Here is a 144,179-nt window from a genome sequence, read left to right as displayed (position 1 = left end):
AGGACACAAGACATACTTGAGAAGAGCTCCCCTAAAATAATAAAAACACAATTACTTAAAAAAGAGAAAGAAAAAAAAAACTTGTCCACAGACAAGGACTAGAAACAAGAATTTTGGTTTCTGCTTGTTGCAGTCACCCCAGCATCAAGAACAGGTCTGAGGCATAGTAACTGGACCACAAGTGGTTTCCCCAGGGCAGCCCCACACGTGCCTATTACCCTGTGAATGAGACCCCAGTGTGCCCTTCATATGACACCTAGAGCAAGGCAACAGCCCACAGAGGTGCTAGTGCTGTTGCTACATACTGGTGAAAGGATGGTTTAGGAAGAATGCAGTGACAGATTTTGGTTCGGAGGTTTGTTTCTGTCTTTGTTCTCTTGTAGCATCTTTTTGATAGATCCACATTCTCTTAATTTGTGCAATGAACTTGTGAACAGGGAAAGTGAGTCCTTTTGAGATTAAAAATCAACATTTGGCTCTTGACTAAAACAGCTTCTAGAGTTTAGGACAATCAGGTAGATGAAATTGCTTCATTTCTGGGCAATAGTCTGCATATTAGGACATTTCCTCGAGCCACAGAATTAAACAAAACTCTCCAGTTCATACACACCACCTTTAAAACTCTCCGATATTAAAGCCCATATAACACCCGAGTCTCCAGTTAGTGGGAAAAGAGATTTTTTTTTTTTTACTGATATTCTTAGGTTTTAAAAAAAGCATTCGTTTGTACCTTATTCCCTAGGAGTTCTTTGTTCTTACACTGAGCTGCGAGACCCCCCCCCTTCTTTCCATTATCACCAAAGGTAGATATTCACAAAAAATTGAACCAAAGTCTACCTATTCACACGTCGCACTAAACCCAGACTTTGCTTCGGACACAAATCTTTGGCTTTAAGCAGGAAGTGCAGCTTCATATACAGAAACACACTTTCAATTCTGGGGGAACTAGATGGAGAAGAAGAAAATGAGGAGTGCTGGAGGGAAAGAAATAGAGACGCACATTCACCCTCCTCAGAGATGCTGCTAGAAGGGAGGGTGAGAGTTACGGAACTTTGTGTATTTAGATGGTCAGCAAGACTTCTTTGCATACCATACCCTCAACATGGTGCCCTGACTGGAATCCTCTGGCCTCATAGCATTGTATCCCTTGATCCTTTTATTCATGGGCCTGGAATTATATCCTGTGGGCAACTCCTGGGCTCAGACCTTAGCATCCTGCAGGTGTTCTCTTTAGAAGCACTGTCTTCCCCACAATGTCCACTTCCAACCATTGGCTCATTCTTCCATCAATTGATTTCCACCTTACCAGGCAACACTGGGGATCCCCACACGCTCTGCCTTCAGAGAGCTTTCCCAGAGGTGCCTGTCATCACTGGAGTACAAGGGAGGGAATGCCATCTAGACGCCTACTGTGTGCAAGTGACCACGGGGGATGCATTTCAGTCCTTTGACATCATCGAAGTTAATTGGAGGAAATGTGGAGCAGTATTGGCTCAGGGAGGGAGTCAGAGTGGACCCCACCTGGGCAGAGAACATGTGTATGGGACCCATTTGCTGCTTTCATCACTTGCCTCCTTGGGAAGGAGCCACATCTGGATCCCATTACCATTATGAAAGGTACAGGCTTCATGCTTGCTCCAAAGCCCAGCTCTGATTTCACAACCAGCTTGGAGAAGCAGGAGGCAAGTAAATACTTCCTGTTCCATTTGTAATCAACATGCACTTGACATCAATAAACTGGGGTAATTACATTATCATTATCATTACCATCATTATTACTGGACACAGTCTAGGAGACATTAATAGAGGCTTCTACAGAAGACTCCTGGGACATATGGGACTCCAGTTGGAGTACAGAGGGTAGAAGGAGGGTGCCATTTGTCTCCTCCCTTAGCCAAGGAGATGAGAGCTTTTTCCCCAAAAGGCTGTGGTGAGGAGACAGGAAGAACATCAACAGATGTCCCATCCTTCTTCCACATGAAACTGACAAGAGCTCTGGGCCTTCAACACTTTCTGGAAGCCTCGGATATTAAAATAGGATGGTATCTTCCAGTAGACAGGTCCAGAACAAATGAGTTAGTCTTAGTCTCTCTCTAATCACCTCACCGATACGTCCCTCCCTCTCTCTCTCTCCTCCTCCTCTCTCTCTCTCTCTCTCTCTCTCTCTCTCTCTCTCTCTCTCTCTCTCTCTCTCTCTGTCTATCCCTATCCTTCTGTCTCTATCTTTATCTCTTTCTATGCTCCCAACCCCCATGATACTGACTGGCACCCTTGGGACTGACAAGCACACCAGGGAGTAGAGGACTCAAACTTGAACTCAAGTTCCTGCTCCTTTGCTGCCCTCTTTGCCTGCTGATAAAAGAGTTCCCCTGAGGAATGGTTTCCTGGTCGCCATTCTCTCTTGATGACTCAAGACTCTTCACTTTGGCCTTAACTAGGCATTGTCTGCAACCCATTTTCCTCTGCACTATAAATATTGGGAGAGATGCCCATCACCTGCCCTGAAGGCAGAAGTCAAAGCTGAACTGTAAAGCATGTCTGTCCACTGCAAACCCACTAGGTAGTGGGGAATAACAAAATAAGCCACTTATTTTGTCCTCTGAGTAGATGGGAACTTTCTGAGAGCCCTATGTTGAGGATAGTCTCTCTATTAGCTCTCTGCTGGTTTTCTTAAGATGAAGCTTAAGGGAATGGTAGGGATGCTCCAGAGAAGTGACCAAGAAAGGCACACTGATAGCTTTGGTATTCTCTATTAGTTTTTTTCTGATAATATTGTATTTCTAGTATAATGACAGAATCTAATAGTATTAAGTATTCATATTGGTATTGTATTCTCTATTAATTTTCTCCTAATGCCAGACCTCATGATCCTGTGTTTTCAGACTGTCGGCTTCTGCAGGGGCTAAGTCGTGTGTTTAATGAAGCTACTTGCTAATTCTATACTCGTCCATGTATGCACACCAGCACCTCCACACTTCCCTCCTTTATTAGGCTCCTTTAATCTTCTTAGCTTTCTATTTCATCAACATATAATGTGACAATCAACACAGCAACACATACAAATCAATTCACCTCAGACCCACCCACAGCGCTCTGCAGTGTGAGGACAGCTGGGAACCAATGGACGAAACCACAAGGAAATGTGTTCGCTTCGTATTTGTAAACTATTTTAATTGCAATTGAAGAACAAAAATATGGTTATGAAGCTGATATTTTTCCAGAGGCCTCCTGAGTCACTTTTCTGGTAATTATGTTAAAAAAGATGAAAGACTCAAGGCTTATCAGTTCTCTGTGATGTTGAGTGACATTGAAGTGGCTCCTTCCAGGCAGCTTCTTAGTGCGAAAGAGGCACAAAGTCAGCAGGACATCAGGACAGCCCACAGCTCCAGAACTACAGCACATGCCCAGCTCCTGATTTGCTTCACTACCTTGCCGGCGTTTTGGAAACAGGAGTTATTTCTAAGGACTCTCTTCCTGGTCTGGGGAGCTAACTAGCAAACTGCTCACCTTGGCAAGCAAGAGGACCCGAGTTTTATCCCCTTGACCTATGTAAAAAATTCCAGTCAGAGAGGCACGTGCTTGTAGAGCCAGCTCTGGGGAGGCGGAGACAGGGAGTCTCTGAGGCTCCACTGGCCAACCAGTCTCGCTAAAGTGATGAGTTCTAGGAACAAAAGAAGTCCTGTCTCAAGGGAGGGAGATGGTGTCTTTGAAGATGACACCCAAGGTTTTCCTCTGGCCTGCACACTCGCACTTCTGCATATTCTTGAGTGCACACAATGCAATAATAATGATGCTGGTGATGGTGATAACAGCTCTTCCTGGAGCAACGACCAAACTGCCAGGACTTCCCAGATGCCAGCTCCACACTCTGGCTCCCCTCCTCCAAGTCAGGGCAGAAACAAGAAAAGAAAATCATGTTAAACTGCTTCTTCATCTCAAATAAACTCAGCTCCAGGGTCCGTCAAGTGTTAAAGGCAAGAAGGTGTCAACCCTGGAAGGAAAGGGGGGAAAGAGATTGGTAAGATGTGGTCAGCTAGGGATGTAAAGGGCTCACAGGGCCAGGGAGTCTCCTGCTTCATAAGACCCAGTTTGTGAGACCGAACATCTGCCTCAACACCTGGAGTCACGTGTGCAACAGAGGGAAAGCAAGAAATCGGCTGGCCATTTCCGACTTCCTCAAGGAATCTCACCGCTTACCAGCTAGGCTCCAGACTGGACAGATGTGAGCACGGATTCCTTCATAGTGGGTCCTGCTCCCCAGCCCTTGCTCCTGGAGTCCCTTTGCTTTAGGCTTCATACTTGATTTTGGAATATTCCAGGCGCAAATATTACAAAAGTCCTGTTGGTCTTCTGCCTTAAAGTTGAATCTTTCTAAAGAGTTTTCCTCAAGAAAGAAGGCCTATTCTATTTATAGTACATTTATATTACATAAATGTACACACACACATATATACATACACACATAAACACACACTCACAAATATGAGTTATATTTGTTTCACAAGCTCCTCTATTTATTGCCTCATAGTGTCTTCCAACCCCTATGTGGCATTCAGGGTGAATAAGTTAATGTTATCTGTTGTGGAATATTACTTAATCTGTGTATAGGTGTGTTACATTTGTTTATGCTGTACTTGTTTAACAGTGTAAAGATGTGTTCTTAATTGCGTAAATATGTGTTGTATTTGTTTTACCTTGCTTGCCTAAGGCAACTGATTGATATAATAAAATGTTGAATGACCAATAACTAGGCAAGACAGGGATAGGTGGGAAGGCCAGGCAGAGAAAATAAATAGGAGAAGAAATTTAGTCTTGAGAAGAACAAGAGGAAGAAGAAGAAGAAAGGAGAGAATGAGAGAGACACCCAGGGCCAGAAGCCAGGCAGCCGCCAGCCAGCCAGAAACAACAGGAAAGTAAGATATACCGAGAAAGAAAGGTAAAAAGGCCCAAGGCAAAATGGCAGATATAAAGAAGCAGATTAATTTAAGTTAAAAGAGCTATCCAGAAGTGAGCCTAAGCTAGGCTGAGCATTCATAACTAATAATAAGGGTCCGTGTCATGGTTTGACCCAAAAGAAAAAGCCTGCTATGGTTACCATCCTGAGACTCAGATTAAAGACTGACTGAACTCACAGTGAGTAAGGGCTCCAGTCTCCCTATTCATTGATTCCACTAACTTTCACCAACATATTCCCGGGGAGAACGTGAGTCCCTAAACTGAAGACAGCAAGATCTGGGAGACAGTAGAGCTTCCAGGACAAGGCTGCCATCCCTGTGATTCCTGGGGTATGAAGATTCAGGAGATCCTGGCTGCCTGGCTCCTGAGCCGTGATCTCATGCTGTGGAAAAGAAGGGGAAACTCCTGGTGGAGAGGGAGGGAGGGTGACATCTCTTCATGTTGGAAGAGTTGTTCTTAGGGCCCAGAGCTCTGCTCTGAGTGCCACTATTCTGATTTCTAACAACTGAAGTGAAGATGAACTTTGGTATCCCTATCAAGGAAAAAAGTCAATGTTGAGAATATTAAAACCAGGATTGTGAATTTAACATATGTCTCTGTGCTCACTTACTGTGTGCCAAGTCGCTCAGCCTCTCTATGCTTCAGAGTATCAGGAGAATAGTAAGAATCTTTCACATAGGGTTTTTGAGAGGATTGATTGAATGATGAATAGAGAAGCTGTTAGACTAGTGCCTAATACAAGATAGATAATATACTTCATGGACGAGAAAGTTGAAGATTTAATATGTTGTATGGATAAGGACGTTGAAGGTGAGATTTTGAAGTTACTTCCTGACGTGCCCTCTGGCTTTAGAACAGCCTCCATGACATTGAAAATCAGGTCTAGTAAATAAAAATCCAGCATTTTTCTATGTCACCGAGCCATTGTGAAAAGAGTGGAAAGTTACAGCGCATACACAGTGAGCATAAGAAAGGGAAAAAAAAATTATTGTGCTGACATGAGCGTTCTCACAACAGCTAAAAGACATTCAAGAGCCAAGAGAGGAAGTGTGATTGATTTTAATAAATAAGATCGCCAACTGCCTTGCCAACTGACTTATGGAGAAGAGAATAGAGGCAGTAAAGTGGATGGTGTTGGCAAAAAAGCAAAGGGCAAAGAAGGAATAATGAGTACAGTGGGCTCCTGGAGGAGGTAGGAGGTCTGTGGTGTAGAGCGTGGGTAGAGGGATTAGCCCAAGGTACCAGGAAGATGTCACCTCCTCAGAGAGGAGTGAGAAGGAGATGGTAGATGCATGAGACTTCTGGGTAAGAGTTAAAAGACCTTGCTTGATGGCTCAACTCATCCGCTAAGCAAAAGGGAGACATTGGCAGTCTTCTAGAAGCATGGATGGCAGCAGAGGGCTTCCGGAGGCCACTCCGAGTAGGGCAGTCACCTTAGTGGAGTAGTATTGCAGAGCATAGAGGAAGGCTCACACAGCTGAGGAAAAGTGCGTTGAGACTGTCTCCCGTGCTCATGATTTGTCATCACTCAGGTTTAGGAATGGGAATCTGGGCTGGTTGGGAATTTCTAAAGATCAAGGAAGATTTAGAGAAAGTAGAGGGACAGAAATTGAAGTTAATTTAAGAGGATTCTGGACCAAGATGAACAAAAGCAGTCAGAAGGGATTCAGAGCCATGGAGGAGGCATGGCTGCTGGAAGACGTGATAGTCCCGGGCTTTCAGGAGGTGAGGGTCGTGTGGTCAGACTCACAGGCACTGGGGGTTGTGAGCACGGGGATAAAACTGTTCTGGGAGATGTCAAGGTCTCTAGTGTGGATTAGAACTTGGGTGACTAGGAAGGGGTGTCAGACGAGGTCAACAGCAGTCATCTATGCATAAACTAACTTTTGGCAGAGAAACTTGTCCCTTGTGCCTCCTGCCCCTCCTACATTCCTAATATGGCATGCCATCAACAGTCTTTAAAAGATGCTGGGTTGATTCAGCCTCTCTAGTATGATTCTCTTGGATCCACTCTGTACAGGAGGGCTGGCCCAGGCCTCATCCTTCCTGTTTAGCATGGGTTCTATCCATACTTCCCAGATTCCCATTTTATACGTCAACTTCAAGAGCTTTGGGGAAACTTCTTAATTCAAATCTTGAAAAGCTTAAAGTTGCTCATGCCTTGATAATGACCCGTACAATAAACTTTTTGAACTCATTTGGGTTATTAGCACATACTACTTCCTTGGGTATTGTCACCTTAAGTTACTGTCTGCTCAATAACACAATAAATTCTTTCATTCACCCTAAATTTGCCTCTCTCAAGATAAAAAAGAAATTCATTAACATTATAATTGGGGAACTCACATGTTTTAGGAATTGAGATACCCCCCCCCCAGAAGTCAGTCATTTTTGCAGAGTTGACATCTGTATGTTTGCTTGTTTGTCATGTCTGTCACCCTAGGTCCTCCTGAGTGATTCCGGTTAGGACAATGATGATGACCATTTGATCAGCACTGCACCTTCTAAGGTACTTTCTCATTGGACATCTAAATTGAGCCCTGTTGTAATCCTGCTTTAAGAAGAATGTAATTGCCACTGTCCAGATGAGGGGGAACATGACATGCCTTGACCTCAGACACATAATTTATGACTCCAGATTCTGACCTAGATTTTCCATGCCCCAAGTACTATGTACTAGAGTTAGGAGCATGATTTTCTGGTTCTAGGTTCAGATTGCTACTCTGACACTTCCTCCGAGTATTGTTTGGGCAGTTTTATCAAAGGAAACAGGCTAGCTGTTCTTGCCCCAAAAGAGTGTTATGTGGATTAAGAATGATGATAGCCTTTGAGTACTGAGTTCATAAGAACTCCATGACTTTCCTGAACTCTTGGTCATTTCTCTGAACTGTAAAAGACACCATGATGTCCATCACTTATAGCTATAGCTTGGGAAATACTCTTCTCACATTACTCCAAGGTTTACCTGCCTGCACAGGCTCTGTGTCCCATCAACAACAGCAGAAGGTGCACTGGGCTCAAGTAAGTGCATGTGAAACATTTATCAAGATCTTATTCTTGGCTATTAAATGTTTCAATAAGTTTGAAATAACTGAAATCCTGAAAAAATCTGTCCTCTGACTAAAATTAAATTAAGGAGAAATAACAGATAACTAGAAAATCCAAAAATATTTGGAAATCAAATGATGTACTTCAGGATAACCCATGGATCCAGAAATAAAATGAAATTAAAAGGGAAGTTAAAGTTTGGCCTGGATGGAAATGAAAACACAACATGTCAGTGTTGTGAATGGTGGCCAAGCTATTAATTAACTAATTATATGTAAACATTACAAACTATTATGTGTCTATTAAAGAAACAGCTCAGGGAAACAATGTAAGCTTCCAAACTAAAAGAATAGAGGAAAAGAAAAAATAATAAATGTAAATGCAAAAATTGTTGGTGTAGAAAAGAGAAAAAGCATAGAGACAGTCGATGTAAGAAAAAGTTGGTCATTGAGCTCAGCAACACGAATGAGCATCTACCCAGGCTGATTTAAAGGGACACTACAGAGTCAGAGCATCAGAACTTGAAGAGGTCCTAAAACAAACATTAAAAATATTTGAGCAAATTTATTTCAATATATTTGATCACTTTGATGTAATGGACCAAATTCTAAAGGAACCCCAAGGCCAAGTTCACTCAAGAAGAAGCAGAAAACCCAAATACCCAAGTATTTCAAAGAAGTGGAATTTGTCCTCCCAAACCTCCTTGTTACAAAACCAAACACCCCCAGGGTCACATGTGTTTAGTGCTAGTTCCACCTGACAGTTAAAGAGGAAACAGTTTAAATTCTATATGGTAAGAATTTTGCAAGAAAATTGAAGAGAAGACTTTCCAGCCCAACATGTTAGAGCAGCAGTATCCTGATTGGAGAACTATAAAAAGAAAATATAAAAAAAGCCAGCTGATTCTATCATGAACAGAGGTGTGAAAACCTTAAAAAATGAGTGAAGTTCCAGACTACATACAAAGTATAACATATTATGTATTACTGAACATTATGTCGGGAATACAAGGTAAGTTTAAAATTTAAAAATCAGTGCAATTAGCCCTATTATTAGAGTAAAACATAAAAATATATAGTTATAAATGCCAATAATTGAGATAATATAATACCTGTGGTAAATATGACCAGTGAACTGTAATAGAAAATAATTTTCTTTACTTTATAAAGAACACCAACACCTAGCATCCTTGGTCAGAAAGACTAGATTAGGAATGAGGTATGTATGTCTGCTTTCAACAGTTCTGTTCAAATTGTACTGGGAGAGTGATAAGGCTAGAAAATAAATACAAGGAGACTAGGTAGAAATCTTAACACAATAATTTACTTAGATTCTAGGGAGAATTTTTAAGGTCAGAAGGCTAATTAAGTGAGATAATAACATCACAAGAAAACGTAGTTATGGATATTAAGTGATATATACAGTATCTGTGTGCAAACATACAAAAAGCCCCAACACATTCCTGGAATTATAGAACATTCACAAGGGGCCTGGAGTAAGCCCTAAGAAGAAAGCTACACCATGAGCTAGTATTGTATATGCGTTAACTGCCCAGGTAGAGCCATAGGCCAAGTGCAATCCTTATAAGATTCTGCCTTAGCAATGTGTGTGTGTGTGTGTGTAAATGGACAAGGTTTTTTTTTTCAGTTTTTTATGGAAAGACAAAATAACTAGAATAATCAAAAAAAAATTAAAAAACAATCTTAAAGACCTTTTATAAAGTTCTGATAATCAGAAAGATATGGTATCAATGAAAGAACAGCTCTATAGACCCATGGAACTGAACAGAGATGCCAAAAATAGACCCACATCCATATCCACTGACTTTTGCTGAAAGTACAAAGATGATTAAATATTTCAAATAATGCAAATGTATCAAGATAATCATATGGAAAAAATAAAATTCATTCTATATTTTATAGAATGTACAAAAATTAACTCAAATTTAATAATAGATAGAAGTGTAACACCTCAAAATTTTTAGACGAACAATTAGGAGAAAACCCTTGTTGAGCTGACTTTCTTACAAAAACCCACAACTTAAACAATAAAAACCTAGTAAGTCAGAAATACTATAATTATTTTTAAAATGTACTGTTGATAGAATGAAAATAGACAGTCGGAATTGGGAGAAAATATTTGCAAATCACACACTTGAGAAAGGACTTGATCCTACATGTAGAAGGAACTGTCAAACTCTAATAATAATAGGGTTAGTAAGGTTGGCTCAGTGGGTAAATGTGTTTGCGGCCAAGTCTGATGACTTGGGTTTGCTTCCTGGGAGCCACATGTTAGAAGCAGAGAACTGACTCCCATATGTTGTCTCCTTGTCCCCACAAACAAATAAGTGTAATAAAAAGCTTAAACGTGAATAATAAAAAATAAACCTAAACATATTAGAGGAAAGGTTTGAAAAGATACTTGGCCAACAAGATACCCCAGTAATGACTGCACATAAAAAGGTGTTCAGTATTATTAATCATCGAGGACCACTATTAAAGAGACCAACAGCATCAAAAGCCTAAAAAAATAAGTTCTGGCAAAGATGCTGAGCAATGGAAATTCTCACACACTCACAGCAGTGCAAAGTGGTCTGGCCACCTTTCAGAAGGATCTGGCAATTTCTTAAACCATGAAACACACACTTATGCTGCCCACCAACCTCTTTCCTAGATTTGTCCCCATATGACATGATAGCTGATGTTCACACAAAAACGTCCATGGCAGATTTATACAAAACTGGTAAATACTATGGTTGCCCCCTGTGCCTTGGTATCAAGTCGCTGCGTTCCTCCCCGGCAGCCTCTCTGCAGGCTGAGTCCTTGGGCAGCAGGAGCGTCCGGAGTCTTCCTGTTTGAGACCCCGTGCCCTGACTGGCTCCTGCACTCGCCGCAAACTATATTTTCCTGTTCAGGTTGCAGTATTCTGTGGAAAATGTGAAGCAGAAATTGTTGTGATAAGCCCGGAGCTGAGGGGCCCCAGGGGAGCCGCCCCAGTGAGCTGGGTCACCTCATTTCATGAGGGCCAGCCCTGAGGGAGGCTCCACAGGCTTAATTAAAGCCAGCAGGAGTCTGTGTGAAGCGAGGAAAGCAAAAACCCAGGGCAGCAAAGATCAGCAAAGCCAAACCCACCTCTGTCAGCTAGAAAGCAACCCGGGAAGTCCTACACTCTGGAGCCCATTCAAAATTCAGTGTATGAGCACAATGGACGAGGGAAGGGGCGGCACAAAGGGTATTGTGGGTAATAGACCATGGAGCCTGGGGAAGTGAGGGAACTTGAGCAGAAAGGCAAGGAGACTGACCTAAGGGAGTCTCAGTGGAAACCGTAGGGTAGAGCCGGCAGCACTCTCAGGGTAAGTAGCTGGGACTTCCTGGCTGGCTAGCCTAGCCTAACTGGCCATTGAAAGATCCCATCTCAAAGTGCAAGGTGGATGGCTTCTGTGGCATGACCTCGAAGGTTGTCTTCTCGCTTCGCTACACACATACAGATGCATATGCACGCACATGTACACCTGCACACGTGTACCTTCCCCACAGACTTGCACAGACATGCAAACACACACACACACACACTCCACACACACACACACACACACACACACACACACACACACACGTGTAGAAGGGACTGGACTTTTTCTAATGGCATCAGCCCACCATGGCACTAGATCCTGCATAGCTTAGTTACCAACTAAAGGTTCCACCTTCTAGCACTGCCGGGATAGCAATCAGATTTCAACAAGAAGTTTGGGAGGATAGTCAGACCAAAGCAGGGGGCACTGAGACTGGGAGGCTTCATGAGCCCTTTCCTCTTCATGCAGGGAAGTCCTATTTTTTCCTGTCTAACTGGGACCTCAGAAAAATTTAATCTTTCTTTTTAAAAAATGATTAAAATAATCACAAAAAATGAATGTCAATGCTCTTAATTTTGAGGCTAAGAATAAATCCGCAGATGTGAAACAATTTGCCCACATTCATGCTGAACTCAGGGCCACAGTAGGGCCAACACCCATGTCTTCTGTTTCAGGTGAAATCTCCTTGTCATCCAAAACACGTTTCTGGGCCAGGATTGGCTAGTATGGCTTTACTCCTGCCTGAGCTCAGGAACTGTGGTCCTCTCCCTCCTGATTCTGAATGAAAGCTCAGAATTTAGGCTAGGAGGGACTTTAGCCCTAGGAACAGGTTTTTATAGTTCACTAAAGAGGACATGTTCAGGTGGAGGTGGCTCTTCCATATTGTATGGTCAGAGGCAGGTATAGAATGAGAACATGCTCTTCTCCCTCCAACCTTCCCCTCCATTGGGAATCTGTTCCTTCCCAGTCCCTTGAGCTGCCTCCCCCAGGTCAGCCTCAAGAACAAGGTCCTGGTTTCCTGTTAGATCCTGGCCCCTTCCCCAGTCTATTAAGTCAGAGCGTACTGGCCTCAGAGCCAGCTAAGCATCCTTTCTATTTTTGATGCACCCAGCTCTTGACAGATGTGGCTCTCCCTCCCTAGCCCTGTCCCAGCACCTGGTTCCAGGCTGCCACCTTTATGATGACTCATGCCCGAGAAGAAGGTTATCTATTACAGGGTAGAGATGGCATGGGAGAGGTGGAGGGAATAAGGAGACACATCCTCTACCCAGTTCCTCAGCTCTATGAAGAGCCCTTCAGGTCACCAGGCTGGAGGCAGAGGACTTGGAAGCAACCTCTCTGGGAAGTGCTAGTTCAGCCATGGAGAGAAAGCAGGGGTGGCTCAATGTTCTTCTCCTTCATTAGACAATCTGACTCTCGGCTCCCAGCCTCTGTCTGTCCTGAAGGTGTCCCTCAGTTTTGTGGCCCTGGCACACCTACAGCACCAGAAAAGCTCCTCATGCAGTACTAAATGTTGGCTGAATATTCAGTATAATTAGTTTCTGTATATTGCATTAGAATGTTCACACAGCATTTAATTTATATATTTTATAATATATATTAGCACTTGGTTATATAACACCAATATGATATGTAACTTGTTATGATAATTATAGTGTGTGTGTGTGTGTGTGTGTGTGTGTGTGTGTGTGTGTGTTCCATCATCACATGGGTTCTGGGAATCAAACTTAGGTCTTCAGACTTGTGGGGCAAGAGTCTTACCCACTGAGCCACCTTCCTAGCCCCTGAAGTAGTTTTTTAAACTCAAATGTACAAGCTCCTTACAAGCTGTGAAAACACTTAATGGCTATCAACAGGATGCTGCGTGTTGTGGCCAAACCAAACAGGCACCGGGGTCTGCAGGCTCAGCTTAGCTGGGAGCATCGGGCTGAGAGTCCTGCAAGCTACTTTAGTCTTGGAACATACCCACGGGTGTCCGAGCACCGGGAGGATAAATCAGAGGAGGTGCCTGCCTCTCATACGGCCCTTTTTATGAGCCTCAATTTACTCACCTGCAACAGGGCTGAGGAAAGAGGCTGGAGTAATCCTTCTTCACTCCAGGCCTGTGAGAAACAATTAGAGAAACATTGCAAAGTGTTTGCAAGAACAAATTCATCTGAAAAACCACCCGAATGGGTCTCTGGGGAATGACAAACAGACTTTTACAAGTTCACAGTTACTTAGCTACGATCAGGTGATGATGTTTTATTTCAGGAAAAAGAAAACACCATGTGCTAGCCCAAGTTGCTCATGTTGGGGCCTGGTGAGGATTGTCTGGGGAGGAGGGCTGCTCTGGGCTGGCCCCTGGAGAAGCAGTTACCCTTCCCAGCTGGCAGCATCCCTACCAGCATCCCAGGTCCTGCCATTTCCTTGTCCAGATGACAGGTTTTTCCTGGTAAGCCCTTCCACGGCCCACTTTGGCTTCATGTAGCCTTTCTAGTATTTCATACACATAGAATTCATCTTCTTTTAGAAAAAAATTAGAGGAAAAATGTCCTGTAAGAACTTACTGTTTCCTTTTGACACAGCATAGGAAGTAACTAAAAACATCCTCTTCTTTTCCTTGTGTTTTTCTAACTAGTCTTCAGGAATAAGAGGACCACCCATTCTAGTTAGCAAATATGACTCCCTCCCTCCCTCTCTCCTTCCCTCCCTCCCTCCCTCCCTCCCTCCCTCTCTCCCTCTCTCCCTCCCTCTCTCCCTCCCTCTCTCCCTCCCTCTCTCCCTTTCTTCCTTGGTTCTTTTTCCTCCTCTCCCTTAAAACCAGATTTTAATGATTTACTGATTTTTTTTTTAGCTCTGGGGAGCCCAGCTTGTATCTATGTTTATAAAGCTGGAAGCTCTATCTATTTGGTGGTAAAAGTGGCTTTGCTATCCTAACAACTCAGAGGGGACAGTCACAGATTCATGGTGTTTTATCTTAAAACTCACGTGACTGTGTTTCTCTAGATCTGAAAAGGACATAATTTTAGGCCTCTGAAAATCACAGACACCTTCTGGGGATCAAGTCTTGCTTGAACAAGTTGATCTGTGAGAGCAGTAAGGAAGGAGAAATACAATTTTCCCCTTCAGTAAGCCTGGCTTGTGTTGTAGCTTCTCTCCTCCTCCTCCTCGACCTCCTCTTTTCAGTCATGGGAAAACTCAACCAAGGATACAAACACAGAGCAGGACTGGCTATACAGGTATTGCTGTATTCTTCCGACTGCCACTTTTGTGGGATTATGCTTGCTCACAAATAAGCACATCATAAAGCATCTTGAACTAGATCACAGTCTTTGTTTTTGTCAGCAGTAGGATGCTTTACTCAAAATCTGCACAGGGTCTCTTCACGACAGACAGTGGAAGTTCCTGGGGTAGAAGGACGTTGGAATATCGCTTGTCCATCCCCAATCCAGGGCCCAGGTTGAGGACTGGGAGGTAGAGGAGACTTGGTTGGGATTGCTCCCAGTTCTGGTAGATGAGACTCTAGGGACCACAGACTGTGCGGCTCTTAGCAGTGCTTCCACCACCTCTCCTTGGCTCCACCTCCGAAGAGGTGAAACTAGGACCCTCTGATTCCTACTGGGTCATCCCAGCCCCTGCCAGGACACCACTGCCTTTCTCCTCAGCCTCCCTGTTCCTGAGGCTCGGGCAGATGGGAAAATGTCCTGAGACCTGGGAGAAGGCCAGGGGAGTGCAGGGAGCTGGTGACCTCACAGGGGAGGAGATCAAAAGAGACTGAGCTCATCTGACCCAGGGCCGGACAGCTGGACAGCTGTGAGAGCTGAGGGAGGCCTGAACCACGCCAGGCAGGGAAGGCGGGGGCTCTGGAGCCTTCTCCCAGCTCCAGGTGGTACCTGCTTTCCCTCACAGTCATTTTTATGTGGGCAGTTGGAGAGGGAGAGACAGGGTAGTGGATTCCCTGCTTGTTTTCCTTCTTTTAATTGATTTCCTGCTCTGTCCTCTTCTCCCACCTCCTCCGACTTTATAGGCATCTTGGGTTGTGCAGCACACCCTCCTCCCTGTCAGACTAGACTTCATTTCTCACATTCCACCCGGGCCTTGCTTCCTAGAGCCAACTGCCCCGGTTAACCTAGGTGAGATATTAAACTTCATCTGCCTCAAGAAATCAGCCATCGTCAGCCCCCCAAAGCCCCGGCTCTCTCTGGTGAAACCGAGGCGATAACAGTTCTCATGGTATTTCCAATTAAAGATTCCTGACATGCTTCCAGCATCAGCCGGGCAGAGAGGAGGGTGACAGCGAACAAATGGTGACAAGGAGAGAGAGAGAGAGAGAGCTGGAGAGAGGAGGGGTGGTGGAGAGCAAGATGGGGAAGGACTGACCGAGGCCAGAGCACGGACCACAGAGAGAAAAGACGGGCATGGCCAGGGAGCGTACGAAGGATGGAGAGGCCTGAGAGAGGCTGTGGAGAAGGGCAAAGGGCTCGGGCCCTGGGTCCAGCTAGGACAACAGAATCAGCTGGTGTTCTCTCAGTTCCTTGATGAGCACAATGCAGTGTTTTAAGTTATTCTATTTTTTTCCAGTATAGTTTTATTTGACTCATCCGAAGACCCATCCAAATCTGTTCCTGACGTCCTGCAGAAGGAAGGAACTTCAGAGACCTAACCTCTTAAGGAAGAGGGATTCTCTCCTCTCCTAGTTTCTTGGTCTCTTCACTGTGGAGAACCGTTCTCCGCGAACGCCGACTCCCAGACAAGTAATTGACAAATACGTTTTATTGAAACCCATGTACTCAACTGGTCTGGGAGAAGGCAGTCTGCAGGAAGAGATTGGAATGAGAGCGAGAAGAGGAAGGGCAGTTATGTAACACTCCCAAACAACTGGAGGGAACACGCCATGCCACGGAGGAAGTGAGAAGCAGCCATTTCACAAGCAAAGAAGCAAGCCAGGAATCCCGCAGGCACCCATTTCCACACAAATCATGCAGAGGAGCAAGCCACTGCCCTCAGGGACCCTGGCCACCAGAGAGTCTCTGTGGAAAAAGGCACACAAATGCTTTCCTGCCGTGTGGGTCCAGGAAGCAACCTAATCTCCCTCAGACCCTTCTCCTCAGGCATCTCAGAGGCCAGAAGAGGGCGCATTGTCATGTGCATGTGTTTGTGTGTGTGTGTGTGTGTGTGTGTGTGTGTGTGTGTGTGTGACAAAGCTTCACTATTTCTCTCCCTATCTAGGTGATTGTCAATCTTTTATAAAGTTGGAAGTCAAGATTAACCATAGTAGACGGACCATGGAGTTTGGCTCAATTCTAACAGTCAAGGGAAGGCATTGAGGCTACAGAAATGAGGTGGGAATGCAGGGGTCACAGGGTCAGGGAACAGAGGGTGGGTAGTAAAGGGTGGCACAATCACGGTCTCCTTTATGAGGGGAGCTGTAGCCCATAGGATGAGTGAGAGCAGTCCAGCAGGGGGCGCTGTGGCGGACTAACCGAAAGGTAGGATTGTAGTGGAGATGGCAAGAGTTTCTGGAAGCTACTTAGAAACTGAAGTAAAAGGGTTCAGTGAGGAGGAAAGGATTCTCTGGTTTTTCTTCTGGGTTTTCTTCTTCCACACGGGTAGAACAGGATTCTCTGAGGTAGATAACACTAAATAGGACCTGTCGCGGGAAGCAGATGGCGGGTTTTAGTAAGCTCTTCTCGCATCTAGAGGAGACCTCCCTGCATATTCTTACCTTGAGCTCAACACCGTTACATTCATCACTAGTTGTGTAATTTTGTGTTTGTCATTTGCGTTTTCCAGAAAAGTATTAGCTCCGTGAGGGTGGGACAGAGTCTGCCTTATTCTCCAGGAAATCTGCGAGGCTTGCCTTGTTGGCATCCAATGAACGTTCATTTTGCACAGATGCCTTGGCCCTGTCTTGCCCATAGGGAATCTCCATTGGGAACATCCGTTCAGCTCTGTAACCTCCACATATCCCAAACAGGATCCATTACTAGCTTCCCACACTGGAGTTGACCGTTATTGGGCTGGGAATCAAAAGATCTGGGTCGAAGTCCCACTAGTTACATGTCTTACTAGCAAGAGGTTTACCGGGAACCCAGATGTATGATCCTAAAAGTGCTAACTAGCCCGAAAGCCAGGCCAGAGAAACACAACCAGCCCAATGAACTGCAGTGAGCATCACGTGTAAGGTGTTGGCACCAGAATGCCTGATGATGGCTCAGTTTGTATTATTTCATTTTATATTTATTTTTAAAATTTTGTGCATATCTGTGTGTATGTGTGTGTATATGCAAATGCACACACGCACACGCAGGGATGTATGCATACAGCTGTCAGTCCTCAGATGTCAATCATGTTTGTTTAAGACAGGGTTTTAGTTGACCTGGAGTACAGCAAATATGTTCGCCTGACTGGCCAGTGAGCCCTAGTGCTCTACCTGTCTCCACCTCCCTGGTGCTGGGATTACAGGATCTTGTCACCAAACTCAGTTTTCTGGGGACCAGATCCAGTTGTTCAAGCTTACAAGGCAGACACATTACCAACTGAACTATGCTCTAGAACCTCATTATTATTATTGCTATTATTTTAATGATATGGTACTAGAGGAACCTCAGAGCAGACTCAGGATCTCCAAGAAAAGTTTCTTCCTAAATATTGGTCTGCTTTGAAAAGGATTTCTCTAGGGGACCTTTTAGAGGCACTTGGACTTCAGCGCTCCCTGGGAAAGAGTCAGAGTTAAAGACCTGGGGTAGAGCTTGGAATTGTAGGCTTGTGGGAGAAGGGCTAGCCTCAGCACAGAGTCTTGTTCTCATCTCAACCTGCAGTGTGACCATGGATGACAAGACACTCATCCTAGTGGAGAATCGAAGCTTTGCTCTAATTGCTGCCTCCAGGGTGGGACTGAGAATTGCAGGATTGCTATAGACTCAGAAGACCAAAGCTGGTAGAGGCATAAGGCCACCGACCTATGCAGAGATACTATGAGACACAAATTCAAATCTCCAGATGTCTTTGCTTTTATGATTTAAAAGGCTGAAATGGAATCTGGCTCTGAACATTGCACTAGGGCCCCACTCACCACTTAAGCTTCTGAAGTAAGTTGCCCAAACCTCCAAGACCAGTGTTCTGACAATAAGAACAGCTGTGTGTGTGTGTGTGTGTGTGTGTGTATGTGTGTGTGCATGTTCACATGTATGCAAGTACATATGTGTGTGCATTTGAAGACCAGAAGATAACTGTGGGCATGATTATTCAGGCATGTTTGTTTGTAAACAGTATCCTTCCTTGAACCTGGAACTTACCAATTATGCTAGGCTAGCTGGAGTGAGCCCTAGATATCCACTTGTCTCTCCCTCCCCAGCACTGGAATTACAAGTTTGTGTTACTGTGCCCAGCTTTTTTTCTTTTTATAAAATATGCATTCCAGGGAGCGAACTCAGGTCCTCATGCCTAAAAGGCAAGTGCTTTAATGCTTTCATGACTGAAACATCTCCCTGGCCAGCTTTGTTCATTCAGTCCTTGCTATTCATCAGACTTGTGCCAAGCACTCCCCTCCCTGCCCAAAAAACCACCCACCTTCCTTGCCACTCTGCAATGTGAGGACGTAAAGTAAAAACAGGACTTACCCAGGGTCACATGGCAGTGGTGGGTATAGCGGTGTTTGGATTCAGGCAGTCCTGAGTTTAGAACCATCCTATATAACTGCCCTATAACCATCACAGTAGGTTTTCTCTTGTCCTGAGAGTGTGTTTTCTGCAGCTCAGTTCCTCTCCAGCTGCGACACTTCTAATCTAGAGTTCACGTTGGGTCTCCAAGTAATGTCAATTGCAAAGCAGGCAGTGCGCAGAGGACTGCTGTGTCCTGGGGAGAGGAAATATTTAGCTCTGTGAGTGTAAATGGTGCGTATAGGTTCTGCAAATTGTCCTTCGGGGGCTCCAGGCTGTGCTTGCAGGAAATACTCAAGTGTCCACTCTGGACAGGATAAGCCCCAGGAGGAGGAACAGGTGCCCAGCTCCTGCTTGCTCGGTCCAATCAATAGCTCAAGCAGAGCTAACTCCCAGACCTGGTGTCACCCACAGAGGCCCAATGCAGCTCCAACACCGCAGTGGTGAACTCTCTGGCCATGGCATGATGTATCTCAATACTAAATAACCAAGGTAAACATCGGGACATAGGAATTAAATCTGAAAGTGTGCCGACCAGCAGAACGCAGCATGCAGAAGATTGTCCCAAGCCTCATCTTAAAGTAACAAATGGCTATGCTTCCAAATTAGTGTTTTTTAACCCCTCTTGAAACCGCTTGGATTAAAATCAACTTCCAAAGAAGCCTGGAAGCAATACGCCGCAATTTCTCCTCTTGACATCCATCTTCCAGCTGTTGCTTTGCTAGGATTAATTTGCCTCTGAGGGGTTTCAACACCCTCCTCCCTAGTGGATTTTCAGAGCCTGTAATGTCATGTAATCGGGACCATGTTATTTTTGTCTGAATCTCCAGGAGTGATGTAAGAGGGGAAGGAAACTAGCTCACTCCCAGCCATTGGACCAAAGGTTAAATTAGTCTTGGCCCTTCCCCAGCTGGACAGATCACTGTCCAAGCATTTACTGCACACACAGGCAGAATGGAAGTTCTCCCCCTTTCTTCCGAAATTGCTTCCCCTAAGATACCCTTCCCTACCCACAATGCCCCAAGTAATATGCCCATACTTCTGTCCCATTCCATCTCCTACCATCTTCCTGGTACCACTTATGGAGCCTCTGTGTGTAGGACAGTCGTGGCATAGAGATGTGAGTTTATGGGGTAGGACTTCTGTCACTCAGTGGCTGTTTGGAGGATACACTGCCTGCTCCCCAGCCTTGTCAGCCATGCAGAAGTGGGTATCACATAGACCTCAGAAACACCCTTGTGGCTCTGTCTGTGGTTTCCAGACAGTCTGTCAAGCCATGTAAGCTCCAACTGCTGCCTATCCCAGAAACAGGCCCACTTGCAAGACACACAGGACTGTCAACAACCTCAGGCTTGCACTTCTAGCAAGGCAGTCCGGGAACCCAGAAATGCATCTTCAAAGAACATGTCTCCATGCTATTTGCTTTGCAGCCTAAGTAACTGCAGGATTGATCAGTGCCTCTTGAAAAATACAATGGGCCTGGTGTCTGTCTGTTTGATTTTGGCCCTTTTCTTTTGTTAGCAAGCAGGAAGCCATCAAGCGGCCTTATGGTTCAGTACAGGCTCTTGAGAAAACATCTCTCCAGGAAGAGGAGACACAGTGACACAATGAAGTGAACTGGGACTGTGGAACTCAAAGACAACTGACATTTCCTGAACGTCCTCAAGTCCGCGCAAACCACCATGCGTTATTTCATTCAGCAGATCCAGGACTGGGGTTCGTTATCTCCCACTTTCAAAGGTGGAATCCTCTTGTGCAGAGTCTGGCGAACAGACCCAAGGTACTGGAGGCAGGGTGAGGAGGCTGTCTGAGGGGTCAGGATGGGCCTGCCGAGCTACTTCACACTGTGTCCCAGCACTGGGTGACAGGCCCAGTGTCAGCTTCTTTCTCTGTGGAATCGGAGCAAAGGCACACTCCTGTCCTGCAGACACAGGGTCATTGGAACACGGAAGGTGCCCACCAGAAGGTCACCACAGGGATGTACTCTGCAAGTTTCTTGTTTGAGTCCCGATCTTCTCTAAATACCAACATCATCAGCTGCCTGGGCATCCGTCCATTAACTGTTCATTCAAGAGCTCAGCCCTCAGGTAGGAGCTGAGCAGGTCCCATGTCCCTGTTCTCCACCCCTGCGAGACATAAAATGAGTCGCAATAATCCAGGTGTGGTACAAGCCTTGACTCTCACCACTCAGGATGCAGAGGCAGGGGGATCTTTGTAATAGGATGACTGAGCCTCTGTGTTTGGAACTGGCCTCATCTGAAAGATGACTCTCTGTTTTCTCAGTTTACTGACTGGGTTCTCCACGATTTGACAGTCCACAGCTGCAGGGTCAGCCTCTTCTGCTACTCAGGGGCTTCTGACCCTTTCAGAGCCAGGGACCGGGTGGTACGCAAAATAGCTTCAAGCGAGCAAAACAACACTTTTTGTTTTCGTTTTTCAAAGTTTGCTTTTTCTTCAATCAAACACTTTTACTGAACTCTTAAGAACCTTGGAACAGATTCTGGGTCAGCACAAGGTTTGAACAAGATCTTTGCCAGTGGGATGAGTCCAGGGGTGGGGATCTCCACACCTCCTTTCCTCCAAGCTTTCCATTGGCTGAGGAGAAAGGATTGGAATGCAGTCCCAGACAGCACATGGTCCAGAAGGGCAGGAGTCATTGCTATCCCTTCCATCAAAGGAAGCGATGTCAACCGGGCAAGCGCAGGCATGTTTCCACTATTTTCTCATGAAAACCTACCCCGGTTCTGTGAGTCAACCGCAGCTGTTTTGGAGGAACACTGTTAGACACTCAGGTACCAAAGCCAAGCTGTCAACGGCACTTTTATCCCGCCACTGTTCTTCACTGACTTTCGTATATTCTGTTCTTTCATTTCCCCACCAACCAACACTCAGAACAATCAGGACATAGGAGCAGACTTAGAGTCGTTTCTACTAGTCTGAATGTAGATGGAGATTAGCGTGTGTGGTTGAAAACAACTGTGGCAGCCCCCACAGAGCTTAGAAACGGCTCTTGGCTTAGCCAGAATTCTAGACGAAACCAATGTCTTTTCAGGGAAGTTACTGTCAGGAAACAATTGTCCAGTGAGTGGTTCTAATACTCACCTCAGGCATTTGGAAAGCTGGCCTTCGGGTCTCCCTGAGCACTAACTATGCCTAGCCTTGCTTTGTTTCTGAGACCATATGGGATGTGTTCAGCATAGTATGGCCACAGATGGCACATGACTCTCAAAGGAAATTTTTCAAAATTACCACTCCAGACTCCTGCCCAGGTAGGTGAACTGATCTGGTGTGTCCAGAGGGAGCCTGGAGACCTCTGGTTTGCAAACATTCCTATGAATCTGTTGCATAGAAGGGTTTGGGGTCTACCTGCACCCGCCCCTCACTTTGTCCTGGTTTAACTGAGGGTAATACCTACCTAGTTGTCTCAGGGACTTAGAGTGTGTGTGGGAATGGCCTGCCACTGGCGTTCGGTCACAGACTGGATGAAAAGATGTGTCTGCCACTCTGAGAGCTGGGGCTTGGCATGTGCAGGCAGCCCAAAGCCTTGTCACATGGAGCTGATTTGTCACAGATCACTCTGGAATCATTCAGTTGTGCATGAGAGAAGTAGTGACCAGGGCTGCTCTCACGAATCCTAGGGCTTCCCTCAGACCGAGTCTCCAGGCGAAACTATGCCCTTCCTCTGTCCCACATTGCCTAGATGGAAGTCTTTATCTTGAAGTCAACAGAGCAGAGACACCTCCAAGTCACAGATCAGAGGGCAGCTGCGGGGTGGAGTCACAGGCCAGGCAGGTGCAACGACCTCAGAATACCAGTGCTGACTGGACCAATTGGTATCTGTAGCTGGTTGACTGAAGAACTTACCAAGTGAGTGAGAGATGGCTCCCAGCCCTGGCAGCAGGCGACTCTGGACAGCATGTTGTTTCCTTTAATATGGATCATCGAGTGTTTGGGATTTCCTGTTTTCTGATCAGATATATAATAGGTTAAGAATTTTTCTCAAGCTCAGCTACGTAGCTGAGGCTGAGCTTGAATTTCTGATCTTCCAGCCTCCACTCCCAAATGTTGACATTATAGGTTTTCAGCAATGTGCCTGTTTTCATATGGTTCTGGGGAATCAACCCCAGGGCCTGCCTGGTGTGTGCTAGGTGAGCGCTCTTACCAACTGAGCTGCATATCCAGCCCAAAATATCCTAGTCACTTTGTCTCCAGGAGTGGAGAAAACATTTCAAGAATACAAACAGAATATAAGATTTCCATTTAGGTATAGGAAGTAACTGAAGTTTAGGAAGGAAAGGAAGAGAAAGGGAAAGGAGGGGGGAGAAGGGGAGTGGCAAGGAGTGAGAGAGAGGAAGGAAGGGTCTGGAGTTTGACCACCTTAATCTTCTTTTTGTTTTACTTTACTGGGTAAATAGACATATTTATACCTTTTTTCTTTTTCTTTTCTTTTCTTTCTTTTTTTTTTTTAAAGAAAAGGAGCTATTTTATTTCTTGTTACAAATGAATTGCTCCAAAGGGTAAACAGTGAACTATGGCCCAGCAGGCCCAGCGGCTGCCACTAAGAGAAGGGGAACTACATTAAAAGTCTTCTAGTGGTGGCAGAGAGCACTCCAACTCCAATAAATCATAGACATTCTGCCTTTAAACACATAAAGACTTAATTTCTGTGGGATCTTATAGAGACAAACCTTAAGGTGCAGCTTCTGCAGCATGAAATGGAATCTGTATTGACTGATGAGATTTCCTGAGAGGTTGGGTCCTGCGTCCTTTCACATAACTGTGTTGACTCTGAACCCAAGTTGTCACTACACACTTTTAATCTGCATCCTATTCTCCTCTTCAATTGAGAATGGCTAACCCAACCAAAGGAACTGATCTGCAACTTACCCATGAATCTTTGGTACTGACAGTGAACAATGCACTTGGCCTTTCTCTTTTTCAGGGCCTCTAGTCTCACCCAAGGCTCAAAACTGAGCAATTTGAAAAGAGAATCTTTATTGGTGCCATGTTCAAAGCTGAGCAGGTATCCAGGTGGCCAACTCACATTTCAATTCTCTCTCTGGAGGATGTCAAGACCTCTGCTTGGTCTCACCTGGTCCCTCCTGCAGCGGGGAACAACTCAGGTTCTATTGCTTTGTTTTGAGGAGACGGCACATGTTGTCTCTCTTACCCTTGATGTTTGTTACTCGGCTTCTGTAGCCATGGCAAACACCCAAGGCAAAACACTTTCTGGTTCATGGCTTCACAGAGTCCAGACAATGACTGGACAGGTTCACTACTTCAGAGCCTCTGGACTGGATGCCAGGAGACACCTCATATCCAGGAAGTGGACCAGAAGAGGAAAGGGAACAAGACCCCCGTGAACTAAGTTCAGTTTGTCCTCAAAACCAGTTGTAGTGTATTATTTCTTATTATTTCTCAGGAGCTAGTCACCAGTACTGATCTGACAACAGATAACCCGCTGAACTAAGAACCTCCCACTCGCCCACATCTCCAGCAATGCCATTGGGGGGACCAAACCATTAGCACATGGGCCTTTGTGGGACACTCAACATCTACATTGTGGTGTCCCTTGCTTTTTCTTTCTTCTGCCTATTTTTCCCTTTCTTCTGTCCATCATTCTTCCTTCCTTCTTTTCTTCCTCCCCTTTATTTTTCTTCCTCCCTTTTCTCTTTCTTGCCTTTTGTCCATACTCATAACTTACCTTCAGACCCAGGGAACTGAGGCCTCATGAAAAGCCTCCCTCACCACAGCTAGCTGTCCTCACCATCCGGAGACTGGAATTGATTTCTTTTCTGGGGAGAAGACCACTCGCACTGCGAACATGGTCAACAGTCTGCCTTTTCTCTTTCCATAAGCTAGGTGGGCCTTCTGAAGTTGGCTAAGCATGATTTGCTCTCCAGGCCATTTATACTTTCTTTTGTTTTCTCAGGAACTTGTCTGACAATGGCAGACATTATCCTGGCATCAGGGACCAAGCCACAACCACCTCATGTCTGTTCTCCATCAAGACGAAAGAGACCTCACTTAAGGAACAACCTTGTGAACTCTGTATTCTTGTGAGTGGCACTCAGTACCTGCCACAAGCATCCAGCCATGGAGCAGGAAAGACATTTCACAGACTATCCCTAGCTATCTCTAAGCGATGGCGGGCCTGAAGAATAGCAATGATGCATGGTGTTATTGTGAGAACTGGATCACCCCAGTCTTCCAGAAGGAGGTCGGTAGTCTGAAGCCAGCTGAGCTGGGATCCCAAGCTCCATCCATCACCTTCAAAGCTGGTCCTGCATAGGGCTCTCCTGGGGTGGCTACACTGGGCCAACATGTCCCATTTGCATTTCTTTGTTTTCAGTGTTTGCCCTTTGCACGTCACCACCTGCTGTACCCCAAGGTAAGAGTCCATCAACATGTTCTCAAGAGAAGATTCCCCCTCTTCCTTTCCCACAGCTCTCCTCCCAAAACCTCAGCCTCCCTCAGGGGGTGTTCAAGGCATGGTTCTTGGATGAATTTTTGAAGCATTTCTTAAGTGTTAACTTAGCCTCATTAAGTTGTGTTTATCTGCTACCCCAAAGTACTCTATGTCATTTTGACCACTAATGTATGTTAAAAAGAGAATTTTTTAAAAGTGTGTAACAAGATATACTGAAACAAGCTCTGGATTCATACTCCATCAGGGAAGCAAAATACCTGGAAGTCATGCTGTTCTGGAATATTCTAAATGTATACGTACTGTTCACATACTCATTCATCTACAGCAGAGGCTCTCCACCTTCCTCAGGCTGTGACCCTTAATAAAGTTTCTCATACTGTAGTGACCCCCATCCATACATTTCTTTGCTAATTCATAGCTGTAATTTTGCTACTGTTATGAATCATAATGTAAATTCATATGAGATGTCCTTCTATATATGTGAATGAATGAGCAGTCTCCACTTACAGTAAATATTTTTGGAGATGAAAGTTTGTCAATGGGGTCACGGTCCACAGGATAAGAACCACTGCTCAAAAGGCTGCCTGGACCTTCCTGCCTCCATTCCAACTCTGGAGAATAAAGCAGTATTGCAAACTTCCTAAAGTGCTTGTTTTTGATTTTATTTTCAAGAGATTTGCTTTTGTTTGTGTATACATATGTCAGTCATATGTGTGTGCTAATACCTGCGGAGGCCAGAAAAGGACATCAGAGCCCTTGAAGCTGGAGCTGTAGGTGGTTGTGAGCCACCTGATGTGGGTGATAGACAGGCACTGAACTTGCTTCTCTGCAATAGCGGTGATGCTCTTAACTTCTGAGTCATCCTTGCGGCTCTCTAAATTGCCTGCCTCTTAAAGATTAATTGAAAAGTTACCATTGGTTTTTTGAAGACATTCTTTTTATTTTATGTGTATTGATATTTTGCCTGCATGAGTGTCTGTGCATCACATGTGTGCAGTCCCCTTGACATCAGGTCCTCTGGAACTGGAGTTACTGATGGTTGTGAGCTGCGACTTGGGTGCCGGGAACTGAACCTGACTTCTCTGGAAGAGCAGACAGTGCTCTTAACTGCTGATCTCTCTAGCCCCTAATACTTGATTTAATTCAGTTGAAAATGTAATCATCTCTAAAACCCTTGGGAAACTCCTCAAGATTTTTTCAATTTCTTCCTCCGGACTTTGCAGGCAGAATGAGGCCACACTTGGCAGGTATTGGGACCTGCGAGGACCCCTCAGCACTTAACTACAACCGTTAGGTGTCATCTTCTTGGAGCACTAACTGAGCCAGCAAACTCAGGACTGATTTTTCTCTCTGGCCCCCAGCACAGCATCTGTGCAATGCATAAAGATTTTACTGGAGATCTGGGGAAAGGAGTGTGAAGGATGGGATGGTGGGGTGTTTTCAAGGGAAGTGTGGGCTGGAGATGTCTGGACACTGAAGAACTTGACTTTGTACATCAGAACAGTAACCCAGTCTGGATCTGGGCTTTCAACTTCGACAACCACATATCCCTTGGATGAGTGCTGAACGTGCTGGTCTTAATTTCCATATCAGTTGGTGAGAGCAGGCTAACTGTGGACTTCTCCAGTTCTAGCATGTGCTGCTTTTTATATGCAGCATGGTAGCTGCATCTGATTCTATCGCTGCTTCAACTGCTGACTGAGCCTCTGCAGTCAGCACTGCCCGCTCGCTGCTGATGCAGGGGCCTAGGAGATCCTTCGCATGCTGCCACTGCTGCCTCAGCTGCCTCCAGGTAGAGAGGCAATTTTTCTTTTAAACTAAGTCTCCATCATTCTATTTTACCAATAAACACTCAGGAGTCAGATGCTGGGGTGAAAACCTGCTAGCTCAGAGAGGCAGAGAAAGCAGCCAGCTGACCTTCCTCCTCCTCTCCTCTGTCCTCTCAGAAAGACAGCTTTCTTCGACCCTGTCTGAAACAAAAACTCCTCCAACTCCTCCTCCTCCTGCCTATGTTTCTCTGTCTCTCCCCGACTCCCGACTTCCCCTCACTCTCTATGATCACTTCCAGTCACCTGGTTGCTGCTCTCCCTCTTGACCTATGCTCATCTGGTGAGACTCTTTCCAAGCCTTTCTCTTGTCTCTGACAATCATGTTTTCACACCGTGCACAAGTATGTTTGAGTGTGTTTACAGTCTAGTCGGTAGGATCTTTGTCTGTTTATATGTGCATATACATTGAAACACATTTTTTTCTCCCTCTGTTCCTCTCCCACGGAAAGGAATTAAGTATAGTCTGCTCTGCTAGAGAGCAACACAGGTTTTATTTAAAGCAACACTAAGGCCACCTCCTCAGTGACAGTCTGCACTGCTATCAGGATGTCTGCTTGTGAGCTGCCTGACCTCTTAGATTCGTTCTTCTGAAGATCTCCTACCTATTCACATTCCTTGCCTGGTTTTCTGCTGGTGTGGTCTTTTGTACTGATTTGGTGTGCGCTCTTGATTCTTAGACATGGATACTTTGTGTGTTATGTATATTTCAAGTGCTTTATTCTTGTATATTGTGTGCATATTTTCAAAGACTATTGAGTACCCTTTACCAAGGTCAACAATCCCCATAATGTGGGCCTACTGTATGTGGTAATTTTATCCTCCAGTTTTTCTTTCTAAATTAAAATATCTATCTATCTATCTATCTATCTATCTATCTATCTATCTATCTATCTATTTTTTTTATTTGTGTGTGTGTGTATGGTGTGTGTGTGTGTGTGTGTGTGTGTGTATGTGTGTGAGAGTGTATGATGGGTGATGCTATACATGTATGTGCATGTGGAGGTCAGATGTTGACTTTGGGTAGCCCCTCAATGATTCTTCATCTTAGATATTGAGGCATGGTCTCTCACTTGATCCCAGAGCGTTCAACTAGTCTAGCTCGACATTCTAGGGCCCAGTCTCTTCCTCCTGGGCCCTAGAATTACAGGAGGGATGAAATGCTCATGTGGCATTAATGTGGCTGCCTGATGTTTGAACTCTGGTCCTCACACTTGAGCAGCAAATGCTTTACCCACTGAGCCATCCCTTGACCCTCCCACTGTTTTAAAAGAGAGGATATGCGGTGCAGGGGATCGGCAGCTTGTCCTGGGTCTCAGACATGCAAAGCTGGATTTGAAGCATGCCTGACTCACAATGGATCCAATCTCATTGGATCTCTGACTAGTGACTTCCCTGGACAAATGCAAAGATTATTATTTCATAGCTCAGGTCATTTAGTGACAGGAAGTGAGAAAAGATTCAAGTTTAACCAGGAGTTCTCATCTGTGTTTTGAGGAATGTCATTAAACTTGACACGGCAGAAAAGGCCCAGGAAGGATATATCGAACCACGAGCCCTGCAGAAAAGACCTAGGATAGGGTGCTTGGAATCCGTGAGTGGAGGTCCTGCCTCTGGCCGTCTGGAAGTCTATTATTCTGGCATTGTTGTCTGTATGCTCCAGTGTCTTCGGAACTGTCTTTCCCTTACTCTCCCCATCCCTACAACCACCTGTTGCCCTTGACTTCAGGCTGATTGCTGTGTGGATCCTGCCCTGCTCTGCTCTGTTCTTCCCTGCCCTGGGCTCTGTCTTCCTGTCCACAGCTCTCCTGGGGATTCCAGCTGAGCAGCCATTAGTCCACTGGTCAGCCTGGGATACTGGAGAAACCTTGATGAAACTCACGGTCTTATGGTCTCAAAGGGAAGTAGGAAGCCTGGCATTGAGCCTCTCCTCTGGAGCTGTGCCTCTCCCTGCAAAGTCCGTTCAGAATGGAATAGGTTCTTGCGGCCCTGCTGGCACCTTCCTGGTTTCCTGAAGTACACTTGGGCACCATCCTTGCCTGGTGGACAGGTGCTCTCCTCTCAAAGAAGACTTTATACCCTTGGGGCTTTCTGCTCTAACACATCTCTGTTGCTCTCACCCCTTTCTTCTGAGACGCTGTGTGCCAAAGCGAGCCAGCATAGGGTTCAGGATCTGAGTTTTAGACAGGCCTGCCTGTGAATCATCTACCTAACTGCCACTGGACCAAGAGAGATGCCAAGATGTGGTGCCATTGGATCACTACCTCGTATGTAGTGGACCGCATGGTAAATCAGTGTTCCCGCTCTCTGCTCCCCTATCAAAATTTATCCCCATCTTCCTCTGCCTTTCCAAGAAGCTCCTCTTATTGAGAATGGAGGATTAGCACATAATGTTAAAGAGATGTGTTTTACTTCCTGTGTCAGACAGGAAGTGAGGGAGGTGCCCCAGGATTGACCCTTCTCTTATACAGTCCCCACATCCAGCAAGGGGTCAGACTCTAGACGTAGGGCCTGCTGCCTTTGTTGAAGGTATGGAAGAAGGAACAAGCACAAGGAATCTCCAAATGGAAGTGGGCATGGGCTATATGGGAGGAAGCAGAGAACATTGCATAGAATAGGAAGTATGCCGTGTGGGTGGGGGTAGGATGGAAGGGAGACCTCTGGAGACTGGAGAGTGGTCTGGCAGAGGCTGAGGGTTGGGGATCCATCATTTCTGTGTAGTCAGGAAGGACTCTGAGTTCTGGCTCCCGCATCGCTGTTCTGACATCCTCTCCAATCTCATTTGTTGTCAATAAAATGGGCTTACTCATAGCTCTCGCCCCAGGGGGCGGTGAGATTTAAGCACAGCAGTGTAATGAAGAACTCTGGTGAGCACAGGGGACACATGTGGAGGAGAGACACAGCCCTGAGGCTGCAGAGCGAGGCCAAGAGCGTGGAGTCAACACACAGCTGGGACCAGAACCCAGGTGCCTGGATCCTAGCAGGGGTCCCTCCCACAGCATTGGGGCCATTCCCAGAGCCCTCTAAATTTTCAACAATGCGAAGGGATTCTTCCTCTAGTCACACAGAAAGCCCGCACTCAGCCCCAACTCTGAGGCTAGCCAACTGGCTGGGACACTGGAGGCAACCCAGAGACGAAGTCAAGGGACCCAAGTGCTGAAAAGATAATTTGTCCAAAACCCAGACCCCTGGTGTGGCTTCACTGTGTTATTTATTGACTAAGAGCAGGAGAATGTGAAGACACAGAATGCTAGGACCATTAATAGACGAGCCGTGAGCTGTTACTGAGTCTACTCCCAGGAGTAGGGGGCTTTTACCCTCTAGCATCTGGGTTAGTTTTCAGATACATAATCAGTCAGCTTTTGGAAATAATCTCTGCATTCCAATTGCTCACGTCACAGAGGACGGAGGAGGGAAAGGCAGAGCTTCAGAACCCCATCTTCCCCAGGGCCTAGGGAGAGGTACCTTCTGCCTTGGCTAGCTTCATTCTCAGGCAATACCTGGGGCTCTCCACAGTCATCCATCCTGACACCCCAAAACCCCTGTTGTCACCCTCTGAGAGTAGGAACTTTTCCCAGCTTGGTTCCAGGCCAGAGGGAGAATTCTGCTTTCCTCTGTGAGAGGAGAGAGGCTTGGGGCTGCACACAACTGGAGCCCTCAGGCCCCTGAGCAGGACTGGCCTTCAGCAAGATGTCAGCCAGTGTACACTGGGCCTCTGGGTCAAGCCTGGCAGAGAGCAAACTCTGCAGAGCAGGCCCAGGCTTGTCTCAAGATCAGCTGCGGCACAAATACTTGGACTGTTCGAGACTTCAGAGAGAACATCTCTGGAGAGCTATCAAGAAACAAGAATGAGTTTGTCTGGGGAAAGACTTCTGAGGTAGGATGGACATTGGAGGGGGGCGGTGTCCAATGTACAAAGCATTTTTTCTTCCTTTTGAAGACTGACTCTAATGTTTGTAATTAACTATTATTAATAAATAAAATAATTCAAACTTAAAGTAAGACAAATAAACAACACTCGGGACCGCCCCTTCCCCCAGTTCACTTGAACTACTTGAAGGACATCGACTAGGCCATGGTGAAGAGGTGGGCCTTGATGGAAGGCCTCTCTTGGGTAGAGGACTGCAAGGAAAATCCCGGCTAGTTGGCAAATGCTTGCTGCACAAGCAAGATTGATTTCCAGTAGCCATGTAAAAGACGAATGGATCATTGTGCATAACCTCAGGGCTGCATGGACAGAGACAGATGCGCCCCCAGAGCTTGCTGACCAACTAGTCTCACTGAACCAGTGAGTTTCAGATTCAGTGAGAGACCCTGTCTCAAAAAAGAAGGTGGAACGTGATGAAGAAAGACATGTCGCCTGAAATCTCCTGTATACACCTGTACATGTGCACACAAATGTACATGAACCAACACACCCAGGCACACACACCCATAAGAACATGTCCATATGACACACACATGCATATATGTGCACATATACAGACACCACACACACACACACACATTCATGCATGCACACAGGCATCTGTTTTTAATGCCTGGATTTTATTTTTTTTATTTTTATTTTTTTTTAGTAAATTTTATTAAATTATAAAAGTTTCCATTTCCGCCCCCCCTCCCAACACCCTCCCACTCCCCCCACTCCCCCCCTCCTTCCCCTCCGTCCCCCAGGGCAGTCAGGGTTTCCTGCCCTGTGGGAAGCTCCAGCTCCCTCCCCCTCCCTCCAGGTCCAGGAAGGCGAGCGTCCAAACAGACTGGATCCCCAAAATCCAGCATATGCAGAGGAAACAGGTCCCAGTGTCATAGTCAATGGCTTTTCAGAAAGACCCCGGGCCAGCCACAGTCAGAGAATCCGGCCAAATTCCGAGAATCTGGCTAGATCACGTCCTCGTTCAGTCCCAGTCCGACTGGCCCTGGTAAATTCTCATCAGATCCGTTCCCTTGTATCAGTGGGTGATAGCATCCCTCGCAATACTGATTTCGTCTTTCATGTTCCTCCTCCTTCCGCTCCCCCTCCGGACCTCGGGGGGCTCAATCCGTTGCTCCAATGTGGGCCTCCGACTGTAATGCCTGGATTTTAAAAGTCACAATGGCCATCTCCCACACATCACTGTCTTTTGTTCTCGATGTTTCTTTCTACAAGACTTTTGTTCCAGGCTTAATGATCTGCAAAACTATTGTTTTTGCAAGTTAATCTTATAAGCTAAGTGATCATGTGTTTAAAGGTATACTAATGGGCTATGAAGATACTTTGTGAAACTTTCTAGAAGCATCTACAATTAGTCACTTCATTTTATTTTTCAGCAAGGTACCAGCTTTCTCCAAATGGCAGCCCAGGAGACAGAGGAGGAAAGGCACCATACTGAGGCTCGGAACCCCAGACATAGGAACCGGCCCTGTGGGAGTCATTTCTCTTTTTGGCTCACCTTCTGTATCTGAAAACTGAAGGCAATAGACTAAATATTCCCAGTGCCCTCTTTACTTCTTAAAATACCATCACATTGCCACAATTCCTGCTGAAATCAACCTTCTGTTTGAAACATGGTGAGTCTTACTGTCCCCTGGGAAGTCAGTTTCTTGTATTCAACACGTCTGTATCTCTGAAAACCAGGAGCATGAGTTGAGCCATTTCAAATCTGGATGGATGACCAACTTTAGTCTTGGTCAGAACAAAGAGGAAGAGCAGCAGAGATGAGAAGTGCGTTGGAGTTACAGAAGCCCCAGTGTGGACTGCTGTCTATTAGCTTGGATGTGCCTGGCCCAGGACAGCCCTGCCTTGCAGAGGAAGGAAAGCAAGGTGTGTGTTGGAGAAAGGGCAAGGGTGGGGCAAGGGTGGGGCGGAACTCCAGTGTGCATTGCCTCGGGGGTTCTGCTGTCCCAGATAGGAGGAGGAGAAACCTTGATTTAGGGCCTAGCTCCTGCCAAAATACAAGTGTTATTGAGAAAGCAACACTTCTTATCAGCCATATGCCCTGAGTGTGTGTACGCGCATGAGTGGACATAGAAACGCTTACTATGGGCAGAATTTTTAAAAATGTGTTGTAGTAACATATACAAAACATAAAACTTCCCATTTTAACTACACTGAGTGCATAGTTCTGTGGCATTTAGAATATCACCCTGTAGACTGCCATTACCACTATCTGTCTTGATGATAGATAAACTCTACACCCATGGAATACTCAGTTCACCTTCCTCCCTCCAAACCCCTGATACCCTTCCTTCCTTCCTTCCTTCCTTCCTTCCTTCCTTCCTTCCTTCCTTCCTTCCTTCCTTCCTTCCATACTTCGAGTGACTCTAGGAAGCTCATCGAAGCAAAATGCTTTAGCATTTGTCTTTTTGTAATTGGCTTATTTTACTTTACATAATGTCTTAAAGATTCATTTAGACACTCATGTTTTAGCTCATCTCAAGATTTCCTACCTTTCCAGGGCTAAGGTTGCATAGTATATATAATAATGCATGTATTAATACAGAACATATAATTTGCACATTGCCAAATACAATGCATAGGATAAATGTAAGCACTTAAAGCAGAGACTTAGTCACTTCGGCATGAGGGAGGTGGGGGAAGCTTTCAGTACATTTTCATGTTTAACAAGAAGAAAATAGTTGGGATTCACTACAGAGAAAGAAATATAAAAAGAGAAATACATAGCCCCTTGCTCATCATGTTTTACTTACTTATCCATCCCTCCACAAATGAATATGGGCGGCTTTTGCCTTTAGTTCTCATGAATGCTACTGCTATGGATATAGTGTACGCACATCCGCTCAAGTCTCTGCTATGACAGGCTTTCATGGTCCTGAGAGGACCCTGTTTGGCACTTTGTGGCCTCAAGGGCAAATGCCTCAACTTGAGGATTTTCCACAGCTTTCCATGGAGCTAGCCCCCTGCCCTCAGGACTTTGAACCTGTTAACACCCTGGCACTGACCCCAGCAAGTTGAGTCCCATCACCCTGGAGGCCCCCTAGTGGGCAGCTGTAGCCACATCTACAGGTTCCCCTTTCTTTCCAGGACATCATGGCAGCACTACAAAAGGCTTTCTTTTTACAAGAGTTGTGGCTTCCTGCCCTTCAGCAGAGGACACATGTGTGACTCAAACCCACACAAATAAGCACATATCTTGGAGTCTTAATGACCTTCAAACGCCGAAAGAATTCACTTGGAGGGTATGGGATCCTCTGTTCTGGAGACAAACCTTAAAGGTTACCCAAACATTTCTAAACAATGTGTTGAATAGACAAGATTCAAACTGTGGCTTAATTTCCTGAAAGGAATTCCCGACGAGCTCATTTAGTACAAAGCTCTTCCAAAGCTGCTATCTTTGAGGGTTGGAGGGAAGAAAAGATAAGTGTTTCCAATATGTATGTGGCTTTGGCACTCATTTCTTTGTTATCTTTGAGAGGGAGGGAATAGAGGCCAGATCAGAATTCCTGGGTCATCAAGCCCTGAGCTAAGCCCTCAAGATTGAGTGGGTTTCCCAGATTGGTTTATTTGTCCTAGGTTTGTAAAGGTTATCAAGGAGTCTTATGGGCAAGCCTTTTATTTAGTTTGCAAGAATAACAGTTTTATGTGGGGATGAAACCACACAAGCAACAGAGGAACTGTTCTAGGCTCTTGGGAGGTTGCAATATGCAGTCCTTCAGGCTTAACTGAGGGGGAGATGTTCCTGTCTGCAAGGACCACCTGGACACCTGGAGCCTCCCTAGTTGGGACCACCTGATAGTTTTGGAGAGGAAAGATTCTACTTGCTATTTTAAAAAGATGTGTGTGTGTGTGTGTGTGTGTGCGCGCGCGTGCGTGCACGTGTATATGTGTGCATACATGCATGCCATCCATCTGTGTCTACCTATGAAGGCCAGAAGAGGGTGTCAGATCCCCTGGAGCTGGAGTTCAGGTGTTTGTGAGCTGCCCAGCATGGGTGCTGGGAACTGAACTCTGGTCCCATGGAAGAGCAGTAAATGCTGTTCACTACTGAGCTCTCTCCCCAGCCCAGGAGACTCTTTTCAAAATTCTTCTCTGGGTCAGTCTGATCCCCTTCCTAAGGACTTTCATAATTTCCACCCCTAGGCTTTAAAAAGTTACCACGCTTCTCACTTAGATGGGACCACAGCAGCAGCGATAATCTAAAAACAGTAATAACCTCAGTCCAGCCACCACTTACTCAGCCCAGTGTGTCAAAATCTAGGTTAACCACTTACCCTGACCCCTATGTGTCCTTTCAAACAGAAGGAAGCCAGAACAACTGATTGATGTTAATTTTCTAGGTGTCAGTGATTGACAGGTGGGAGGGAGCTTCTGGGTTCCAGGTTCTGCCTATTATAAATAAAGCTGCTATGAACATAATTGAATGTTGTTGGTGGCTGCTTGTCTGTAGTAGGCGGTTGCTTGTTTGTCCTGGCTGCTCAGACCACAAAATAATTACTCAGAAACTATATTATTTGCAATATTGTTTGGCCAATAGCTTATGCATATTTCTGGCTAACTCTTATAGGTTAACTTAACCCATTTCTATTAATCTGTGAATCGCCATGTGGCTGTGGCTTACTGGCAAGGTTCTGTCCAGCGTCTGTCTCTGACAGGGCTACATGGCTTCTTGTGATTTCGTCTCCTTTCTCTCAGTATTTGGTTTAGTTTTCCCCACCTAGCTCTATTCTGTCCTATCACAGGCTAAGGCAACTTCTTTATTCATTAACCAATAAAAACAACACGTATACAGAAGGACTTTTCACACTAGTTGAGCAAGAGTCCTTGTGGTATGATTGAGCATCCTTTGGTTATATTCCCAAGAGTGGTAGAGTTGGGTTTTGAGGTAGATTAATTCCCAATTTTCTACGAAACTATTATCTTGATTTCCAAAGTGGTTGTACAAGTTTGCACTCCCACTAGCAATAGAGGAGTGCTCCTCTTGTTCCGTATCCTCACTAACATGAGTTATCTCTTATGTTGTTGATTTTAGCCATTCTGATAGATGTAAGATGGACTCTCAGAGTTGTTTAAGTTGCATTTCCCTTATGGCTAAGGATGTTAAACATTTCTTTAAGTATTTCTCAGATATTTGAGATTCTTCTGTTGAGGAGTCTCTTTTTAAGATCTGTACCCCGGTTTTTAAACTAGATTATTTAGTTTTTTGATGTCTTGTTTCTTGAGTTCTTTATATATTTTGGAGATCAGTCTTCTATTGAATGTGGGGTTGGTGAAGATCTTTTCCCATTCTGTAGGTTGCTGTTTTGTCTAGTTGACTGTATCCTTTGCTTTACAGGAGCTTTTCAGTTTCATGAGATCTCATATATTAGTTGTTGATCTTAGTGTCTGTGCTACTGATGTTCTATTCAGGAAGTTGTCTCCCATGCCAATGTGTTCAAGGCTATTTTCCACTTTCTCTTCTATCAGGTTCCGTGGATTTATGTGGAGGTCTTTGATTCACTTGGACTTGAGTTTTGTGCAGGGTGATAGATATGGATTGATTTGCATTCTTCTACATGTCGACATCCAGTTAGACCAACACTATTTTTAAAGATTCTTTTTTCTATTCTATAATTTTGGCTTCTTTGTTGAAAATCAAATGTCTATAAGTATGTGGATTTATGTCTGTGTTTTCAATTTGATTCCATTAATCCACCTGTCTTTTTATGTCAATACCATGTGTTTTTTATTATTATAGCTCTGTAGCAGAGCTTAAAATCAGAGATGGTCATACCTCTGTAAAGATCTTTTATTGTACAGAATTTTTTAGATATGCAAGTTTGTTTGATTGTTTTTTCATATGAAGTTGAATATTTTTCTTTTAAGGTCTGTAAAGAACTCTGTTGGAATTTTGGTAGGGATTACATTGAATCTGTAGATTGCTTTTGTTAAGATGGCTTTTTTTTTTTTTTACTGTTAATCCTACTGATCCATGAGCATGGGAAATCTTTCCATCTTCTGATATCTTTTCCAATTTTTTTCTTCAAAGACTTGAAGTTCTTGCCATCCTTTTCCTTGCTGGGTTAGAGTTACCCCCATGCTATTTTCTATTGCTTGTGACTATTGTGACAGGTGTGGTCTCCCTGATTTCTTCCTCGGACTGTTGGTTGTTTGTACACACATAAGATTTTTAAACAGCCCTGGAGCTTTTGCTCTATCACTGAGCCCAAACACAGAGAGGTGTCTTCTTGCCTGGCTTCAACACAAGCTCCACCCCGGGAGAGTGTGAAATCAGTCACTCCCTGAGAACTACTGCCCGAGGGACAGAGACTTTCCATCAGCTTGTTTTGCTTGTTTGAACACTTACGATGGGGCCACACATGTCATGAGTGGTCTCAAACCATCACAGAGCAGTAAGTCAGGTGGGCCATTTTGTCACCCCAGTTTAGAGGTAAGGAAACTGAGGACCTGAGTGGTTAGTTTTTCAGAAGCACTTGACTAGATGCTGGTGGAAACCCTTTGGAGTCATTTTCTTGGATGCATTGCTCTCCTCTGTGGAATGAGTGTGTGAAAACTGAACAACAACAAACTCCAAGGGAAGCGATATGTGTGACAGCCTCCGTTATCTGTGTCCTTCACTCTTCCCTGGACCTTAACCGACGAGCCTGTCACCCACCTTCCTGTGTCCTTCACTCTTCCCCGGACTTTAACCGACAAGCCTGTCACCCACCTTCCCAGGCAGGCTTCGGCAGCGCAGGGCTAGGAGTGGACAGTGAGTACTTCCACTCTGTGTACTGGTGGGCCTCACACTTCCTTCAGGATCACCTGGGGACCTGAGCTAACTGTATGAATACAGTGTCTGGGTTTTATACCAGTTTACACAGACCGTCTATTGTTCACGAGTGGCCAGCGGAGACTGAGGTTTCTGCTGTTCCACAAACTACTTCTCTCTTCTTCTAGGTTTTTCCCCAAGTTCTGGTTAGCTCAGCACTGAGTTCCTGCTTCTCACTACTTATCCAACTCGGGGGAGTAATGAGAGCCTTCACTTTAAGTGATCAACAGGAAGGAACTGAAGTAAATTCAGCATCAATCCATAGGCTGGACACCTCTGTCTGGAATCACAGAGGGTCTTCATAGGACCCCAGAAACCCTGTCTTTGGTTGCAAGTGTGGCAGGGCCTGGAAAACTCTCTGGTCCAGCTAGGAGTGCTGGGATTGGTCTGCCTTTTATGCTGCTCTGGACATTGAATATGAGACCTCAGTGTTTCTCTAAACACAGAGGGAGACAGGGCTGAAAAGAAATCAGGCTATTTGGGCAGTAGAGATGGCTTAGTTTCCTAAGTGTTTGCCTTGCAAGCATAGCAAGCAGAGTTTGACCCCAGATCCTATGTAAAAAGCTGTGAGACACACGAGTCCACTGGTCAGGCAGCCTAATGGAATCATTAGGTTCCAGGTCAACGGGGGACCCTGTCAAAAAAAATGAGGCAGGCGACACCTAAGGAATGGTACCCAGAGTTGTCCTCTGGCCTCCACATGCACACACACACACAGGCACATACCTGCACACACATGGGTACCTGCATACACATGAACACATGCACACACAGAAGGGAAGAAACAGGGTGAGAGGTTCTTGTCCAGCTTCTTCAGCTACCACGTAGAAGGGGCAGCTCTTTCCATGGCTTCCATCTCCTCCCCCATGGGCTCTCATGATCATTATCACCCCACCTGCTCCAGAGGAACAGGAGGAAGAAGCAACCTCAGTAGTCCCAAGACATGTAGAATGTGTGACTCTAAACAGATACCTGCCCATCCATTGGACATCAGACTTCATGCTGTCTCAGCCATCTGTGAGGACCCTGGCTCTCTAAACTACATTCCTCAGGGAAGCCTTGGGTGAGAGAAGCTTCTGTCAGGAGACCAGACTGCTTCTGAAGACTTCACCCAGTAAGAGGAAAAAGGGGGTGGAGGCTGGTTCGATTGTCACACAGGTTTGAGCCCTGTGTGCTCCGTACACTGCTCAGCCATGCCGGAGGGTCATTGCAAGATCTAGAGGCTCTGAGTGTCCTAGATACAATGCTCACCCCTGGACAGGCTGGAGGGGGAACGTGGGGGACCTCCTGGAGTAGCACAAGGTCCCTTTCCTCCCAGTGACCTCTAGATGCTGAGCTAGATTGAGATGAAGGTCGGCTTGCCTGGCAGCCTTTGATGTGAAACTGCTTGGATGAGGTTTGCATTAATCTTTGACCAGGTCTGGCTGGGCCACCGCTGCAGGGCTTGAGCACTCTACAGCCTCCGACCTTTGGGACCCCCTTGTGTCTCAAACTCAGTCCTGAACTATTATCAAGTGGGCTGCAGCTGCTTGATTTGTGTGTGTGTGTGTGTGTGTGTGTGTGTGTGTGTGTGTGTGTATGTGCACGCACGAAGGCCAGAGAAAAATCTCAGCTGTCATTTCTCAGGAGCCATTCAACTTAAGTTTTTTGGGAGTCTTCATGGAACCTGAAGGCTGGAACAGTTGACCAGCCAGACCCAAGTATCCATGTGTCTCATGGCCTTTTCTTTAAATGTAGGAATTGGGATTGAACTCAAGTCCTTATGCTTACAAGCAAACACCTTAAACATTTCCCCAGTCCAAAGGTCCTAACAGGTTTCTTTCTTTTTTAAGGTTTTTTTTTAATTTTTTTTTTTAGATTATAACAAGCATTGCATAATTTCCCTCTTTCCTTTCCTCCTTCCAAACTCTCTCATGTACCCCTCCTTGTTCTTTCAAATGCACGGCCTCTTTTTTTTCATTAACTGTTACATTGTGTGTGTGTGTGTGTGTTTGGGGAATATATTAAGATTAGGAATACACAGAAACATATATACGTGTATTTGTTTCTGTATATGTGCACATGTGTATCATGTATTTCTCTCTGTGTGTTTCAACCTGCTCAGTCTGTATATGTTACTTATATGTAGGTTTTCAGGACTGACTACTTAGTATTTGAGAACCAATTAGTGTGCTCTTCCTTGGGAATATCTGTTTCTCCAATCCTCAGCATTCCTTGGTTGCCTGTAGTTTTTTGTTTTTATTTATCTTTTTTTTTCTTCGAAGGTTGAGTCCTTTTGGGCTTTCCCCATTCATGCCAGCATGTCTACCAGCGTCATTCTTGTTCAGTTCTCTTAGGCAGCCAATTGGTGAGATTTTAGGGGCGTAGCTCTAAGAGGCCTAGGAGACAGCCTTACAGCAAACTTCCTGCTCCTCTGGCTCTTACGAACTTTCAGACCTTTCTTCTGCAAGGATCCATGAGCCTTAGGCACAATGGTTGTCTTATAGTTGTATCAGTGGGGACTGGGCTCCACAACTGCATTTTGATTGGTTGTGATTTTCTGTAATAGTCTTTGTTGTAGAAAGGTTCCTTGATAAGGGTGAGGATAACCCTTACCTTTGGGTGTAAGGACAAACACATAGACCGTGGTTAGGGATTGTGCCGGTTTTGAAAATTGGTGGTTATAGATTCTCCTCCAGGATTCATGACTTCACCAGTCCTGGGTAGTAGTCAGTCAGGTTTCTAGTACTAGGCATGAGCTCCCTTTTGTGAAGAAGGTCTTAAGTCAAATTGAAGATCTATTTTTTTTTTTTTTTTAGCACCAGATGGCTTAATTTCTTTTCACCATGCTCTCCTTAGTCTGTGTCTAGAGGTAGGCTTATGGTTTTAGATTCAATGTTTGGAGCAGTATAAAGGGCAGAACAACTCCAGCCTCCTGGATGAACAGTTCTCCAGGCCCTGCCACACCTGAGCTAAAGGCCAGATTTCTGGGGCCCTAGGAAAGCATCTTCTGTGATTCTAGAGAGATTTGTCCAGCTTGTGGGTTGATGCTGAATCTATCCCAGTTCCTTCTTGTTGGCCACTGAGAGTAGAAACTTCTGGCTCTACCCGTCCATACAGCACACATGCCACGAAAGTACTTGGGGCCTCATGCCATGAAGCAAGCATTTCACTGTGCCGTCTCTCTAACTGCTTCTTATTTGCCTTCCAACCCCTCCGACACAGTGCTGCTCTATTCGTTTCATCACACCGGCACTCAGCTAGTGCCATGGGCAAAGTTGCAAAACTAGGACGGAGCTGAGCTATAAAAGCTGTACCACCTTGGGAAGGGGCTTGTGAGATGGTAAAGAAAGCCACAGTTGGCTGACTTACTTTATGCTGTGAGATTTGCAAGGTAACAGGCCCAACTAGCTTGTCTGTATACCCATCACCTTGCCAGTGTCTAGCATGGCGAATGAACATTTGTGGAGAGAATCACAAAGTGGGACGAGAAGGCTTTCCTCACAGGCTACTCCTCTGACTACAGCCTCTGGCTATTGCGCTGGGTGCCCCTCCCCTTGGCCTTGTTCCATTCTGCTTACTCAGTGTCAGTCCTTCCATGTGTAGGGTATAGAAAGTCACCCAAGCAAAGTCCCTTTTCTCCAATACTTGCTCGAAAGTTTAATCTGGATATTTCTGGATCAACCACAATATCCATGTCCGAAGCCCTAAGTCAAGATCTACCCCTACAACTTCGATCCATGCCTCAGTTTCTGGGGAGTGGCCATTTATCTCCCTTCTGACTTGCCTTTGAAACAATCATTATTTTCTTCTTTTAGATTCATTCAAATGGTGGTAGCTTCTTTTCGTTCCTTCCTCTCCATCCTTAGGACCCACACTAGTTTTGTATCAGACTCTCTTTCTCTGACCTTGGCTACTGTCACTCTATAGCAAGTCCACTTCCAGGGCCTCTGGCTGGGCCTGTTGCCTGCATGCTGGACCTGCCTGACCAACCTGTTAGTCTTGCCAGGCTTGCCTCACCTCTGTCTCTGTAAGGTTTTGCTTTCAGCAAGACTGCTCTCCCATACTAACCTTAGCCATACTGCACATATGCGCGCGCGCGCACACACACACACACACACACACACACACACACACACACACACACACTCGGAATAACTGTGTTCCAAAGGATTCATCACCCTAGGCCTTTCTCTTGCTTCATCTACTTGATGTGAGGCCAATTCATAGGAGCGTGGCCTTACATCTGCTTCTGGCCCATGGGGCTCCATTTCCATATTCCATTTGTTCCTATAAGGGCCACAGCAAGGAATCCCACCCAGTCCAGAGCAGAGCATCTCTATCTAACTCCAGTTTGCTTTGGGCAAAGCCATTGGTTCATGTTTTGTCTCTTTTGACCAGAACCTCGACAGAGATTCTGAGGGTTGAAAGTGAGGGGTGTGTAAGTCCTAAGGGTGAGACCCATTCCCCAAAATCTTCACTCTGAGGCTGATGTAAAGGCTCAGCAGGTAAAAGTGCTTGTCACATAAGCCCAACTGCCTGAGTCTGATTCCAGAAACACATGGTGGAAGAAAAAACCACTCCAACACGCCTCATCATGTGCTCTGGCATGTGCATTCCTATCCCCACGTCTCTCTGTCTCTCTGTCTCTGTCTCTCTCTCTCTCTCACACACACACCAAATGAAATTTTAAAAAAACCCAAGCTTATTATAAGTAAAAGAGTGGACCCCGAGAGCACAGAGGATTTCAGTAAGCTCTAGGCAGCAGTGCCGTCCGACTTACAGCCGAGAAGGATCCCATCAGCTTTCCAACCTTCGATTTTCCTTCCCTTTGGTAAAAGTGCAGCTACTGAGAAACGCCCCGCAGCAGGAGCCCCAGTGGTGAGCTCAGGGAGCTCAGGGTGTGTGAGTTCCACATCATAGATTCCTTTGAGGTTTGTCCCCAAACCTGAAGTTTACATATGTCTATATTTATGTGCCACAGAAAACTGTAAACACACAAGTTTTAAATAGTGTCAGAGCACAAGTTTGTTTGTTTAACCTTAATGTATTCTATAAAATACCCTCCCAGACTTCGGCTCAGTCACGTAAGAGTACGCCCCAGCCAAAAATCCCGGCTAAGAAGGAAAGACAAAAATGGGCTCAGTGGGACAGACTCACAAACACAAACAGTCCCGAGGTATACACAATATAAATGCTTTATTGCTAGCACAGAGGTTTCTTTTGAAGTAAATTAAAAGTCATAAATCTTCATTTTCACATTCTACACTGTGGTTTGAAGGGAACTAGCTGGTTAATGGTGTGTTCACGTGGGTGCGCTGCAGGAAGAGCTCGAAGCGCATGTCAGGGCTCTGTCTGTTGAGCACATTGTCGTTTGTCAGTAACAGTGAGGAGAACTTGTTTGAAAATATGTAGACAGACAGGTTATAAATAGAAAACTGAAAACTGGTTTGGTTAGAAAGTGGAAAACCGTTAAATAGAGAAGACGATAGATAGGTGCCCATATTCTACACCTAGATTATATTTGGCATTATTAAATAAATGTTGTTTACCCAGGTTAGAGACTGGCTTCAATTTGGCAGCTGGGGAGAGAAGGGAAGGAAGCCAGCACTGCCCACACCAAATGAGGTTCACTGGAAGGCAGAGGGAATGGAGGGATGGGGAGGAAGGAGTGTCAGGCTTGCTTCACACCTCCTCCCTGAAGGCTGAAGCTCACTAGTTGTGTGTGGATGAGCGGGCCACAGGGCATGACAGATGAGGCCTGGTGGGACGTGGTAGTCTTGGCATACTGGTGCTCTGCAAATAGAGAAGGGAATCATCAAGCTGAGCCATTGATAGCAGATTCCAGGCACCGTGTCATAGGCACCGTGGGCCCAAACCAGATAGCACTGGAGTAGCCAGTACTGGTACAATGGGGATGAGGATGCAGAAGAGGCCACGACTCTGACTCCAGCAATAACTCACTTCTCAAGACTTGCCAGCTGGCTTTGGAAACAGTCATTCTTCCAAGACCTCTGGCATTGCTAGTTTCCTGAGTCTACCTGAACTGTTTCAGTTAGTCTTAAGATCAGCTTTGGAAAATATCTCATTCATCAGTGGAAACAAGGGCTGTGGTCCTTGCTCTATTCCAGAATAATCAAGAATTTCACACACAGACACACACACCACACAGATTATCTCCAAACCATGCAGTAAGCTCAGGAACTATGAAGTACATGTGATGACCTGTTACCTTCATTGCCATCTATCTATCTAGTGGTTCTCAACCGTCCTAATACTAGGACCCTTTGATATAGTCCATCATGCTGTGGTGACCCCTAATCACAAACGTATTTTCATTGCTACTTCATATCTGTAATTTTGCTACTGTTATGAATCATAATGTGTTATCTGTGTTTCCCGATGGTCTTAGGCAACCCCTGTGAAAGGGTCATTTGGCTTCCAAAGGGGTCATGACCCTCAAATTGAGAACTGCTGCTCTAAAAACACACACACACACACACACACACACACACACACACACACACACACACTGCAGAAAGCTAAGAAACTGTGAACTACACAAGATGACCTCTGAGCCCATCTGCATCTTCTTTTTGCTGTGTTAATTATGGAAGTAAGAAAAGGACATACTACATCCCTACCACTTAGAACATCTGCAGTGTACCAGCTCCTGGCATTTTTAGTCTGCCCTGGCTCTAACTAAAACCATTTCATGTTTTGCTTTGAAGAAATGGATAACATGAAATGGTAATTTGGCTGCAAAACCTTGGAAAATTGTTCCCGGCCCAAACATCTGCCCTAAATGAGCTCAGCTGAGGTCTCCTTGGAAGAGGGAGGAGAGAGGAGTGGGGAAGAACTGGAAGGAGGAGCGTGAGGACAGTGCTGCCCAGGCAGCCCTTCCTCCAGGAAAGCTCTCCGGGGTTATCCCATCCCATGCTCCACACAACACTGGCTGTGCCGAGCACTCCCCCGCCTCGGCTATCTCCCCACTGTTTGGTATGATTAAGGTGACTCCTTCCAGAGTGTCTCTAAACCCTGCCTTGCTGCCCTGTGTCAAAAGCGCGGACCTGCCTGCTAATGTCATCAATTCAATGTTTAAAGAAGGGCTGGGCTCAACTCTGTACTCCTCAGAGCTGGGCTCGCCAGAGAAAGCGGGGGAGTGAGCAGGGCTTCACCTTCCACCTGGGCCTCTTAGGAGTTCTTCTGGGGGATCTTCACTGTCACGGTCTTGACTTCGGAGTACTCTCGTAAGCCAAACTCTCCCCTGAAACATACAAATGACAGATTCAAACATCAGCGGCCCTGGGGATTGTGCCTGAGCTGGGGTGGCATCCTCAAGAAGGTGAAGCTGTCATCCATGAGCAGCAGGTCACTGGGCTCTACACACAAACTCCTAGTGGACAAAGAGCAAAGCCTTCCTCAGTAGAAAGCTGCCTTCTCATGGGCAGATGTCCTTTCTTAAAGGATCACTGGTTTTCAGAGCATAGGAAAAAAGGAGGTGACTCCTTGGTACCCTGAGAACCAGGCCTGCGTTAGCCAAGGCAGGATGGCTCACAGCTGAGCACCATGACAGCAAAAAGCCAGGCCCAATATCTGCCTGGGCCACGTTTCTGCCTCCTGTGAGGACTGGCCCTGCAGGAATAGGTGTGCCACTCTGCAGAACCCTGCTCCAGCCTCTGCAGACCTCCAGCATCCCCATGCTGATAGCCTACTTAGAGGGTTGCTCTCTACCTCTGAGATGGAAGTCTTAGACCAGAATCCTTACCAGTATACAAAGTTCCCATTTCTCATTCCTTACACTTCCTAAAGAAGGATAGGACAGTCAAAGGCCTACTGTGTGAAGACAGAAACCACCTGGACCACCTTAAATATTGCCTTGACAAGTGCTATCCATGGCCCGACAAGGCTGGGGAAAAGATTTAAGAAGTAATTAAGGGGATCATTAGGGAGAGCTCTCCACAAGAGTCTCCTTAATCACTTCTCTCCTGGAATTGTGGCTGGTGACAGGTGCAGGGCTGTCAGGAAGCATTTACTGAGTTATCACTGACAGATTCAGGGAAAGCAAAGCCAGGAAACTGATGGGAGCCCGAGTATCTCACAGGTGAATGTTACACAGAGGAAGGCTCTGCCAGGGTCACTTCTGCTGGAGCGTTTCTGTCCCCAAGGAGCCGAGCTCATTCATCTTGCTGTCTGACCTCCCTAAAACTGTGGGCTTGCTACACTACCCAGCACACCGAGGACACAGAGGGAGAGGAGGCAGAGGAGAGAGGCTTCCTCACTTCTACCCTGGTGCCACACTGTCTCCCTCAGGGAGGAACTACTCAGAATGGTGTCTGTATGTGAAAGACCAGTGAGAAACTGGTCTTCTCCATCAGTCAGCTGCAAATGATACAGTTCCTACAGTTGTAGAAGCAAGACCTAGGGTAATGGCCCATCCTGTTCCTTTTGGGATCTCATGACCCTCCATGTAGCTCCAGCAGCATTGCTAGTAGCTCTTCTGGGCACCACACCCAGTTGACAAGGGCCCCTGGAAAACTAACAGGAACTGAGAAAGACCACAAGTGCAACGTTACTGTCTGGGTCATTCTACTTCAAGAAGTATGAACTGGGCCTTACCCTTACAACTCCACCCAGGCCGTAGGTGCCTACTACCAGTTTGTTCTGGCTTTCTCTGAATTTTTTCCTGCCTTAGGACAATTCTGTGCATATCTCCTCTTTAGAACGTTCTGTGCTTTCTGGTGGCAGTGAGGTTACCCCTGCCTTCTAGTTCCTTATGTATGCTCTTGGGCAGAAGACTTTCTTCCCACTCTTGTCTCCAAGCTGTGAGAGAGACCTATGAGGGCATATCTATGGAATCAGAAACAGGTCACAATGGCTGCATTCAAGTGTCCCCACTGGCTCCCACCATGTTTGTGTGTGTGAAGCTATGGTGGCCTTACTGGCTGGAGGGTCCTTGTCCAGTCCCAGGCATGGATGAATACACAGCCTGCTCAAAGACAAAGGTGACTCACACCTAGAGTACAAAGGACTGCTTTGTGCCGAGGTACCAAGAGGGTCAGTGAGAGTCCTCGGAGTAGTGTATCACAGGCATGATGGAGCAGAAACAAGATCCTGGAGTCAGTGAACAGGAAACCAGTGACCCTCCACTAGCTAACTGAAGGGCTTGGTTGAGCTATCCCTTTCCTCTTGGTGCCTAGTCACCTCTCTTGTGGCAGTTCCTGTGCCCCAGCATACAGTTATCATTCAAAGAGCATGACTACACTGTGGCTTTTACCCTCCCACACTGAAGGTTCTGCTTCTGTAGGTCTTGGGAGGGCGAGCTGGTCATTCTGCACACTCTCTGTAAAGACTGTCCAAGGGACTCTAAAATCTTTGAACTTCAGATTCTTAAATCTGTTCACTACAGTTAAAGTCTGTGGCACATCTAGACCCTCAGTTATCAAGGAAGAACCTCACTGCTGCTCAAGAGGCCAGCCCTTCCTTACTGAAGCACCTTCATCTCTGATTGGCCACCATCATCACTGCATACCACCTCTTCGGGGCACAGAGACCCTGACAAGACCCCAAGCCTGCTTCTCCACAGACCAGGCTAGTTTCTGAGATGAAGCAAGGGGCCATACCCAGAACGAAGGAAAAAAAAATGTTATGTTTTGGAGTCACCCAGCAAACCATCTTAGGAACTATTGGGTTTCTGTTTAGAGTGTGCATTTCCCCTAGTTTCTATTTGGCTTGCTGCAACAGTTTTCTGAATGAGGTCCCCACACCACCTGCACCAGCACCATTCCAGAAGTTTATTACAACATGAAGATCCTGGGCTGTAGTCCAGATCTACTCAACCAGAGTCTCTGAGAGTGGGTCCCCAGACGAGCATATTTAACAGTCCTAACCGCTCAGACCACAGATGACTTCTGTGCACATACATGCTATGTATGCAGGCATATGCATGCATTTGTGGGTGCATGTATGTGTGCATGATTTGAGAAGTTGCACACCATCCCATCCCATTTCTTATTCTTGCAGTCCTAATCTGCATTGTCTAAGATGCCCACAGCTCTTTCTATCCCTTTGGTTTAGTGTGAACTGTAGCTTTTCACACTTTTTATCTCTGGGGACTGTGATAAGCAGGAGCAAAAGGACAGAAAATGAATAGGACTTTCCGGGCAGGCAGCACGGAGAAGCACCCCTCTAGCCTCTGATGGGGGTGGGGTACCCATCAGAAAACCTGTAGAAAGCAGATCTCTTATAGCTCGGAGAAACTGAGGCTAGGTAGTCCGCCTTTCTTTCAGCTTGTTTGTGAAAAGATCACTTCCCATCTCTGCCTCACCTCGGGGTGGGCAAGGAGACTGGGATGTGAGGCAAACAGTTCTACCCAGAGGGAAGGTGAAGCAGATTCTCTGCAGACTATCAAACTAGATAGAAGGCAGACCAGGCTCTTTTATTTAAAGTGTTTCCTATTAGTCTAGGTCACTAAGAGAGAGAAAACATGTTTTGGGAGTAAGGTTCTGCTTCTGTAGGTCTTGAGAGGGCAAGCTGGTCATTCTACACACTCTCTGAGATGACTGTCCAAGGGACTCTAAAATCTTACATCGCAGCTTCTTAGTTGTGGTCTGTAATGGCTTGTGCTATAAAAAGGGTTTCTGAATACTCAATGGCCAAAAACTTAATTCAAAATCAAATATACAACATCTGAGGCTGAGGCTTTCTAGGCTGTGTTTACCCACTGCATTTTGTGGCTTCATGTGTGCCTGCTTGATTCTGAACATGCAACACACACTTAGCACTGTATGTGCCTTCATGCCATCTACACACACCTAGCACTGTATATGCCTTCATGCCATCTACCAAACTCAGTGCCTCAGCTCAGATTTCAGACTACTGTTTGCTATGAGGCAGATAATTTTGTTATGAATCACATGTTTACTGGACATAAAAGATTTCTGCTAGAAACATAATTTTTATTATGAAAAAAGAAAAATGAATAAATGTATTATTTTTCTATCACCCTCCCTCAGCCTATAAGTAGCAAATGAGTATATCTTTGGATTATATTGTTAGAATGTTTGATTTTAAAAATTGCTATCTGAGTTTTACAAAAATTTGTTAAATGAATTTTGACTTTGGATTGAGACAGAATTTCCAATAAGTTCTGAAATGGTCCTAAACATGCTTTTGCTACTGGGCATCCATGTTTATGTGAAACAGTGTTCTCAGCTTTGGAAACTGTTGAAGATGTTCTTTGTCCTACAACAGAAATTTAATTCTTTATGTAAAATTAGACAAGCACATCCATCTCATAAATAGGCAAGGTTTCATCTTTTTTTTTAGGTTTCATTAATCTTTAACAAAAAGTAAAATGACATATATTCCATATAATTGTTTTTTAAAGACATTTCTTTATGACTATTAGGAGATATTTGGGTCATATATCTATTTTTCATACTTACATACCCAGGTGTTAATAAAAATTTCTCAGGCAATAAGGGGTCACAAATGGAAAAAGACTGAGAAACCCTGACTTATGTAAGATGCAACAGTCTCACCAAAGAGCACCAGCCCCTCATGATCTTTTAACTACAGTGGGAAGGCCACATCGCCAACGCATCTATAAGGAGACAGATGCTGCTCTTTAGGTTTTCTTGGCTGTTGTTATATATGGTTTGACAGAGCTGAACTGCCCCCAACCAGCTTTCTAGCAGAGGGACATTTCTTCTGGGAAGAGATCAAACTTACATAACATCAAAAGTCTGAATCCCAGCAAGGCCTGTTCCTGATGAGGGACAGGGATAGCCTGGGACTGCGCTCCATTACCCAGAGGACATTTATTACAAGTTTATATTATACTGGTGATTCACCCTGTTAATGATCTGTAGCAAAACACCGAATGAGAACAGTGTTCCCAGGACCAGTGACTGTCCGGACACTTTAGAGAGATTAGTGAAGACAGCCACAGAGGCCGGAAATGAGCAAGCAAGTGGAATGCAGCCTCAAGTGGGGGCAGAGAGTTAAGGCCGAGAAGAGGTCCTGTGTGCAGGATGGTTTGGAGCAGCTGATGGAGTGCAACCCCTGGGAAGAGGATTCCAGGTGGGTTACAGTTCTGCTGGGAGAAAAGTGTGGAGAGCAGAGGCACAGGTGCACCGGAGGGCAGAAGAACCGGGCCACTGACTGCGAGGTAGGAAACGGCTACACTTGAGGAGCAACCTGCTTCTGAAACAAAAGAAGGGCCACCATCCTAGCAGCTCCTCCTTGATCGCCACTGGTAGCTTCACTTTCTGGATGAAAGCTTTCCAGGCACCACTACATGTTTAGCTACTCAATCCTAACATATCTGCAAAGCAGCACTCCCAGGCAGGTGCTATAATTATTTTCACCATCTAGAGAAGGACATCAAAGCTTAGGGAGAAGGCAATTTCTGTCTACAAAAATTTACAGAGGTAGGAAGCACAAGTGTCAAGATTTGCAAGCAACATGACTTTCCAAACTGCTCTTAGCCTCAAAGTTGTTCACCCAAACAGCCCAATGCTGAGAGGCTAGACAATACCAGCCAATGCCAGCCACAGAATATGAAGTTCGTAGATCCCCTCCTCACGTTTAACGGGGTCCCTGCATATCCCTCAGACAGCATCCCTACCTTTCCCACAGTACTTCTGCTCACACTTCCTCTCTACTATCTTGCTTTGGCCTCCAGGCTCAAAAGAATATTCTCCACTTGCTCAACTACTCCCCTTCTTAAAGGCCAAGTCAAACCCAAGTGCAAGACCATGGTGAAACACTGTCCAGACTTTCTCCCTCGTTTCTGGGTTTCTCTTTCACTCCAGGGTTTCTGTCCTGGGGCCCTTCTGATACCCGCAATGTAGGTTTCATTTACCCAACAACATTCTAAGTGCCTTAATGTGCTGAAGTCCCTGAGACCAAGCCCAGTGCCTTGCTGGCAATGTTCACTACCAGTTAGTAGACTGTGGTCTAAACATTTGCTATTAAAATGTCATTCAGTAATGGCAGAAGGAAGGGGCATGGATGATGTTCCTTCTTGTGAGTCACAGGGTTCAGAAAACAGATCCACTCTTTTCAAACGGAGAGACATAAGTTTTATAAATGGGGGTGCCACCATTCAGTCCCTGAAAGTCACTAAAAGAAAAATCAATTTATACTGAAGTCTGCTCTGAGGAGTCTCTTGTCTACTTTCCTTCTGTTGTAGCCCTGTTTCTACAGATCATCAGCATCTCAGGATAACTGTGCTCGTTTTGAAGCCTGTTCCAGAACAGTCCTTGTGCTTGGCCCCCAAGGTTCCATGGCTGGATGCCATGAGACTATCTGAAACCACTGAGCCTTAGAATGTCAGACCTGACACTTACTGGCTGTGAGACTGGGACAAGTTGCTTGACCACTCCACTCCTTAACCAGGTCTCCTGCACGCAAAGTATATCTATATAGCCACACAAATCAAATGGGATAATGCGAGGGAAGGAGTTAGCACAAAGCCAGAAACACAACAGACCCTTAGCCGAGGGCAGCTGCTGAGGTATGGATGTTTGTGTCACTCCAAAATGTGTATGTTGGAACCCATTGCGCAATGTGATAGTATTAACAAGAGGGACCATTGGGAACTGATTAACTCATGAGGGCTCCACCCTAACAAATGGGATCAGAGCCCTTCTAGGACAGGCTCCAGCACACTTCCTTTCCTCTGAACTTCATGAGGACATGCTAAGTGCCATGTGTGAGAAATGAACCCCTCCCAGATACCGCATCTACCAGCACCTTGACCTTGGACATAGCTTCCAGAAGCATGAGCAGAAGTTCCTAGTGTTCACACTGCCAGAAGAAGGCTGGGGTGCAGTGCTCCAGTTACTAATGTAACACCTGCTACTGTTAGTGCAACCTTCTTCCACTCTCTTCTCCACTAGGCTCTGCCAAGGCACCCCTTATGTGCCTGGCATCTTAGCCTTACAAACTGGTATCTCCCCAGTTTCCAAGCAATTTCCCTGAAAGGCCTGGAGATGTTTTCAATTTGTACCTTCGGCAACTCCTTCCCTGACCCCATGTCCTAACTCTAGTTCCAACTTTAAAGGACTTACAGGCCTGAGCAGGTGGGACAGACAAGTGACCACGGAAGGAATGGCAACCAGCAGTTAGCCCCTGGAAGCTCCAGGCGTCATGGGAATGCACAACCGTGGAGCTCGGAGCTCTGGCGGCTTTGTTCGGGAGCATGGAAGTAAACACGCCAGCCAGGCTTCACATACAGCCTCATGCTCCAGAGAAACAGCTCGAGGTTTCTGAAGCTGTGAATGCAGACTGCAATGTTCCTGCGGCAGGATGTGCTCCTTGGCTTGGCAGCTGGAGAATGCCAGCCCTGAGAACTGCAATGGTGCGTTCTCTGTGGGCTCCTTTCTGCAGACAACATGGAGCTTTTCCCTTGTCCTGACAAGATGCAGCTGAATAATGGATCCATTTCTCTGTCTACTCTGAGTGTGAGGGAGTTGCACCTTGCTCACTTTAGTGCCATGTAATACTCAGCTTATGTGAGTTCGTACTCAGTAAAATGTTAGATTAAGCTGGTATGGTGTAATCTCAACACCCAGGAGGCAGGCAGAGGCAGGAGGATTACTGTCAGTTTGAGGTCAGCAGACACTACAAAGATCCAGGTAATTCTCGGCTGCAGAGTGAGACCCTATCTCAAACAACAGCACAACAAAGCTTATGAATGGAGGCGTGGAGGTGAACTGTTTGTTCTGTGAGCCCTCTGTGCTGGCACATTCCATCTATATAGACACCAGAATCTCTGACACTTACATTTCTCTGCCGTTTCCAGACATCTTGAAGCCCCCAAAGGGGCTCTGGGCATTTAAGGCATTGTAACAATTGATCCTGAAGGAAGAAAACAGCATTGTTAATACGAACCTATCTCACAGAAATAATCCAATTGGTGTATTTCTTGGAGAAAAAAGATTTTTCAAAGTGAAAAGATAAAAGGACTTTAATTTTCTGGTCTAGTTGATAAGAGTGTTTTCTTAGGTTGACGTCCCCATCCTTGCAGAGGACCCTTATTAGCTACCCTGGCCCCTGAGAATTATAATGCCCTGCCACAGTTTGGATGTTGTTAATCCCTTAAGGATTCACTTGTGGACATCTTGGTCCCTGGGGTGGTGATGTTGGAGGATGAGGAGGAACTGTTAAAGCTGGAGCCTGGTGGGGGTTTCTTAGCCACTGGGGGAGCTACCCCAGAAGCCAGGCATTAAAGTAGTTCCTCCTTAGCTGCTCTAAGCAAGTGCCACCCCTGAATCTTGCCTTCTGGCTTGTCTGGCCATGTCCTCACCCACCACCATCCGCCATGCTGTAACAGACCAAAGGCCCTGCAAGAGTCTGACCATGCTCACTGGACTTACAGCCTCCCTGTGGACTAAATAAAACTCTTTGAAATGGAGTTAGCATTTCACGATAGTGATGAACTGTGAGCTAGCAAGGCTCTTTATATCATCAGTGGATATAAGTCTTACCAGACAGTCCCAGCTTGCATTGCAGAAGACACCGTGAGAGCCTTGTTGATGTCATTAGTGAAGACGGCTGCTACAAGTCCAAAGTCTGAGTTATTGGCTCTTTCTATAACTTCATCCATAGTCTTAAACCGCAGGATTTCCTGAACAGGACCAAAGATCTGCAACAAAATTATGTATGCAAAGACGAAAAGTGTTAAACTTGATTACTGTCCTAGCACTCTGGCAATCCCAGGAAAGATGTGGCAATTGTAAAATGCCTGTGATACCTCCTCCTTGGCAATCCGCATGTCATCAGTGACGTTGGAGAACACGGTGGGCTCAATGAAGAAGCCCTTCCTTCCCAGTCCTTTGCCTCCACACTCCAGCTTGGCGCCCTCGGCCACACCACTCTGGATGAGCTCCAGGATCTTGTTGTATTGTTTCTTATCGATCTGCAGGAGAAATCACTTGATGACTCTCAGAAGGCCTTCCATGAAAATAGAAACATGCACATTCTCGTGAACCCCTGTGTAGTTTTCTCCCCCAATGTCACTGCATCCAGTCAAATCATATGAAATTGATATTACCTACTCAATTCTAAATGGTGAAAAAATAGAATTTTTATGGTTGCAACTAACAGATGGAGGAATCTAAAGAATGCTAATGACTATCTAGCCTGAAATACTAGGTCAAGATTTTTTGGAACTCATCAAAATGCTAGAGACTGCCTCAATGATTATCCACAGTTTCTATAAAGAACAGTTACTTCTGTCCACATGGGTTACACAGAACCTCTTTCACTAGCGCTGCCTTAGGTGCTGTTGGGTTTATCTTAGAGGAGAATCTAATGCATAGTTGCTGTCTTTAGAGAAGTGAATTAAACTTCCCAGATGAAAGAGTCTGATTGAAAACAGAAGCCAACACCAAAGCTGTCGTTCAGTCATTATGGTGAGTGACATAAGCTATATTCACCCAGGTTTTCTTAGCTAAAACATCAACCTTCTCAACAGAGGTACCCAAACTGAGAGATGGTTTCCTTTACTAGAAAACCCATGCTTAGTGATGCTGATGAGTTTAGACAAACCCTTGCAAATTATGACCCTGACTAGATTAAAACCACAGTTTGTGAACCATCAAGGCTACAGCCAGGTTGAAGTTCTCAAAAGCAGTCTGCTGCTCAGGACGTACATTTATGACGTCTCCATTGCACCACAGTGTAGTGTAGGCACAGTAAGAAGTAACTACACGGCCAAAGAGGAACTCAGCCAACCTTCCATCCTACATGTCACAGACCATTGCAGGGACAGAACTGCTGGCAGCTGCTGGCAGCAGAGAAAGGGGAACAGAGTCTGAGAAGGAGATATCCACCTTTCCTCACCTGAGCATCTAAAAGTGGCCAGAATGTCTAAGGTGGGGCTACATTACCAAGATCCACCTTGCCATGTCCAGAAATCTCCTCATAGCTAAATCACCCCAATGTTCTCCAGAGATTATATTTAGTAATGTAAAGAGAGGCAATACGTCAGTGCCGACATTTTCAACTATGAAGACAAGACACAGGAATAAGGAGGCAGCTGGAAGTGGAAGAGACTGTTTTGCCAGGTTCCATTAGCATCAGGATTTGTGCTGGCCCAGATTAAGCTACACAAAGATAATGCTTATGGTTTCTTACCTGAGGACCCTGCTCAGTGGTGGGGTCAAAGGGGCTCCCCACAATGCGCCTCTTGGCCCTTTCCACACTTCTTTTCACGAACTCCTCATAGATGGACTCTTCCACAAAGATTCGAGACCCTGCAGTGCAGCACTGGCCTTGGTTGAAGAACACGCCCTGGTGAGCCTGCTCCACAGCGTAGTCCACTACAAGAGGAAGCATCGTATTCTCAACACAACCTTGCCTATGGCCTGTCTAGGTAGCACCTTCCTTTCCACTCTTCAAAGGTCCAGGAATAATGTCCTGCTCATCACAGCCTATGCCAGTAAGTGGCTCTGGACTGAGAACACAGACAATGCTTGCTATGTAAACTTGGATAACATTGCTTCACTGAGACTCTTTCTTGTTTCTGCAAACAGAAGGACCAACCCTCATCACTGTCACAGGAGATTTAAATTTCACTGTACAAAAGACCCAGGATCATAACTGTGAATCTTCCAGGTGAGCAAGAAATGTAATGGAGACTAACAGAAGCCACCACAGCTGACTATTAGCATACATGAATATAAGCCTAGAGCTTACCAAACCTTTCCAGTTTTAACGGAAAATCAGAAGTCAGAGTTTTAATGTAACCCTTTAAGATTAATGTAATGGTTGGAAAAGGAAACATATATTCTATGTGTTTGGCCTATGACTGCCCACTTAAGACTTCTGATCAACTTGATCTTGTATGTTTAATGATCATTTTGGTGATTACCTGTAATGGCAGTGCTTCTCTGTAGATACTGTATCTCCTCTCGATATAGAATTGTTCAACAGCAGTGCAATAATGCTTTCCCCTCCTTTCCGATGTCTTACACTTCAAGGTAATACTGACAAGTCTGCATGCTGGTTGCTAGCTGACTGACTGAGTCAGTGGAGTGACAGTAGACTGCCTGCTCCTCAATAGGAAGAGGCACGAAATCCGACTATTTCAAGATTGTTTTTTATTGTTTTTAATTATGTGTAGGTGTTTCTGTCTACACATAGGTATGTGCACATGAGCGCAGGTGCCCTGAAGCTTGAGTTAGAGACAGTTGTAAGCCACTTGACATGGATACTAGGAATGGAACTCAGGTCCACTAAAGGGCAGCTAGTGCTACCTCTCCAGCTCCAAGATCTCTTATCTTGACAAGAAAGCTAAATGTGAACTCTGCAAAGTCCATGCTGGGAGGGGTTTCACTCTATGCACGTTCTCGCTCCTGACTTTTCCAATTACAGAACTGAGAGTTGCATGGAGGGTGTGAAGAAGAGAAGGAATGGCTGAAGGGGACTTTGGGATTTCATTCTGGAGAGTTTTTTAGGGTAATAGTGCACAGATAGGTGGTCTCTTCCTGGAAGGGTTTCCTAGGTTACCATTCTATGTTTCTGGTAAGGTTTGACCCACCCAAGTCCTGAGAGCAAGGTAAAGGGATTAGCATGAAAGTAGAGGAGGTGGTATGGGTTTGGGAAAATGTAGCCAGTACTCCAGAAGCAGCATTATGTTTTGATGACTGGCCAGTCAGTTGAATAGATGATAGACCTGGCTGAAAAGTTTCAGATTTCTTGAATCTAACAGACTATATTTGAGGTGTCAGAGTCTTAGAATGTTGTCCTTTCCCTTACATATTAATGGATAAACCTTCACCTTTTTCTACTCCAATATATAACACCAGAAAGTGAAAATGGCCCTAGACTGTTCAGTGTTGGCTAGTTGTTCTTCTTCCTATATTAAATGATCATCTCTTCAGAGACATTCTGGAAAGAAGTGGGCAGAGGTGGGATTTAGTTCAAAATGTGCCCCTCCTCCCTACATTTATGGGCTCTTGCTTTGGTGGGAAGCTGACAGTGATAATTTGAACTGGACAAAATGAAATTTGAAATTTATGCCCTGGCAATAGATGGCTCAGAGTTTAAAAGCACTGCCTGTTCTTCCAAAGGTCCTGAGTTCGAGTACCAGCAACCACATGGTGGTTCACAACCATCTATAATGAGATCTGGTGCCCTTCTGAGAAAGAGAATTGGTCATTCATCCTCATCAACTTAGACCATGAAACCCAATAAGGACAAGTCAATAGAACCGCCATATACAGGCTGACCGTGCATGAGTCAGTATGGCCAGGGCATAAATTTCATTCATTTTTAATTTTTACTTCAAAGATCTCTTGATGTCAAGGGTGGCTATAGAAGAGGAAGGGGAAGGGTAGCACTCTGACACACGTGAGAGATCCGTGGGCCACTTACAGTCAGCATCTGCAAAAATAATATTAGGACTTTTCCCTCCAAGCTCCAGAGTTACTCTCTTCAAGTTACTTCTTCCTGCTGCTTCTTGAATCAGCTTCCCGACCTGAAAGGAAGGGAAGGCAGAGGGTTGACACAGCTTGCACTGCTGCAGTCAGAGGTCAAAGCCAGCTCCAGGTGACAATGGACATGGTAGTCAAGTGACCCTAAAGGCAAAATAATCCCAAGGGACAACTTTTGTGGTCAGCTTGGGAGGATGAAGAATAGACAGCTGGGGTGCAGTTAAATACACATGTTGAAGAAGATGAAAGGATGCTCTTCTTTCTCCATGGAAGACACAGGCCAAAGATTCTGTTGAAGATAAATAATATGCAACACATGACTAAAAGTTTCACCACCACATTACAACTTTTCCTTGGGCTATAGCTTCTGGCGGGGCAGGGGAGGCCAATCATCAAAAAACTGTTCATTTATCTCCAAAATTACCAAGTTTTATGCCTTTACCTCTACTTTGGGTTAGAGTTAAAGTGTTATAGATAGTCGAGAGTCTGTTTCTAACTAATATGGAAATGCCTATTCATCTAGAATTCAAGCGAACAAGAGGCTGTTTAAAGAGAAAACATTTGACACTAAGTGGATATCAGTCAATAAACTGAATGTGTCAAATGGAAATAGGGCTGTGCCATATAGAGGCTCTGCTCAAGAAAATGCATGTTACCTCGGGGGCTGAGGATGCTTTCCGAGGAAAGACTAAAGCTGCCAGACCCCTCAGGATCTGCCTAGGCAGGGATGGATGCTTTGGGGATGGCCTATATCCACTCACTGATGCCAGCAGGCTATAAAGGCTCTGTCCTTGGCTGCGGTGCTATATATGCCCCCACTATGTCTGATGTGGGTGGTGACTAATGTTGTCGAGCCTGCACTGTGATTTATCTTCTCCTTGGCAGAGATTCCTGATGGATGTCCCATGCAAAAACTATACCTCAGTGATGGCCTCGGAGGATCCACCTGCAATATGGATATCATACTGGAGAGCACAGGTCACTTCATGGAAAATGCTGAGCTGTCATGCAGTCTATACAGTAAACTTGGTCCTGTGCCGAGGAAACATTACTTGTATGGAATTAATTCTACTGAGAAATAAAACTTTTAGAAGTCTTGAGAAGAGAAATGCTATGTTTATGTCTATGCCTGGTGTCTTAGCTGATTTACTAAAACTTTACAGCAGGATTATAAGTTCTCAGGCACTGGAAAGGCATGGTTAAGAGAAAAGACCCCAGCTAGACTGCCTGGAGTTCTCACTGCCTTATACTCAACTGGGATCTTAAGAAATCAGCAGCTCTCTGAGCTTTGGTTCCCTCCTCTGTAAATGGGGATAAAGACAGTATGTGCATTCGCATTTAGATGTGCTGTGATACAGTGATTTCATACAGATGGCTCTTAGAACTCAGACTAGCACACAGTCAAACAGACTTTTGCTGTGTAAGTGTCCACACAACCTATCCACATACAAGGGTGAGGAGCAAGAAGGGCCTGCTCTTCAAAGTTCAATGCAGAGACATCCAGGTGGCTGAAACAGTAGGTACCACTAGACTTTCAAATGTATGTCTCCCCCAGGTCTCCCCAACTATTTACTTGCATGGTAACTACTTCAGGAAAAGCTCCAGTTGCCAATGCTGTGCAGTGATTGGGTTGATGCCTCCACTTTCACTGTAATTCTGCCTCACTATCATTTTCTTTTACGGAAAAAATGACCTCATTCTGAGAAAACAACCCTTTTTTGTGGTCACAAGGTATTTGTCCAATGACAATCTTCATGTCTACAGTAACTATATAGCCCATGATCATCAGAGAAGAATAATTTGTTGTTTTTAGAGAAGTCATATCTCTGAAAGACATAGAATTAGTTTCTTGTTTTGCACAAAAATGTTATTCATCAAGGTGTAATAAATGCTAAAATATGGTCATAAATATTAATGAACTGATTTGGTTCACCAGCTGAAGTTCTCCTTTGCTATCCTTCCAGCTTAGGTCTCTTCTGCCTCTAGGCAAAGCACTTAGGAAGACTTGGGCTTGGTAAAGGCTATGTTTCCAGAAAAGCAAACACGCTTTCTCTCTCTTCTGAGAACACACACAGACACAAAGGAGTCCTGGCCCTTTGGTCTGGCAGACAACAGTGTGAGGTAGAAATTATGACTAGAGCCTGAGACGCCAAGCAGAGGAAGAAGAAACCTGTCTGTGGTAGTTCAGGATCCAGCTGCTCTTCGACTCCATGCATCACCTATGAGGAGTCCCTGAGGACGTGGCCATCTGTGACTGTTTGCTCTTGTGAGGAATTTCAATGTTCTAGGTTCTCTCTGCTCTTTGTAATTGATGTGGGCATATTCTAATGCCTTAGGAGAAAAGCAAGTAAGTGATTTGTCAAAGAAGATAGTTACTGAAATTCATGAACATGTCATTCATGGTATGAGTCTAGGGCAGACATTTGCATGTCCTGATTCATTTATGCTGCCCATAACCCCCTGGGGGAATATATTATCTCATTCTAGAGAACAACAGATTTAAGAGACAGAAACTAATAAGCATTAATTACCAGGTTACCTAGCCGGTTACTAACAGACTGACTATAAGGCCCAAGCTTAGGGGCCCGCCCATCTCTCCTTATTTTGAACTCTGTTCTACCTCATTTTCTATGTCATTAAGGAAGCAGTGTGTGTCACAAACCACCAGTCTTATGATGATACTAAACACTACAAACTGATGGGAAAGGAGAACAGTAGCTTCTGTATTTAAAACAGAAGCTGCATCAAGGAGAAGTCATGGATTTTATACTGAGCAAGATATTGAATAAACGGTTAAGGCAGGTAATGAAGGTACCAGTCAGCTGGCACTGCTTTTCCCACTCCCCGACACTCTTCAGGGATGAATGACCACCAGGCTACTCTGTGAGGTGTCAGGTTTTGCTGCTAGGTATGTTGTCCAATGATTATTTTCATGGCTACAGTAACTATTCAGTCCATGATCGTCAGAGAACAATTTTCCTGTGCCAGCCTTTCCTTAGAAACCAAGATTATTTATGATAAATATTGCAGAGCAAATACGGGATGAATAATGCCTTTCTTCTTTGTCTCTGGACGAAGGTCAAGTTGCAGCTCAGCCTCCAGCAGAAATTGGTAGCAATGAGAGAACCACTTCTATCTTGGGTGGTCTGAGAACAAAACAATTCTAAAAATCCACCTGCTACAGACTGCCTTCATTCAGCACATACTCATCGTTCTGCTGTCTGCCAGATGCAACAAGGAACTCGCAGCCAGAACGACTCTTATGTAAACTTAGGTATCCAATAAGTGTGACTGTTTCTGGAGTGCACTTTTGAAAAATCAGAGTCTAACTTAATACTAGGACCGAACAGATTAAACCATAGCGGTACTTACACATTAATGTCATTCTCCACTACAACCAACCCTGTCAGGCTACTCAGCTCCTTCCTTGTGTAAAAGGGCAAGGAGGCAAGAATCTTCATTAATTGCAGGGCCAGGCATCATATGCCTACCCATGCTGTTCTTAGTTTATACATCTGACAAATATACCACAACACATGAATCTTCCCTGGATTGGAGAGTAGAGAGAGGTTAAGTAACCCCAAACAGAAAGTATTCCTTATTACCATTACCACAAAGGGAAAACAGAACCAATGCAACCCCAAAGCAGGGGAAGATGAAGTGCTTAAAATTAGAGTCCAGGGAGAACCTGTGCTAATATGTCTGCAAACCATGAAAATCAAGCTAAGGAATTACAGACACAATTTCTTGGAAAGGTGTCATATCAAAACCTATGGGATTAGCAGGTCTAAGGACAATGACTGAAAACATAAGACAAATCCATGGATTGACTGCCCTTCTCAGGTGGGAAGGTTTGGGTGTGATTCCCCAGGAGCAAGTTCCATACCCCTTCCTACAGGTCCAGAAGGTGGGAAGTGCCTGGTGAATAAAGGAGGCTTAAGGATCAAGATAATGGGTAAACTGTATGAAAGTCAGGCCTATTTGAATGAAATAAGCAATGTATAGATGAAAAGAGAACTATTGTACAGGTTGGGAGACGAAATCTGTAAATGGCATAAACAGAGATCATAAGGACCTGCTTCAGTCCATCATCTTTCGCAATCTGTAAAGGTGTCACCACACACCCTTATCGTTCCTGTCACATCCTGGGATGATGCGCCTGGGAAGGACAACTGTATGAGGTTTATGGAGTAGTTTGGTTCTTAAGAATTAAAAGTCCTAGGCTTGCCGGGTGTGGTGACCTACACCTTTACAGCCAGCACTCGGGAAACAGAGTCACCGACCTCTGTGAGTTCAAGGCCAATCTGATCTACATAGCTAGTTCCGGGTCAGCTAGAGTTACATAGACTGCCTTAGAAAATAAAATAAAGGAAAAGAAAAGAAAAAAATGCTGGGTATTATAAAGTGCGTTTGCTCCTACCAAACTGAACTTCCCCTTCCCTTCCCCTGGTTTCAGCTTCCTCACCTGCAGAATGAAAGCTCAACCAGAGCAGCAAATTTGTCCCTCAGCCCTCTGGTTAACTGCAGTTTAAATTACAGATGGGACTCCTGGGGCCTGTACTCACTCAGAAACTGTTTCTCCTGCTGTAAGAGCAGAAGTAGCTTTTCCCAAGAGCACCACAGCTGTTCAGGATGGTAGGAAAGCTGGTCTGTTTTGAGTTTCCCCACACAGCGTTCCTTATGAAAGAGCGATAGTGTCCCTATCACATTGTTTCCTAAGGCTGCACTCCCTGCAGAGTCTCGCCTCTATCTGTGCTCCCCAAGCAGGCACGGTGTGAGTGGGGGTTCCCACACACATGTGAAACTGGGCTAATTCTCAGCAGGAATGTTGGCACAGGCCAACTCTGCCTCCCATACTTGTTTGAATAGACTTCAAGATTGATATTAGGAGTATCCCTACCAGAGCCACAGTACTCCGGAATCCTGTTCACAGCAATGCAAGAGTGAGGGGAAGGTAATTTGGTTCTTCACAAAGAAAATAATTTGTTATCCAGGACAAAAGAAAAAAAAATAAAGAACACAAAAAGCCTTTCAAGGCCATGTTTATACAAGGTGTTTGGTCTCTACAGTTTCTGAGGTTGATTAAAAATTTTCATGAATTAATTAACTTAATTAAGGTGGGTCCCTTCTCAGAGCTAAAATGCCTTTTAAGAAACAGAAAACAGACCTGTACAAAAGATCTCAGTCCACTTTCTGAAGATGTTGGTTTTCTCTAGTATATGCTCATTTCTTAAGCCAAAGCTCAAATACACAGACTCTGATTCTTCCTTTTTCCTCCTAAGCTTCCAGGGTTGTATTTCCTGGTTCTAGTTTAGATGGGAACGACACAGAAATACACACAGTGTGCATGTCTGGTCCTTCCGAAATACCAAGAAACAAACTAATCTGTTCAATTCTTACCAGAAAGGAAAAGAACAAGGCAACTTTCCAGTGAAAACAGCAATTTCAAAACACTATCTGTGAAATGCAGATCATGCAGATTCTAGAAATCAATACAACCATGAATATGATTCTGGCCTTTGTTCCCATGATCCTCCCCACTACCCACCTACCACTGAAACCCCACAAAACCACAAGCTCTTCCTGGAACCGACCCTGGGTCTTCATCTGCAGGCCAGGCTTTCCTCCCTTGGCTTGCTCAAAAGTCCTCACAGACCTCCGTCTGCGCACCTCCTCTGAATTGCTAGCTTCCTCTCTTCCACTTTTCCCATAGAGCTTGGCGCCTTCTCCTCCATCTCACTGTGCTTCACCCAGAACTCTCACCCTGTACTATCTTACCAGCTGTCTGTCTTCCTCACAAGACTGAACTTGTCAGTGCAGGGGCTTGATCTGATCTGATCTGGTGTGTGTGTGTGTGTGTGTGTGTGTGTGTGTGTGTGTGTGTTTAATTTTCAGTCACATTTGTTGAGTCAGTAAGCCCCAGCAAGGCTTGTAAATAAAGCCTCTGGAAGTGAGGGCAACAGAGGTGAGAAACTGGAGAAAGCCTACCCAGGCTGAGTCTGCAGCAAGCAGGGTCTTGAGCACCCCTTTTTCCTCTAGCTTCACCTCTCACGCAGGCTAGAGGACTCACTGCACAGTTAGAGGACTGACTGTAGCTAGGAAGCCAGGGCTCTCATAGCCCTTTCTGTGTCTGGGCTCTAGAGCTGTGACTATTTTTCAAAACATCCCAAGAGTATTCAAATGTATCACTACCACTACAAACCACTGGAGCAGGCTGGGGACATAGCTCAGTGGCAGGGTGCTTGCCTAACACATACAAAGCCCCAGGTTCAATTCCCAGAATTATAAAAGAACCTGGGGGAGGGGTTTCAAAGAACAAAACAAGCCAAAATCCATCTTGAAGGACAGCCTTCACCTGTCATCACAGCCCCATTCTAATGCTGCTGTTGACTGAGTGCTTCTTCTATGCTGTATGTTTTCACACACAATTTTAATCTTCACGGCAACTGTGAGAGGCCAGAGTTATAATTCTGCTTTATAGTTGGAAGAAAACAGGACTCAAAGAGGTTTATAACTTAGTGACTGGTCCCCATGGAGTGGCAGAGCCTAGACTGGACTAAGAATGCCACAGGGTGTTTCGGGCTTTCCCCACCATGGCCTCTCTCCAATGGCTCCTCTTCTCTATATGGACTGGGACCAGGGCTCCTCTACTATGTAGGAGTTTGATAATTATGCACAGGATCTTATGACCAACTTAGTCTAAACCAGCTGTCTGCCCCACTTCACCATCCTTTTGTTCCATAACACTTTTTTATTTTAGATAAATAAGCAAAAACTCAAAATTTGATTTCTTAATTTACTTTGATAGGAAGTGTGATTTACTCAAGTCAGAAAGATGCATGTCACTGGGTGATGGTGCACATCTTTAATCCCAGCACTCATAAGGCAGGGGCAAAGGGATCTCTGTGAGTTCGAGGCTAGCCTGATCTACAGAGCAAGTTCCAGGACAGGATCCAAAGCTTTCATTCTCAAAAAAAATGAATGAAAGGAAGGAAGGAAGGAAGGAAGGAAGGAAAGAAGGAAGGAAGGAAGGAAGGAAGGAAGGAAGGCTGAGTTCAAGGGACAGGCTACTAAGGACCTGGTCATTCAGCCTCAGCCTGGAGAGAGGACTACTGCAGAATTATTGCTTTAGCAAATTAGAGTAGAAACCAGAGCACCTCAGACAGAAGAGACAGAAGCACACATCCTCTTAGTCTTTAGTATTCATGATTTAAGAAATTTAAAAAAGAAAACTAAAAAATAAAAACCTGTACAGTTGAACATTTTGTCATATCACCATGGTATTTTTTCATTAAAAAATCCTTTGATTCACTATGGGATTTTGTACAACCTTAGGAAAAGGCCTCTTTGCCGGTTTGTTTTAAGAAAAATAAAAAAGCTGCAACTGTCCCAGACCACAAGCTGCCTATGAGGGATAAGGCCAGAGAGAGAAGAGAACTGGCCTGATTCATCAGTGCCGCCACCGCAGCAATGAGCTTGCATCATATAACAGGACAGTCACCCAACTTGGAGAAATGAAAGGGGAACCCCACTGTGTGAATTAGCATCAGTGGTAACACAGCTGCTAGCTACAAACATTGCCTTGGCACAGATCAATCAGGACTTTCCTGTTGTCTGCTTTGATGGTCTCCCTACTATCTTGTTGACTAATGATGAAATCATAGTTTGTTAATCTAACTGAATAAAAAATAATACATTATATCAAGCAAAATGCAAACTGTCTTCCTGTACTTTGTTGAAGATGTTTATTGACTCTGTGTTTATAAGAGGCCTTTCATACTCACTTATTAAATATTTACATGTACTGCTTACGTATTTAGCTGCACAAGGAGAAGTTAATCCTATCTGTAATCTGAGTACTGAAGGTTTTTGCTAAAGTAAAATGGAAAGCAGCCACTTCAGCTAAGCTTCTTGTTTCAGACTGTTGCAAATGTTTTGCGATGTGTCAATAGCTTCCTTCTCCCTGGAGCAATCCTAACAGAAGCCATGATTAAGTCTACTTTTAAGTGACATGTTCGATCTAGAAGAATCTATGTGATTTCCCAAGTAATCAACAAAGTTCGAAAAGAATAGATGAATGAATAAATTCTAAAAGGGGTTTGGAGATCATGTGACCATATGCTTTGCCTGTGAGCATCCTCCACTTGCTCACTATTAGTGAAAAGTTAGCTGAAACCATGCACACTGGAGTGTGGTTCTCACTGAGGAACATGTTCTTTTCAGTCAAACATGTCACAAGTCTCCTCTTATAAACACAGAGTCAGTAAACATCTTCAGCGAAATACCTGATTCTCTACCAAACTATCTGGCTTTCCCCCTTGTCTCAGTCAGTGTTCTACTACTGTGAAGAGATACTATTCAAGGCAACTCTTACAAAAGAATTTAACTGAGGATAGCTTAAAGTTTCAGAGATTTAATCCATTATCATCATGGTGGGGAGTATGGCAGCACATATGGCACTGGAGCAGCAGCCGAGAGCTGCAGCTTGATCCACAAGCAGCAGGAAGATAGAAAAAGAGACTGGGCCTGGCATGGGCTTTTGAAACGTCACAGCCTGTCCCCATAAAAACATCTCCTCCAATAAGGCTACACCCAAATCCTTCTAATCCTCTCAGACAATTTCACTCCCTGGTGACTACGTCAAATAGATGATTTTATTGGGTCTATCTTATCCAAACCATGACAATCCCCTTTATCTCTCTTTCTCATACACTATCTCTACTTTTAAAGCTTAGTTGTTGAGTACTTTCTCCTGTTTTTATACAGCTGTTGCCATCAAAATCATATCCTGTGGTGTTGGTGAATAGAAACACAGGTAAACAAAACAGAACAGTCTCAAAAGAGCCAAACAAATATGGAGAGTCATGCTTTAAAAAGACACAGGGTAATCCAGTGGAGGAGAGCATCTTTTCAAGAAGTGGTGGTAACTACAGCTATTCATACTATCAAGAAATAACACCGACCTTTACCTCATAACAAACACAAGAATTAACTCAAAAGTGCACATACTTCAATGTAAAGCAAAGCTAAAAATCCCCAAAGGGAGAAACAGGAGACAACCTTTGAGTTCTAAGTCAGACAAAGGTTTCTTAGACATAATACCAAAAGCCTGATCTATAAAAGAAAATATGACTGGACTGGATCTCATCAAGCTCAGGAGCAACTATTCTCCTCCAAACTACTGGTAAGACAATTATAGAGAGACCACAGCCCATGGGAAAGATCTGAAAAATATAAACAACTGGTACCCAGAATATACAAAGAACTCAGAGAATTCAAAAGTAAGAAAACAATGGTTCCCTTCCCAAGGGGCAAAGATTAAAAGAAATCTCACCGAAGGCAATGCATGGTGACAAATATATAAAAGAAGCAGCTTAATAGATGAGAATTCTAAGTGAAACAACACTGGTATTAGTACCATCCAGCTATGGGAATGGATTAAATTAAAAAGACTAACCATATCAAGCGCTGGTGAAGATGTGCGGGAGCTGGAAGTGCTTCTACTGCAGGTAGAAATAGAAAAGGTATGAAATCCTTAACTGGCCATGACATATGACATAGCCACTCAATCCCTAGGTACTTTATACACACACTCTCTCTCACACACACTCATGCTTGCATGCATGCACGCACATACATACACACATGCACACATGGGTTGGGGAGGAAGCAGGGAATATTTGTCCATGAATTGCTCACAGAATGTTTCTATTTGTGCTAGACCCAATTGGGAAACAACTCAAATGTTCATCAACAGTAGACAGAATAATCAAGCTGTGATCTATACACAAACTGAAATATTGTTCAGCAGTAAGAAATAGGAGAAATAGACAGCAGCACAAGTGAATCTCAAACGAATTTTCTGAGAGAAAACACCTATTGATACTGTGTGTGTCCGTTCACATAGACTTGTAGAAAATGAAAGTAACTTAGTCGAAATGCATAAAGTACACAGAAATATAGGGAGTGGGGTGGAGGGAAAGATAGGAGAAGGCTTCTACGTGTGATGACTGCATGGCACTCTCTGACTGCAGTCGGGCTCTCGCTATCATTGGCGATGACTACACACACCTGCTGTACCATGCTGTACACTCTAAATATATGAGAGCTACTGTACCTTGAGTATGCCTCAATAAATCTATTAAGAACAATATATTAAGCAAGTAAAATGTCATGGTGTAGGTTAACTGTGCCATACCCTTGTGGACTACTAATGTGAAGATTACATTGAACTTTTGTGACTGACTAAGGTATGGTTTAATAGCTTTTACAGTAAAATAGATGCACTGGGATAAATTAATTAAAATGTAACATAACCAGAGTCTAAAAGGAATAATGAAGAGAAGTAAAAGAAGTTAAGTAAAAAACAGAAACAAAACAAAAATATATTAGTGCCCAATGACCTGAGATTTCTGGAACACATGGAGGCAACACTTAAGGTCTTTTTACTCCAAACAAGAGTCAGGCGTCACAGAACTGAAGCTCACTAGAGCTTGCTGAGCAGCATGGGTCATCCAGGAAGAGCCTATTAGAATGGCTACAGGGAAACTGTGGGTCTAGAAGACAATGTGGGTGGTCTTCTAGTGTATACAAGTCTTGTTTCAGCACAAATTAACACACTCAGCATTGTGAAGTTCTAAGTGGTTGTGGAGTGGGACCCAACTAACCCAAACCAAGTAAACCACTGATTCTTGACTATGGGTGAAGAATTCTTAGAAAAGCTTATTAAAACGAGGATTCCCAGACTCACTGCCAATTCCAGCTTAAGTTAGAAGCTCTGGGGAGCAGTCCCGGAACCTGAATTTGAATGAGTCCCCACTATCACCACAGTGAGGTGTTCCTGAACAACTGCTGAAAGCAATATCTACATTACATATTTCTTCTTTGTAAGTCCTCCTTGCCACAGAATTTCATTTTGGCAAACCCTGGTTCAAAGAGTAGCCCATACTCTAGACCACAGCAAGGAATCCTAACTAAATTTTTCAATGGGTACCAAACTCTTTTCCTGGGCTACATTCTAAGTTGTCCACTAATTAACCTAAAAGGTTTAAAAAGAGCTTATTATGCAAGATAGCACTTGGTCAATTTTCTAAAACATGAAACATACACTGCTTACTAGAAGCCAAAAATATCTGTAAACTATTTATGACAGCCACAAAACAAATACAAGGAGAGTGAAGCTGCCAGGGAGAGTGGGAATTAGCCTGCAACAGACATTCTGTGCAGATGGAAGTTTTATACTCAACTAGTGTTTACTGAAATCGTTCAACGTGCCAAGCAATAAGGACAGACTTTTCAAATGTATTGTCCCAACCACAAATAAGCCAGTATAGAGTTACTACAGGCCTGCCAAACATGAAAATGAAGGACAGGAAGGAGGCCAAGATCACAGAGTGAGAAAGATAGGTCCTAACCCTTGCCTGGGAGAATACACTGGCTCTTGTTTTATACCAGTGGTTCTCAACCTGTGAGACACAAGCCCTTTGGGGGTATAAAGATCCTTTCACAGGGGTCAGATATCAGATATCCTGTATATCAGATTATTGCATTACAATTATAACAGTAGCAAAATTGCAGTTATTAAGTAGCAAATAAATAATTTTATGGTTGGGGATCACCACAACATGAGGAACTGTACTAAAGAGTTGAAACATTAAGAAGGGTTGAGAACCACTGTTTTATACCACATTTCCCCAATCACAGAGTGTCCTATAAATGTCACTCAGAAGTAAGTAGGAAGCTAGAGTGGTGGTACACATCTTTAACCCCATCATTCAGGAGGCAGAAGCAAGCAGGCAAATAGATCTCTGGGAGGGTGGAGGTCAGCCTTGTCTACATAGCCAAGTTCCAGGACAGTAGGCTACACAGTAACACCCAGTCTCAGTTCCCCTGGCCGCGAAGATCCTCTCCCAAACAAACAAACATACAAATAGCAGATGGCTGGGTATGGCAGTACAAGCCTTTATCCAAGTACTCAAGAGGTAGATCTCTGCCAGCCTTTCTCGACTATAGTGAGTTCTAGACCAGCACGGTTACTTAGTGAAACCCTGTCTCAAACAAAAAACAACAAGAAAAACCAAACCGAACCAAACAAACAAAAACCTAGGTAACAATGATGGCTCTCCTTACTGACACTTTGCTAAGAACCGGGCCCCATACCAAACATTTCACTGCAGTTTCTTTCACCCTTTCAAGTCAGGAAGTAGGTAAAAATCATTCCTAACCTACACAAGGAAATCTGAGGCCTGCACAGATTGCACAGAAACAAGTCCTGTGGCTAAAGTCATACAACCGTCATAGGCATCTAATCAAGTTGAGGTTTTAAATACAAATCTAGCACATATAATCTTAATTGTTCTTTAGTGTAAATTGAGTCCTATGTTTGAATTTATTACCTAAAAAGTACTTTATCTACTGCTTTCTGGAGCAAGGCAAAGTACAGTACATTTACAGTGTTCTTTCAAGTTGCAATGATCAGTACTTTATTTTCTAAGAAAAAGATCAAGGGATATTAACTCAAGCTGAACTAGGTTAACTTCCTAAGTGAATATAAAATTCTAGGAGAGTTTTTGTTTGCCACAGGCTAATTTAACTGATCCTCAACTGTTTAACTCCAGGTTCTTTGCTTGTTATGTATCTGCATAGCTTTGCTGATGGAAATTAATTTGGTCTAATGTGGCTGAGTATTATAATCCAAGGACTAGGAAGAAGATTTTAGGGAAACAGCTACAGAGAAAACCCTCTCATTTATCTATTCCCACATGCTTTGTACTCATCTTAAGTAGCCCAGCAAGGACAAGGATGTACCATGTTCACCAGTCATTGGGTGATAAGATCCAGTATAGGCAGGCTAGACCTTCAACTATGGATGACATTAGGAAATCAGACATACACTGACTCCTCAAGAGGTCCCATCTAGTGTGATAAGCTTTTAAGTTGCGTTTGGCTCCCTTCCCATCTTTCCATAGCATTCCGAAGAGACTTTGCTGGAAAAGTGCTGGATTGGTATATAAGCTGAGGCTTTGGAATTTTAAATGTCTGTCAAAAGTAGGATTATTGGAACTTTAATTCCAGTATCAGAGAGTGGCAGATAAATGACCTGTACCAGATCAAACAAAAGAGGTACTAAAGATGCAATCCTAATTTGAATTTTAGAAAAAATGAATTGGAAACACTGGTGAAAGCCTTTCAGAATTAAATACTTTTAAATGATTCTTGCAATGAAGTAATTTCCACTAAAAAATTTGCATCATCTAAAAATATGTTCTTTGAGAACTGGGCACAGTGGTTCACATCTGTATTTCTTGAATTCTCTAACCTCAGGCTGTAGGACTGTCATAAGTTTGAGGCCAGCCTGGTCTGCAGAGTAAGACTACTTCAAGCAACAACAAAACAAACAAATGAATAGATAAGTACCCCCTTTTGAGATGCTATCCCAGAGTTCAATGAACCCTGCCTGCTACAGACATGTACAAGCTTGTGGTCAGAAAGCAGCACATACTGTCTGGCACAGGGGCATGTAGCAGAGGCAAGTAACTTAACCTTCCCAGCTGAGTTTAACTTACCCCTGCACCTCCTCCGGCTGCTGAGGTGATGTGGTGGGACGACAAGCACTTGGCTGCCATTACTTGTTCAATCAATATTGACTATTAATATCCAAAGATTAACGCCTTCATAAGAACCATTCATTTTCTACAGTTTTATTGAGATTCATTTCATACCCTATAGGACATTCCTTTTGATGTATGCAATTTAGACATTTTAGTTTATTAACAGAGCTATGTAACTCACACAAATAATTACCGCTATCTAAACACAGGACAGTACAACACAAGCACAAAAAATTCTATATCCACTTGGTCACTCAGCCCCTGGAAATCACTAATCTGTGATTTGACTCTGTACATTTGCCTCTCCTAGACACTTCTCAGTTAAGTAGGACTATAAAATAATGACATAGCTTGACATTACTGAATTCTTTAAGTGTCATGTCTACACAATTGACCCATGCTATATCTATATCTATATCTATATCTATATCTATATCTATATCTATATCTATCTATCTCCATTTTAATTATTGAATAATATACCATCTGAGGATATATTACATTTTGTCAATTCATCATTTGATAAACATTTGGGTTGTCTCTACTTCAAAGAATAATGTTATAAACAGTTGTGCATAAGTTTCTGTGTCGGGTAGACTTTTGTCAAGTGCTCTTATATGTCTACTGAGATGAGCTCATGACTTTTGTCTTTTATCCTACTAATACAGAGTGTTAAACTGATTATTTTTCTGTAGTAATCTAACATTTTATTCCTGGATAGATTCCTATTTGGCTGTGGCATATAATCCTTTCTAGATCCTGCTTCATTTTGTTTGGAAGTGTTTTATTCAGGATTTTTGCCACCATAGTCATGTGGGATAAAGATGTAGGTTTCTTGTGATTCTGTTAAACGGGCTGCCTGTATTTTTCCCTCAGTTTTTAATTCAGAATTCTTTCCGATGGCTTGGTTTGTAGATACTACTTTCTAGTCTGGTCCTAATTGGATGCACGTGTTCTTTAGCATCTAGTCTTTAGCAAATACTTTGAAAGCAGCAGACTCAGTGCATCCAGGAAGAATACTTCCCTTTCACATCCACATTTTGCTTTGTATGTTTCATACATTGCAAAGTTATGATAGCAAGTACAAGTCAAATAAAAGTGACTTTGGAAACAGAAAATAAACTCTTGACAAATATAAAATTCAATCACCCTTAACTCTAAATTATCATTCATGTCTATTAATCTAATACGAAATCAGTAAGAGTCCATTTAACTAAATACCATTAACTTTGCATCACCTGACTTTAGAAAGCTTCTAGACCTGCTGTCAGGTGTGCTGGCCATCAGCCACATATCACTATGGAACACTTGCAACATGCATAATGACACTAAGCTGTGTTATAAATGTAAATCATACACCAGATCTCAAAGACTTCACAGGGAAAAGAATGTAAAATGTGGAGTCACTAATTGTATAGTGATAGGCTAAAATAATGTTTTACAAATATGGTATTAAAATGTTACTAAAGCCATTTGTTTCTTTTCCATTTCCTACTCTAATTGACAGACACAGCTCTCATTCTTCCTACTAGGTTGCAACACTGCAGACCTGAAAGATATCTCACATTCAGTGTGGCTGTCATCCATGAAGTTCCAACAAAGATACCTGTAACTCTGGAACAGTGCAGGTTTACAGAACAGGAATGAGAACAACATTTCTAGTTCCACAGAATTCAAATTTCAGCATCTATGAAAAAAGTTTTACTTGTACACAGCCTCACTCATTAGTTTATTTCTATCAGGCATGCTCGGCTTTGGCATAGTGGGGTAATGCAATGGAGAACACATATGGCTTGCAAAGTCTCCAGCACTTATTACCTGGCCTTTCACAGAAAGCTGTGCTGACCTCTGCTCTGTAGCATCCATATGGCTTATAAGGCAGTCAGTTGCCACTTGCATCTACAGACCCCGGTGACAGGGAAAGAAGGGAAGGTTGTCCCTGTATTCTCCACTAGGCTAGTTCAGAATTCCAGCTGCTTTCCTTGCTTCTGTTTTATATTCCTGACTACAAGTAATGTCCAGAGCCTCTGAGGTAGTTTTTACACAGACAGAGTCACCAGTAGTCAATGTGCATCTCTGCTTTCACACTCACTGGTGTTCTACAAATGAGACTGATGTTGCTCCTTCACCGTGGGTGTTGAGCCTATGGGTACTATTTGTAGCATTTATTTATGTATTTATTGCGTATATGTATGTACACACACGTACACCAGAGGACAACCTCAAGTGTCTGCCATTCCTCAGAAACAATCACTTTTTTTGTTTTGTTTTTTGAAACAGAGCCTCTTCCTTTTCCTTAAACTTTCCAAGTAGCCCAGGATGGCTGGCAAGCAACCCGAGACCTGCCATCTCTGCCTCCCCAGTGCTGAGATCACAAATGTGCACCACTGCACCTGTATTTTTGGTAAACCCCTTTACTCATTCACAGGACTGTTCCTCAGTGGTTTCCCGGGTACTTACCTCAGTAGAGCCTGTAAACGCAATCTTGTCTATGCCAATATGAGAAGCTATTGCTGCCCCTGCTGTTGGTCCATACCCTGGCAGAATATTGACGACGCCAGGTGGAAAGCCAGCCTAAAGAACACAAATTGGAGGACAGTATGTGTGAGCATCCCCTTGTAGGTCGGCTGAACGCTGCTTCACAGGTTCCACAAGAAAGAGGTGAGGAAACCCCCGAGGTCAGTTTTTCCTACCTCCTTGATGAGGGCTCCCATGTACAGTGCGCTGAGTGGTGTCTGCTCTGCCGGTTTGATAACCACTGTGTTCCCGCAGCACAGCGCGGGAGCAATTTTCCAGGTGAACATCAGCAGGGGGAAGTTCCACTGGAAGGGAAAAGCAAGGTTAGCAGGGGGGATGTTCCTTCATTACTTTAATTTCCAAACTGTGACTTGTCAGATTTTGAAAACCGTCCTTAACATAAATCCTCTCCACTGCCAAGTGTAGACCTTTGGGGTTCTGATGACATCTAGGCTCTGGCCTTGAAAATCTCTTTCTCTGTATGGTACACCCCAACCATCCTAAAGAAACCATCCTAAAGAAGCTGAAAGGGAGTAGGGAGTCATTTTCAATGTTTGTTTAGCTTTACTTTTTATTTTGTTTACATATTTCTAAAATTGGGCTTTGTTCCAGAATTTCAGTATGTGAATTTTCCCCTAAATTTAGGATTTTTACACCAATATTTTCACACTGGTATGAAAATGTTTTATGTATATGAACTAGAAACTAAAATTCTACCTATCAATTATTTTTGAGACAATGTGAATTTCAATGTGGCATTTTTGTATGTATTGTCATAATGTACAATTATAAATTGTAGAAAATGTAATTATCAATGAGTATACAAAAATTTCATCAGCCTCCTTCCTACTACAAAATACACCTACAGAAACCAAACTAAAATATTTTTATGAATATATGAACATAGGGATTAACATGGTATAAACTGATTTTAAATATTAAGCTTGTGTGGGCATAAGCTCAGGCATGGACTCCTAACTATCAAGTATCATTAATAATTTCATTAAGGAAGAAAACAGCACTCCTGATCCTCTGGTTTCAGCCCCTGACCACACTGTGTTTGGGCCTGAAGCCTCAGCTGCCATGCTTGAAGGATTCTCACTGGCTCTAGCAAGCTGCAAAAATATACAAGTGTCTTGCCTTCACCAAACACCCAATTTCTTTCCTCCTTAGTTGTTTATAAACTTAGGAGTCCTTGGTGATGTTTTAATTCCATCTACAGTGTGTAAATCTTGGAGGCAGTAATTGAGGGAGGGGCTGACAGGCGTTCTTGTCTTGTGAGGGAAGCTGCCACTCTGAGGATGCTTACAGAGAAGGTGGCAGACACAGGGGAGGGGGATTCCTCCTTTCTTCATTCTCTAATGAAGGTCACGAATAAACCAGAGTTTATTGATCATTTAACAAATACTAATAAGCCCCTAAGAATCTTTGGTCCCAAATTCAAAGATTATCCTTGAGTCTTTCCTCTGTTTTGCAAGAGAAAACTTCTTGTCTTATCTATATTGAGAATTTAATGTCAGCACCCCCTGTACCCCTCCCTATTGAAATCCCAGTTGGAACTATGAGCCAGTACTGTTAGAAGCTTGGGTGACGCCTTGTATTGTGCCAAGGGTGTGTATGGGAGAGAGCGAAGGACAGTGTTTAGTGTTCCAAACCAAACACTAGTCACTACATCTATTTTTCTTTACAAGACAGAAAACAGCAGGGAATGGTTTCAATTTTGATTGTGATGTTAACTGTACTGCTGTGACTTCTGGAGCATCTTCTCTCTAGATTCTTGTGAAAACAGACAGTGGGAAGTAAGGGATTAAGAGACCATATAAAACAATATGCTGGCAAGACGAAACACAAACAAGCAAATACAAGCCCACATTAATTTCCCATAAGCAGATAGACATTCATAACCAAGGGTGGGTTATTCATACACTGTACTTTGCTTTGCTTATTTTTATCAGGAGAATTCGTGACTTGAGAACTCAACTCGTGGTAATAGGCCCGAAACACTGTTCACCTGTTCAAATAAGCATTTACAGGGAGGCTGTGAGAGATGTCAACAGCATGAGCTCGAGTTCTTCTTCCCAGTGATGGAAAACACACATCACCAAGGACCATGTTTTATGTGGCTTTAAGAGAATTGGGTCAAATGAAAATAAATATGAAGTGTGAGAAGATACACTCACTGGGATGATCTGTCCACACACTCCAATGGGTTCATGTCTCGTGAAAGTAAAATAGTCTCCATCTGGAAAACAAGAAGCATGATCACTCCACAAAACGGTTTCTGTTAGGGGAAAAATTCAGAGGGAGAACTTAGGTCCTCCCTAAACTTAGGTCCTTCAGTGAAAGCCAGAAATGAAGTTGAAGTACATACTACTCGCCATGCACCAACACTGGTATTTGGTATGTGTTCGTGTGGGGGTGGCTACAGATAAACCTACCGCGTGGACAGAATGTCAGATGAGAGGACATTTATGACAAAATGAAACAAACCTAAGATAGGCAAAGCAGTCATGAAAGAGGAACCTTAAAACTGGAACACATTAAAAACTCAATTTTATCTTAAATACATATAGAATAGTTAAACTGTTTTAAATGCTAAAGTACCTCAAGCTTTTAAACAGCTTACTGGGTCTTTTTCAAAATTAAAAGCCACTAAGCGAAATGCTATTGAGAACATTTTTTATTCCAGGCACCTGGAAAGTGTGAGGAAGGAAAGTAAGACATATTCCCTCTCATGCAATGCAGTTGTCACAGGCACAACCTGGGTCCTGGGAACACAGGCAGGCCCAAAGTTCCACCTCAGTGAGGCATGACAAGAGGATGCCCTTGTACCTTAGGGACTTGGAGGAATAGCTGGAGACACTGACCAGCCTTGATTATCTTGTAGGAATAGTAGGCAGTTTGAATAATGATCTAGGAAGCCCAAACCAAATTTTTTAGGAAAATGCTGTTGCTTTTTTTTCTGGGTACGTTTAAAAAGATAATTGAACCACATCTTCGTTTTCACTTCTGATGCTGGCCTCTGGTCACTTCATGAATGGTTTGTCTGTCAAAAGCAGAGCCCTCAGTTCCCAAGGAAAGTGAACCTACAGCTAATACTCAGGGAAGCCTCCCTATTGGAGATGGGATGAAGGTGGGGACAGGAGGGTGTGGGTGAGACAAAGATGAATGACTCATTAAGTTGTTTATCCTTGTCTCTCAACACATCTTAACCACTGACGTTTATCACCCAGGCTTGTTTTAGCTAAGTTCAAAATTAAGTTTTTTTAAATAAAGTTTCTTTCTGCTCATCCCCTTCCCCCACCTTCCCACCTCCACCCTTCCCTGATCTCTAGTCCTTCTTCTCCAAATTAGCTGCTATCTATGGCTTTCATTTCTCTAAGGAACTTTCACTTATAGGAAAGTTTATGTGGAGCCTCTCACACAAGTGCAATCAAGCTATTGCCTCCCCCTCTCCTTTCTCATGTAAAGCAAACTGCAACTCAGTCCTGGGCTCGAAAACAGGACTGCGGTGAACTCTCCTGAGGGTTATCAGGTGGCTTTCTGCTTACTCCTTACTTGCTGTAGACAACGCAAAGGTATGTATCTTAGTATATCTTTGGGATTTATTGATTAAAGTATATGTGTCTTTAATGCTTTATTAAATGTTTGCCAAATCATCTTTTATAAAAGTTATAAAAAATTCTAACAACATGTTACAGTTTCTACTCTTTAATCAGTTTTCTGAATATCTGAATTTTAGTCAATCTGAAAGCTGAAGAATGGCAAATTGTTCTAATTTTGAATTCTGTTTGATATGTTTAATGATATTTAAGGATGAACATACTAACCATTTTCAATTTTTCTTCAAATTTAAAACCTCAGCTCTTTTTCTTTTGGGTCTTTCATTATTTTAGGTGTTTGAGGAACACTGTGACTATCAAGGTAACTGGTCACTGCCATATCATTGTGGCAATAATCTTCACCTTGTCTCTTGGGCTTCTTTAACATGTACTGTCTTAAATGGAGGAAAGAAAGGCAGGCAGGCTTTGTGCAGGTGGGACAGGGAGCTGGTATGTAGAAACTATCCCTAGGATGGCAATATTTAGTTCAAGTGGTACTTTAAAGTTCAACTTGACTGCAGGGCGGTGTTAGCACATGCCTTTAATTCCAGCACTCAGAAGGCAGAGGCAGGAGGATCTCTACGAGTTCGAGGCCAGACTGGTATACAGAGTTAGTTCCAGGACAACTAGGGTTATTACACAGAGAATCCCTGTCTTAACACCCCCCCACCACCACCACACACACACAAGAAGAAGAAGGACGAAGAGGAAGAGAAGGAGGAGGGAAAGGAGGAGGAGGAGGAGGAGAAGGAAAGGAAGAGGAAGAGGAAGAGGAAGAAGATTCCAATTCTGTATGAGACAAGTCATGAATTTTCTGAAAAGATACCATCAGCTGTGCTAGGACAAGCCACCACTGCACTCTCTAGAAAGGATTTCCATGAGGAACAACAATACTGATGATTACTATATAAAATTCCATTGGCAAGGAAAGCTCCCATACTAAACTATAATTTAGCTAAGGTGATGCACTCAAGTAGCTAAATATAAAGCACTGATTTGGAGGGAGGTATTGATCATTGAGAGGAGGACAAACTACTGCAAGAAGTAAAGGGAAGATGAATTGAAGATCTCGATATTTATTTTAGCACAACTGAAGGAAACAGGTAGTTCAAAGCAAATTCACTAGTCATTCATGTGAGCACAACACAGGGATTCATAGGTTTTCCATCTCCAGCCTACACATGCAAGATTGTAAAGGTATCAGGTGATGTTGAAAGCTACTGAAAAATGAAAATAAGGAAAGGAAAATGTAAACAATAATAGCTTTAGAAGCTGATATTAAGGGGAGTAACTTGACCTGATAATTGTGTCTTAAGAGAAAGAGAGTTATAGAGGATAAAATATACCTGATAATCTGTTCATAGATTTGATACACATGGAGCTAAGGGCTGGCACAGAGAGGGTACTGACTCTTCCAGTCCTCACAGCTGATTTCACTAAGTCCTAAATAAAGATACACGGGGTATCTTAGATCTTGAACTTTTTTCAAGAAAACACTGAATGGAAATAATAAAGAAAGGGCCCTGTCCAAAGGACACCCTCAATTAGGTAGCTGTGATTTCTGGAGAACATGAAAGATATATCTTCTACCAGGCCCCCTGGGAAGGACTGAGGGCATTTAGAGGCCCTTCATAGTTATCAGGATCCTGCTACAAGTCCCCCAAGCATCTATATTAGGGTCACCAGGAGCCAGTCCTTTGAGAGCCAAATCTTTCCCAGTATCACTAGATCAATCGTTTGATTTGCCAGGTTGGCTCATTCCTTAGCAATGAACACCGAGTTACTTGCTAGCCTCATTTCAAGGATAATTATCAAGTGACAAGTTTCAAGGGTTAGTAACATTTTTCTTCACACATTCTCTAAATCTAAGAAATAAAATAAAACAAGTCTACTCACTTACTACTATATGGAATTAGCTTTGCAGGCTACCCATGCTGTCTAGATGCTGCATGGTGCCTCTCACACTTCAATGTTCAAACAAAGCACCCTGTGATCTTGCTGAATAGATTCTGAACCCTCTGGTCATGAAGAATGTAAGAACCTTACAATTAGATAGTCTATTGTGCTATGAACCTGGTTGAACAGTGCATTAATATCTGCTGAGTATGCACACACAGTAGGTACATTAAGAAAAGACTTTGTCCTGGAGGCGAGTACAGAATAAATCTCTTATATTTGTGAAAATTAAGCCACTTCCCTATGTTCTTTGTTGGGAATTTGATAAAATTATACAGGGGAGAAGGGAGAGACAGACAGAGAGATAGAGACAGAGAGATGAAAACAGAGAGATATTAATATTTAGTTAATTAAAAGTTTAAATATTTGGGTAATTCCTTCAAGGAAAACATTGCTTTTAAAAGCAGAGACTATAAATACTTTAAAATGTTTAATGTAGCTTTTATTCTCATTTTATGGCACATCCTGCACATAAAATAAAGCCTAATGATGTAATTATAGCCAAAAAATCTTCATGTGTCAGAAATGAGATTTGTGATATGAATCCCAAGTTCCCGATAACAACCAATGGCATTTTAATAGTTGTAGTGAGTCTTCTGTAGCCAGTATCAATAAAATGAGTTCTTTAGCAACACAAGAATCTACAGCATAATTCAGTGAATGGGCACCATCTTCCTGTCTCTAACATTCACACAGAATTAGTCTGGGGTTGAGGGTATAGCTCAGGGTTAGGGCCTTTGACTGAATTAGAATTACTCTGGAGAAGATAACAAACTTTTAACTAATCCAAGTAGTTAACATTTAGACCAAAAACATAGAACTAATCCATTCTGCACCCTAGTAGATTCCAGTGTATGTAAACACTATGAAGACCTGTCTGAGCATTTTGCCACAGTACAGATTCCGTACAATGAAACTTTACATTAGCAGGACGTGGCACTAACACTGTTTCTTCCAGGAATCTACTGGTAGATTCTAAGAAGTAATAGTACATGTTCCTGAGTCTTCCATTAATAGATTTCAGATCTATCACTCTTTCATTACACAGTCTTGAAAAGAAGTTAGTTTTCTCTTCTGCAATTGATTCCTGTGTCTATAAAGTGAGATCAGCCTTATGGGTCCCTTGGGTTCTCTCTTCAAGAGGTTCCTTAAGAAGAGCTGACTTCACAGCTTCCTGCCACCATCCATTTAGCTCCTGTAACTACCCCAGTTCTTATCAAGTGAGTTCAGCAAACAGCCCTCACTCTCACTATGATTAAACAGAATTTCAGATTTCACCCATGCATTCACTATTGACGGTACCAGAGTGAGTTGACTGAACACAAAAGCTTTGCGTCTGATCATTATCTGCATTTTTAGCTCAGTCTTCAGTTTAACAGGTAAAACTGGAGTAAAATTGAAACAGATAAATAGCTACATATGACCCAGGTAGTTTTTAACCTTTACTATATGTTGGCATATAATAAAGCCATTTTGTAACAAAATTCTGCTTAATGTATGGATTCTGTTTTCCTCCTTACTATAAAATCAATAAAATCAACAGTCATTCAGAGGAAAGTAGGGCACCACAACTCCTCTTTCACTCTTAGCAAACTATAAATAAGTTTGATTCCCATCACAAGGAAGAAAGGGCAGGGAAGGAACAGAGAACTCTTGCTTTGAGTCACAAAGATCAAAAAGGAGGAAATTATACTTCTCAGGGCTGCTACAACAGAAGAGATAAAAAATGAACAAAAGAAAAGTATCCAATAAATCGAAGTAATTATTATTATTAATCATCATAAGTAGGAGTTGCCACAGGAGGGTTAAAGCACAGAATTTATGATCAGAGAGAATGGCTCTACTGAGTGTGGGCCAGGGAATAATGGATAGTGTTATAAAGAAAATAGCACCAGAGCCCTTTTGAATCAAACAGTAGCAGCTAATTGTGGGTCCTAAGAGAGATGAAATAGAGGGTGGTGAGCAAAACTCCGAAGTAAGAGGAAATGGCATCTTGTTGAAGGTTCAAAAAAAATGATCATCTCTTCTCTACTTTCCAAATTCTTCTAGCAAAAGGCTGTCCTTCAAGGCAAACAAGGTAGATACTTGTTCTCTACACCTGATTGCTCATCTATATTCAAAGAACACACAGTTTGGTTCTTAGACCCGAAATTTACTAGTTAAGTAACCTTGTTGAGACACTAAATTCTCAGTATCTCATTAGGCATACACTATTTAATTATAGTTTGTTTTAAAGAATCACAGAGTAAATATACCCTAAATGTAAAAGAACACTTAACATGCTCAAGTGCTATGCAAATAATTACTATTTTTGTGTTATAATGCAAAACAAAAACTGGAGATGTTTTGCAGAGAAACACAGGTAACACATAAAGACCACATAGCCTTCCTAAATTCTGAACTTCACTATGGAAAAAAACAATGAAATCAAATTGATATTGAATTATGATATTACAAAGGACAAATGGAAATGGGATGAACAAATCTGAGAATAAATATCTAAGTAATTATGACCTCTCTTACCTAGTCTTACCTCAGGATCCCCCTAGCTTAGTCTTATTAGACTGACTACCATGAGGTGAGTCCTCATGTCCCCTTCATTTGGTCTCTTTCCTATGAAATTTATTCCATCCAGTTGCTAAAATAGATCTCCTTCTACTGAATCCCCTTCTGCTCCAAACACTTCAGTCCTGAGGATCTAACCTAGCTCTTAGCTAATCTCTGCATGTTATTCCCTAGCTGACTGATAAATTGATTTAAGTGGCTCTCCACGCTTTTATCTATACACATAAAGAGGGACGTTGTCAGGATTAGTGACATAATCTGTTTGGCCCTATACTCAGTTTAAGCTGCCACAAGTGTCTCATAGCTACATTGTATCTGGCTGCTCTTTGTGCTTGGAGAAGTATTTTAGGCAGAGCTCCACATTTTCCTCTTTGATATACTCATGTTTCACATACCTACAGGAATGGTCATTCCATGAATTTTATCAGCCCAGCCTGCATAATATCGCAGGGTTTTGATGACTCCCTGCAAATCGATATAAAAAGCTTGGAGGAATGGCTTTCCACCATTTAGAGATTCCATGGTCTGTAGGAAAAGAAACAGAGAAGAATTAAGTCCTCAGAACTTGGCAGTGATATACTGTAGTGAGTCTAATTCTACAGAAGAAGAAACAAAGAATAGAGGGAACACAGCTAGACATGACTGGTGATGCACACTTGTTCACCTCTGCTTTCCCAAACAGGAAGGTGTCCCGTCCTAACAGACTTGCTTGAGTTACTAGTAAAAGACCACAATGGACATACACGTGCTGTTCTTGTTCCTGTGTTTTCCTTACCCACTGTCCAGATATATAAACACAACGCTTCTTTAATTGATGATAAAGAAATGTTCTGCTTGTCAAACCACCTTCTGTTATATTAATGGTCAGAGTGGAAGGGGGATCTTTTCTGAGAGTGCACTAGTAATTCGAATCCACAAAGAGAAGCAGGGATGTCGGTTTTGTATGCATTCAATGTGGATATAAAATGTTCTACACAGCTGCCAAGACCCCTGCTGAGAAGTGAAATATTCATGGTGCATAGCAAGCTTATTTATTACCACCAAATAAACAAGATCTCCTCTGGGGAAGCCCAGACTTTAACAATTTAAAGACTGGTTTTTGTAAACATTTATGTTAACAACCATTATCTATTAAGAGTAAAGTATCTGGTCCATTTATAAAAATAGCAATAATAAACAGCTTTACATTATAAACATTATTTTAATGACATGTTTCTAAATTGATTAAGTCTGTTACAAAAACAATGATCACTGGAACAATGAAGTAAGACTACTTTCACTTGAGACATACTAGGCTGTTAGAAGTTTAACAAATGAAATAAACAAAATGAATATTTATAATTTCATGTTTCTCTGTAACAGGACATTATATAACATGTACTGGTATAAAATTGTTTAATTACTGACAAAGCTAAACCTGAAATATTTTCCATTTGAAGTTAAATAACACTATTACTGACGGCACAGTTCCCCTACTTATTCCACAAAACAAAGCTCATTTTTAACTGCTACTTGTCACTCTACACTGGCTCACTTTATAAGAGAAAAGTCAATAATTTCCCAGTCCTTCTAAGACCACTTATAAGTTCACAAATTAGACAATACATTCTCTAATGTAGTTAGCTAACAAAGAGTCAAGGTCTACAAGGCAGAGAAAAGAATGGAGTCCAAAACCAACAGAGGACCATCCAAGGATGGATGACATACACTGCCTACATCCCTAAGTGGTTCTTAGCTTCAGAAAGTCTTCATTCTCAAAGAAACTAGCTATTTAGAAAATATTTCTTTTTATTTGAAATGTGTGTGGTGTGTGTGAGGGGTATAAGCACATGAATAAAGATGACTGTAGAGGCTAGAGAGCTGCTTCTCTGGAGCTGGATTTCAGGGAGTTATGAGCTTACCTATCTGGGTTCTGGAGCCAAACTCAGGTCCTCTGGAAGAGCAGTACGTACAGTCCTCAAAGTAACTTTTATTTTAAAAAAACAACAGCAAAAACAACCAAAAGCACCAGATCAGAAGACATTCCTGTGTGTGCTGTGAGTGTATGATAGTTCTAGTGAGACGAAGTGGCAATCTGTCTCATAATTATAGGACATGGTAGAACAAATGGAGTAGAATGCATGAGGCTCCACATCCTTCTTTTCCTATTTGATTTGAAAAAAAAAAAAAGCCGCTTGGCATTTGTCTTTTGCAAACAGCCTGGAGGTTCTGTTCCTGATGTTTTTGTTTTGCTTGTCAAGTGGATGTGTTTTGCTTTGCTTGTGGGAGGTGTGAGGAAATGAGAAGGAAGATCCTTAGCAGTGATGCAATGCTATGGCTTTTTTCCTTCAAACTGCCACGAAGAGCTCCCCAAAGATCTCTCATATTTCATATCCATACTATAGACTTCATTAACTCCCCTACCCAACAACACTTCACAGAGTACATTGTAGTTGAGGGGTCATTTTGGAGTAGAAACATAACTGCTTTCTTAGTTTACTTACTGCAAGAACTGCCCTGTCCCGTTCCACCAAGTCTGCAAGCTTGTCCAACAGACGTCCTCTTTCAGAAGCATCCATCCTTCTCCACACTGAACCAAGAGAGAAGGCCAGGCGGGCTGCCTGCACTGCCTTGTCTATATCCACCTGTGAATTAAAGAAGAGGCTCAATTAAGAGAAACACTCGATATAGAAAAACTACCTGCTGTCATCAAAGAAGTGATGCTTGCACCTAAGTGTAGCATCTAGAACACATATCCGTTGTTTTGCTGTTACTGGTGGTTATTCCACAGGGAATTTTCTAAGCAACACTTACCTTGTCTGCTTCTTGAACTTCACACACTTGCTCTCCTGTGGCTGGGTTGCAGACAGGGAACACTCTCCCACTCTCTGAATTCTGCCATTCATTATTAATAAAGATCTACAGAACGACACAACAAAATGGGATATGAGATATGGGAGATCAGAAGCCCGTCAATGGTTCAGCAGTATGGAGGTGTCATAGTAATATCAGTCCTATACACCTATTGGGACAGACATATAGAATCTGAAGTGTTGAAAGACATTCAAAACAGTACCAAGTCCAGTCTTACTCCTAATGCAGGAGTATCTTCTCTTATCAGTTGCTTCATCCAAAGATAAAGAATCTTAACTTCAGTGAACATCCGACCAATTAGAGTGTCCATCCATGAATAAACAAAGAAAGACAGAGCATCTTGTGTACGATCCCACACCAAGGTTAACAGTATTGGTAGTTCAATTTCTGGTCATTATCTATGGGGTAAAACCCTGGGTTAAAGAGATAATCACTAGAACTTTCAAATCAGTTTCTCTGTTGCAAGACTTAGGGAATCTTCAAGGAACCTGAATATGTCTGGAATAAGCATTTCCCTAATTATAGTCAGCTCTTGAATTAAGAATTAACTATGCTACCTAGTCTAACTACCGAGTTAAACAAGTCATAAGCCACACATGTTAGCAAAACCAAAGAGTTTCTAGAACTTTCAAGCTGTCTAAGATTTTATTAGAGGAATGCTTTTCTTACATTTGAAAGGATTTTAAAGAGCTCATCAAAGTGTCCCATTCCTTAGTTTTTCAAATAACAACACTGTCTACTGGATTCAAGTTTAGTTTTTAAATTTTCTAGTGGAGTGTATTTCTAAGATTGCATGACTTTATTTCTTGGAAGTTTTCTAAAGATCAAATAGAAAATTACTTTAAATTTTTTTACATTTGTTTATTTTCGTGCCTATGCATTTGGGGATATATGGGTGCCCACTGCTGCATGTGTGTGGAGATCAGAGGACAACCTATTGGAGGTCTATTGTCTCTTTCCACTATGTAGGTTTTAGGGATCAAACTCAGAAAGTCAGGCTTGGCAGATAGTGCCTTTACCCACTAGCAAAAAAAAAATTACTTATATTTCAATAGAATAAAACTAACTTTCTTCCTATTGGCACTTCTAAGTCCATTCATCATTTTAAAAATATTTAACAAATTTATAAGAGGAATTTAAAGTCATCTCCCTTTCTCTGGATCTTGAAACACTGTACTAGTTCATTACCTTAGGATTGATTTTAATACCACTCACCAAAGAGTTCCAGTTAAGGCTTTAAAAACAAAAATAAAAAAGCAGTGAGATCATGGGATTGTATAGAAATGAGTAAGTCACCATAGCATACTACCCTTCAGTTTTCTAGTTACACTGACTACAGTCAGATATTTCAAGAAGCTAGAAAATGGTGTAGGAGGCCCTTCTGTATTTATATTGCTTTCATTGGTTGAATAAAGAGACTGCCTTGACCTTTTGATAGGGCAGCCCTTAAGTGGGGAGAGTAGACAGACAGAATGCTGTGAAGAAGGGAAGTGTGGCAGACACCATGCTTCTCCTGCCCAAGACGGACACAGGTTAGACTCATGCCAGTAAGCCATGACCTCGTGGTGAATACAGATTATTAGAAATGGGTTAATCAAGATGTGAGAGTTAGCCAATAAGAGGCTAGATATAATGGGCCAGACAGTATTTAAATGAATACAGTTTCTGTGTTATTATTTTGGGTGTAAGCTAGCCGGGCGGGATGGGACAAAGGGCCGTGCGCTCCATACTACAGTTTGGCACCTCAACGTGATGTACTAAATCCACTTAAAAACTTGAGAGGGCTTAAAATGGAGAGAGAGAGAGAGAGAGAGAGAGAGAGAGAGAGAGAGAGAGAGAGAGAGATTTTAACACAGCCTTTTGCTGTTTGCTGGGGCATGCCGCAGAGAGATTTCCTGACTCGGCAATAGCAGCAGAAAAAAAGCCGAACCATTTTAAAACAAGGCTTCCTGGGCCCTGCTGCCAGTGTGAACTCCAGCTATAAAGCATTTCAATGACATTTGTGGGACCCGGGTGTTTCTGTGCCCACTAGGGTTGGGAGGAACTGGCTGAGACCATGCCTGTGACTCAGCGCTCCCTGCCTGGGCAGGTGGTGGGATTAGGTTTACTAGGCATGCACAAGCAGGAGAGCATGGCGGATTTCTGCTGCTTTAGAGAGAGATGTTTCCAGGCTACACAGTGCTCTGCCTGGCAGATTTGACTGTAACTCATATAAAAAGCTCATTCTTAAGAGTTAAAGTGCTGAGTGTGGCTCCTACCTGGTGGCCCCAGAGCTAGCAGAAATGGTAGGTCCACCATTTTGAAATTGGAGAGAGGTGGAGTCAGTATTCAGAGCAGCTGCAACCAAGCTGCTCAATATTTTCAAAGCTCTTCAAGTCAGTAGAGAATTAAAGACAATGCAATAGTTCAGATTCAGACATAAAAGACCTCTAAATGGGTCATAGTGATAGATAAACATACGTAGGCTTGAGAGAGAGAAGAAAAAGAGTATTAAAAAGTCATAAAGTTAATGCTTAAAAAAAGGGTAAAGTCTTTAAAGAGACAGAGTAAAGTCATAAAAAATAAGTCACGTAAAAATGAAAAATTCACAGAGAGTCTGGATTATGTTTATTGTGTTTTCTTTGAAATTTTTGACTGCGAAGGAGCTAAATACAGAGAGACACTTCATTGTGTGATCTGCTAAGCTAATCCAACATGTATATTATAAAGCTATCTTGACTTCAGAATTTGGGTCTAAGGATATGATGTTTTCACAGAGGATGAGACCCTCTGGATTGCTTCTAGACTAATATGGTATGATAGACCACACCCTCCTGAAAGCTTGCTGTGAAGACCCTCAAAAACTTACTTTACTCAACTGCTGACTGAGAGGAACCTAGCAAACAGGATACACTATGAAAGACCTGATTAACAGCACCCCCATATAGCACGAAGCAGTTTGGAGATAGAAAACTATGTCCATATTCCCAAATATTATTTATAAATGTTCTTTTACATTTAAAGGGAGATATGATATAGATATGAATAATTAGCATTGGTATGGATTTTGCTTTATTGATATAAATTTAAGGTCAATTTTTCATATGTATATGTATTTCTGATCTTGATTAAGGTATTGTGATTGTGTAGTTCATTTAAAAAATGTAATGTATAATTAGGAAATATAGATTGTTAATGGATAATCATCTATAATAGTCAAGCTTGTAGTCATGTTAGTTAGATTTTCTAGATATATAAAGATATATTTCAGTTAGATAGTCATTCTTCATATCTTTCAAAGACTACAGAATATGGCATTTAAAATATTTTAATAACTTAGGGCTTTTCATAACAATGAGACACGTCTGCTCTGGCAGCACCAGCTACTTCAAGAGGAAGATGGGCATCGAAGAGGCTCCTTATGGAGTTTGATAGCCATTTGGGCAAGAAACTGCTCTTGCCTGGACTGTTGCATAAACTGGACACAAAGAACCTGCAGAGAGAGGACTGTTGAACTTGCCTAAAGGTGAGATGATCCTTTGAGGTTCCTGATTCATGCAAGAGTCTGCGAGACATTCTGCAGGACACAAAAGAAAGTGACTGAACTGTCTTTGAAATTTCCAGGTTCATGGAAATGTCTGCCAGATACTATGGGCCTGTAGGCTGAAGATGGATGCCCCCAAGGTACAAAAGAACTTTGGGTAACTGTATAGGCAGCAAGATGTCTCTATCATTTCTAGAGTTTTGGAAGTTGCTTACTTCTTGTTTACTTAAGTAATATTATATCCTTCTGGAGTCTTTGATGGAGTTGAAGAATAGATAGATAGTTACAGTTATAGTTTTCCATTGTTATGATAAAAGATAAAATATATATGTTATGATAAAAGATAAATATATATATAATATATATAAATATTATAACTGTAATTCTTGTTTGATAACTATCTTGTTATATGTAATTTTGCTATGTTAAAGTGAAAGCCTTTCTTTTTTGTTTAAACAGAAAAAGGGGAAATGGTGTAGGAGGCCCTTCTGTATTTATATTGCTTTCATTGGTTGAATAAAGAGACTGCCTTGGCCTTTTGATAGGGCAGCCCTTAAGTGGGTGGAGTAGACAGAACAGAATGCTGGGAAGAAGGGAAGTGTGGCAGATGCCATGCTTCTCCTGACCAAGACAGACACTGGTTAGACTCATGTTGGTAAGCCATGACCTCGTGGTGAATACAGATTATTAGAAATGAGTTAATCAAGATGTGAGAGTTAGTCAATAAGAGGCTAGATATAATGGGCCAGGCAGTATGATTATTAGAAATGGGTTAATCAAGATGTGGCAGTTAGCCAATAAAAGGCTAGTTTAAATGAATACAGTTTCTGTGTTATTATTTCGGGTGTAAGCTAGCCAGGCGGGACGGAACAAAGGGTCCCGCGCTCCATACTACAAGAAAACATTTCAGAGGCATCACCTTAGTCATATTTTTTGAGTATTTTTATTGAATACAGTTAAGAATTCAGAATTAAATTTCTTTATCAAGGGATAGAGGGAAATGAACAGAGAAAGATACTTCACAATTGTTAGACAGAAGGTGGAGGCACAGACACAGGCATACTTTGTATATTTCAGTGATGATTTAAAGGGCTATCTAGTGAAAAGTTTGACTAGGAGTCTCCAATATAGATTTTCTTAAACTCTAATAAAAGAATTAGCCTGTGGGTGTACCTCAGTGACAGAATGTTTGCCTCATGTGTATGATCCCCAACACTGAAAAAAGGTTATTAGCAATCAACAGTGCCCCTCCCCACAAAGCTAAAAATAAAAATCACTCAATAGGAAAGAGTTAATTACTTAGGAAATGTGTAAGAAGTCTATGTGTAAGAAGTCTACCATGGCACTGGGTATCTTGTTTTCATAGAAAGATAATTGATAATTCTTCTTATCTTTATGGTATCTATGAATAAAACTTTACTTGATACAATAGTTATAAAATTAAAAATGAAAGCTCTTTTAATTATAATATTAAAAGGTGTCCATCTCTTCTACAAAATGATGAGCCTTGGAACATTTCAGGAAGATGGCAATGTGAGAACACAGGGACAAGAAGAACCAGAGCCCTGACCAAATGCAACTTGGCAGAGCTGTGTTTAAAAATCTGGACTCAGTATTTCAGAGGAGGGTGATGTTCTAGACTCACACATGACTTTGCAGGTGACTGGGTTCACAGGCAGTGTTTACCTCCGTTGACTATGATACCTAGGTCAATATAGAATACCGGTTTTACTCACCAAGCCTCTTATCTTGTTCTCATCATCTCTATAGTCTCACTCTTAAGTTTTTCAAAAAGTAATTAAAAATGTAAAAACTTGCTAAAATATTAGAAAGGATTCCTTAGAATCAGAAGGTAAATGTGACTACTTTTCTTGGTATACAAAGTATTGATACTATGAAGGGATTCCCAATGGCCAATAGTGGGCTCTAACTCTCCTTCTAGAACGCAGTGTCCTCCTTCATAGTCCACACTCAATGTCTACACTGTTCCCTTCGCTGCTCTGTGTCACAGTTGTTACTTCCTCTAGCTCACTAGTTCTACTTTCTTGGGACTAAGCTGCTAGTTTCAGTGTTTCTATTTTTATTTCTAGAACTTCTTTGTTATTCAAATAAATAATGATAGCAACAGATTGTTACCCATGGAATGACAAGGGAATCTGATGATATTGATGATATGGTTTAATGAATAAGTAATTAATAGGTAAAATTCCTTACAGTCAAATTCCAAGTAACATGTGTGAAGGAACAGGGGCATTAGAAGCTCAGCAGCTGTTAAATTTTGCAATATCTCTATGGCAGGAACAAAATCAGTGGTTGATAAAATTAGTAGGAAAATTCTTAATGAAAAATTGAATATTCCTTTCTTCATGTCTTAAGAATCTCCCTTTCAGAAAACTAACTTTACATTGTACACTTGGCAAACACCACCTTAATCTGATGATCAATCCTGTGAGCAGAAGTGATGAGACAAACTGGCATCTGTTTGCTCCTGATGTGAAGCCCAAGAGACACGAGCTCTCCTCTGAAGTGTTTTCCCCCAAAGATACAACTTGAATTTAATCAGCAAAAACCCTGGCTAATCTAAATTAAACAACACCCAACAAAAGAGCTGGCCCATGCTTTTTCAAAGTGCCAACGTCATAAAGGAGGAGAGGACTGTTGTAGACTACTATTTTAATGTGTGTTACATTTGTTTATACTGTGGAACTTTTTTTTTAATGATGAAAAGATGTGTTGCATTTTTTTATGTTGCATTTGTTTAATTCTGTGAAGCTGTGTTTCTTTGTTTGCCTAAACAGCTGATTGGTCTAATGAAGAGCTGAACAGCCAATAACAAGGCAGGAGAAAGAATAGGCAGGGTTTTCAGACAAAGACAATAAACAGAAGGAGAAATCTGGGATGAGACATGAGAAAAGAAGAAGGAGGATTCCTGGGGCCAGCTATCCAATTACACAGCAAGTCACGGAGTAAGAAGTAAAGAAAGAAATTCAGAAATAGGGATGGTAAAAACCCAAAAGAAAAAGGTAGACAGGATAATTTAAGAAAAGTTGACAAGAAAAAAGTCAAGTTAAGGCCAGGTATTCACAAGAGTAAGTCTCTGTGTGTGATTCATTTGGGAGCTAGGTGGCGGGCCTCCCAAAGAGTAAAGAGTCAAAACAAACAAAGAATAAACACAACAATAGAGAGCCAAAAAGGCACAGCAAATGTTTCATCATGTCACCATGGACTAATTCCTGGGTCAGAGGGGAAAAAGAAGAGAAGAGATAATGAGACAATTGGTAAAATATGATTAAAACTTTAGAGTTAGACACTAATATTATATCAATGTCAATTTCCTGATTTTTTAATATTTTACTTTGGAATATGAGAACATCTAGAGAATCTGGGAAAAGATTTAACACTAGTTTTTCAAATTCTTTTGATCTGAAATAATTTTAAAAGAAAAATATCGAACAGTTACAAGTCCTTGATTAGTGCCTATTATTTTACTATATAATTTCAAAACAAATATTTTGAATGAAGAAATAAATGGCTCAACACCTTCCTTTTTCTAAAGCATCCTTTAAATGTGAATTTGTGGAAAATAAAACAACACAAAGTCTAACTTAAAATGTGGACCCCTGTTGCCAAAAATGCTTAATTTAAGGTTTCCATGTTATTTCAACTTAAAGTCTTGTTAAAAGTAGGAAATTTTGCTTTATGGCGTGATGAATTTCAGGGTGGATGTAAGGAAAGCTGTGGACTTTCCCACTTTAGAGGGCTTTCAAAATAGAAAAGATATCTGACTCCCTGTCTATCACTTAATTTCTTTGTAAATGTACAAGCATTCACTTTTTGAGTTTTTTGAGACAGGTTTTCTCTGTGTAGTTCTGGCTGTCCTGGAACTCACTCTGTAGACCAGGCTGGCCTCGAACTCAGAGATCTGCCTGCTTCTGCCTCCCAAATGCTGGGCACCCTCATTATGGTCTTGATCTCTTTGCTCATATTCTTACTCCTCCCACTCTTCAACTGGACTTTGGGAGCTCAGCCCAGGGCTCTGCTGCAGGTCTCTGCCTCTGTTTCTATCAGTTGCTGGGTGAAGGTTTTATGGTGACATTTAAGATAGCCATGAATCTCACTACAGGGTAAGGTCAGTTCGGGCACCCTCTCCTCTATTGTTTAGGGTCTTGGCTTGGCTGGTGGAAATGCAAACTTGTACAACTACTCTGGAAATCAATATGGCGGTTTCTCAGAAAATTGGGAATCAATCTACCTCAGGACCTAGCAATACCACTCTTGGACATACACCCAAAAGATGCTCAATCATACTACAAGGACATTTGTTCAACTATGTTCATAGCAGTATTATTTGTAATACCTAGAACCTGGAAACAACCTAGATGCCACTCAAGAAGAATGGATAAAGAAAATGTGGTACATTTACACGTTGAAGTACTACTCATTGGTTAAAAAAAAGTCCTATCTTGAAACTTGCATGCAAATGCATGGAACTAGAAAAAAACATGCTGAGTGAGGTAACCCAGATCCAGAAAGATGAACATGGTATGTACTCACTCAGAAGTGGATACTAGCTGCAAAGCAAAGGATAATGAGCCTATAGTTCATGATCCTAGAGAAGCTAAGTAACAAGGTGACCCCTAAGAAAAACATTCATAGACCTACCTGGAAAGGGGAGATAGACAAGATCGCCTAACAAAATTGGGAGTATGGGATTGGGGGAAGATGGGAAAGTAGAAGAGGAGGGAGAGGAGAACTTGAGGGGATGGGATAGTCAAGACAGAAGAAGGACAGAGATGAGAGCAAGGAAAGAGATATTTTGATTGAGGCAGCCATTATGGGACTAGCAAGAAACCTGGCATTAGAGACACTTTCATTTTTAACACTGAAAAAAGATGAGATGTCCCTTACTGTCATTCATTTGTAATGAATTCGTCAGTGTAGCCCTTAGCTCCATTACCTTTATCTTTATAAATATTAAGTTATTTTGTTTGCTTTTTTCTTGTGTAACACTGTCTCACTACTAGTTCTTTTTAATAAGTCAGTATTGAAGTTGGATAACGCTAGCCTTTCCACATCCACCTTTGAATCTGATTGCTGATGGTTACAAAGTGCTTTACTAGAACTTTTGTTATCTTATTGAATCTACAGATCAAGTTAAGAAGGGTCATTCTAATGTACCAAGTCTTCCTATCCATGCACTGTTCCTCCATTTGTTTAGATCTCTTTTGATTTACTAAATCAAAAGCTAAACTGTGGCTTATATTTCTCACAAAGATACTGAAGAAAAGACAGTTTCTCTCACCTCTGCTCCCTCATTGATACTGTGTGTTGTTCTTAATGTTAAATTCCATTGGCTTGTTTGTGGTATGAAGTTGTTCCTGCAACCTTGTAGTAATCTCTTGCTGGTCTTAGGAAGCTTCATGTTTGGACTGAGGTGAACTCTAGAGATTCTACAATAATTATTTCATTTCTTCCTTCCCAGTCCATATACTTTGTATTTCTTCTTCTTAGCTCACTGTTTAACCAGGAATTCATTACAATATTACAGATGAATGACAATAAGGAACATCTTGCCTTTTTTTTTTTCAGTGTTAAAATGAAAGTATCTAGTTTTTCACTATTAAACATACTGATGGTTCTACATTTTATATAAATATTCTTTATTAAGTTAAGGACATTCTGTTTCTGCCCCTATTTTACTGAGGGATGTTTTGTCTTGAGACAAAAGATTTTACTAAGTACTTTTTTTCTTTCTGTAATGATACAACTTATTTTCCTTATCAGATCATTGATGAGATGTATTACATTAATCATACTTTGGATAGTCTAGTATACCTGAAATATGGTCATGAATCACACAGTAATTAGAGTGTCTAATTACTCTTATATGTTATTTGATTAAATTTGCTAATATTTTGTTGAATGTTTTGCAGCTATGCTCATAAGGGTCTGCTTTGTGGTTCTTTTTTCTTATAGAATCTTTATATAGTTTTGGTATTTGTATAATGATAGCCCTATAAAATAAATTAATGTTCCCCTCATTATACTTTATGGAATAGAATGTGAAGAATTTATATGTTTGATACAAGTCACCAGTGGTAACATCTGGATTTGATGCTTTTAAGTTTATTAATTACCAGTTCAATTTCTTGAATACATTTAGGCTTATTTAAATTTATTTTTCCTTGTTTAAATTTTGACTGAGTGTGAATTTAAAAGAATTTTTTCATTCCACTTAAATTATCAAATTTGTGATTTCATGGATGTTCATAATACATTTAAATTATCTTTTCACTGTCCATGGGCATAGTAGCCTCTTTTTTTCATTCCCAATACAGTAATTTGGAATTTATCATTTATAATTTTGGTTGTTTGGTACTCTTAATTGTTTTATTTATTTATTTTTGAAGAAACAGCCTTTGATTTTATCATTTAAAAAAATTTAGTTAACTTCTGCTATAATTTTTAAAAATTATTTTCTTCTGTTTATTCTAGACTTACATAGTTCGTCATTCTGTTTTCCTAAAACAGAAACTTAGATTTTTTTTAGTATGTGCATTCAACATTATTTTGATGTTTTATTTTTATTTAGTTCAAAATATTTTCACTTTCTCTTGAGATTGTTTTCATTGGCACTGGTGTAGTTTAGAAATACGTTGTTTAACCTCCAAGTATTGCAAGAGGGTGGACTGTCTAGCTATCTTTTTGTCCTAGTTCAATACCCCTGTGGTCTGAAAGTATATTTGTCTTATTTCTACTGTTTGAAATTTGTTAAATGGTGTCTATAGTCCTGGATGTGGTCCATCTTGCCGGCTGTCCTCTGAGCATCCTGCTGTGCTGAGTGGAGTTTATTTTACTGTTCCTAGAACTAGCACCAGCATTTGCCACTAGAGAAAAACCTAGATTTTGTATTTTCTTTTAGCTCTCTATTTATTCTCAGAGCATTGTTCTTTTCTATTAGTAAAAGTTACAGCTGTAAGGATATCTGCTCTTAGTATTTCTCTTTCATGCTATAATATTTCATATTATAACATATAATAAAGCACAGGTTGGAAAAATGTCTTTAGAAATGACATTTTATTCATGTAAAAATTCCTAAGAAATCTACGAAAATAAGATTATAAATTGAACAAAGTCTTAGGATGTAAGATCAATATATAAATCAAAAATCTCTGGAAACTGAAATTTGAATATATACTTATAATGTGCATATATGCATATATACATATTTGTCCATGATCTAGTTGTATGTATGACAAAAAGAATCTTAAAAGACATCATTTCCTTCATTGATGAAATCAAAATCTTGTGTAACTTAACTACTTCCAGCAGCAACTACTAACCTCTTAAAATACAGAAATTTAAAAATACTTGCTTAAAGAAACATCTGAAAAAAGAAGAGCTATGGATCATGCTTACAATGCAATACCTCATAAGAGCAAGTGACCTGCACAGTCTCTCTAACATCCTTCCCTGTGAAATAAATTGACAATCATAAATGGAATAATTTGGAACTAAATGGGGGAGAATAATTAAGCAGAGATTTTGTTTTATAGAAAGAGAAAAGCCCGTGTTTATTAAAGGGCTATTCTAAGTCTGTAATTGTCTGTAAGTACTACTGAAAACTTACAGAAGATGTGTCCTCTGCTGTTCTGGGATTTATAACAATATTTCACAGACTAGATTACTTTCAGGAAAGTTAAATGATGTAAGACAGTCTGTGATTTAGTGCTAAGATGGACAGCAGAGATAAGAATTCCAAATGTTCTCTACAGAGCGGGGAGGACTGGTGGGCTAGTGTGGCTGAAATGTTAGAAGGATACTCCAGGAGAGAAGAACTGAGGAGGGAGGATGACCTGGGGTAGGGCAGGGGAGGTGGAAGGCAGAAACTCTATCCCTAATAAAATGATTCTGCTGGCCTGACAGCCCCTCTTGGTTGACTGTGGTCCCTTTCTGAGGACCATCTGACATCCTGGCTCAAGTGTGACGGAGAAGAAAGAACTCTGACCATCCAGAAAGTTCACAGAATTGGGCTTCCTCTGGCTTCTTAGAACCAGCCCCTACCTCAACATTATCCTCAGGGTAGAAAGACTGGCCCAGGAATCATGGAAATCCATAAAAACAATAGTGAGTAAATCCAAGAACACATAAAAAGCAGCCAAAGTCATAGAAAATAGGAAGTCATGCCAAAGGAGAAACAATTTTCAGTGTTACCAACTAATCCTACATTTACAAAGACCAAAGATGAAATGGGGTGAAAATGCTTTGAAAGAACAGAAGAAGTGCACAATGATACAATGCCATATAATGATACATACACAAAGTCACTAAAACACTGCTAGAAAAGTATGTTTAAAATAAGGTTCTTTTAAAGTATAAGAGGCCCCAAAGCAATCTCAGAGATCTGATGTTTTAAATACATAGAGAAGAAGTTCGTAGATTAAAGTCAAGGAAACAGGGAGGGAGAAACTACATCAGAGCAATAAATGACTAGAGAAGACATTCAAGGTTGAGAGCTGAGGGAACAGAGGGAAAGAGAAAACATGAAGACAAAGGGAAAACTCCACCTCCCAGGAGAACTCAACGGAAGACCCACCATTCTGAGTTACTCTGACTTAATAACGAGCTCTTTTTCTTTTCTCAGCATGAAAATATGCTAGAAAAAGCAAGGCCATTCATCAAACAGAAAGTCTGGGACATGAAAACAAGCAAACAAAAGTTGACAGCCATATACAATGATTATGCTACGAGAACTCTTAACTCGCTGTAGGCTTGAGTCATGCTCTTGGCTTGGGCAGCCTCTACATTTTGCTAATACTACCCCCAGTGGAGGAGGAACTGCAGGAGTGTGCTGATGTTTGGTAGTGTCGTACTGATATTCATAAGTCTGTGTCTTGGTCCGTAAGAGTCTGAGAAGCTATGCAAAGAAATAGAAAAATAAAGACCTGGAGCTAGACCCTGGACATCAACAGTCTTAGGATGTATGTAGGCAACATACCTAAAGAACTTGGGAGGGGTCAATGGGGCTCAGGATATATTTTCTTCTTTATAATACCTAGCAAATCTCTATTTGCATTGTTATCAGTGCCTTCCTGTCTGTGTTTGCATGTCTATTAACCTCAAAATTTCCCTGTATGGTTTCTTCTCTCCTTTTTATTTTCCAAAAATCTGAACACAGCTTAACTCAGGAGGCTGTGTTTCTTAGACATGGGCTTCTATGATTTCTTTTCATTAGCACTCTCCTTCCTTCCTCCTTCTCTCTGTTTCTTATCTCTTTCACCAGTATTTGTTGAGTGTCTACTCTCTTCTAGACACTGTGCTCACTAGGGTCTCCTAGATTTGTTTTCCTTCTTCTCTAGGCCAAGTGCATTATGTCTCTCAGTCTAAACACATCTGTCTATCTCTGGCATATGATCCCATCAATAAGAGGGCCAAAGAGGGTCCTGACTCACCATACCAGCAGACAAAGACCAGGGCTTCCATATCCACATCACATCATGTGCAAATAGTTTTTAAGGGGGAATAAATGACTCCTGAGACCAAATCACTTGTAGAGAGCAGGCTTGGGTAAAACAATCCCAATTCTGTACAATCTACTGTCCCATAATTCCTAACTATGCTACTGTCATCTTAAAGAAACCATTAAGTAGGTGGCCTTGACAGAAGCATGTTGAAGGATAGCATCTGAGACTCTGTTGGAACAACATGGCATCAAAGCCAGGTACACACACCAGTGTCAGTTGCAGCACAGCCCCAAACTGGAAGAAACCAGACTTGCCATCGTGTTGCAGGAGAAGGCAATGGGAACTGCTACTGGTCCTGGTTAATGTTCATTTCTTCCTGTTCCACTTTCTATAAACAAGGTAATGCCTATACAAGCTCATTACTGTAAACTGAGCACATTTAAATTGGTAGTAAAACCAGAGTATTTACTCTAGTGCGTGTATAAAGTGCCTCGTCCAAGGTTTTGGAAATGTTTCAAGTTTTGAAACCAAGCAGCTGGCAGCTTTACAAGCCAAACCTTACACTGAAATCCCTCACTCTGGAAAGTCTTTTGGTGTCCCGTGTCAGGTAGTACCATTCAGCAGACATTCATCTCCTCCCGCCCCTTGGATTCTTTTGCCATAAATTTGCATTCACGGGGCTCTTCTAACTCTTCCAGCACTATGGGTTCCAATGGCTGTTGATTAAATGTATGTATCCTGTGCATTCAATCTGACTTTCATTATGGTCACTTCGTAAAACCGCCATGGGCCGGACAAGCGATGACACATAGCAAGAATCTGGAATCCCTGCAAAGTCTCAGATGAGATCTTTTTTTCTCTTTCTCCCTCTTTATTAATAGTGACCATTCTGTGGCCTAGCTCTAAATCAGCCAATGTATTTGACAGCAAATGTTCCTATCTATGGATTATATATAACCCGTCCTAAACACCAGATGAAAAAGGGATAACCCCAAGAAAGGAAGGGCTTGCTTCCATGTAAATCATGTTACAAATTGGACAACACCCAGAGAGTTCATTGTTCACCCTCAATTGTGAAGGCCATTCCCATTTACTATTCCCCTGGAATGGATGTTAATTAAGGCCGACTGAGACCATAAATCACCCTGAGAGTTTTACAATGTAATCCAGCATTAAGCATATGTATTTAAATAAAAAGTAACTTATTAACCACTAGTGCTTTTCCAGAAGTTGCTGAGGCCATTTCTTTATAATAGAGGCATGTCACTTTTCATTTTTGAGGAGAGGAAATGAAAGAAGTATTATCTTCTTAAAAGGGTAATAGGATAGTTAAAGAATTCATGACGCTTTATTAGGAGGAAAAGAAGAACTGAAAAGAATGAGGGGAAAGAAGAAAGCAAAAAGTTTAGAGCAGACAGTTGACACCTATTTCTTATCTACTTTATCATTACTTCTTCATTTGGTCTCAAGCATTTACTATGCATCTATTGTAGTTAGGTACCACGTAAGGCACTAGTAGGTAAGACCAGCCCTGCTCTTAACATTAAGTGTTCAATTCTGTGGCTGGGGAGACCAGCCTAACTGTGGCTTTAATAATGTAATGTTTAGCAAGTATTCATTAATTATCCCCTATGCATCTAGGCACATGCTTACAAGATGATGTATCTATGTGTGTGCATGTTCATGTATACAGGCATATGTGCATGCACAAGTGAGCATGTAATCATGGAGGCCAGCAGACTCCTTTCCCAGGCATCCTCCACATTTTTTTTGCAGTCAGGGTCTGTTACTGTACTAGAGCTTACCAAGAAGGGCTGATTGGCTGGCCAGTAAGCCCCAGGCATCCACCTGTTCCTGCATCTCCAATGCTGGGATTATAAATTTATACCACCATGCTTAGTTTTATTTTATATGGGTTCTGGGGATCAACTCACATCCCTATGTTTGCAAATCCAGCACTTTATTAGATGAACTATTTCCACAATCCAACCAAAATGATATGTTTTATATTCAAATTGTATATACTAATATCAGAGAGGTAATTTGTGTGCTTCACTGAAATCCAACCAAAGCAACCACACCTGCCTGACAGAAGGCAATAGGTCACTCAAGGATTTGGTCTTCGTCAAAGAAAACCTATCTCTTTGAGCCCACAATTTCAGAGGCAGGACTTCTAAGGTTCATGTTTTCAGGAACTGGGCTAAAAATCTAGATGCATGGTTCTGATGACACTTTGCAGAGCAAAGCAACCTGCAGAGACACAAATAATCGTCTAGGGAAGTGCTTTGTTTTAACCCAAAGTATATGGATAATAGCAACCCAGAAAAATAATCCAGAGCCGTTATTATGATTAGTTACCCACAATGAACTAAGAACTTTCACTATTTCATTTGATTTATATAACAATTTGTGAAGTAGACACTGTTTTACTTTCCCATAGAATAAACTATGGTTGTGTTACAAGCCCAAACTCATGCCACAAATAACTCACATAATAAAAACTTGAATGTAGGTCTACTGGACAAAAGGTTTTCCGTTCTACTCAGCATTCCTGGGTTTCCTCCTTTTCTCTGCCAAGCTGACAACCTAAAAAGATCTATGTTCTGTCCAGTCAAAGGCAGCAGGAAAAAAGCATAACTGGGGAACTCACTGTAAAGTCAAACGTAAAAACTGGTTATCAAGGGAATAATGAAATCTAACATTACTCACATAGGCTGTGCAGGCATGGTTCTAGACACTTCAGAGAGGTTGACAGTTTAAGACTCAGGACTGTACAGGAATGGGTTCTTTCTGTTCTACAGATGACGAAGCTGAGGCTCGGGGATAAAGAACCTGCAAGCAGCCAGGAACGCAATAGATCTGGAATCTAAAACGTCAACAACCAGGCACCTTCCCTCAGCATGAGTGTTGTACTGGAAACAGGGCGAGGATGATCTGTGAGTGGCATTGTACTATCCTAAGCAAGTTAACCTCTGTGTTTCTTCCTCTTTGATCTGGCATAGCCAATCCTTCTAGGCTTCATCCATGCCTAACCCTGAGCAATGATGTGGAATACTGCCATTTCACTATGAACTCCCAGATATCATATTTTCCATCAAGTACATGTCCATACCTAAATACAGATGGGAATGGGTGCCTCTGGGAAGAACCAGCAATTGTGCTAATGGTAGATAGTGTCATAAATTCTGTAGCCCTAAATTCCTCCACAAATTCATTCAATCGCTCGTACAAAACAGCATAATGCAGGTGGCTTACAAATAACAGAGAAAAGTTCTCTCCGCTTTGATAACTAGATTAAGGCTCAGTATCTAGTGAGGATCCATGTTCTGGTTCACAGATGACGCCTTTCCTCTTTGTACTCTCACAGCAGAATAGATGGGTAAGGTCTCTTGTATAAGGACATAGTCCACTCATGGGAAACTCTGTTTAATCACTTTTCAAAGATTTCATCTTGGTAATAGGATTGCAACAAAAAAATCCGGGGAGCGATATAGACATTCAGACAGTATAGCACTCTTGGTCCTCCCAAATTCCATATTAACACTACAGCAATTCTTAAACAAAACATAAACTTTTATGAGCCAGAATATTTTAATATGCTGTTCCCTTTCTTTACTTGTTAAAATATTAAAGTAATGGTGATCTTTCAAAATACAGTTCAAATACAACCTCTGGAAAAGACTTCCCAAGTTCCTCAGCCATCTGCTGCCTACCTATCACATTATCTTGTATTACTTCTATCGATGTTCCTACTATGCTGTTTGCTCTTTAAGGACACCTATATCATCTTTATTTTTATAGCTATCTGAAAATGGAACCCTGGCCTTAGTAGATGCTCAATAAATGTTTGCTCTGTGTTGATACTGCATAAGTAGTAGGAACTTCTTCCAGTAGGAACTATAATAGCGTGTTAATTAAATAATAATATATTAATAACTATAAGAATTTAAGTTTCTTAGAATCCTAGAGACATTCTATCTCACCTTTGAGACAAGCTGTCCCTTAATCAGCACTGAACACCATCTCATTTATGTTGCTTTGCTTATTTTCTCCTTTTATCTTGTCTAAATTCAAACTCCTATTTTATGGCACACTATAGGACATCATCGGTCTGTACTGTTTTAAACCAAAATGTGACTTTAAATAAATCTTGTGACCACAAAAACAATGTAAGAGGCCTGCCTTTGCCTCCTAAGTGCTGGGATTAAAGGCATGTGCCACCACCGCTGGCAGTGCCAGAATCTTGTTAAAGCCCTTAGGAAAGATGAGTCACAGGCTCTCATGAGTGATACATAGCCTGGGATGCCAAATGAGAATTGCATTTTCCACAGCTGACCACCACCAAATGTGTAATGTAGCCAGTTCACAGTTTAAATGTGACACACTGTGTCTTATGGGTTTATTATAAGGAGATATTACTTTAAGACATATTTTTTGATAGCATTGTGGAAGGGCAGAACGAGGAAGAGAAGAAGCAGAAGGAACAACACTGGCAAGTGACTCTGCTTTTCCAGCTTTTAGTGTCTTCCTGAGAGTTTGAGTCTTGGTAACCAAAGAAAGGCTAATGTATAGCATTTTGACAAAAATCCTTCCCATCCCTTGACAGACACTTCCTATTGGAATTTTTGAATAAGTTTTAAAATTACACTTTAGGAATCTACTATCAACTAACTGGGAAATGTTGCTTGTGATCAAACCTGTTGTCATTTCTGCTAGCCTTAGCATTCTCATTCTCTTTACATCTGAGATCCCAAAGAGCAAAAACAGCCACCAGTGGGCGCTTGGTATGATGTCTTATCAGAGGCTGTGATAATGCACAATGTTCTGTTCCTAAGTGTGCTTTGAGGTTTCACCGCCATTTAGACAACAGTGCTGAATTCATGTTCTGCCTTCTGTATTCATAAGGAGCTTGTGCCATTTCCCCATTATATCTAGGTTTTAACAGGTAATCGATGATTATAGAGACATCATAAAGAATGATGAAATTTAAGTAGAAGAGTTCTAAAACACAAGTCAGCTGGGACCCTGTCCCACACTTCTCCCAGGAAAACTGACTTTAGTTTCTGGCATGTAACCATCTGTATGGCTATGGCAAGCTAGTACTCTGACAGTCAGGCTTACTAAAGCTCTATTTCAATATCTGCTCATGAATATCTTTGTCTGGTCTAAATATTAACAGAGGCTGGGTTTGGCTAGGAAGAGATAGTTACAGAGCTGGGAGGGGGTTTAGGCAACCTACACATAAGATCCATTCATTTGTCAATGGCTGTGTGCCCCCAGTGAGTGGCAGAATAGAAGCCAGAACCACACCAGTACTTTTCCTATATCTAAGTTTTCTGATGTCCACTTGGAAAGCAGGCTGGATAGCCAATAAAGTGTATAAGCTGTTCCTCTCTGCTTTTTCCACAATTTGTTAGAAACCTTGATGTAGTCCCTCAGAAATTATTCAACACAAGGAATTTTACTCACATCTACGGCCCTTTGTCTTCCAGCACAGCCAGCGCAGGAAGATAGTAACTTCACATTTCCTTTTCAAAGGCACAATATGTTAGGGAAACCTTGGATTACCTCGGGAAATGTGACACAACTTTAAATGAGGAGCCGGGACGTTTTCATGAGTGCCCCTAGGTGTGGAAGAGCTGTTGTCAGGGAGCAGAGAGCAGCCAGAGTATGATGAGCCTCTGAGAGAAAATTCTTTCTCTGGGTCCTCTAAAAAATAACTGTGTGCTCTTAAAACCACAAACCTCGATACAGGAGCTAGAAGGAGAGACTTCAAAAGCAATCTTATCCTAATGACTTGGCCCAGAACTGGCTTGGGATGACCAGAAGAAAAGGGGAATGCCCAACTTTGACTGCTTTTAGGAGCTGATTGACTACATCTGAATGGGTAAGTACCTTTTACACTCCCCTCCTCTGTAGAATCTGGGCATCCAAAGCTGAGCAAGAGAAACACATCAATTGCCAAAGTGTTTATGAGCCAGTCACAGCTGTTTGGCAACAGTTTCCCTTCCTGGCTAAGGGAATGAAAATAAAAATTCACATTGGCACTTTACTAGAGACACTCAGCAAAGAGCATCTAAAAAACTCTATACTGAAGTATAATTCCCTTCTGTAAATATTTTACAGCATCCTAGAAGCTCAGCACCTGGGAAGGAAATGGCACATAAAATACTTTCCTTTCAGAAATACTACCTTCCCAGAGGTATGCTTGCAGGAAGTCAATAAGGACAATGCACCACAGTGAAGGCGTTTTGCCAATCAGAAGTGCCCCTTCCCAAATCATAAAGGAATAGACAACTCATAGTCGCCAGGAGAGATGTTCAAATATGCAAGTGGAGAATATGACTGTGCTACCAGGCTAGCCAGGAAGAGCACAAACATGTGTGCATTAAAGTCAATTCAAGACAATCGTGCTGCTCTATGCAATTTTATTTGTTAAGAGACCACTAGAGTGAGAAGTAAAACAGCTGCTGCACAAGCATGAGGACCTGAGTTGGAATCCCTAGCACTCATGTAAAAGCCAGATGCATGGTGTGTGTCCGTAAGTTCAGTATGGGGGTAGGTTGGGCAGAGACAGGTGGATGCTTGGAACACACTGGTCGGTCAGTATAGCCAGTCTGAGAGCTCAAGGTTCACTAAGAGACTCTCTGAAGAAATAAAGTGCAGAATAACTGAGAAAGACATCAAAGTGGCCCTCTGGCCCTCCATATATGAGCGTATGCATGCACGTGTGCACGTGCACACGCACACACACACACACACGTACACATGCGCACACGCACACACACACACCATTCCCCCCCCCCACCGCCCGCGCTAACTGCAAGGTAAATGTAGAGTTGCTTTATTTATCCTTACTTGATGACTGTTAGGAGAGTTGTACCTAATGTATGCAAAACAACGTAAAGTAGAAAATCCACCAAGGGCTGAAGTAATTAACCTTGAAAGTACTTTTTAAAATCTTTATTGTAGAACACCCTAGAAAGGGACTACCAGAGCTAAAGGTCTCCATATAACTATCAGTCTGCCTATCCCCACAAATCCAGAGCAACTTAGCAAGTTACCTCTTGAAGCTTTGCTTAAAGCTTAAAGTCTCTTCCATAAAAAGGGCAAGAGTGACTCATCTACCTTACTAAACTGGTAGGCCATTAATGAGATAGAATATCTATGTGCCTAAGGCTTAAAATGAAAGGGTCCTCTCTCTAAGTACCTTGAGGAAAGGTCTCAGAGATCCATTTAATTTCTCCTACATCCTAAGATAACAAACAACGTGAGAAAATACCCAAAAGATACAGTCAGTAAACCATGTTCGTGGGGAAAGGGGGACAGAATAAATGTTCAGATTGGCTATCAACATGACAGATTATCTTAATGATTGCAATAGGTTGGTTTTTAATCTCATCAGTATGCTTTAGCCATGCAAGCTGCTTCACTTAACCAGTTCTGCAGCAGCTCTGGAGGGCGAATCAGGCTTAGCACCCTTTTCAGCTCACAGCACAGTTGCCATGACTACAGTATAGACAGAGGTAATCATGAATTTTCTGACTGGGAAATCTGAACTCTGAGCGAGGAATTCTCTAAACAGTAGGTATGGATAGGATTTAGGTGGAAGCCATTTCCTATCCTCAATCAATCCTTGACACAGGCTGCCGTGTTATATTTCAATAATAGAAAGCTTTGCTATGTTTCTAGTAAATGCTTTAAATTATATGCATTAAACAAACCCTGTAGTATGCAGTGCTGTGGGGAGTTAAATATTACTTAGTTTGCCACTGAACTGCATTTGAATCATCACTGGGGAGCACCAGTTAGTGAATCAGTAAGCAGATCTATCAGTTTGCACACCAAGCAGTTCTCTGAAGACTTACTGGACGCAGACATCTCTACTTGTAGGTCTACCAGCTGTCTTGGTGAAAGTGCTTGATTGGAGCTTTCTGAACAAGAGGCAAGTGCTGGTGGCCATCACACTACAGTGTTCTGTGAAGTTAGAGCCTTTGGGCATTATAAAGGCAACAAAAGTCTTTGTAGCTTTTAGAGACAGTATCTCAGCTTACTTTACTGATAGCTAAGAGTCTAAAAATACAAAGTTAAAAGTTGATAGTGAAGCTCAGGTCTTTGATAGTGAAGATTAAACCCCCTCTAGAAATATCTACCTATGTAACTGAGACAGAAGTGAGGACTTGCATTCTATACTTTGCTTCTCACTAAAGCATCTGACTAAGAAGTAAGAAGTGGTAAAACACACACTCTCTCCTCTTCCCCCACCCCCAATGGCATCATATACATACATATATATATAGACACCTAGATGACTGATGATGTTTTTCCCTTTAAAGTCTATGTTTTGGTATTACGGAGGCATGACCTTTGTTCAATAAATGTGATATTTTATTGACAAAAGCATGTTTTCTTTTTGTTTTTGTTTTGTTTTATCAAGCTTGCTTTGCCATGGCCTAATTTATCAATTCTAACTCAAAATCAATTAAAAATTTTAAATAATGGACCCAATAGTGTGTGATCTAAATATCACTTACACTCTGTCCTAAATTTAATGACAGAAAAGAGAATAGGCTTTCCAGAATGCAAATAGACTCTTAGAAGTATTTGAGACACACAAGGTCACAAGAAACAAAAAAACCAAAGGAAATAGTTTAAGACAATTGTTTTCCTGAACTGACTGTAAGTTTATATTTTAAATCAAGCATTGAATGACACCAACATGCAGGGCTGACATAAGCTGTAATAATGAAGGGAGGAAGAAGCAGGACATGGCAGTAAGGCAGCAAAGATGCACTCAGTTTCTGGGATGGCCATCTAACCGCAAGGTCTCTCTGAAAGTGAAAGGACACTGATGAAAGCTGAGAGACAAAAGGACAGTCTGACAGTCATCAGTCATATTCACCAGGGGACAGTACATTTCGGCCTGCCTGAGGTGAACAGCTAGCTCCAAATTATCCGGGAAGCAGTTAGACATTCCTGGCCTCTTTGGAGGTTGCTTGAAATGCTCAGGGCTATCTCAAGGCATTTACAATAAAAGGTCCTAGGAAATTCTACAAACACTGTGATCCAGGTCAGCACAGACCTAGTGGATCATAATTCCAGGCACTGTGCACTGTAAAGGACATTCCTACATCAGTTGTGACCACCCAGCTCTCCCAACTTCTTTCAGGCACAGATCGTGTCTTACACTCGTTTTGATCCGCTGGAGGGCTTTCTAGGTTTCCCACCCCCCGAATCTCAATCCCCTACTTCTTCCTCTCTCTCTCTCTCTCCCAGTGTCCGTCTCTTTCCCTCTCTAAACACACGCACACGCACACGCACACGCACACACACACACACACACACACACACACACACACACACCATGCTTCCTATAGTTCCTCAAAGGGTCAAATTTCCACATGCATAGCAATTACTGGAGAGCATAACTAGGTGAGTCATGTAAGCATTCTAGGGCTCAGTTTTCTCATACAAAATGTAAGATGAAAACACTTTGCCCAGAGGTAATACTGATTGAATAAGGTACTGGATTACAGAAAAGCCTGTCCCAGTGTGCATTGAGATGCTTTACTGATTTTGATTCAAGATATAAATGATCAATTCAAGAGGCCGAAGAAATGGTTCAGCAGTTAAGAGTACTTGTTTCTCTTGGAGAAGATCCGAGTTCTGTTTTTAGCACCCATATGATGGCTAACACCAGTTACCCTGTAACTCCAGTTCCAGGGCATCTGACACCCTCTTCTGGCCTGTGAAGGTACGAGGCATGCCTGAACATGGCATACATACATACAAACATACATACATGTATACATACAAGCATGCATACAGGAAAAAATCTACACCCATAAGATAAAAATAAACATAATAATTTCAAGGCAACTTATGAATGTTCTAATCACCATATTCTCTGGATTTGTTCATTCTTCATTGCTACTTGAGGATCCATTGCCAACCATCACAGAGAGAGCTGGAGAGGTAGAAGAGGCTGTCCCACATATAACTGGGCTCCCTAGATGTCCTTCCTATTGCTGTTGGAAGACAGGCTAAGAAAGGTGCTTCCCAACAGTCCTAGCCAGGAAAGGGGCTGATCAGTGGCCAAGGAAATGGGCTTTGAGAAGAAAAGCTTGGGGAAAGGGCTGCATCGCCACTGGTAGTCTTGAGTAAGCCCAATGGAACATGATTTCTTTTTGTCTTCTGCCTGGAAACAAATGTTCTTTGCCTATCTTCCCTGGGTTTAATTAGTCTTCTGTCTTTCTCAGGATTGACCGTTCATTTGCAAATGGAGGACATCAGAAAGACTGGTGGGTGTGGGTGTTGGAGTGGAAAGAGGTTGGAGTGTTTATTTTCAAAGCCACAGGGGTCCCCATTTGAAAAGCACCCAGCTTATCTCAATGTTTTTGTTTGTATGATTTTGAATTGGAAGGTTGGAGCAATTCATTTAGGAGATTAAGCTGTCCTTACAATGGATCTGGTTGGCCTATCCAACAGCATTGCTAAGGGTTAAGAGAAAGAAGTCTTTCCAGGGAACTCAGTGGTCCCAGTACAATTAGAAAGGATTCTTTGAATCTTCCTTCATTTTAATGCCAATTACATTTACATAAACGGGTGTCTATTTTGCAGCTCACAAGTAAGAGTCATAAGCCTTCTGTCCAACACTTTAGGGTAGCCAGTTTCAATAAGATACAGGATGCCCGGTTAAATGGAAATTTATTAAGAAGGGAAAAAATGAGTAAAATTTCAACCTAAGTATGTTCCAAATCACTGAGAAATCCCGGGGTACACTTAACACCAGAAAGTTACTTAATAATTCCAATTCAAATTTAACTAGATATTTTTATCTGACAAAATTAACCAGATTTTCTTAGGCCACCATGTTTCAAGAACGCTGAATGACAAATAGAACAGGTATCATTTCATTTTTGCACTTAAAACTTAACTCTTGGCAGAGCCGGGGAGTTTCATCAGACAGAATAACTCTGATGATGAATAAAGTGACATCATAGAAATCAAGTGAGTTTTGACTCTCAGGATAAAGCTAATTCTAGCCATGAAAGCCGGGTCCACTTATGGGAAATGCTCTCATCATAGAGAAACTTAAGGCCAAAGAAGCAACCAGCACTTTCAGTTGAATTAGAATACTTCTTTTCACTTGTAAGCTTGTAAATTAATTTCTTCGTTTAAGTTGCAAAATAAACATCATGTGCTAGAAGGGCTGAATATTCTAAGACTGAAAAGGTCTTTTGAATCAGTAAATGAAGGGTTTCTCATTTCCTCGTGACAATAAATAAAAGGCAATCATTTTCATATACTGTTGGTATAGTTATAGTGAGGAAATAATGGATTTTCAGATGGAAATGAAATAATTTCTAACATAATTATGTCTATTTTATACTTAAATGATTCTTTTCTCTCTCTCTCTTTGGCTTTGGCAAATTTGCAAAAAATGTGCAAATATGAAATGCCTCCCCTATCTCAGGAATTACTCTGTAATATTATTTACAATGATTCATTCCAAACATCCTTGACTTAAAAGGATGATGAACTAATAAGTGCCAGGTTTCACAGTTCATAGATTCTGCTTGTTACCTTAAACTCGCATCTAATGTTTAGAAAGACTTAACATTTTTGAGATCTCAATGCTCATTAGTTCATTCATTCACGTCTTTCTTTTTCCATTCCCCTTCCCTTTTTTTAATAGGTACCTTTCAAGGAGAAGGAAAAAGAGGAAAAGGAAGGAAGAAAAAGAGGGAGGTAGAAAGGGAGGACAGAGGAAGAAGGAAAACCAAACATTTATTTGGTCAAGAAGTTGCTAATTACAATTTAAAGGTTAAAAAATGAGTAGTTGATTGTGAGATAAACTCATGTTGGCTATAGGACTTCCTACGAAATACCACTGAAAGTTGCCACTTGACACGGAATCCTCTTCAGAAAAACTAGTCCTAACTACATGATACTCCTATATGAGAAGCGGCTGGAATGTCAGCTTCACTCCCTGTGGCCCCATCTGGCCTGAGCACTCTCCCTGGCATGATAAATCACTGACAGGGCCCTTACCTTCCTGCGTTTGATCTCAGCTCAGCAAGATGTGGTTTTGATGTGAAGAACTCCAGAACTCTTAGGTCAGAGACAAATCGCAGTGGCACTGACCTGCCAAGTGCTAAGTCTCTATTAGACTGTGTGAAAAGCGGTGAGCTTCTGACAAGGTTTCTCACCTCAGAGTTTCTGGGCCCTCTGTGGCTTTCAGGAACTTAGCGTGGCAGAAAGGCTGCTGCCACAGCTTAAAGAAGAGGCTGCAAACCTTTGCTGGCTATCTTAAGGAATAACCACAGCAGCCACTGCTCTAATTTTGAGGGCTGTAAACCTAGCAGACATGAAACAGGATTTCTGTTGGGCATATTTTCATATAGAGAGCTCTTTTTACATAGCAAAATATTATCTTTTAATATAATTTAAAAAACCCAAAAAACAAAAAACCATGAGAATTCCAAACTAATTCTTATTCAATGAACTTTACTGCACTGCAAACCACTCATGTATAGGAGAATCATTAACAGAGGTTTTTGTGGACCACTCTTTGGTAATTACCACTATACCTTTGGGAAAGTATTCTTAACAAAAGCATCCCAAAATTGGCCCCAGAAAGACAATTAAGTGTGAACAAGTTCAGTATTGTCCTTCCTGTTCTCTTAACCCCAGGTTCTGGGTCTTAGAGAGTGGGGAGTTTTAAAGCATCAAGATAGGAAGGAAGAAGAGTTCTTCTAGTTCTTTATATAAGTACATAAATAAATATGCATCTCATTCTTTCCCCTTATTTTATAGTAATAAAATAATGTCTTGGAAATTGTCATTCAGGATCACAAAGTATCTTCCTATTTCCAGGACCTAATTTACTGGGACACTTAATAAGCAATCAAATGATTTGGCTCATCCATTAGTTGAGTAAATGCATGTTGTATGAGGAATCACTAAATGTGCACACCTTAGAGGCAGATCCCTGTCCTCCAATGTCTCACGCACTGCCTCGTTCACTGCTATGTGTGTGCCCTCAGTGAGAGGGTCTACTTCAAAGGACTGTGCAAGTCGGTGAGACTAGAGGAGGTTCCCATCCCAGGATGAGTGTTTTTTCTTGAGAAGAAATGCATAAAAGATGGTTATTTCAAGATGATACCTTAGCACTCACTTTCTAGTTGACATTATACCAATTAGTGACCCCACAAATGAGAGAGGCAATTTTATTTTCTATAGTGTGCTCATTAATTAGTTCATTCAAATACAAAAAAATTGGGCTACAAAATATATCAAAGCAACCATGATATGTGGTCTTAGGAAAATCAGTTTTCTCCTATGGAGTGTTAGTAGGTATATAAACCACACTCCAACATGCCCAGGAGCAGCTGAACAGCACAAAACTGATTCCCTGTTTTGAAAACACTTTACGTTTTGTTTTGGTATTTTTTTTTGTCTTAGTGGTTCTTGTATTTTTTAATTTATTTGTCTTGATTTTTATTTTCTTTCTTCTTTTTTTTTGTTTTTTTGAGAAAGAACATGAAACTGGGAGGAGTTGGGGGAGGGGAAGTGCTTTAGGTGGGAAAGCATTTTTAAGGAAAAATACTAATTAATTTCAAAACAGGAAAGTCCAAGTCCAGAAAAAAAACTAGTGTAAGCATAAGCAATAGTTATACTCCTTGGTGTAACAGCATCAAACATATACATCACTTAAAGAAGTAAAAGATAAAAATCAGAAGTAAATCTCAAATATTACCTTTTGGGAGGCTTCTTGCATGAGATTTGGTGTGCTCAGAAGCTATGTGTATTTGCTACTGCAAAAAATGACAGTAGAAACTCCAAAAGTTGTAAAGTTAAAATTGGTATGAAATTTTAGTTGACTGAAATTAGAAGGTTCCCAGTAAGCAAAAAGCACACCTCACAGCTCCACATCATTCACAAGTCTTTCTCTGAAGACACTCACAACAGAAAAGCAAATCAGACCCACACCATCTTCCTGGAAAGCCAAGCCAGTGACTTTGTAAGTGCTCATTAAAGGCAAAACATTTGTTTTTCTTGCCCATATTTGTGTACAGTAAATTCTGAACAATGATCTCTCTCCTTAAAGCAGATTATCAAGGGCCCCCCAAATCCCTGTTCTGTATACTTCTTTTCTAAGCCTTCTCTTTTTCTCTGTTGGAATTCCTGGTAATGACACCTGAATGTGGGCAAACCTCATTAGTCGCCCTGCTGTTTACAAGACAGGATTTATGCTCAGTGTGCCAAACACAATGACACACATCACTAAATGCCTAAAACTACCACCCAGGTTCTAATCTGAGAAAAATTTCACTCGTTACAAACACCTATCAGTGTAGAGGAACGCGAGAGAGCAATTACTGCCAACACATGTAGTCCTTTAAGAGTACACCAATAAATACCCATTTGCAAAGGTTAATTTAATGCAACCCAGGCTGTTATCTGGAATAGTATATGTCACCAATTCAATCCATTAAGTAATTACTAAAATCTCAAGAGGGCTCATAGAAGTCAAATGTGGCTATCCCAGGTTCATTGCTTCTGGTTTCCCTAAAGGCCATTTAGGTCAACAGCTGGAAGAGAGAGCCACAAAGGTTGCCCAGGCCAATCAGCCGTTTTATGAAAAGAGGTAAATGAGTCTAACCAGGGTTGCCCATCACCAGAGGTCTGCCCTGAGAGAAACTCCTTGAGACACAGAAGAGAAGCACAGGTAAGAAGAACGGGAGACGGAAAGAATGAGGAGGGGCAGGCCTGTGGCAATGTAAAGCAGGAAGATTCCTCTCTAAAAGTGGAGACCAAAATTTAAATGCTCTAAGATCCCACGAAAGGAGACAACTAGCAGTCAACATTTCTTTGCTTAGGATTTTTGAGCCATTCCCAATGAAAACATAGACACCTCCTCCTTCTATCACTGACACGACTTAAAAAGCTTTGACTACTGCCTGGATTGCTCTGCTCTGTGTTGATGCTCAGATCCATGTAGTAACCATGTAACCTGACAGGAGTCAGCACTCCTAGCCAGTCAGAGGGAACATCTCCACCCAACTCTTCTGGAAAGTAATTCTCCACAGAGGTAAGAATAAAATTATACAAAATAATTGGCTTGGGGGGGCGGGGTCAAAAAAGATTGTGAAATACATGTGAACATTCAGCAGCCTCAGAGCACACATCCTCATTGCCAAGGGGATCATCATAACCATGACAAAGAGAACATCTTTTAAATGAAAAAGAAGTAAGCAGACAGGTGTTGTTCGGGGCAATGTGTGAGGCCTAGCCTGTGAGAATCCCCAGACACCTCTGCTTTATCATCACCTGCAGAATCACACCTACCCAGGTGGTTCATATCGTGACAGATCGTCTCCGTTTACTCCCTTGCTTGGTATTTTCTCTTTAACCATTCCAACTGTTGCTACTAGTGGCTACAGAAAATACTGATCAACTGGAAGTTTGGTATTTGTAGTCAAAGAGCTGGGTTTAAAATGTACTGTTAAAAGTCAGTAGAGCTGATGGTCCAAACTGTATTGCTTTCTTAGAGTTCTTGTGCGTTTCTTGCTGTTACCAACAGCAAAGAAGAGAATCGCATGCTGGCATTGTTACCTACTATAGTGGTTGACCATGAAAAGGTATTTAATTTAAATATGCTCAATATTCTCACTTGTGAAAGGGAGCTGTTACTATAATATTCATATTATAGGATTTCCATAATAATTAAATATACTTATATACACATCAGCAGCTATTAATAATAATTATACAGCAGCCATTCAGTCAACAAACATTTCCAGTGCATCTGCACGGCTACACATGGAGCTCAACACTTCTGATATACCTTGATATATAAGAGCTTGCAATTCAGTGATGGAATTATACAGAAAAAGTATAATCTCTAACACAAAAGTTGTACAGTTTCAAAGAAATACAAATAAGTAATATGGGCTCATAGACATTACAAGTTCACTATGAAAAAATACATTGTGTGGCCATCTTCGTTAGGTGTTACAAGGCACTAGACCCAGAGGGTCTGGAATCTACATCACGGTCAGAGAATCTAGTAACAACAGTCTTTGCAATCATAGGCACAGCTGCATGCATCCTATTGCCTACAGAATCCAAACATAGAGGTAAATGTGTAGCACCAGCTTTGACTTTTAAAACGAGTTACAGTATATTCAAATGGTTTATTTGAATAAACTATGATTTATTTTCAACTCTGATGCTAAGAAATAATTCAAATTTTTACACAGGCAGGATAAAATACTGTGCCAAATTAGTTGGGTTTTTGTTTCTGAGATTTTATTTATTTTATGTATGTGAGTGTTTGCCTGAATATATGTCGTGTGCCACATGCATGACTGCCCAAAGAGCTTAGAAGAGGGTATCAGATCTCCTGAGATTGTAGTTACAGATGGTTTTGAGTTGCCATGTGGGTGCTAGGAATTGAACTCACACCCTCTGGAAGAACAAATAGTATTCTTAATCACTGAGCCATCCCTTTGGTCCCTGAATTAGGTTTTGGTTTTTTTTTTTTTTAAGAACTTTGAACAAGACATTATTTTTCATGTTGTCACCTATACATGCTTTCTCCAAAACGTATAAACATGCAGCTTATAATTAAAAACTTGTTTTATTTACCATGGCCTTTCAAAAATGAGTGGTGTGTGTGTGTGTGTGTGTGTGTGTACTCACAGAAGAGAGAAAGCATGCAAGTTCTCTAGCGTGAGTACAGTAATAGCTGACATCTAACACTTACAGCTATAGGTAATGTAGGAAGGCAAGGAGAATTTAATTCTGGTATGAGTGAATTGTAATCATCAGTGTCTCAGGGTTTTAAAATAAGTTCATTTAAAAGTAGACTCTTAGTTTAGGGAAACCAATGTCCTTAAAAGTGCCCATCAACTTTTTATAGTCCCACAATAGAGAAGACCAGACTTGGAGACCACACATTCCAGACTTCCTAATTTATTACAAAATTACACAGAACAAAATTAAAAAACAAAACAATGTACCCATTATTATATCTGACTTTCCATACACTATGTCATTTGTCTTTCATATTTATGTGCCCTTGCACATAAACCATATACCAATTCCAAGGAGATTAAGACATGAATACAAAAATCAAAGGTTTCAATAATAAAACAAAACTTTCAGAGCAATATAAAAACACCTCAAAACGCCTAGAGGTGGTGGTGCATGCCTTTAATCCCAGCACTCAGGAGGAAGAAGCAGGTGGATTTCTGTGAGTTTGAGTCCAGCTTGGTATACAGAGCTAGTTCCAAGACAGGCTCCAAAGCTATACAGAGAAATCCTGTCTCGAAAAATCAGAAAGAAAGAAAGAAAAAAAGCAAAAAAGTCAAAACACTTGAAATTACAACATATTTCTTAGTCAAGAAACAAAATTTCTTCATCTGCATTGAAAACTTATTGATAATTAGACAAAAAAGATGGAGAGAAAGAATATAATCAGCAAGAAAATGTTTGCATATTATATATCTGACAAAGGATTGCATTCCTGAATATGAATAAATATTATAAATCAATACTAACACATACACATGGAAAAACGAACAAAAAATCCTAGCCAGTTTACATAAGAGACAAACCAAATGTCAAGTGAGTATATAAGAATCTTCATCTCACAAGAAATCAAGAAAGTGCCAATCACAACTCTCTCCATATAGGGTTGCCACGTCTGGCAAGTATCAGAACCCAAGAACAGGCAAGGATATAGAGCACTGGGGACTCTAGTGGACGATAGACAGTGGAGATGGAAACTTACATAATCATATTAAACAGAGACCTGGCATTTCCAATTGAACTGTTTGAACAGTCACGAGCCAGCAAATCTCCTGTATACACATATTCTAGACGCTCTCTCATCAGTTATACAAGGAGACATGCTGAAGACTGCTCATCACATCATTTTTATAGCAAAATATTGAAAATATTTTAAATGTCAGTAGTTGAATAAATTAAAAATTAGAATATAGACAAAGTATGAAACAATATAAATCATGACAATGAGTAAGTTGTATGTATACCTGACAACACAGGTGAACCTTGGAAATATGATGCTAAGCAAAGCAAAATATATCATAAGATATATACAGCATAATGCCACTTATACAAAATATTGTATCACAGAAAACAACACACTATTTATGGGTACGTCTATGTGTATGGATAAGATAAAGATTAATGCCTCTGAGGACAAAGGGGAGGGAAGGAGCTTGCAGGAGGGTCTCAGTGCAACTCTTTACAACTTAGTAATTGCAGATGGTCTCCAACTCATGTGGGCCTCACTCTAAATTTTCAGTTTTATGCGGAAAAGCAATATGCATTCAGCAGAAACTATACTTCAAATGTTGCTCTTTTCCACCCAGGAAATGCCCTCGGGTGATTATGGATGGCAGTGACAGCTCTAGAAGTTAGGTGCACAACTCTTCCTCTACAGTACACTGTTGCTAAGCTATGATGTCAGATAGGTTAGGCACGTTAACAAATTTTCTATTAGAGGGAGCTTCAACTTGAGATGAGGAGGAAATAATCTGTGTTGTGAATTGTTATCATATTAATACACACACATACTTGTGTTACCACCCATACTTTTCTATATAATTGATTCCTCTTGAATATATCTAACACTACAGCGATTGTTCAACCAAGCCTGAAAAGTCTCCTTACTTCTGACTCCCCAAGCACTTGATCCACTTGTATCCTGTCATCAGAATGGAAGTTACAGGCGCGCACCCTCACTCAGTGGCTGAGCGGGAATTCTCTTCAGGTTCTTTCCATGCTGACCATTTTGTGCCAGACAGTAACTACCAATGCTCTGCACAAAAGAGGCCTTTACAAATGCTAAATTAATCAACAAATGAGCAATTTTAGATGAGGAAAAGGATAATTCTGGCTACAGTTAATAATAAAATTGGCCCTAGGTAATACAATTAGATAGCTTTCTCTGGAGCTAGAAAGATGGCCCAGCAGTTAAGAGCATGTTTTCTTGCAGAAGACCTGGGTTTAATTTTCATCAACCACAACCATCCATAACTCTAATTCTAGTAGAATTCTAACTCTAGTTCTACCACCCTCATTTGACCTTCTTGGGCACCAGACACGCACATGGCACACAGACATATAGCCAAGCAAAACATTCACACATATAAAATAAACAAATCTAAAACTAAAAAAGAAAATAGCCTCTCTTCTAAGTTACATTGTTATACCACATATCAGATTCTACAGTACAGATGAGACAGAATTGCTCAGTTCAGAGTTGAAAAGAATGAAACCAAAGTTTTGTATTAATTCTTGCTCTCCCCAAACCAAGGATTTGCTGAGGAAGTTCAAACTTTACACCTATGGAAAGAAGGCCTCCAGTTGGGTCCATGAATGCACACAGGTGTTTCCTAATATCATTTTCCCAGCTGAAGTCTTGCTACTGCATCCTCTTACCCTGACCTTTTCCATCATCATGCCCAGTCTATAGGCATAGTCTATAGTCCCTATTTGGTATAGGGACTGGTGGCTGAAGAAAAAGATTGTTTTCGTCTATTAATGAGTTTGTTAAACTCATAATATCTTGCCAGACTTACTTCTTATAGGTAGTTCTCTTTGTAGGAAGAGACTTGTGACCTACAACACTTTGTCTTGGTTTACTCTTCAGGAAATCCTAGAAATGGCATGAAGCAAAGGGCTTGAAGTCTCAAACTAGAAATAAGCAGATGGCTGGATGGATAAAATTATAGTTAACTATACAAATATAATCTATTTTGAATTGCTTTCTCATATTTAATAATCAGTATTAGGCTGGGTGGTAGTGACACACACCTTTAATCCTAGCACTCTGGAGGCAGAGGAAGGCGGATCTCTGTGAGTTCGAGGCCAGCCTGGTCTACAAGAGTTAGTTCCAGGACAGGCTCTAAAGCTATAGAGAAACCTTGACTCAAAAAAAAACAAATCAAGATACAAACAAAACAAAACAAAAATAATCAGTATTATGAGGAATTTTCATATTCATGTTCACCTAAATTCTTATAAAAAAGAGGAAAATGCTTGCTGTTTCATCTGGACAGCACACTGTATCTTTCTGGAGATCTAGCAATGAAGACACTTCTACTTTGGCTCTCCCAAAGTCACATAGTGAATGGGTAAGAAAGTGAAGAGATGACTGCTCGAGGCACCAGTGCCCAACTGCTGTAATGGGAAGGCTTCCTTCTAGAATAAAAATGAGCACGGTTACCACAAGACATTCTAATTTTTAACCACACTGCAAGGAAGGCAATTAACTCCCAGGTGTAGTCTCAGGGAAGCAAGCATAAAGGGCCCAGCAGAAGTCAGGATGCTGCAGCCACCCAGTTATGATTCCTACAGGGATTTCCAAAGCCCGAAAGTGTCTTCAAACATGGACTTACTGTAAATACACTAGTAAGAGTTGAGATTCTGGTAGTTTGCTGGCAGAGAGCTCGCCTACTAGAAATGTTCATATTTTAAAATGAAATAATTGAAATATGATTCAATATTAAAGCAAGACAAGTAATAAATACCATAGATAAGAAAGTCACAATTTGGAAACTTTAATATATTTGAAAGGTTACATAGAGTAGGGGTTTGAGAATGTCTGATAGGCAATTAAAAATTAGCCAAGGTGACATAACAGCAATCAGCTCTATAGGCATTAGATTTGTGTTTGACAGGAAATGAAAGGCTTCAAATTACCTGTCATCATAAATAAAGAAATTAATAAGAGGCTAGGAAGGCTGTTAATCAGTCACTGGCAAATGCTTTTACTTTCTGGAAGGTGACTGTCCTCTGCCTCCAAATTCATGCATTATCTTGGACAGTCAAAACCAATGAAAGTTTCTTCAATTTCAGATTACATAAATCAAAGACATTTTTCCACTGCCAAAAGATAACTAACTTCTGAGATCTGGCTACATCTTCATTCAAACTATTTTAAAAGTATTCATAACTCAGCATTTATGTTCAGTCAATTGAGCATATTGCATGCAATATATTAATGTTACACCTTGACTCATGTATCAGATAAAGAATTTGCTATTGAAATACTAGCTGGGAAATTAAGTTAGTAACTTTTTGATAAACATAAGACACCTGAAGAAACATCCAGAGAGTCTTTCTTAGTGAAAAGTACATTGTGCACAAATGAGCATTCAATTCTGATCTTTCTTAAATTTGGCAGCCTTCAATTTGGAACTACAAATGTAATTACAATCCAGATGAAATTATTATATCTACAAAAACACATAGAATTTCACAAGCTTATTGTCAGCCTAGGTACTTTCTTGTTTAGTCCTGAGAGCCCTAAGAAGCAGGTACTACTATTTCAATTTTGATCAATGTAAAAGTTGAAACTCAGTAAAGAAACTCATTGAGAGAAGACACTATACATACTCTTGACTACTGACTTTCCAAGACCTGGTACTATACCTGGCACCACATGCTTAATATATGCTAGCTGGCCAGGTAGTTAACAAATGCATGCCTGACCAGTATTTGATCAAAAACCTATTTTAACTCAAAGCCCTTCTCTTCCCATGTCAAGAGTTTGTAAACTTTTTCCAAAATGTGGGCCATATGGTCTCTGCTATAAGGACTCAACTTCTGACACTGCAATGAAACCATAGACAATGTATTACTGAACAGGTGCGGTTGTGCTGCAATAAAACGTTATTTACAAAACAAGGTGGGCTGTGTATAGTCTGTGGACCACAATAAACTATTAGTAAAATAGCACAAAACACAAAACCACATATCAGTATATGCATCTCATTATTTCATTGAGAAAGACTCAGAACTGGGAACCATGTGCTAAGACTTGAAATACCTATTGGCTTGGTCATGGTTGGATCATCCAGTTTCACTAATGGAAAAGAAAAAGAACCAACTCTACATGTCTGTCTTTTCTTAAGCTTGACTATACTGAAGTTAGGCCTCACAGAACAGGTTCCCAAGTCTATACTGAAATAGAAAAAGATTGTTCAACATTCAGCACATGATGGTTCCACATGGTAACCCCGGTACCTGTAGCAGAAAGCACTGGAACAGGTCTCAGGAGAATTATCCAATCCAAGTTCCATGATAGCACTTCTACTCTTTGTTTGATAAAAGCATCAAAAAGTTGTATTGCTATTTTTAAAAAGTATGATTTTACTGTGTGTTTGGGTATGAAGGGGGTGTCAGATATCCTTCTTGACTACTTTCCCAGTTATCTTGTAAAGCAAAGTCTCTCACTGAACAAGGAACTCTCCAATTCAGTCAGACTAGCATGCTAGCTAGTCCCAAGACTCCCATCTCTATATTGCCAGCTGTCACACCAAGTTTTTAATGAAGGCTAAAGACAGGATCTTGGGTCCTCAGGCTTCAGGCTAAGTATTCTATTGACTGAGTCATCTCCCCAGACTCAGAAAAGGTAAACAAACAAACAACAAAAAACAAGAAAAAAAGAACTAAAAGTTCTCTATAAATAAACAGGTATCTAGATGGATAATTTATTATCAAAACAGAATAAATATTTGGAATGAAAACTTAGAATGCAATCCATGCTAGCAAGATCCAAGGTCCAGAAAAGGCAAGAATCATGACCAAGAACAACAAAAATAACAAACAGTGAATTAAAGTCAAGGAATCAAAAATTATAAAGGTGGAACTGGAGATACAGCTCAGTGGTTTTAAATCACTTGTTGCTATTGCAGAGGACCTGGGTTTGGTTCCCAGCACCCAAACAAGTGGCTCACAACCACCAGCTTCAGAAGATCTGATACCCTTATCTGGCCTCTTTGAACACCTGCACACATGTAGTACACATACGTATACTCAAGGATGCCTAAATACATATAAAATAAAAATGCATCTTGAGAAAAATTATAAAGGCGACTCTTTCAAATGAAGTAGATCGATTTCACACTCTCCTCATGTTTCCATTAGAAGCGACAAAAATGAATATTTAATCTTTCTACATTTTAAAACAAGTGTCATAGATAGGAAAAGGATGCATTCTCAGTTTTTCAAAATCCAAGGCCAAGTTCTTCCTTATCAATCATTCCTATTTTTATTCTCCTTCACAAGATTTCACAGGACTAAAATCTGTGTATGTTCATGCATGGAAGTGCTAGGTAAATCTTAATAAGCCCCATGAAAATGCAAGTGGCACGGCAAACATTATCATTACATCGATCAGCTGATCGACTGCTACGCTGAGAAGAACATTTTGGCACTCAGTCTTTTAAAAAAGACTTTAAGTTCCTAGAAGGCAGGTGTTCCCTAATCCAGTTTGCACTATTGTTAAGAGTATGGTCCCTCAAAAACCCTTTGAACAGAGTTGGAATTGAGCCCAGAAAAAAAGACCGCACTTATTAAAAGGGTGTGAAGTGAACAAATAGCAGAATAAACAATAGGCATCCAAACGCACATTTGTTCTAATTTTTCCCAGTGAGCTGCCTTTTGTGTTTTCTCCTCTAGTGCAGCATACCAGTGCCCAACAAATGTCCTCTTTCTGGATCCTTCTGCCTCTCCGCAGCATCAAATGCTGGGAGAACACAGAACCCTACATGTTGTCAGTTACGGACATTTTTCAGTTGCTCACGAAAAGAGGGAGCCAGTGGTGCTAGAAGGAAAGATGGAGCCAACAGAGAAAGCAGAAAGTGGAGTGGAATAAAGAGAAACTTTTTACAGACCTGGGAATCTGGGAACGGGCGGGAGAGAGAGGGGAGGGAGAGGAAGAGAGGTCCCACAGTCAGGAGCAGTGCCTAGGAGAATGCTAAGCCTTAGTTTTACAACGTGTATGTTTCCAGAATATGGCCATCAACACAAAAACCAGACAGATGAAACAGAAATCACTCAGAAAAACTGAGAAAAGTACAGCTAAAGGCAATCAGATTCCATATTAGCTATTAGGCAGTCTTCAAAGAACACAGGGAGCATACGTTCTCTCCACTCCACCCTGGTGCCCTCCATGCTTCATACCAGTATTCCTCTCTCTTGACTATTAGTCTCAAAAAACAAACAAATAAGCAAACAATAACCCATAATCCTTAATAAGGATCACTGAAAGAAAAATAACTTGGGGACTAGGTTCCTGTATTAGGAGAAAAAGAAAATAGACATATTCCAAAGGTATTAGTGTCATTTATCTTTTGTATAAAATGGATACTAGAACTTGGAGTCAGAGACTTAATTTTTAGTGAAATGCAACTGCTTAAAAGCAAATAGAAAGCCATACTCAGGCTCTTTCAGAGTGCTTCTAGATTGAACTTCCCTTTCTTAGCATTTTTACAGAACCTTTGACACACAATGGCATTAACATAATATTGACTATTTCCCCCATTCTCTTATTAAAAAATGCAAAATTCTTTTTAGAAGAAGAAATAAAATGATGAAAATTATAGAAAAATACAGAATCACAAATGAAAAATATTCCAAGAACACTTTTCTAAATTCTCATAATCTGATCAGCTATGTTGGTCACTAACTATATTGTCAAATCACATGGAAAAATCATATTGTAGATCATTGAGTAAGGACATGTTTAACAGGACAAAATGATGAATGATAAATCTATTTGCCTCATAGTACCTTTACTTGATGCACATGTTTTGTTTCCTGAGAAGACATAATAAAATTTACATAGCCTTTTAACATTTTTCCTAGCAAATATAATAGCACTAAAGGAGTGCCCATCTATCTTGTTCATTATTCTGTTTGAAATTTATAATAAAATTTTCCTCACGTTTAATCATGAATTTTTTTTTAAAAAAAAGAAAAAGGACCTCCCAACTCTTCCTTTTGAAGAAAAAAAAAATCTTAGGCTATCAAAAGAGCAGTCACTATTCTTTCTGTTAAAATAAAATAAGCCAAAACGGCTTGTTGGTGATTCCTGTCTCAGAAAATTTAGAAGTCTCACTAAAGAGCCGAGGACAGAAGCCGCTGGGAATGCTCACAGATAGCTGATTTTACACGTTTTTGTGAAAGAGCTCGCCTGTGGATTAGTGTTACTCACATTTACGAGGGTTGTTTGTCAAGGCAAAAATAAGGTGCCTCCTCCCCACAAATTAAAGAATCACGTTACAATCCATTATTTCATTTCTGATTGTTTTTCTTGGTAATAAGTGGGAAAGTGGATCCTGGATGAAAGTCTTCATGGAGCTAAAAAAGACTCCGACATTAAAGACTCCAATTAGCTATAAATCAGTTGTCCTTCCTACTGGGGAAGAACAAGAGAGAGAAGAGAGGGGCGGCTAGAGAAAAGAATTGGAGAAGCTTCCAAATGAAATTCTGAAAAAGATATCTACTGCAGACTTTCAGGGTCTGTTAGGACAAGCTGATCAAAAGTAAGTCTAAAACAAACCCTGGGCAATCACGTGTGCATCTTGCCTCTTAAGATCTCTAAAGCGCAGCAGAAGAGGTTAGGGACCCTCATAAAACAAAACTTTTATGTGAATGCTTCCCTGGCTTGTTCCTAAACCCGGAGATGTGCCACACACTGGCACTATTGTTATGCAAACAATGCCTAAAGGGCTATAACCATTAACGACCTCTCATTAAAATGGCTTTCAAAAATTTGTCACAGCATCTAAAAGCTAACAGGTACATTAAATCCACCTAAATCCACATTCAAAAATACGAATCCTACTAGTTCTAATTCTGAAATTCAATGCAACAAATTTTCAGAAACGATGTTTTTGCATTTCTCTTTCAACCATTGCAGTGTCAGAGGCGAATAACTTAAGTTCTCTACATTTCGTGCATCTTCTAATGCCCACGGTGGAGCACGAATTAGTTGTAACGTGTGTGCACGCTGAATTTAAGTTAATGGGTGTAAGTTTGAGGAAGGGATGGGAATCAAGTAAGAGAATTCTCAAATGAACTCCCAGGAAATGTGGCTTTAAATGCTGTGCCCGCCTCCTTGCTATAACATACATTCCCTTTGTGTACGTATTTCACAAATTTCACCTCATGGATAAAACAGATTCCCCCCACCCCAAGAAAGTGTGTGTGGTGGTGGGGGTGGGGGTCAATTTACATTGGGTATCAGGTGCGTATTACTTTTTAACGCGGTTTAACAACAATAATTCCTCCTTGGCAAACGTAAGACGTCAGAATTCGTTAGGGGAAAAAACTGAGCTTTTTTCAGTGCAAAAGTGAGCTCGCTAATTTGTGCGAATTCAGTTGTTTTCTCTTTACTAAGATGTGCATTGCCTACAAAATCCTGAAGAAATCCTGGCATCCATCTACTGTGCCTCGGCCGGGTTCCCGCGAAATCTGTGGGACCCCGGTCCTGACAACCCCTGCAGCGACCCGGCTCTGAGGGAAGCTGGTCCCGCGCAGCGCAGCCCGGACCCGGAGGACTGCGGGGCAACGCGGGACTGCAACACCACCCTGGCGGGGAACCCCAGTCTGCTCTGAGACTGACGGACCCGGACAACCGCACGCCTGTGTGCTCTGAGGAGACCCTGAGGAACCACCTCTCAAGTCGGACCCTGGTCTGCAGAGGAGACCCGGGGAACCCCAAAACCGTAACTCCGTCTGCTCCGAGAAAACTTGGGGGACCGCAGAACCGGACTCCAGGCTTCTCTGAGATCCGAGGGACCGCAGGACCAAGCCTAGTTCTGCCCTCGGGATATCTAAGGGACCCCAGAACCGGACCTCGGCTCGCCCTAAGAAAACCCAGGGGACCCCAGAACCCGACCCAAGCCTGCTTTGAGGAACCCCACATCTCCAGTGAGCCCTGAGGTCGTCACCGCCGTCCGCCACTGACGGCGACCCCCGAGCTGCCTCGTGATGGGGGCCGGTTCCCGGGAGACGCTCCCCGAGCCGCGGCGGGACTTCAGAAGCCCGCATCGTCGTTCCCACGGAGGCACGGGGGTGACAGGCGACCTCTGGGCCCCGGCCTCGGAAGACATCCGAGGGAAGCTTCTAGAAAGCGTCCGCGGACGGCTTTACCTTGGTGTACTTGATCTCCAGGTTGGGTGTGGGCGACGGCAGGAGCTGCAGCGAGGCCATGAGGGCGGCGGGGTCGGCCTTCACCTCGCCGGGCATGGCGATCTCACTGGAAGTCATGGGCAGCCGCGGGTGGGTGTGCGCGGGGCGCTGAGCGGCCGGGGCGCGCTCGCTGTATATAGGGCAGGTGTCAAGCGGGGCGCGCTTCTTATTGGACGTGCGGCCCATGAGGACGTCCCGCCGTGGCCCACATTTGCATACGGCCCGGCGTGCGCCGCGCGCCCGCACGGTCAAGTCCGCCGCGCCCCCGGGGGCCTCGACGGCCGCTGTACGGCCTCGCGCGCGGGACCCGGCTTGGAGAGAGCGGCCCTACGAGCCTAGTGGCCGAACGGTCTCGGTGAAGAGGTGCCCGAGCTCAGGTCCCGCCGAACCCCGCGCCCCTCCGTTCCCCGCTGTCCCTCTCCTCCCCACCCCCGGGTCCCGAGCAGCCCGAGGGACCCTCCGCCCAGCCCTCCCACGTAGCGCGAAGGGCGCGTGGCCACGGGGTGGGGTGATAGATGCGCCCCACGCTCTCAAGGAGAACTTTCTGGAGCAGCCGACGCCGGCCGCGCTGGCCACCCGCCAGGCTTCTCCGCCCAACTGCTGCCCTCTGCCGGCCCTGCGGCCTAGCGGTTCCTCAGTGCCTTGGGGTGTGTGGTTCCGGGTCCCTCTGTTCTCCTTCCAGCCCTCTCTTCTCCTCATTCCAACCACACCCGGAAACACTTGGGATTTTCGGTCTGGAAGCAACTGCCATCCCGTCTGACCCCCAAGTTGAGCTTCCACCTCCATTCCTTCTCCTCAACAAGCGGCCTATTAGATAGTAGAGATGGCGGAAAAGATGGGTACCAATCAAGAAGCTGGACAGCTCTCTCCAGATAGGCTTAGAGGGAATCATTGGGCAACTATTGGAGCCCCATATAGAAAGAACTTTCTAAGACTTTCCGCCTCATCCCTGTGAAAGCCTCACAAACCTTCTCCATTTTGTATCCTTCTATTTTTTTCCATGGAAGATTCTGAACTTCTGAGCAACTGCTTCTTTCTCCCCTCATGTCGTTTTCACAACCCCTTGACTCAGAACCATTTTTTAGCTTATACAGAAAACATGGATTTTAAATATGTTCAACGAAAGTTGCCTAATGATTGGTGCTTAGGTGCTGTGTAGACAGACAGAATGCTGTGGTCTTACTGAGTTTGTGAGACCAGATGCAGGCACTGAGAATTCAGATTATCTGCCTGACGTGACCTGAGTGGAGTGCTTCGTAGAGCAGCAATGGCCTTAATTTAGGTGGTTGAGAGATTTCCGTTCATGGAGAATATCAGTGGCCAAAGACTTTGTCTTAATAACAGAATCTGCTCGTGAGAATCTCTTTTTGTTTACGCTGTAGAAGACCAGATACTGAGGAAGAAGGAGGAGAACTTGGTGGAGAGGTGGCTCCGTTGGTAAAGTGCTTGTCTAGAATTCTATGTGTGCTAATTCCCAGCACACACAGAACCGGGATAGTGTTGCATGCCTGCAGACTCAGTATCCCAGCACTCATTTGGGAGGTGGAGGCAGGAGGATCAGAAGTTCATCCTCCCTTACACGAGAAGAGACCAAAGGCCATATCTTGGGGTGTGGGTGTGTGGGGGGTGATCTCAGGATTTGTTTTTTTGTCTTTTTTGTTTTTTTAAAAAAAAAGAAAAAGCACCAGCAAAAAACAGTTATTTTTTGTTGTGTTCGTGTCCTGTCCTCCCTCCCCCGAAAGGTATTTTCCCCATCTTCTAGGCAGGGCACAGTTCTCACACACAACCTTTCTTCTAGACATGTGCATCACCAACTCTAAGAAGGGCTGCTCTCAGAAGTGCATCAAGGGCAGGACCGGTGCTCCAGCCAGGCAGAGGCCGAGAATCTGGGAAGCTGACCTTTGAGCGGCTGTGACCAGAGAAGTGAAACCCGCCCAGGTAGAAGTAGGCACACTGCAGGCAGAGTGTGCAAAGCACCAGGACAGAGCTGTTGGAGAAAGTTCAGAGAGCATTAGATGCAGCCAGAGGAGCAGGAAACCAGGCTGCTAAGGCAGTTAAGCCCAAGTTGTGGGGACGCCAATGTTTGTGGGGACCTTAATGCTGAGGTTCTGAGAAGCCAACAGAAACTTTTGAGGAAGAAAGAAAATGGGGGAAACTTGTGTTGGGACCCACAGCTGAATAGGTCTGGAAGGACGGTCACGTACTAGAAACCACTGGTTTTGAGTGGTCTCACATCATAAGCCTGAGTTTCCACTTCTGACCTATTTCTTACTTGCTAGCTCCAGTTTGAAAGGACAGTATCCACGGACCGTAAGATTGTCAACATTTGTTACACATAGATGGACTTCTGTCTTGGACGATAATGGAGGCTACTCCCAGATCATGCTCAATGACAGCCGGTTTAATTGTTCCCTCATGACTCCTTCCCCATGACACTTTGTAATCACACAGTGGGTGATCAGCACAGGATCTGAGTCCTCTGTTGTTTCCCATCTGTCTTCCTCAGTTCCTAAAACAACGTGGGTCACAGTAGCGCATTTCTATCGTCTGCTCTGAGCCAAAGGACTACAGCTGGCCACTTCCACTAGTGGAGACAGCTTCCCTACCTTCTCAGGGTAAGGAACACTTGTTCTCTGAGGTGGTAAGCTTTGTTGCTTGTCACGTCTTTCAATCTGCAATTTACATTCAAGGTTTTCTACAAATGGTTTCCTTCATGATTAAGATGGGATAACTCCCCCATCTTAAATGCAAGATTCTGGCCACATTTGGACCAACTTCTTGACTTCAAGGTGGAACAAATTTAGCAGGAAACAGAATATTATAGCTATAGTAGTTCTTTAGTCTACATTTTTTTCTTTCTTTTTTTTTCCCTTTGGTTTTTCCAGACAGGATTTCTCTGTGCAACTCTGGCTGTCCTGGAGCTCGCTTTATAGACCAGACTGGCCTCGAACTCACAGAGAACTGCCTGCCTCTGCCTCCCAAGTGCTGGGATTAAAGGCGTGTGCCACCGCTGCCTGACTTAGTCTACATTTTGCAGACCCTCAGGACTTACGTTCCTCAGTGTTAAAGACCCTCTCCATACCCCTCCTCAATGTTTTCATTCTTTCCTTCATTTCCTTTATTATCTTGTTTGTCATCTCATTGAATCCATTGATTCTGTAATTATGAAAACAGTTTTCATATTTCTAAGTTTGTTCTTTTCTCCTTATTTGGTTACAACATATTCCCCACCACCACCACCATCAGTACAGTATTTCTCCTCTCTGCCTCTCCAGTCCGTACTTATTTATTGTTTAGGACACATCTCATTTGAACCCCCCTTGCACCAGGAAAACCAAACTCCAACATGCTCTGTTTCCTTGTGAAAACAATTTAATAGGCCTAGTGGAGCCAATACCCTGGAGTTGTAGAGGAGAAAAATAAATTCTTGCCTTAAATTTCCTCACCTGAAAAATAGAATGCAACCTTGTAATTTTAAGGCATGGGTTTTATGTGAAGGTCGACTTTAAGGCATAAAACCATAACCATTTGGGCTGCATTTTAGCTGCTTTTAAGACTATGCAAGTATTTATTAAGAACGATGCTTTCAAAATCAACAAGGGAACCCAAATGGGACATAAAGATCCCTTTCCAGGAAGGAACCTTTGTTTCGACAGTAGCTGCACATTCAGCAAGGAAGTCAAGCCCCTATCTACGTTCTGGAACAATCCCAGTGTCAGATGGCCTGCTTAATGGCTTTCCCGTTTCCATCACTAACGGTGCCGACAGCCTACCTTTTTCTAACTGATATGCTGACATTGTAATTTATCTTCAAAAAAATAAATCACATGTTATAGCATTTCTATCATCCGGGTTAATCGAATCAGTTCCTTAAATGTCTCTAAGTCTAATGATTTGAAAGAGGCACATTGTTTGAAATATTAAAAAAAAAACGGGGGGAGAGGGCTTGGGTTATATGCAGAATGATCTCAGAGCTTGTTTCAGATCTAAATGTCTCCTAATGGTCTCATCCATCTCCAATGGGATGTGCGTGGCCACTTTATTTAAAATCTTTCCTGAAAACTCTGACAAGCTTAACACAGAGTATATTTAGAGGGAAATACATTTAATTCATTAACAAATGCTTATATAAAGAATTTTGCCTATTTTTACCCAGAAATGTTTAATGAAGTATTTTGGACCCATTATAAAAATTCTATAAAATAAATGCACTTATTTAACATCGATATTAACCCTTTTTTATTGACCATCTAAACACCCATTTAATTAGCTCTTCCTCCTAATGCCCAGAAGAGGCTGAAATTGGGGCATTTATTGGCTATAAAAATTCTCTAGATATTAACTCCCTCGTTTCTTAATGTGGTCTCTGGTCACTGTATTCCACGAAAAGGGAAATCTGTGGTTTCAGGAAGCAGGTCACTGAATGGTTATGACTCCAAAGCTCTGCTTCAATACATAGCACACCACTTTCCTTTTGAAAGGGATCCTCCATGTTTGGGGGACCCCAGGAGACAATTTTAAAAGTGGGAACTAGATTTGTGTTTGTTGTAAGGCCCAGTTCTACTTCATGTACGCTCTACAGTGAGTGATCCGAGTACGCAGGTGAGTGCCACCCTTTATCAGCAACCACACTTTAAAGGGGGGGGGGGGGGGACATGAAGAGCCCAGCTGGCAATCTGTTCCGCCAGGGCTGAGGAAAAAGGCATCAGCGCCCTCTGCAGCTGACGGCGCATACGTGCAGGTGAATGTGTCCGAGTTTAACCTGTGGATTGTGTCTGATACTAAGACATGTTGGGGATTCCGTCAAATTTTAGATTGAAGTTGGTTTAGAATAAAAAGTGTTATTAAAAGATTTTTTAAAGTCAAATTTGTCATAGAAAATGTTCTGCTTAGAGCATGCTCACGAGAATTTAAAGATAGAGCCGTGTGGGCCACAGATTAGGCACAGCTATTTCTAGTACTCCATCAGGTTTTGCATTTATTGTGTTAGGGGAATTGTGGGTGCACATGGTGTGCGTGTGAAGGTCAAAGAATAACTTTTGAAAGTTGTTCTGGTTCCTTTTTTCCACCACGTGGAGCTCCAGGACCAAACTCAGGTAGTTGGGCTTGGCAGCAGCCACCTTTACCCACTGAGCCACCTTGCCAGCCCAGGTAGGGGATTTTAATAGATGTTTTTAACCATTTAAGTGCTTGGCATATAATTCAGGTTTTTTGTCTTTCATTCTCCTGAGTTTATATTTTCCTTTTGACTATTAAAACCCCACTTCTATAGAGACATCTTTATTCTTAATCACTTTCTGTAGAACTCTTCAATCCTCAGCATGTCCTTCCTTCCTGGAGTGCTGGGCTTATGCAGACATTCAATTCTGAGGATCTTTGGGGCATAAGAGATTCTCATGAAAACAGTAATGTTTGGGATAGAGACTCATTCATAGCCACTAGAAAACAACACTAAAAGACCAACACTTGGTGTCCTCTGTTGCATTCTGGGAGGGGCCACTAGTTGTCTTTGCAGCAGAGGAGGAATGCTAACCACTTCTCAACTATAAATTCTGTGTGGAAGGCACAGGGCAAAACCAGGAGACTTTCATGGCTAGGACATGAACATCCCGTTTGGACACCCAAAACCAAATAGCAAGGAATCTTGCTACAGACATACATGTTCCCCTTCGGGGGAACTATGACTCCCTTGAGACTGTTGTTAAACCTGGAAATACTAGCCTATGAAGAACACACAAAAGCACACACACAAACCTGTGTGATGTCCCATGGCCCTAGTCCTGTATTTGTAGTGAGTTTGAATGACAGTAACTAAATATGCAAAGCATTGGAGAGCTGCAGGACAAAGGTAGAATGACTGTAAAAGAAGGCATCAGAAAAGACAAAGTCCCTCATTTGATTTCGCCAGGGCCTTCTATGGGTTTCTTTGTGTTTCTGATCACCATAGGAACAGACATGAAGCCTGAAAGATAAAGACAGGAGTTTCCAACATGAGGTCCAACAGAAAACACCTGTGATGTTTTTCATGCATGTGTGTGTGCTCATGTGTATATCCTAGAATGTAGAGACCAGAGGACAGCCATGGGTGTTGATCCTCAAGAAGTTATCTACTTTAACATGCTTTTAAAGATATAGCCACTCATTAGGAACTCGCTGATCGGGCAAGGCTGACTGGACGGTGAGTCCCTGCTTTCTCCTTGTTTCTGCCTCCCCAGTACATGGATCACAAGCATGTGCCTCAACATCTAGCTTTTTCCATGGTTTCTGAGGACTGAACTCAGGGCCACAAATACTGTAGCATACCGACTGAACCAACTGTCTCTACAGTGCCGCCTTGTGAGGTGTGTGTGTGTGTGTGTGTGTGTGTGTGTGTGTGTGTGTGTGTGAAAAGGTAACAGATATAACCCATCTTTATAAACTGGGATTTCCAGAAGCAAATGCTGGGAACTGACAATGCTTGTAACTTCCTGAATCCAAATGATGTTATCTCAAGTACGTGACCCTTCGCTGAAGGAAGAAAGAGAGGAAATAGAGGAGAAACCAGCGTGTTTTCCCCACAGCAGAAAAGCAGCCATCTCTCGAAGTTGTCAGTTTCCTTATGTGTATGTATTTGGTCATCTTACTCTTGCTGAGCTGGGAGCAGGAGTCAGACTTAATGGAACAGTTCAGTGTTTTTGACCTTGAGTCTAATTATACTCATTTAGAGAATTAGAAAAAAATGTATGAATGCCTGGCTCCACTCCAGAGACATCAGTTGTTCTCTGTTCAGTCGGGTTTGACTGTCAACTTGACACAGCCTACAGTCACCTGAGAAGAGAATCTCCACTGAGGGATTACTCAGATTAAATTGGCCTACAGACATGTCTATGGGGGAACTGTTGTGATTGTTAAGTGATGTTGGAGGACCCTGGAGCGTGATTAATAAAGACTTAGAGAGAGAAATTGGGGTTCATCCTTAAGATCCAAAAAACAAAGCAGCCAGCCACTGGCTCGTACCTCGACCTCAGTTGGAAATGGCAATCCTTCCTCCAGGAATCTCGGAATGAGACTGTGACCGAGCACTGTCTACTCCCATTTTATAATCCTCTCTAGGACTGGGATTAAAGGCGTGCACCACTGGAATTAAAGGCATAACCACCTGGTTTTTATTGCAACTAGTGTGGCTATTGGGATTAAAGGTGTATGTTACCACTGCCTGGTCTGTAGGCTGACCATTGGGACTGTTTTACTCTCTGATCTTCAGGTAAGCTTTACTTACTAAAATACAATTGAAATGTCACTACAGGGCCCAACCCACTATGGGCAACCCCACTCCTGAGCAAGGCATCCTGGATTATATAAGAAAGCTAGTTAGGCATGAACCTGGGAGTGAGCCTATAAACAATGTTCTATGGTTTCTGCTTGAGTTCCTGCCCAGTCTTCCTTCAGTGATAGACCGGGAACTGCAAGTGTAAGCCAAATAGACTCTTAGTTATTTTTGGTCAGAGCATTGTATCAGAGCATGAACTAGAATACATTCAAAAGGGTCCCAAGGTATTGACTGGTATTCAGATGGGGGCCTGGATGTGGGTGTTCATCACAGAGGTCCCACCCTTCCGCCTCTGGATCAGAGCGGGGTTCTGTGCCTCCTCATCTCATCGTTCTCTCTCTTCGCTATTTTAAATTTAGTATCTGAAAAACAGATCGAGTCTCAAATGGACTGACCTTTCCACTAATGTATTTCACCTAAATTAACAGAGATGATCAACTAATTTATATTGGAATTGTGCACTTTCCAGTTCACATTTATCAGCTCTTAAATGCTTGATTTGGTGATGCAATTTAAATTTTTTATTATTACCCTTTAAATCTGAAGAAATAGCTTCCGTCTAATTAGTCAAACTTACATATTCAATTAATAGATTCATTATAGGCTAATGAATATGGAGGCAACACAGGGGCAACATCTGCTTGCCGTGTGAAGTTCAAACTTTTCAGTTACAGAAGAGGAAGCAATCTCTTATGTAACTGAAACAACATGAACTTTCCATTTGAGAAAGCTCAGAGATGGCTCCCTTTTGGGAAGAATATGGGAATCAGAACTAAAAGAGAAACATATCTGAAATATATTTTGACCCAAAAATATAGTCTATATTGTCATGCTAAACAATCACAATTTTTCTAATGCAAATTTTTAAAATAATATGTGCTTAGGAAAATACATATATGAGGACACAATTAGTATCATAAATTAAACATTTTAAATGCTTTATTTTACTTTGAGCATGTGTGTGTCCTTGGGCATATGTGGAAGTATACCTCCTGCTCTTGAAACTGTGGAGGTCAGAAGAGGGTGTCAAATCTCCTGGAGCTGGAACCTCTGGCTGCTGTGAGCTAGCATGTTGGTGCTAGGAATCGAACCCTGGTCCTCTGGAAGAGCAGTGTGTGCTCTTAGTCACAGAGCCATTTCTCTGGCTATGAATTAAACATCTTTAACTGTGGTATGTATTAGGCTCATTCAAAATCATGTGATTTTGCAGTTTGAAGCAGGTGTCTTGGCATTATCTGGGAAACTAGACGTTCTTGAATTCAGCTGTGTTTGGAGTGCAGACAATTCAGAAAACAAAAGGGAACTTCCATACATGCTTAGTTGGTAGACTCTTGGCTTCTTATTTCTCTGGCTCTGAAGAGGTCATCACTTACATTAGCTATGAAAAAATTGCCAATTTCAGGAAAAGCAGATGAGGACTGGAATTTACTTGAAAAGCAGCCATAGAAGGCATCAAGACTACCGGGTGGGGAAAGTACTTACACAATCTGTGGTGTCCTCCATGTCAAACCAGGACTGATGTGTCTGGGGCTGAAGAGATAGTGTGGTTGGCAAAACAACAGGGTATTATGGCATGCAACTGTAATCCCAGCACTGGGAAAGCAAAGATGGAGGATCCCTGGGACAGGACTTCCTGGCTAGCCAGACTAGCCCATTAGGTTAGCTCCAGGTTCATGTTAACCTCTGGCCTTCACACACAACCACACACACACACACACACATACACACACTTACACACATACAAATACACACATATAAGCACAAAACGATAAAATTCATCTCTTAAGTATTTCAGAACAGCTATATAGTACTCTACTTAGAAACAAAATAGCTTTATAGTTCTGACATGTACACAGATACTTGTATTAAACATCACACTTCTTTTTTAAATATATTTTTTGTTTTTAAAAATTAAAATGTAATTATATCATTTCCCTCTTCCCTTTCCTTCCACTTCCCCTTCCATGTAACTTCATACTCCCCCTTAAATCATGGCCTCTTTTTCTTTGCTGTTGTTACATATATGTATAAACACATAAATATAAAAATACTTGGTGAGTCCTTTTAGTGTTGCTTTTATGTGTATGATCTCAGGGATGACCACTTGGAACTGGATAACCAGTCAGGGGGTTCATCCCGAGGGGTGTCTAATTCCACTCTCAGCAGTCCTCAGTGCGTGTGGGTCTGTGTGCAGTACGGGACCCATGAGAGTGCCCCTCCACAATAGCGTGTCTATTGGTGTTGTCATTGTTCAGGTTCTGTTCAGGCGACCATTTTGTTGAAACTTTATGTAGCTTCCCTGTAATTTCTAGGAGACACGATTTCAAAGCATAATAATGGTCATCCGACACAATCTTTCCACCCACTTTTCCAAAATGTTCCCTGGGCCTTAGATCCAGGAGTTGTTTTGTAGGTGGATCCACTGGGTCTGGGTTCCCTACGGTCAGTCGTTCTCTGCACTTTGTCCAGTCTTGGTTTCCTTTAATGTTCTCTGTCTGCTACAGAAGATAATTCTTTGGTGAAGGATGAAAATTACACTTACAGCAAACATATTTCTTAAGTGCAAAGTCCCAGTGTCCTGGCTAGAGTATCAAGCGTGTGTTTACCAAATATCTAGAAATGAATTACTGAAACATACATGAGCTTGTGCTGGAAGGCTTCCTATATGCTTATCGCTAGTAGCTAAGCCCAAGGGTGGGCAGGTGTGGGATCAAACTTGGTCATCAGTCTTTATAGTAAGTACTATTTCCCAGGGCTGGAGAGATGGCTCAGTCATTAAGAACACTTGCTACATTTATGGAAGAGTTGGGATTTGCAAAGGGTCCAGGTTTGATTCCCAGAACCCACCTGAAGGCACACAACCACTTTTAACTCTAATTCTAGAGGAGAGTTCTCTTCCAGCCTCCTCAAGCACTGCACACACTGAACCACTGCAAGTGGTTCACAGACACAAAAGCAGGTAAAACACCCATAAGTATGAAACAAAAAAATATTTTTACAAAAAGTTTTATCCCTTCAGTTGATGCAGATTCTAAAGAAGAGAGGATTCTGTGGATAACTTTATTTCAACACATTTGAGAACTAAGGCAAAGCAATAACTACATAGAATGTATAACTTTACCCAAACTGACCCAAGAAGAAATAAAAATAGAAATTTGCCTTACTGATAAAGAGATAAGATCAGAATTATAAAACTCTGATTTGTGCCAAGGGAAACTCCTGGTCTGTGATTAAACATTTCTGGTTAACTCCTGGTTCCATTAAACATTCAAGGCAGATATTCTTCCTGGAGAAGAGATCGCTCACATTCTGAGTTTGTCCTAATCCTGATACCAAAACCACACTATAAAAGATGAAGGCTATATATAGGTCAACTTCACCAGTGAATACTGTTGAGAAAAGAAATCACACATGCAATATTAAGACACTCAAGAGAGCAAATCCAAACAATCATGAATAAGATGAGCTCTTCCAGGAAAGCAAGGCCCACTTAAAATAAGAAATCGGATTGTGAGAGACACACTATGACCAGATGAAAGAAAAAAGTCACATGACCTTCTTAGGAAGTACACAAGAAGTTCTTAATAAATGTCAACACCCATTCATTACAAGAAAAAACAGCAAATAACTAAAAGAGGGAAGTCCCTTAATCTTAAAAAAAATTTTTTTTCTTCAACAGTACATAGAGTAAGCATGACCCTTAAGGTAAACCTGTGTTTTGCAAGATTTAGAGAATGATCATACTTTTGGTTTTGAATGAGTAAACCAAAAGTAAAAGAATAAATAGCAAACATCAGGTAGATAGACAGACAGAAAAACAGGGATAGATAAGAGATAAGTCATCAAAACAACATCAAGTTGAATGCCCAAAACATCCAGCAGAAATTGCTGAGAAAGCCCTGCTGAGATAGCCAGTGTGTCTGGCAAAGAAGAGTGTCCCCAAGAAAAAGAACAAATAACAAAGATAACATCATCAAAATTAGGCAAGGGCCTACAAATATCCAGAAGAAACTGATTGGGGAAGTTGAGACAATGGACTAAAATTTCTAATTTACAGCACCCTTTTAACCATGGATAAGCTTCCATAGCTGAATGTTCGCCTTTTTTTTTTTTTTTTTTTTTTTTTTTTTTTTTTTTTTTTTTTACTATGGCCTTGGGATTAACAATAGTCCCCTCTGTTGGAAATGGTTTTCCTTCCTGCTGCTTTCAAGGACAGGATATTTTTACTCTTGTGCTGCTTTGCTATTCTTTTCCCCTTCTCTATCATTGAGTTAGAGGAATTCAGGTCATTGATAGACAAGGGGTCTTGAAGGACACTTGAGGCAAACATGCTTAGAATATGGGGGAGAAGGACCAACCCCACTTCTAGAGCCAGGTTCTCGGTGAGCTCAAATGGCACAGGATGATTTACCAATATGGTGTACATCACAATCTATATTTACTTTATGCATATAAAGTTTAACAATGTAAATCTGTAGTTACTTATATATATGTTAATATGTTTGTTCAGAAAACCTGCTTAAGTTAATAAGAGCAATAGTAAATATGAATGGAATAACCACGTTTGAAGGCTCCTAACTGCAGTTCCAGTACTCAGGAGGTAGAGGCAAGAGGATCACAAATTTGAGGCAATATGTATTAAGAACTTGTCTCAGAAAATGTAATTTAAAAGGTGTGTGTGCTGCCAAGCATGATGGTGCATGTCTTTAATTCCAGCACTCGGGAAGCAGAAGCAAGTGGATCTCTGTGAGTTCAACATCAGCCTGGTCTGCATTGTGAGTTCCATAGTGAGACCCTATCTCAAATAGATAGATGGGTAGATAAATAGACATTAAAATGTAAATCTACCTAAATATATATGGAAATATAAATTTATATAAATTGCATGTGTATTTACGTAGATTCTATATGTTTACATAATTTATGACATACCTATTTATATCATATACCTATAGGTAATTAGACATTTATATTATAGATGCAAATGGCAACAGTTTTCTTTTGATTTGCTTAACTGTTTCTTTCATTAACTAGAACTTTCCCTTTGTCTTGTTATATTTCATTGGCTATAGTTTATCATTTCAATGTGAAGAACCAGTTTTCCATTTACCTTTGGGACTTTTTACAAATTTACTTCTGAATTTTCCTTTCTGTTTCATTTCTTGAACTTTCTACCATCCAGGCAGAAATCAGGCTTGTTTTGGGTTGTCCTTCCAATTTCCTTCTAGTTGTTTTCATGCCTTTTCTCTGATTTTATACATATTTGACTCACCATGACTTTTATTCATACAACTGGTTAACATTTTTGTCAGACCTATTTGTTTCTTGCCATTTCTAATTTTCTTGTAAGGCATGAAATAACATTGTTCTGATCTTAATTTGTGAATTCTTTTAAAATTAATTAACTTAATATTTGATATGCATGCGTGTGTGTGTGTGTATGAGCTTTTGTGTACCACAGATGTGCAGAATCTCTCAGAGGCCAGAAGAGATCTCCATGCGCCTGTAAATGGAGTTACAGAGGCTGTGAGCTACTGTGTGTGCATTGGACACTGAACCATGGTCCTTCTAGAGCAGTAAGTACTCTTAACCACTGAGTCATCTCTCCAACACCTATTCTTTAGTATATCAACATCTTTTTTGAGCCCGTACCATTTTCAAGAGTCACTTCTTCTATGGATGCTTATTTTATTGAACTCATAATTCTACCAAGTTTTTAAATTATTTCTTTCTTTTATTTATTTGTTGATAATTTCACACTTGCACATGTTGATCACACCCACCCACCCACCCACATTTACTAAGTTCTGCTTGAAGCGATTGTGGGTCTGCTTCTCTGACTGACCATATTTTCTTTTGAAAAGATTTCTCCTGGATTCTTGACTTCTAGGGCATAAAAGTGACCTCAGAATTGAACCATGGACTTCTTTTCTTTTTTTGATGCACATGTTTTTCCCAGTCTTATGGCCTCAGTGTAAAATGCATTTAAAAGTTTTGCAAAATAGTCCACGTGGGGGCGAGAGAGAGCTTGGTTGAGGTCGAATGCAGCTTTGCAGAGGCCAGATTGCTTTCCTCAGAAATCTCACTACATTTTGTTGCATAGACTTCCCCCTAAAATGTCCCTATCTAATTCTCAAACTTGTATTTTACCTTCTGTGGCAAACGGAGGCTTTGCTGATGAGATGAAGGTAAAGATCTTGAGATAGAGAAGGTACCCAGAAGTAGTACAGCTCTTAGAAAGTCCTCTAGTGGGGGGCTCTGAGGAGAGAGGGGCTCGATGATCACAGCAGATTTTGGAGCCATGTGCTCTGAAGATTGAAGAAGGGACCAAGAGTCAAAGAAGGCAGGTGGCTTTCAGAAGCTGGGAGAGACAAAGGGATTCATTGTTTCTTGGATCCTCCAGAGGGAACAAGGCTCTGTAAAAACCTTGATTTTATTTTGGGAAAATACATTTTGGACCATTTAGCTCAGAACTGTAAGAAAATAAGTTATGCTGTCTTTAAACCACCAAGCTTGTGAAAGCAGCAAGAACTGCCGTGCATAGCTGCCAGTCTGTATCTTACACCTGGAATGATATTGATGAGAATCCTTAGGTTTAGGCTCCTGTGCTCCATGAAGTACGCCCCTGAAGCAGGGAAGAGCTGGGTGCCAGTCCAAACTGCCCCAGACTCAAATCTTCTGTACATTTTCTTCCTTACTATAAAAAAAGGTTTTCAAATTAGAGTGGGAGCTTATGTCTCTTCCTTGACTGGTTACTATGGAATACTTTATCCTACCCATCTAATTTTCATTTGTTTCATAAGGGATTGGGGGATTCAGTGACATAGTCTCCCAAGCTACTATATTTACCCAGAATCTTTATTGTCAATTTTTCCCCTTGAACTTGGGTTTGGGTTTTTTGTTTGTTTGTTTGTTTGTTTTGCTCTTGACTCATCTTAAAATCATGAATTAGGAATTGCCAAAATTATCTTTTTGGAAAAAAAAGTGTATATTTTCTTTTTCTATTTTTACATGTGTGTGCTGTATATGTATTGCTATGCATGTTTGTGTATGTGTGGATGAACAGGTACATGCATGGGTGCATATGTATGTGGAGACACAAACTTGATTCTAAGAATCATCCTCATTCACTCTTACATCTTATTCAGTGAGGCAGGGGTTTTCAATCAAATTCAGAAGTCTCTGATATGAAGAACAGTACGACTCCCCTCTTCTCTTTCTTCTGAGATTGAAAGTACATACATGGACCCACATATCCAACTGACATTTACATAGGTTCTGATGAATGTGACCCAAACTCTGATCCTCACACTTCATGACAAGTACTTTAACCATTAATACATCTCTTCAGACTCCCCTAAAGAAGTCCATTTCTATGACATTTGCACTACTTAAACAATTCTTGCTTTTTTAATAGTAAAATATGCTCATAGGATTGTTTTATTTTTTATTTTTAAAGAGGCCTGTGTTTCCTTACACTTAACATTTTCAATAAAAAGATTTTTTATTATTTTTAATAGTCTCTGGTGTGTGTGTGTGTGTGTGTGTGTGTGTGTGTGTGTGTGTGAATGTTTTTGTGTGCAAGCCTGGTCCAACTGTCCACACTAGGCTCAGTTTACTGCACTGCTTTGATTCTGTAGGCCCTTACTCTAAACTGAGACATGAACAAATGCAAACAGTAGTGGATATCTGGGAGTGGAGACTGGCAATAGGAGACACAGGATACAGAGCAAATTTTGGAGAGCCAAATCTTACAACAGTGTGGAGAATGGGGTTGGAGTAGAAGAAAGCTAGATCCAACAGAAGCTAGATCCAAGTAGAAAAGTGTGAAAGCCCGATTTTAATCCATCACAATGGAGCTAGAGAGAATTTCTGTGGGAATTCCTTCAGTCAATAGCCTTTAAGATCCAGCCCATGTGGGTGTGGTCTCTTATACTACAAATGCAGCCATAAAGCTTGCATGCTGTCTCTTGGCTGCTGGATTCAGTTCCTGTTTCCTCACCCATGCAGAGGACTGTGATCTGTGAATCTACCCCTAAATAAAGAACCCTTTATTATACTCAATTTTGAGCTAGTGTGGTACTACTTTATAGTGTCCATCTTCATCTGGTGCCACATGAATCCCAAAAAAGCCCAAAAGGTCCACAGCCCAGAATATCTCCCATCCCCACCTGCCTGGCTTGATTTCACCTACTAAGCATTTTTTTTTTGTCAAAACCCTGCCACAGTGGAGCTACCATGAGATGACTAGAAAATTTCCAGGCTCGTGCAGGCTTCTCCCCCTTTTTCCCTGACTTCACAGAGACTTGTGCAGTTTCTGTTTTGTGTTCCCTGCTTGAAAACTCTGAGTTCCTTGATATTCTGGTCACTAAAAAAACTCTCTCCATGTATGGAATTGATTTAATTGATCTTAATTTATCAAGCAAAGCATATTTGTCAGTATTTAAGCAGGTCCCAACATGGAACTGAGCAGGATGGTTCACACCATGCTGGTCTAGTTTCTCCTCAGCCAGTTGCATCTCTCTGCTACATGTCTGCAACTCCAACACCTGCCGATCAATAAAGATGATTACATCTACAATTTACTGCAATGTCATAATGGAGCTAACTTTATTTGAGTAATAAATAAATCAATGAATTTGAAAGTTATATAATTGCAGACAATATTACCATCCAGGAATTTAATAACCTTTTTGCTTATGCTATGGAAGGTATTCTGCAAGGCTTATATAGTTTTTCTGATGCATCCATTTATTGGATATTGGGACTTAGCTTTGTTTTTCATATTATAACCTGGAGAAAATGGTTTGATGACAGAGCCAAGAATCGGGCACTTTTAGAAATGATACAGTCTTTACAGACTAATAATAAACAGCTGGCTGACAGGATTAATACCATTGAAAATCAAAAGTTGGATGAAAAAATTGATACCATTGAAAAGAATAGCATTAATTTGACAGATCAAATTTAATCCATGTCAAAGGGTACTGAGAAATTATCTGAAAGGATTCATACTGTTGAATTTGACAGTTAAAATCTGCTAAAAAGCTATAATAAGTTAGCAGATAGAGTATCTCTCTAAAAAGGTAATCTGCATGCCTTCTAAATGATATCTAAGGATGAGAAGTTATCCTTAATGAAAAAAATTTATACCTGGAAGTCATATTGCAGAATAAGGACCAGAGGCTAACTGACTCAATAAAAATAATTAGAAATATTCATAGGTCAAGAGATTCAGGCTTTCAAAAGACAGTTGTAAAAAGATGTGAAATAATTGAGGAAATTATTGGAGCTGATGAACAGGGAAATAAGGTATAAGGAAAGGATTTAACATCACCAGTACTTATCAGAGTCAGAGATAATTTACCAAGGGATTTAGCTTCCTACCCTGTAATCAACTCTGACAAACATCAAGTTCTAAATGCCCAAAAGGACCCAAGGAATGTAGATGGAAACCTAAAGGTATGAATCATCTAAAAAAAAAAAAATTAAGCAAGCAGCAGTATCTTATGGCTTATATTCACCATTTGTTAGGGAGGCGTTAAAGACATGGACTTCAATCAATAAGGCTACTCCACATAATTAACTTCAATTAGTTTTAGCAGTCCTGGAAGACAGGTCACAACTTCTGCGGAAATGCTTTTTGCAAGAAGAGGCAAAAATTTTAGAACAACAGTGAAAAGCAAAAGGATTTGGAGCTTCCCAAGATGAAATTCTTAGCAAGGGCACTTATGCTGACGCATAGGATCAAGCTCTTTATGATGAACACATCTTGTCCCTATACCACACAGCAACTTTAAATGCTTGGGACAGGATTCAAGAACTAGTAAAAAGAATTGAATCGTATACCAGGGTTAAACAGGGTTGAAGAGAACCTTTAGTGATGTTTTACAAGGATTAACTAAGGCTGTACAAATAGGAATAACAGACCTAGAAGCTAAACAAGTACTTATTGAATCTCTGGCTTTTGAAAATGCCATCTAAGAATGCAAAAAAAAATATTTGGGTCTTTAAAGGTTTGATCAACATCAATGGATAAATGGATCCTGCATACAACAAACATTGATACTTTTGACTATATTACTGAGGCTTGGGTAGGACAAGCAATTTCCAAAGGTATTAGGAAATATAGTACCTTTAATTGTGGTAGAATAAGACATTTTAAAAGGGATTGTAGACAATGAATTATTAGAAATAATGTCTCCTCTGGGAATAGCAAAAATAGAAGGTATCAATCTTCTGGATTGTGTAGAAGATGTGGCAAAGGCCGACATTGGACCAATAAATGTAGATCAACAAAAGACAAACAAGGCAACCTGATACCATCAGGAAACTCCTTGGGGGGCCTTTTGCAGGCCCCCAGGTCAAATGTGGTCTGGTCATTCCCAGTCACTGTGGAGGACATTATCTCACCAGGAAAATAAAAAAAAAATCATTACCTGCTGTAAAAAACCAAGCTGTTCTGGATGATGGAATAAACATGGAAGATAAATTAAAAATTCCAATAGGAAATAAGAAACGTCTATTTTGGCAGACTTCTATAAATGATCAAAGACAAATCTAAGAATGCATATAAATAACATTGTAATTGAGGGATTACTAAACACAGGTGTGGATGTGACTATCATTACTCCAGAATCTTGGCATCCAAACTGGCCTCTTCAAGAGGCAGTTGTTCAATTTCTAGGAATAGGAATCCTATCTCAAGTGAAACAAAGCATCAGATAGGTTGGATGCATAGGGCCAGAAGGACAGAGAGGAAGGCTGAGGCCATATGTGACTAACATCATAGTGAACTTATAGAGTCATGACCTGCTTCAGCAAAGGAACACACAGATTAACATTCCTGAAATCTCAGAAGCATAAGTTTCTGGGAAGGATATTATAAGGCAGTATAACAAAAGGTCACTATCCATTTAGGCTGTACAAGAACACAAAAGAACTAACAAAGCTTCAGATGTACCAAAGACCCTACCTTTAAAATGGTTAACTGAGGAACCAATATGGGTTAAACAATGACCTTCAACAGAAGAGAAACTAAAGGCTTTAGAACAGTGGGTACAGGAGCAACTAACTGCTCACCATATTAAGGAATCAACCAGCCCTTGGAATTCTCCTGTATTTGTTATTAAAAAGAAATCTGGAAAATGGAGAATGGTGACAGATCTAAGAGCTGTCAACAAGGTAATTCAACCTATGGGCCCTCTACAATCTGGAATTCCTTTGCCCTACCTAGTGTCTAAAGGATGGCCTCTAATAGTTACTGATTTAATAAATTGTTTCTTTACTATACCCTTACAAGAAAAGGACAGAGAAAAATTTGCCATCACAGTGCCTACTTATAATAATTCTCAGCCTACTAGCAGATATCAATGGACTATCCTCCCACAGGGAATGTTCAGTAGCCTCACCCTGTGTCAATACTTTGTAAGTCAGCCATTGAAAATAATATGTAAGCAATTTCCTAAATCTATAAATCACCATTACATGGATGACAGTTTGCTATCTGATTTAAATGCAGATACCTTAGAAAGAATGTTTGAAGAAGTAAAGAAAGTTTTTGCCTAAATGGAGATTACAAATTATTCCTGAAAAATACAAAGAGGAGATCCCATCCCTTACCTAGGTAATAAAATAGGTTTACAGAAAACTAGAACACAAAAAGCTCAAATTAGAAGAGATTGATTATGGACTCTTAAGGAGTTTCAAACTTTGCTAGGAAACATTTCCAATCTGTGACCCACTGTTGGGATTATACCTGATTCAATAATTCATTTAAACAAAACCTTAGATGGTGACAAAGTCTTAAATAGTCTCAAGGAATTAATAGCTGATGCTGAGAAACAATTAACTTTGGTTGAAGAGTAATTACAGAAGGCACATGTGGATCAGGTGGATCAGAATCTTAATTTATTCTAGTCATATTGCCTTCTAGAATTTCTCCTATAGGAATTTTAATACAGAGGGAATATATTATCTTAGAGTAGACCTTTTTATCGCACAAATCATTTTAAAAATTAAAAACTTACGTTATCTGAATAAATTATAAAAGGAAAATTGAGACTTCATCAACTAGCAGGAATAAACCCAGCAGAGATTATAGTACCTTTTACTACTGATGAAATTAAAAAATTATGAGAAGACAATGAACCTTGGCAAAGAGCCTGTGCTAATTTTTTTTAGGAGAGATTAATAGCAATTATCCCAAAAGCAATAGAATTATCCTTATAAAGAGAACTACTTGGATCTTTCCCCACATTGTACTTGACACACCAATAACTAGAGCCTGTACATTCTATATGGATGCTAATAAATCAGGAAAGGCAGGT

At 41.9% G+C, this 144,179-nt stretch overlaps 1 protein-coding gene and 1 long non-coding RNA gene across 2 annotated transcripts; one reads left to right on the top strand and one right to left on the bottom strand.

Moving 5' to 3' along the window:
- Positions 1 to 43,161: 43,161 nt before the first annotated feature.
- Positions 43,162 to 124,658, bottom strand: Aldh1a2 (aldehyde dehydrogenase 1 family member A2). The gene is made up of 14 exons (XM_048424040.3): positions 124,503 to 124,658; positions 84,471 to 84,575; positions 84,161 to 84,301; positions 82,073 to 82,202; positions 75,735 to 75,796; positions 73,731 to 73,859; positions 73,498 to 73,611; positions 57,369 to 57,471; positions 55,128 to 55,312; positions 53,743 to 53,907; positions 53,477 to 53,634; positions 52,773 to 52,847; positions 45,158 to 45,246; positions 43,162 to 43,775 (listed from the first exon to the last, which is right to left on the bottom strand). Exons 1-13 carry the CDS (start codon positions 124,617 to 124,619, stop codon positions 45,174 to 45,176), a joined length of 1,557 nt encoding a protein of 518 aa, XP_048279997.1. The 5' UTR covers positions 124,620 to 124,658; the 3' UTR covers positions 43,162 to 43,775; positions 45,158 to 45,173.
- A 468-nt stretch (positions 124,659 to 125,126) lies between these two features.
- LOC125393423 (uncharacterized) lies at positions 125,127 to 128,388 on the top strand. Its single transcript, XR_007229805.3, has 2 exons — positions 125,127 to 125,978; positions 126,340 to 128,388. It is a non-coding gene; the product is annotated as an uncharacterized LOC125393423 (long non-coding RNA).
- Positions 128,389 to 144,179: the final 15,791 nt, after the last annotated feature.

The sequence above is a fragment of the Myodes glareolus genome, chromosome 4 (assembly GCF_982192425.1).
Source record: "Myodes glareolus chromosome 4, mMyoGla1.1, whole genome shotgun sequence".
Classification (NCBI taxonomy): domain Eukaryota; kingdom Metazoa; phylum Chordata; class Mammalia; order Rodentia; family Cricetidae; genus Myodes; species Myodes glareolus.
This window is presented reverse-complemented; position numbering and strand designations above follow the sequence as displayed.

Excerpts from the sequence above, each read along its gene's own strand:
- Aldh1a2 (XM_048424040.3), bottom strand. The coding sequence starts at position 124,619 with ATGACTTCCAGTGAGATCGCCATGCCCGGCGAGGTGAAGGCCGACCCC. Across the intron at positions 75,797-82,072 it reads TGGAATGACCATTCCTGTAG|ATGGAGACTATTTTACTTTC; the intron begins GTATGTGAAACA and ends CTTGTTTTCCAG. Across the intron at positions 73,860-75,734 it reads TGTGTGGACAGATCATCCCA|TGGAACTTCCCCCTGCTGAT; the intron begins GTGAGTGTATCT and ends TTTCCCTTCCAG.